At 37.5% G+C, this 144179-nt stretch overlaps 3 protein-coding genes and 3 long non-coding RNA genes across 7 annotated transcripts; 2 read left to right on the top strand and 4 right to left on the bottom strand.

Annotated features, from left to right (window-relative positions):
- Positions 1-11378: 11378 nt before the first annotated feature.
- Positions 11379-13058, bottom strand: LOC118480417. Its single transcript, XR_004862651.1, has 3 exons — positions 12730-13058; positions 12241-12333; positions 11379-11420 (listed from the first exon to the last, which is right to left on the bottom strand). It is a non-coding gene; the product is annotated as an uncharacterized LOC118480417 (long non-coding RNA).
- Positions 13059-25777: 12719 nt separating this feature from the next.
- On the bottom strand, positions 25778-30657 carry LOC110913081 (UPS-like protein C36.10). 2 transcript variants are annotated; one of them, XM_022157951.2, is made up of 3 exons: positions 30519-30657; positions 27037-27407; positions 25778-26258 (listed from the first exon to the last, which is right to left on the bottom strand). In XM_022157951.2, the coding sequence occupies exons 2-3, from the start codon at positions 27378-27380 to the stop codon at positions 26039-26041; spliced, it is 564 nt and encodes a 187-aa protein (XP_022013643.1). In that variant the 5' UTR covers positions 27381-27407; positions 30519-30657; the 3' UTR covers positions 25778-26038. The 2 variants fall into 2 exon arrangements, with proteins under 2 accessions (XP_022013643.1, XP_022013650.1); XM_022157958.2 differs by lacking the exon at positions 30519-30657 and adding an exon at positions 28516-28539.
- A 1178-nt stretch (positions 30658-31835) lies between these two features.
- LOC110913071 (zinc finger A20 and AN1 domain-containing stress-associated protein 5) lies at positions 31836-32637 on the bottom strand. The gene has a single exon (XM_022157942.2). The coding sequence runs from the start codon at positions 32565-32567 to the stop codon at positions 32100-32102; it is 468 nt and encodes a 155-aa protein (XP_022013634.1). The 5' UTR covers positions 32568-32637; the 3' UTR covers positions 31836-32099.
- A 29765-nt stretch (positions 32638-62402) lies between these two features.
- On the top strand, positions 62403-63113 carry LOC118480416. The gene is made up of 3 exons (XR_004862650.1): positions 62403-62558; positions 62709-63015; positions 63089-63113. It is a non-coding gene; the product is annotated as an uncharacterized LOC118480416 (long non-coding RNA).
- A 7666-nt stretch (positions 63114-70779) lies between these two features.
- On the top strand, positions 70780-71422 carry LOC110902790. The gene is made up of 2 exons (XR_002571423.2): positions 70780-71071; positions 71145-71422. It is a non-coding gene; the product is annotated as an uncharacterized LOC110902790 (long non-coding RNA).
- A 48400-nt stretch (positions 71423-119822) lies between these two features.
- On the bottom strand, positions 119823-120827 carry LOC110887865. Its single transcript, XM_022135430.1, has one exon. The coding sequence runs from the start codon at positions 120825-120827 to the stop codon at positions 119823-119825; it is 1005 nt and encodes a 334-aa protein (XP_021991122.1).
- Between the last annotated feature and the right edge of the window lie 23352 nt (positions 120828-144179).

Genomic DNA, 144179 nt, shown 5'->3' with positions numbered 1-144179 from the left:
CGAGAAACCCAGGCCGGAATCCCCACTAGCCCAACTCGGAACATTATATAAACCAACCCACCCCTCCTTAAACCATTTTACACTCTCCTCTCACACTCTCATCTCTCACACTAAACCCTAAAACCCTTACTAACACCAACATCCACCATCACCTTCTTCCTACTCGGAACCAAGCTCTCGGGCCAACCAACATCAAGAAACTCTCGAATCCTAGCTCTCGGACCAACCACATCATCATCCGGTTAGTGTGTCTTATGTGTTTACCATGATTTTTGCTTTGTGTTAGCATGTGTGATGATGATATATGATATAAATGGTTGGTTAAATGATCTTTTCGCATGATGGTTGATAATTAAAAAGCTTGCTTAGATGATTTAGGGTGAATGATCATGAAATGGTATGATATCCGATTTGTTATGATTTTTGGTTAGAAGTTCATGATAGGTGTTATTGATTGCATGTTTCGATTGTTGTTGTCCGGTTATTAATGAGGGTCCGGTTAGATGTTTTTAGGCATAGTTTTTGGGTTTAAATGGTGATGTTACTGATGATGATTATAGTTGCTGAAAATAGGATTGTTGCTTATGAGATATTTCTTGAATATGTTGATAAAATGAAGAACAGTTTGAATGTTACAAAATATTTTGAAAATGCTGATTTTGATCCAAATTTGTGCACAAACCGACCAACAGACATGTTTAGTGGCATAGTACAACATTTACATGAAAATGCAATCTCATTGGATAGTACACTGCAGGTTCTAGAAGTTTGCCATGCACGTTATCACGGTTGCGAGTCGCAACCTTTGGTTGCTACTCGAAACCACGCATGACCAGTCGAAACCTCCCAGTTGCGAGCCGCAATCAGCACGCATCAAACCTGGTTGCGAGTCGCAACCACACCTGCTAAGTCGCAATCTCCGGTTACGAGTCGTAACCAAAACGTGACGGACCGAGACCGCAGTTACGAGTCGCAACCTCGGTTGCGAGTCGCAACCACCTTAGCTTCGACTGGGCTGTTTTATGTTATTGGGCCTTAACTGTTTGTCTTGGGCTTCAACTGTTGGGCCTCCTGTTGACTGGACTTCATTTTGATCTGCTACTGTATGTATACATGTTACTGTTGTATTTCTGCCTGTTAACTGTTTGTATACGTGTATGCTATACGTGTTTACTTGTACCCGACTTGACCCATATTTGGTAACCATGTTAGGACGTGGTGACCAACATACTTAGCCAAATAACGTATCATACCGAGCAACCCAAGGTGAGTTCACAACTTAAAAGCATGCGTCCCGGTGGTTTGGGACACGAGACTAAAACAACCCTATCCCCTTGTAAAGGGGATACTATCTACATTCCTTCCCTAGTTATTGGGAACAAACTTACTTTATCTTCCCTTGTATTGGGAAACCTTTTTAGTTAATTACTGTTTATACGGAATGCAATCAACGGCACTAAACGCAACTCTATCACTCAAGTCCCTACTACATAATACCGATTAGTCGCCGGTGCCAGGCGAACGGGTTATTAGTTGATAGCGCTATTTAGGTCTTACCAGCCTCACACCGTGCCATGGTATGGGATCGGTCGTGAACTAATGTACTCAGGCATCCGTCAATGATGATAGAACATTGACATCGGGGCATCCTGCGGAAACGCAAACGGTTACCTAGTGTTCGGTATTGAAAAAAAACAGTTTAGTCGCTAACTTTTGGGGTAGCTCCCCATGGCATGTATAAACGGATAAATTAACTGGTGAAACAAGTTTTTGGTAATTAAAACTGGACAACTAGTGAACTCACTCAGCATTATTGTTGACCCCTTACTGCATGCTTTGCAGGTGGCCAGTGACTGGAGCAGCTGCTTGGGATGTGTAGTGGTCGTCTGCCCGTGTGTTGGGCATTTATCATACCTACCTTATGAACATTGTTTAAAACTGTTTATTTATGCTTCCGCTACTTATTACTGTCTAAACTTGAAACCTTAAACTCTGAACTCGATATTTGCTAATCTCATGGTTAGTGAGTATTACTTTAATATTAACCAATGCTTAGTATAATTGGTGGCTGGATCCTGGTCAGTCACGCCCTCAAAGCGGGTGTTATCCACGGGTGGATTTTGGGGGTGTGACAGATTGGTATCAGAGCCATTGGTTATAGTGAACTTGGTTTTAAAAAGGGGAAAAATCTTTTTGAGAAAAACCAGACTATAACCCGTGACTCGTGACGACACTACACTCCAAGTACAAGGCTCGACTTATCTGACCTCATAGCTCGGACCCATAGTTACTTGCTTAATTGTCTTATGCTTTCTGCTTTACTATACGTACTAGTTTGCCTGATTAGATAGATACACCTTCTCTCTTCTATCTCATTCTCGCTATGTTACGACATCACACTCATACTATGTTTTCTGGTTATGAAGACAATGAGTGGACGCGGACGAGGAAACGTCAACATGACTCAGGCTCAGTTCGCAAACCTGCTCAACATTGTGGCTGCAGCTTTCGCAGCTCACCCTATAGGTAAACTCGATGTTTTAGGATGTTTAGATCCTACCGCCACATCGCCTTTTCGCCTCTAAACCTATTTCGCTTCACTCCTCACAACAGGTCAGCCTGCACCTGTGCAACCACGTGTTTGTACCTTCAAGACCTTCATGGATTGCAAGCCTCTTCCGTTCAGTGGCACTGAGGGTGCCATAGGTCTTTTACACTGGATCGAGAAGGTCGAAGCTGTTTTTGCTGTCTGTGAATGCCCAACTGCTAATTGGGTGAAGTTTGCTACTGGTACTCTTGAGGGAAGCGCACTTTCGTGGTGGAAGGCGCAAATTCAAATGCTTGGTTTGGAGACTGCAAACGCTACTGCGTGGGAAGATTTCAAGGATATGATCAAGGAAGAGTACTGTCACAGGGATGACATCCACAAGCTTGAGAATGAGTACTATGAACTCAAGATGGTTGGGTCAGAGATTGAGACCTACACCAAGCTGTCCAACGACTATGCTGCTCTTTGTCCAAACATGTCTCGACCTATGTATCGAAGGATCGAACTGTACATCAAGGGTCTGGCTCCAGAAATTCGAAGCCATGTAACTTCAGCCAACCACACTACCATTCAGCCGATCGTTCGACTTGCTCACAAACTCACTGATCAGGCTGTGGAGGAGGGCAGGTTGCCCAAAAGGATCAGTGCTGCGGAAGGAAGTTCCAGTGATGGAAAACGAAAGTGGGAAGGAAATCAGGGCAAAGATGCTAACCCTACTCAAGCCCCAGCACAGCAAAGGAAAACAGACAACAACAAAGGCGCTCAGCAACAGGGTGGCTACCGGGGAAACTACCCTAAGTGCAACAAGTGTAACAGGCACCACAATGGGGCATGCAACAAGGGTCAGTGTCAGCGATGCCACAAGATGGGGCACGAAGCCAAGGATTGTAGGAGTCAGTTCCCAGCAAGGCAGAATCAGCAACAACCTCAACAGCAACAGCAGCAGGGAAACAACAGAGCATGTTTTAAATGCGGGGCAACAGGGCACATGCGAAAGGATTGCCCTGAACTGAATCAGAATCGCAACAACAATCAGGGAGCTGGGAACAATGAGCAAAACAACAATGCTGGAAATGCAAGGGGCAGAGCTTTCGTGATTGGAGCTGGAGAGGCAAGGAACGATCCCAACGTCGTGGCGGGTAAGTTCCTACTTGATGATCGTTATGTTTCTGTGTTATTTGATTCCGGTGCCGATGCCAGTTATGTATCCCTTCGCATTAGTAAGAAACTTAAGCACTCGCCCGCATTATTAAGTTCTAAGCATACCGTCGAGATAGCTAATGGTAAGAACATCGAGGCCACGCACATGATCCACGACTGCACACTAGAATTGTCTGGCCATACGTTTAGTGTCGATCTTTTCCCTGTCAAACTTGGAAGCTTCGACGTCGTCATTGGTATGGATTGGTTATCCAAACATCGCGCTGAGATCCTCTGTCAAGAGAAAGCAGTTCGTATACCTCGCCGTTCTGGTCAACCCCTCATCGTCAAAGGCAACAAAGGTGGAGAAGTCACAGGCATTATCTCGCTTCTAAAAGCCCAGAAGTGTTTGCAGAAAGGGCACACCGCTATCCTAGCACTTGTCACCAACACCCACGAGAAGGAAAAGAGGATTGAAGATTTTCCTGTAGTACGCGACTATCCCGAGGTATTTCCTGAGGAACTACCTGGACTCCCTCCCCATCGTCAGGTCGAATTTCAAATCGAGCTAGCTCCCGGAGCAGCACCTATAACTCGTGCACCGTATCGTTTAGCCCCTGCAGAACTGAAGGAACTCTCTACGCAACTACAAGAACTATTGGATAAAGGATTTATCCGTCCTAGTTCATCACCCTGGGGAGCACCAGTACTCTTTGTCAAGAAGAAGGATGGCACATTCCGTATGTGCATCGACTATCGTGAATTGAACAAGGTTACCATCAAGAATCGCTACCCTCTCCCGCGCATCGACGACCTATTCGATCAGTTGCAAGGATCGAGCTACTATTCAAAGATTGACCTGCGATCAGGCTATCATCAGCTGAGAGTTCGTAATGAAGATATTTCCAAGACTGCATTCAGGACTCGTTATGGTCATTACGAGTTCCTCGTTATGCCTTTTGGAATGACCAACGCGCCGGCAGTGTTCATGGATCTTATGAACCGCGTATGTAAGCCTTACCTTGACAAATTCGTGATTGTGTTCATCGACGACATTCTGATTTATTCAAAAAGTCATGAAGAGCATGAACAGCACCTACATCTTATCCTCGAACTCCTTCGCAACGAGCAACTGTACGCCAAATTCTCTAAATGTGACTTCTGGCTTCGGGAAGTCCATTTCCTCGGCCATGTAGTTAATAAGAACGGAATTCACGTCGACCCCGCTAAGATCGAATCGATAAAGAACTGGCCTACGCCTAAGACTCCCACTGAAGTTCGCCAATTTTTGGGTTTGGCGGGCTACTACCGCAGATTCATTCAGGGATTCTCAAAGATTGCACAACCCCTCACGACTCTTACTCAGAAAGGCGTCACCTACAAGTGGAATGCAGCACAGGAATCTGCTTTTCAGAGGCTTAAGGATAACCTCTGTAGCGCTCCTATTCTCTCGCTACCTGAAGGTACTGACGACTTTGTGGTTTACTGCGATGCGTCTATTCATGGACTCGGTTGCGTGTTAATGCAACGCGAGAAGGTTATTGCCTACGCCTCTCGACAACTCAAGACGCACGAAAAGAACTACACGACGCATGACTTGGAACTGGGAGCAGTGGTTTTTGCTCTTAAGATATGGAGACATTACCTGTACGGTACCAAGTGCACTATTTACACCGATCACAGGAGTCTCGAGCATATCTTTAGGCAAAAGGAATTGAACATGAGACAACGTCGATGGGTCGAACTCCTGAATGACTACGAATGCGCCATCAAATACCATCCGGGCAAAGCCAATGTCGTGGCAGACGCCCTCAGCCGAAAGGACACTACACCAAAGCGCGTGCGAGCACTACAACTTACCATCCAGTCTAACCTCCCTACCCAGATTCGAAATGCTCAAGTTGAAGCATTGAAGCCGGAAAACATCAGGGCTGAATCTCTGCGAGGGTCGAGACAGCAGCTAGAACAGAAGGAAGATGGTGCTTACTATGTAACAGGGCGCATTTGGGTTCCTCTCTATGGAGATTTACGTGAACTCGTGATGGATGAAGCCCACAAGTCCCGCTACTCAGTACACCCTGGTTCGGACAAGATGTATCACGACTTGAAAACTACATATTGGTGGCCTGGTATGAAGGCCCACATAGCAACATACGTCAGCAAATGTTTGACTTGCGCAAGAGTCAAGACAGAATACCAGAAGCCAGCAGGCCTACTCCAACAACCAGAAATCCCGAAATGGAAATGGGAGCAAATTTCCATGGATTTTGTTACAGGGCTACCTAGGTCTCAACGCGGAAATGATGCTATTTGGGTAATAGTGGATCGATTGACCAAGTCCGCGCACTTTCTGGCTATTAAGGAAACAGACAAGTTTTCTACCTTGGCAGAGATTTACTTAAAGGAAGTAGTTTCGAGGCATGGAGTGCCAACCTCGATTATTTCCGACCGAGACGCTCGATTTACTTCGGAATTGTGGCAAGCTATGCACAAATGCTTTGGCTCACGTTTGGACATGAGCACTGCTTATCACCCACAAACGGATGGACAGTCCGAACGTACCATCCAGACTCTAGAAGACATGCTTAGAGCGTGTGTGATCGATTTTGGCAAGAACTGGGAGAAGCATCTACCGCTAGTAGAGTTCTCTTACAACAACAGCTACCACACTAGTATTCAGGCAGCACCTTTTGAGGCATTGTACGGTCGTAAATGCCGGTCACCCCTCTGCTGGGCAGAAATCGGTGATAGTCAAATCACGGGCCCAGAGATGGTGGTAGATACAACGGAAAAGATTGCCCAGATCAGACAACGCATGGCGGCAGCTCGTGACCGTCAGAAGAGCTACGCTGATAAGCGTAGGAAACCTCTAGAATTCCAGGTCGGTGACCGGGTTCTACTTAAAGTCTCACCCTGGAAGGGTGTGGTTCGCTTTGGTAAGCGGGGCAAGCTTAATCCGCGATATATCGGACCATTCGAAATTACCGAGAAGATCGGTAAGGTCGCTTATAGATTGAACCTGCCTGAAGAACTGAGTGCGGTACACAACGTTTTTCACGTGTCTAACCTGAAGAAGTGTTTGTCGGATGAAACACTTGTGATTCCTTTTAAGGAACTAACGATTGATGAACAGCTACACTTTACTGAGGAACCAATCGAGATCACGGATCGAGTGATCAAAACCCTCAAACGTAGCCAGATACCTCTTGTACGAGTCCGTTGGAACTCGCGACGTGGCCCAGAGTATACCTGGGAGCGGGAAGACCAGATGAAGCACAAGTATCCCCAGCTGTTCCCTAACGAAAATCCCAGCACTGAAGCTACGAACGAATTTCGGGACGAAATTCCAAATTAACGGGGGGATGATGTGACACCCCGTTGAAACGCTTTCACTTACACTAGCTTGACAGTGGCTGCCTTAACTTTCGGGATGAAAGTTCCTAAAACTTGGGGATAATGTGACACTTCGGAATTTCCCGGACAATCTTTCGATGTAACATGCGTGTACGTATACTATTAAATGAAAAAGTTGTGTATTGTTTTGATGTTCTATGTGATCTTTGTGCTAGTGTGTTATACGTACGTATATATAAATAGATATAAGAGAGTGGGTGTGTATGTGAGATGAACCGGAACCCGAAACCACAACCAAACCCGAGAACCCGACTCGAGACCACGGTCTCGAGTGAACAGTAGCAATGGGCCGGTTTGGGCCTTGTGACCGAGAAACCCAGGCCGGAATCCCCACTAGCCCAACTCGGAACATTATATAAACCAACCCACCCCTCCTTAAACCATTTTACACTCTCCTCTCACACTCTCATCTCTCACACTAAACCCTAAAACCCTTACTAACACCAACATCCACCATCACCTTCTTCCTACTCGGAACCAAGCTCTCGGGCCAACCAACATCAAGAAACTCTCGAATCCTAGCTCTCGGACCAACCACATCATCATCCGGTTAGTGTGTCTTATGTGTTTACCATGATTTTTGCTTTGTGTTAGCATGTGTGATGATGATATATGATATAAATGGTTGGTTAAATGATCTTTTCGCATGATGGTTGATAATTAAAAAGCTTGCTTAGATGATTTAGGGTGAATGATCATGAAATGGTATGATATCCGATTTGTTATGATTTTTGGTTAGAAGTTCATGATAGGTGTTATTGATTGCATGTTTCGATTGTTGTTGTCCGGTTATTAATGAGGGTCCGGCTAGATGTTTTTAGGCATAGTTTTTGGGTTTAAATGGTGATGTTACTGATGATGATTATAGTTGCTGAAAATAGGATTGTTGCTTATGAGATATTTCTTGAATATGTTGATAAAATGAAGAACAGTTTGAATGTTACAAAATATTTTGAAAATGCTGATTTTGATCCAAATTTGTGCACAAACCGACCAACAGACATGTTTAGTGGCATAGTACAACATTTACATGAAAATGCAATCTCATTGGATAGTACACTGCAGGTTCTAGAAGTTTGCCATGCACGTTATCACGGTTGCGAGTCGCAACCTTTGGTTGCTACTCGAAACCACGCATGACCAGTCGAAACCTCCCAGTTGCGAGCCGCAATCAGCACGCATCAAACCTGGTTGCGAGTCGCAACCACACCTGCTAAGTCGCAATCTCCGGTTACGAGTCGTAACCAAAACGTGACGGACCGAGACCGCAGTTACGAGTCGCAACCTCGGTTGCGAGTCGCAACCACCTTAGCTTCGACTGGGCTGTTTTATGTTATTGGGCCTTAACTGTTTGTCTTGGGCTTCAACTGTTGGGCCTCCTGTTGACTGGACTTCATTTTGATCTGCTACTGTATGTATACATGTTACTGTTGTATTTCTGCCTGTTAACTGTTTGTATACGTGTATGCTATACGTGTTTACTTGTACCCGACTTGACCCATATTTGGTAACCATGTTAGGACGTGGTGACCAACATACTTAGCCAAATAACGTATCATACCGAGCAACCCAAGGTGAGTTCACAACTTAAAAGCATGCGTCCCGGTGGTTTGGGACACGAGACTAAAACAACCCTATCCCCTTGTAAAGGGGATACTATCTACATTCCTTCCCTAGTTATTGGGAACAAACTTACTTTATCTTCCCTTGTATTGGGAAACCTTTTTAGTTAATTACTGTTTATACGGAATGCAATCAACGGCACTAAACGCAACTCTATCACTCAAGTCCCTACTACATAATACCGATTAGTCGCCGGTGCCAGGCGAACGGGTTATTAGTTGATAGCGCTATTTAGGTCTTACCAGCCTCACACCGTGCCATGGTATGGGATCGGTCGTGAACTAATGTACTCAGGCATCCGTCAATGATGATAGAACATTGACATCGGGGCATCCTGCGGAAACGCAAACGGTTACCTAGTGTTCGGTATTGAAAAAAACAGTTTAGTCGCTAACTTTTGGGGTAGCTCCCCATGGCATGTATAAACGGATAAATTAACTGGTGAAACAAGTTTTTGGTAATTAAAACTGGACAACTAGTGAACTCACTCAGCATTATTGTTGACCCCTTACTGCATGCTTTGCAGGTGGCCAGTGACTGGAGCAGCTGCTTGGGATGTGTAGTGGTCGTCTGCCCGTGTGTTGGGCATTTATCATACCTACCTTATGAACATTGTTTAAAACTGTTTATTTATGCTTCCGCTACTTATTACTGTCTAAACTTGAAACCTTAAACTCTGAACTCGATATTTGCTAATCTCATGGTTAGTGAGTATTACTTTAATATTAACCAATGCTTAGTATAATTGGTGGCTGGATCCTGGTCAGTCACGCCCTCAAAGCGGGTGTTATCCACGGGTGGATTTTGGGGGTGTGACAGCCTAACACTCGCAGTTCTGCTCATACAAAAGAGAATGTGTGTGAAGTGATAAATAGATCTCTAACATGTGAGATCTATTTATACAAAGTACAAAAGGTCTGTTGGTAATCAGTTGGCATCACCCTGATAGTGACATCTAACATTCCTAATAGAAAAGATTCCACATATGTTAGCAAACATCTACGGAGATCTAACATCTGATCTAAGATACTAAGACTCTGTTACAAGCAAAATATTGTTACATTGATGAAACTGTTGATCTTCAAACCGTTGTTGCTTTGTATCAAATATTTGTTTGGCCTGAACAGATTTTTGGTCTTCTTGAGCAGAGCTTTGATTCAACAGGGTTGTGGCCTTTGGTCAATGCTTGGTTCTTCTTCAATAGTGGTTCAAAGGCTTGAACAGATGTTAGCATGCCTTCAACAGTTATTCTAATTAGTGTTCAAGATTCATTATCTTTGGGAGGAGAATGCTTCATCTGCTTTTTTATTTCTTAATCAGTTAGGTCATATTTTGGCTTTTGAATATCATTTGTTCTTTTGTATGTCCAACAATTTTGTTGATGTTACTGATTAGGTTGATTTTGGAACATGGGAGGTGGCATATCAGGTAGTGGGTTTTGTTGTGATGGCTGTTGGTTTGGGTTTTCTTGATTCTAAGGTAGATTCATACTTAAAGACTGTGATTTTTCTTTAACTGTTGAGCAAAGAAGAACATGAGTGTGTTTAATATTTCTTTCTATCTCTGGATCAAAGAGAAGTGGTGATGACCTTCTTGAAAACCTGGTATGCATGCAACGAAGAGATCACATACACACAAGAAGATAAGAAATTGTGTGTAGTACTGAACTAAACAAAAAAACAAACACACAAACAATATTATTTTTTTGGATTTTTATGGTTTTTTAAGAAAACAAACAGAAACAGCTACTCTAAACTAACACCAAGCACATGAATTCCCTGGAAACGGTGCCATTTTGATGTAGTTATGGTGGGATAATAAAAAAACAAGTATTTTACTTAAATACCTATGCGAGTACGGGTAAGTAAGGTCGTATCCGCAGGGAATTTGCGGTCAGTGTTTAGTTAATTAACTAATTGACCACTATTGTGTAGATTGGGGGTTTGTTTGATTGTTAAGAAAAACACGCAAATTATTGGAGAATGTGTTATCAAACTGAGAAAAGGTAACCCCTACCCGGAATCCCAATTACAAATTTAAGACAAAAATATGTTTACTAATTCAAACACCACATAGTCAGGGACGGTTTTTAATACTAACCATACAACCTATCACTCCGTCAAGATATCAACTACCCACCGAATTACCAACCTGCTAAAGATGCAAGAAAATCACCAATACGCTTTAACAGATAAATAGTTCAAATATAAATAACGTTTAACAAAATCAGCATAAGTGATCAAGATGTATAAGTTACAAGAACCGCAAAACAAAGTAAATGTGCAAAACCTAGCAATCGTCCACCCAGGGGAAGTCACAATGGTTTTAGCCACACATGGTAGTCAATACAGCTTCAGATCTTGATTCGACAGGAGAAAACATGAAAAAATCGGAGATTTTGGTGACTAATACCTGAAAATCGCCTTTTCACAACTCTGGATTCGCCAACTTGTAACACCCTTGTTACTAATTAACGATTTTGTATGTAATTACCAACAATTAGATGTGTAGCTAAGACAACACATATTATAAAAATACGGGTTTATTAAAACTTTTACAAATTTCAATTTATTCTATATAACGTGATCGAAATTCGTTGTTTAAAATTTACAACGTGGCGAAGTGCGGAAGCATGTAACTGTATCGTGTTCGGTTCTTCGTTGAGCTTGATCGTCTTCCGGCTTCCACAAAGTACCTACATTTCATAAAAACATGAAATGCTTTAGTCATACGGGATCAAAACGTATCTAAACAAGTCCGGGAAACAAAACTGATCAAAAACACATTTTGTACAGGGTCCACCGTAAATTACGGTGGACACCGTAATTTACGGTAGCCCTGTTATAACAATTCCCACCGTAAGGCAGGGGAGAACTGCCGTAAAGAATTCAACCCCCCACCGTAACTTACGGTACCCACCGTAAGTTACGGTGGCCTCTGCATCAGCTTTTTCCATTTTGCCGTTTGTTGACACGGAAACTTCCGTATCTTTCAAACCGCTTATCCGTTTGACCTACCGTTTCTTCCTACGTGTTTGTAATTTAACTCTCCACATTATGGAGTTAAAATCTAACATCCGGGTTAACGGAACTTAAGACTTTCAAGTCTTCGGCTTATTACCCCTTTTCACCAATTCTTGACCCGTTCGTGATTTTATCAAACAGCATGATTGTTTGAACCTGGTTTCCCATGAACCTTATAATTACAATGTTGTCTATCATATTAGGTTTATAGTCCCCGATTTATTACACAAATTTAACCCGTTTTCGTTGGTATTCTTATTTTGACCCGTTAAGGGTATTTATGCGCTAAGGTCCCATAACATCCGTTTTATACTTATCTTAAGGATTTAATCTACCAAATCACTTATTTCCAACAACCTTTAAAGGTCGTTTGCCCGGTTTACTTAACAAGGATATTTTAGTAAACTTTGGCCCCTCATTTACGACGAAGGGCATTTGCTACTTAATTGACCCTAAAAATGTATGTTTAACCACAATCGTATTTATACGTACCTGGCTCGAGTCAACCTAGTGACCCGTTTCAACACCTTGCTTTTTATTACCGATATTCTATGGCGACGCAATTATCCCAATTACCATTCGCTCCTGTAACACATGACTTGACCTCCACATTAGTTGATTTTGTCAAATGACATTATTCCCACCATTTGACCTGTTCGGTCTATATAACTCAACATTTTCATATGTAACAAAAACATGGTTTTTAATTACCAATCACACATCCGACCCATTTCGGGTTTTCTCACTAGGTCCCTTTCTTTCTAAAGTCAATTTCCTATATTTTTAACCCATTCGGCTTATGCTATGGGTGTCCTTTGAAACTTATTTTACTTTAGTCAATACTTGACTAAATTTCCATTTTTACCCATTTTCCATTTCTTAACACTTTTTAGCCTACTATGGCTTACGTCATAAATTATCTTTTTCGTAATACGACAAAAGGATATTATGAAATATATGACTAGTGTAAGATATACTTACCTCGTGTCCGAACTATGCTTTTTTCCTTTCCTTCTTGATTCGTTTGACCCGCTCCCTCATCAAGCTTCCACCTAGCTTGTTACGCGTCAAACTATCATCATTGTTTTCAAGGTGGTTAGTTTAATCACAATTTAATACGATTATTCCACCTTACGCATTTCATACCAAAGATTACCATTTATCGGATTATAGGTCAGTTTGACTTTTAAAAAGTCAAATGCCCATTAGTATACTAATTGCATATTCGAGTTCATCGACTAGTTTTAGCATTCTTTAATTACCCGGTAGGCGTTATCTTTAGACCACCGTTTTAACCAAAGTTCTAACCACGTTCATCATATTTAGAACTCTTTTAAATCACGTTTTGTATAATAGCCAAAACATCACGATTAAGTGTTTTAACTACAAAAATTCTAGTTTCGAGCCTTCTTTGAGGCATTTCATCAAACACCTTAAGGGCAGAATTTTACATGTTTATTTATCATGTCTCTAGCTTATCTCTTAGCCCAAATTTCACATAAATCAACCGTCTTACAAAGTGGTTAACTTCTACAATTTCTGAATTCACTTCAAAATTGTCAATTTACACTATATTAACAATCTATTTCCTAGTGTTCATCAAATTTCACATAACTCACTAATCACCTACAATGGTGATCATAATTTTCACTAAAAATTCACATGATTTCAGCTTGTGTTTGTCTAGGGTTTGTCCCTAAACACTATAGTAGTTCCTAAATCATCATAACATACACATGCAACTAGAATCTCAGATTATTCAAAATTCATGAGAATTTCAAGTTGAAAGATTTCTCAAAATTTTACATACCTTGTAATCCCCTTGTGATGAGAATCAGGAATCTATGTTTAGAATTCGATTTGGACTTGAATTGAACCTTCAATTTGCAAGATTTGTTGAGTTCTAGGGTTTTCACCCTCCTGGTCGCTCCTGGAGATCGATCCACACACTTAGTGTGTGTGGTGTGTTATTATTTTTTTTATTAAATAAAACTTGTTTCCTTTTTCACGATTTTGGTCCCTCAAGTTTAGATATTCATAAATGAAACTATAACTCATAGTTTATTATTTAATTACCCATTACTAACTAGGTTAATCTTACCTAGTTAACTTAGTGGGTTCCGGGAGTTAAAAACCCGTTGTATTTTAAGTCCCGTTGACTCGGGCTCTTATAAACTTAAGTTCCTTAAAAAGATCTATTCACGTTTTATTTAATATTAGATTTATTTATTTTAAATCCTAATATTTACCGGGTTACCGTTACTGCTAACGGTATTTTACCCGTGTATTAATAATAAGGGGTTTTGATTACCAAACCCGATTTCGGGGTGTTACAGATAGGTTAGAATAACCAGTGCACGAAGTTCGAGAATCAAAGATTAGAAGTTAAGGTGTTGATTTCGCTCATAATGTCCAAGGTCACTTGGAGCAAAATCAGAAACTTCTGATTTCGCCCGAATGGCATTTGGTCATAAAAGCGAAATCATGTCTAGTATAAATAGTGCACTTGTTTGTTCATTTGGCACGGAATCAGAACTGTGTAACGAAGTGCTGCCAGATTGTTCTCAGGTTGTAATCAGTGTTAAATCAATACAAGAGCGTCCGTTATAATTACTTTGAGCGTCCGTTTCATTGATTCCGCCTTTGAATCGGATAAACAACTCTTCTGATCGACTCATTCGGGTCCAACAACGATCCTACAAGTGGTATCAGAGCACATGAGGAAGAGTTTAGCTCAATTGCATTAGATTTCTGTCTTCTACACCTTCTTTCTTCAGCAGGACAAAATTTACCAGTCAAAACCAGATCAAAATTTCACGGATTGTTTAAAATTGGACATAGATAAACCCTTGAAAGTTTCACATTTAAATTTGGACTAAAAATGGACTTCGAATTGATTTCGCTCGAACGGACAATGTGTGATTTCGCTCCAATGATCGTCTGATTTCGCTTTTGAGACACAAAGAAACATGATTTCGCTCCAAGATATCTGTTGATTTCGCTCCAGTTGACTAGATAGTTGTGATTTCGCTTCAAGAGTTAGTCTGATTTCGCTCTTAATAACAACTGATATTTCGCTCCAAGAGTTCAAACAGATTTCGCTCCAGAGTTCAAAACCTGATTTCGCTCAAAAGTCTTAAAGTCTGATTTCGCTCGAATTGTTAGTCAAGTGATTTCGCTCATAGTGTTATTCCCTGATTTCGCTCAAAAGGGAATATTTGGTTAAAATCTGATTTCGCTCAAGAGTCATATTTCGCTCGAAAGTGAACTTTTTCGCGTCAAGATCATTTCACGACAACCGAGTGTTAGTGTATTTCAGAAGATTTGATATTGTTTAAATTGATTGAGTTTGTTTGTTTGTTCTCAGGTGATTGAAGATGTCAAGCAACGGTGAAGAATTTTACAACACATTCTACAACGCGTTCACTTCCGAATCAACAGATAGAAGATCTGAGATGAGAGAATATTCAAGAGAGATTTCGGAGAATTTGAAGTTTGAGAACATGTATGGAAGTCAATAGAAGCCACCGAAGCTAATGAAAGTTGAAGATTATAACTGGTGGAAAAACCGTTTTGAGGGTTGGGTAAAAGCTTTCGCTCCTGAAAGCTGGTTAAAACTAAAAAATGGATACACTGAACCAGTAAAATAGGGAGGAGAGTTAATAGATGCAAAATATTTCATAGACATAGACATAAAAAATGTTGTGGCTTAATATAAAATGATCACATTAATCAAACAATCAGTAAGAGAAGATATTATCTCGTTACTTGAACAAGAGAAAACTTCAAAGAGTTTGTGGGAAGCGTTAGAGAGAAAGTGTGTAGGAAGTAATGAAATTGTTAAAAACAAAAAGAAATTGTTGCATAAAGAGTTTGATCTTTTCAGTTGCATGAAAAATGAATCTGTTTGTAAAATGATCGAAAGATTTGGGCATCTGAAAATGGAGCTGGCCAGACATGAAATCACATATACTGAAGAGGAGATGGTGGATAAATTGTTTGATTCATTGCCAAATGATCAAGATTGGCAATACTTCGCTCTAATGTTGAAAAATACAATCAAGCCTGAAGATTTAAAAGTGGATTTGCTGATTGAAAGGCTTGAAAGCCATGAGTTGGAGATAAAGAGATCTAAAGTCAACAATCCAGCTTATCAGCAGAATGTAGAGCTTTACTACAGAGGAAATGTACCGCAGGATGGGTCTCCAAGAACAGCATTTTCTGCAGAAAGCTCAAATTCAGTGATCAATGAAAGTCTTCACAGTGGTTTTCACAGTGGATCTTCTTCAAACACTTCAAGTCAATCTGCTTCCAAGAATTTATTTCAGTGTAATATCGCAGTGGATTTGAAGAATGGGCAGAATTTCAGCGAAGAGTCAGCAAAACAACAAATGGTTTTCTTGGCATCTGTACTTGAATCGTATGAAAGCCTCGTTGCAGGGAAGATTGGCAACACCAACTTGACGAAAGAAGATTACGATCAAATAGACCCCGAGGAGATGGAACTGATTGATATAAGATGGTGCATGGCCAGTGCAGTTCGTCGGGCACAGCGGTTCATGGAGATCATGGGGAGAAAGTCTATTGGTGGACCCTCTACCAAGTTAGGCTTTGACAAATCAAAGGTGACATGTTTCAAATGTAAATAGAAAGGTCACTTTAAGCGCGAGTGCAGAAATGATTATGCTGATGATTCTGAAAACCCGTTCAAAGAAGATTATTACAAGAAAGCGATTTATCATCAGAACAAGTCTGAGCCTCCAAGATTGAAGCAGCCTGAAGAAAAATCAAGGGCTCTTGCAGTAATTCATGACGATGAAGGTTACGACTGGAGTCAAGTGTGCCCTGAAGAAGATGCTGTTGGATACGCATTTGTAGCTGATGCTGATCCTGATAGATGGTGGAAAGCAGATTATGCAAGATGGGAAATCGGAAAATTAAACGAACCATTCAAAGAAGCCCAGAGAGCAAAAAGATGGAATGATGAGTTGGAATGTTACATGGATCCACGGGGTAATCCAGTTGTTGACCCATCAAAAGTGGATTTTGAAGCTGTAACAAATTTGCTTCCAAGACAGGCTACTTTCAACACAAGAAGGTTATCTGATAAAACATATCTGCCGGATTTGGAGGGCAAGATCAGAGAAGTTTGTGAAGCAAGTCTACCGAAGGTGGTAGAAATGAAGAAGAGAAAAGAAGAAGAATTGAAGAAGATGATTGAAGAAGTGAAGACTGTCGCAAAGCTTGCTGCTGAAGAGGAACAGAAAGCTGAAGAAGGACAGAAGAAGAAAGAAGAACGGTGCTGAAAGAGACTGAAGAAAAGATTGAGAATTTGAAGTCTGTTAGTGATGATGGTGCTGGTGACGAGAAGAAACAAGAGCTGGAATAGACAGAGACAGCTGAAAACACCGAGGTGCCAATCACTGAGGTAAATTCTGATTCTAAAATCTTAAAATCAACTGAGCAATGCAAGAAATGCATGGAAACATGTAGAGCTTGTACTGAAAAAGATGAATTGATGAAAACAAAAGAAGTTGAAACGAACAAACTTGAAAATGTTTTCAAAATGAAATGTAAAGAAATGGTTGAAACAGAGGAAATTTTGAAACTAAAGGTTGAAAAGCTAACACAGAAATGTCATGATTTTGAAAAAGAAAATAAGATTTTGACAGAAAAGTGTACAGCTAAATGTGTTGATTGTGTTGAAAAAGAAACTAAATTTCAAGATTTACAAAAACAGTATGATTCTTTAAAGTGGTCGAGTCAGAGAGTACAGGAAGCTTATGATACTCTGAAAAGCCAAGTCAAAAGTTTTGATCAAAGAATGTCTGAAACTTTAGTCACTAAAGAAATGTATGAAAGAAAGTTTAAAGAAAAGCAACTTGAATTGAACAAATGTGTTGATGAAATTGCTAATCTTAAACAAGTCTTGGCTGAAAAAGAAAAGGTTGTAACCAAACTTCAAAGTTGTCATAACTCTTCGTACATTCTCGAACGCATTTTCAACATCACACCAGATGACAAAGATACTGACAAGAACAAAAAGGGTATTGGTTCAGAATTTCATTAGGTACCACCACCATTGAGAAACAATTATACTTTTTATGATGAGGAAAAGGTGGCAAAGGGTTTGAACATAGCTGACCAGTTACCTGAAAGTATCGATGTGACTTACTCCAAATCTGATGATGCTAATGATTCGGAGGTGGTAAGTAAGGTTGTTGAAAGCGTTTTGAAAGATGAGTCTACAAAAGGTAAGTCTGAATCACAGGATGAAGATGAAAGAAATCTTTATGATGGATATCTGAAAAACACAAAATCCGAGAAAAATTTGAATGATGATTCAAAAGGATTGGTTTATACCATGATTGGATCGGACAAACTATTCTTAGATGTTGTATTCTCGATTCAGAATGTGATTTCAGAAAAGGTTGATAAAGTTTTCAAAATGGTTGAGATTGAGAAGTCTGAGATTCCAAAGTTTGCTGGTAAATGTCACAAAGGTTCTTATAACAAACCTGGTTTCAAAAAGAAAAACATGAAGGCTGGTTTGGGTTATAAAAAAAAAAACTGGAAGAAAAATGAAACACAAAATGTTCAGGCAAAAACAAGTTTTGTTCAAGGAAAAAGTTTGAAAGAAGAGGAAAAACTCAAATTTGGACAACAGTCTAATGAGGAGTTTGATGCTATGAAAAAGAAACAACAACAGGCCAAGGATGTTTCAAAGAAAGTGTGTTTTAAATGTGATAAAATTGGACATGTTGCACGAAAGTGTCCAAATCCAAAGCCTGTTAATGTTGAAAAACAGAAATCTGAGAATGTGAAACCAAGGTCAACCAAATTTGATTCGAAACAAACTTGGAGGTACAATACAAACAAGTTTGCTTCAAATCAAAATTGGAAATCAAACCCGAACAGGTTCGATTCAAGACAGACCTGGAATTCTCACACACCCAGATTGAGAATAACACAGAGTTGGAAAACATCAGTTGATATGACAAAACCTCAACAGTTTTGGAAACCAAATGTTGTTCAGAAACAAAATGTTCAAAAAGAATCACATTTTTACAAACGAGGAACACCGACGGGTCAAACATGGTCTGTTAAGAAAAATGTCAATTCGGTAAAAGATGAAAAAGTTGAGATTAAAATTGATAATGTTTTTGAGAAAAATGAAAGAAACTACCCAGTTTTACCTGGAAAATTCATGTTCAACTACCTGAGTCTAAACAGGCTTGGGTTGCATTGTTCAAATGATCAAATTGTTAAATGTGCAGGTGCTCATCGGAACCAAAGATTGTGAAAATGAAAACAAGAGCAGCCTGGCACTTGAAGAGGAGGAAGAGGTTGCTGGACCCTGGTTTGGTTGAACAGGGAGTTTAGTTTGATTGTTTTCTGTACATAAATAAACAATATTTTCAAAACCCTAAAAACCTAAAAAAAATTAAAAATTAAAAACCAAAAATATGTTTGTTTTTAATTTTTGTTCTGAATATATGTTGATTGAATACGCCGAAACCCTCACGGCTGAACAAACATGATTATTTTCATCAGATTGAAAAACGGTTTTCAAATTGTTAAAATCAATGGGTTGTAAATCATGGGGGTAATTAGTACTATATGTTATATTTTCTGTAATGCAGTACACGAGAAGCAGAAAATGGATGGCGAGACAAAGCTATCAGTATCGTGTTGTCAAATTGTTAATGATTTTGCATTTTAGGGGGAGAAAAATTGTATTGTCAGAAAATCCAAAAACATTAGAAAATTTGAAAAAGACAAAAACATGATAAAATTCAAAAATCTGAGTTTTGCGTAAAAAAGAGGAAATGATAGTACATCAGTAGACAGTTACAGTATGCTAAAGAATTGTAATGATTAAATAGTGTTAAACAGTCTCACTGATGATATGCCGATAGGTTTTTATACATTTAGTAAACTTTTTCGGGATATAAACCTAAATTCAAACTTACTTATTTCGTGGGGAACACTACTTGGATATATAGGTAACCCCTGAAATCTCGTTTGAAAGGTCCCTTATTCTGAGATACTAGGTCTTTATACTCAGTGATATCTGGGGTATTATTCCGGGACTTCTGCTGAATGGAAGTTCTGACCTAGTCCCCGAATAATACTTTCTGCATTGCTTGAAATATAGCACCACCCTCAGCATAAAAATGATGAAACATTGCAAAATGCTAATCGTGTGCTGTTGTAACTAAAAGATCCTCTAAAGGGGACACACCGAAAAGTCGAAGCCGTCATCTCTCTGTGTATACGGAAGTATCAACCTGAGCTCTCACGGCCCTCGCATTTAACCCCTGACAGATATCATATGTGGTATACTCACCTGTAAGACTGAATATTTGGGATTCTGGATACGGGAGTATATTCAAGAGGTGGAACACATGAATGAGTTTAAGTTCTTAAAACATCTAAATCGTATCTTGAATTAGTTGAAATTTGTATGAAAATTTAAGTGGACCAGTATATCGACAATCTAAGTGAATTTTTTAATTCTTAAAGTGAAAATAAGCTCAACGGTACTTGTGACTTGTCAAAAACTGATATGATTCTCTGGCGCATACTCAAACAAAAAATATTGTTTGTAAATATGTTTGTACATATTTCTTTATTGCTTTATATTTCAGAAAATACAAAAAGATTTTTCTTTCTGCTTTATTTTTGACAACTGATGTCTGAGATGCTGAGTTTCAAAATCTGAGTAAGCTGATTGTGTTTCTGAAAATAAAACAAGTTCATTAATTTGAAACTTGAAATTAAAAATCAAAATCAAAAACAGTTTGTGATATCTCCAAGCTCATTAAGTTGGACTTGGATGATTAACTGTGTGGGATTTGAATGCTTATATTGTTATAGAGCTAGTTTTCGATACGTTTTGATGAAACTGCCAAATTCATGAGAAGTGATTTTGAGGAGTTTGATTTGTCAGATTACGATTTCTGGAAAATTTGAAGTTTAAAATGTTGTTACTTATAATTGAATGAGTGATTGCAGGTAATCCAGACTACGATCCCGAGAGCAGAGTCTAAGGGGGAGTCTGAAGACAAGCTGGAAGAGAGGAGGAGCTTGTAGCTGGAAAGCTAGGTGTCGATCCCTAAAAGCACGGAAGCTTGACGAAAGGGAGAGCCTTATGATGAAGCTGTTGATGATAGAGCCAGTGATGAGATTCTGGTTTAAAAGTCAAAGAGAGAAGCTGATCAAAGATAGAGATTGAAGGATGGTCATATTGTTACAATCTGAGTAAGAATCCAGAATGATCAAGACTGAAGAGGTGTCATGACAGAGATTAGTCACTGAAGACTTCGTCAATATCCGAGGGGGAGTCTGTCAGTGCATTACGTCTATTGACTTCGTCTTGTATAATGTAATAGGATAGGTTAGAATAACCAGTGCACGAAGTTCGAGAATCAAAGATTAGAAGTTAAGGTGTTGATTTCGCTCATAATGTCCAAGGTCACTTGGAGCGAAATCAGAAACTTCTGATTTCGCCCGAATGGCATTTGGACATAAAAGCGAAATCATGTCTAGTATAAATAGTGCACTTGTTTGTTCATTTGGCACAGAATCAGAACTGTGTAACGAAGTGCTGCCAGATTGTTCTCAGGTTGTAATCAGTGTTAAATCAATACAAGAGGCATTATAATTACTTTGAGCGTCTGTTTCATTGATTTCGCCTTTGAATCGGATAAACAACTCTTCTGATCGACTCATTTGGGTCCAACAACGATCCTACACTCATCTAAATCACAATGATGGCAACAACTTAAAGGAAGATCTACACAATACCACTTTCCATGTGGCATCTCCCCCGTTGTTGATGAAACCCACGATCCGTGTGCATGGATGTGGAGCTAACTATTAACGGAAAAAGAGATAATTGTTAACGAAAAGTAATTTCCGTTATTACCTCCGTTACACCTTTTGGCGCCAACGTCGGTTATAAATATGAGAATTCAGGTATGATCTCACAATCTACTTTCACATACTTTCACTTCTTACTACTTCATCTTCTTCGAGATCATTATACTTATTCTCACGCCGGAGGGTGGTCACGGAGAGAACCCCCATTCTCCCCGTGACGAGGCTAACGGCGTTTCTATTTTGCAAAGATCTCCGACGATGTAGTTCCAATCTAAGCAATCGACGAGAGGATTAACCCTTTTATGCAGAAACCTCACCCCCAGATCTGACTGATTCTGGTCATTAGTTCTGGTGTTTCTTCAATAGTATTAAAAGCAAAGATGGTGTGATGGTAAATCTCCTTGTGTTCCAACAAATAGATTCCAAGTTTAAGTCTTACATGTCTTGTTTTTTTAGTTTATTTTTTCCATCAAAATTAAACTAGTGTTTTAAAACAGCACAACCACCCATTGACCCTCTAATTTGCTTTTTTAAAATGATAATTGAATGTCGATTTTATTTAACACTTGATTACCAAATAAAACTTCCAACATATAATGTAGTAGTTTCATGTCCACGAAATGCTTCTACATTATCTCCTAGACCCGACCCGACTACGATGACCGACCCGAAAATTTTAATGTTTGGTTGTGAAAAATCCTTACACAAAAAATGGACCCCAATGAAAAAAAAATCTTGGGTCCGCCACTGACTATAAATTAGGAACATGTTGGTGCTTTAGTGAGTTGTACTCCAAGGTTTGGGAGTTTTCCAAAAAAAAAATTGAGTTTCACTTTTAACCCAATTTTTTTTCATCTTTTGCAATTTAACCACAACACATTTTTATTTTCAACTTTGATCCCCGTATCTTTCATCTTTTCCAAATTTTCCGTTTTAGTTTTCGTTCTAATTTTGTAAGTGAACACGCCGCAACGTGCATATGGGTTTCAACATTTTTTTGTCTATTTTTTCCTGTTTGACAGGACCGTCACAACGCGTCTATTTTGTCCTATTTGATAGGTTCGTCGCAAAACGCGTGGTCTTTAGATCGACTTAGTTATTCTCTATTTTTACGTTTCAGTTTAATTTCTTCGCATTATCATATGTCACAACGGGCATGCGTGGTTCAACAATTTTACATATGTTTTTCGTTTGGTGTTATTTTTCCTTTTTGTTTATTTTGTTTTTACGAGCTTTTTCGATGTTGTTGGTCACTGGTGTGTAGCATTAGTGCTACTTGGCATGGTTTATGCCCCCCGGCGCAACGCGCGCGAGCGCGTCCCGGGGGGGGGGGGGGGGGGGGGCTTAATACTAGTGTATACTAATTTGCAATTTAGGTATGCCTTATGGGTTGTACCATGGGTTTTAGTGGGTTGTATCCACCTTTTGTTTTTTTGTCTTTTTTTATACTTTTAACCTAATAATTTTATATATTTTACAATTTAACCCCAAAACTTTTTCACTTTCAACTTTAGCTCTTTATACTTTTCATCGCTTATATTTTTCTTTTTACGTTTAGGTGTAAATTTTGCGAGTTAACACGCTATAGCATGCGTGTGTAGTTTAATATTTTTACCCCTATTTTTCCCATTTAACGGCCCGTTCGCAATGCGCTGCTCCTAGATCAACTTAGTTATTGTTTTCTAGTGAATTCTTTTTTCAGATAAAAGAATAATAAATACAATAAAATTTCAAAATACTAGCAATCACTACTGAAAATACATTTAATAATCCATAACAAAAAAAGAACTATTGCAAAAGAGAAAGCAGCAGTAAAGCAGCGGACGCAACAACCATGGAAATAGTGACCAGGGTTGTAGATCCAACGTCCATAAGAGCGGGAGCATGCGCGATAGAGAACTCAGATTCTCGAGCAAAGATAAACGTTGAGGAGATTAGCAAAAGGCAAAGGGCGATAAATATGAATCTGAATACGATTGCAAACACCATTGTCAAAAGTTGAGAAGAATATCGCAGAGAGACGAGTGGGTGAATTTGAGGGTGAAATGAGTGAATGTGTTTATGGAAGAGACTGGTGATGCATTTTAAGTTTTAACGACAGGGACTAAGAGCATTCACGTCTTTTGATTGGGACTAAGAGCATTTGTATCAGCTATACCATAACTCCCCTCATTTTTATAATTTAAAGTAATGTTTAAAAATCATCATTTTTCACTCCACGTGAGAACCACCATATCTATGCCTTGTTTTTATATTTTGAAAAAATGCTACAGTTGCTTTTTATATATGAAAAGCTACTATTCATCCCATATCAAATTATTATGTGTATAAAAACGAGGAATATAATAGAATAGAGTAGGGATAGTGTACAAAGTGTCTAAAGTGTGAGAAGTGTAAGAAGTGTTTTAAACCACTAGATCTTTGATCTAATGGTTGAGATCAATAGGGACCAAATTATAAATTGTGTTTTAAACATTTGGACTGATTTGAAAATTGTAGGGGTAATAATGTCTTTGTATATGTTTCAAATTAGGTAACCTCTCCTAAATTCTAGTGATTCACTCCTAAATTCTAGCGATTCAATTTTAAACTTATTCTAAAATCCGAACATTCTAAAAAATCCAGAAATATGTAACTGCTACAAGAAATATATAACACTATACATCCATCATATAACACTATATAACACCATATAACACCGTATAACACTATGTAACACAATATAACACCATATAACACTGTGTAACACTATATAACACTATATAACAATATATAACACTACACATCTATCATAGACATGCTATCAGAAAAATATAACACTATATAACTCTAAATAACACTATATAACACCATATAATACCATATAACACCATATAACACTATATAACATTATACATCCATCATATAACACTATATAACACCAGGGAGGACCGTGCACTTACCCCCCCCCCCCAAACACTATATAACACCATATAACACCATATAACACTATGTAACACTATATAACACTATATAAAAATATATAACACTATACAGTTCTAAATGGTGTAGTGTTATATATAATGTTGTTGTGTTATATAGAGTTATAAAAGGGTTATATGGTGTTATATGTTATTCGTAGTGTTTTATAGAGATTTGTAGTGTTATATAAAACCTTCATTCTGCATCCATCACTATATAACACTCTATAAATTTTCATTCTGCAATCTTCAGAATTAATAATTGATAAACGAGATGACACAAATTCGTAGATTAATTCTTAATTCGTATTCCTATAATTAAGGGTGGCGGTTATGGAAGGTTATCAATTAATTAAATCAATAAGAAAATTACTTGTTTACCCTTTTGAATTAATTTAGATTGAGGACACATGTCATCTCCATAATATTTCTCACACTACTCACACTTTTGAATTAATGTACAGGATCTTCAATCTAATAAAATATGTGTTTGTGAATAAGATGAAGATAAAAATAGTGGATGAAATATAATTTAAATGATAAATATGATTTTTAGTTAAATTATATAGCAAAAACAAAATGATGACATAATGCTCTAATGACAACTCTTTAAGAAAAAAAGGAATGAAAATAATTGTATCTTTTAATTATATGTTTGCTTTATGTACAAGGCTGAAATATGTGTTTGTGAATAAGATGAAGATAAAAATAGTGGATGAAATATAATTTAAATGATAAATATGATTTTTAGTTAAATTATATAGCAAAAACAAAATGATGACATAATGCTCTAATGACAACTCTTTAAGAAAAAAAGGAATGAAAATAATTGTATCTTTTAATTATATGTTTGCTTTATGTACAAGGCTGGATGTAAAACTACTATCGACTCGGGGGTCTCACTTATCAATTAATTACATCTTACCCTCCTCAGACTCTACCTTAACTTTGCTATTGGTCAGATTTACTAAGCTTGATCAGACCCTACCTTAACTTTGCTATTAATCGGATTTACCAAGTTTGATCAGACCTTACCTTAACCTTGCTATTTGTCGGATTTACTAAGTTTGATGATGATGATGATGAAGAAGAATTATATGTTTGAATAGGGCTATTTTCAATCCACTTGGTTTACAAGGTTTATGTTTCCAAGGGTAATTTGTAATTTTAAAGTAACAATAATATAAAGAGAAAAAACTTCAAATTTATGTTAAACTTCAGGTTTTGGTTTATGTTTGGCTCGACCCACTAACCCATGAACACGCCCAGTTTAACACCATGATGTCTTTCATATGCTTTGATATGCACCTATTTGACTATTTCTACCGCACTTATTAACCATCAACGCCACGCTTAATGGCATTTTAGAATCCATTTATGACTTCCTAATCTTTCCTTCTTAAGACCTTAAAAACCGTCTTAACAGAAAACACAAGCTACAACAGTTAGACAGAAATGCCCCTGGAAGATGACTCAGCTTCCAAGTACTTGCACATCCTCTCCATAACCTCCCTACCCTTGGCACTGTTCTGCTGAAACTTCTCAACACATTTTTGCTCTATCTTCTCCGCCATTGATGCCAGCTTCGACAACGGCTTTATCCTTATGCTCGTTTCTTGCCTGCAAAGTGTCCATCCGGTTGGATTGTCTGGGTGCGGATCGTACCTAACAATTTCAACGCGTTTTTATTTGTTCAGTAATAACAAGTCAAACGAGCATAAATATTTTTTAGAACAGCTAAAAAGAAATCGGGTCAAAAGTGACCAAAAGTGTTAGTAGCTTTTGAGTAAATAGTTTTTTTAATAATATTTTGTTCAATACGTATTCACAGATGTAAAAAAGTTGTTGAAATTGGCCCAATCTAATTTGACCCACATACACGTATTACCCGTTTGTATTTGCACTTAACAAAAAAAACTGTTGGCTCAAAAAAGTCACATAACACATATCAAAGTACTTGCAAAGTTCTACCTTTTGTATCCATATTATTTAAAAAAAATATATATATACAGAGAAAGGTTTTAATACAAAAGGCTCTTAACGTGAGACGGTACACGACCACCAATATAACGTGCGTAATTAGGGTTTAACCCAACCCATGCGTAATTATGCAAATAACGTGCGTAATTATGCAATAATGTGCGTAATAGTGCAAAGTTAATTACTATTGTGCCACCGCGTTCAATTGAAAGCCTGGATTAGATCAAATGTGCGGTTGAGATGCTCGTGTACACATCGCACGATAAGTAGGTGGTCTTGTACGTTAACCGGCCTCTAGTTTTAATAATCATACTTAATGCATAACTCTTAACAAAAACTAAAAAGAATAAAAAGTAAAGAGGTATGCCAGCCCAAATTGACCTGCACATAAAAATGCCTTTTCGAATTGACCCAGGTCAAAGTTTGACCTGTTACCCAATTTTCGGGACCCACATAATCATACCTGATCTTCTCTTCCACCTCAACGTATTTCTGCAGACTAATGTTCTTGGTAGCAAGCTGCATCGATCGCGTTTTGGCATCAACAACAGTTGACTCGACACAATGGCAAATATCTTGACCCACAATCTTGCGAAGGAACCACGGACCAGGAGCATGAATGGTGATGGCACGGGTGGTGTAGAGCTTACCGGAATCAGACTCGAGCTTGTGGTTCAATGTGTCAACTTGTAGGATGTGTGATAAGGTGCGTTTGTTCTCTGGGTCGGCAAACTTGCGCCATGATGCAGATGTGACTCGTTCCCATGGGTGCTTGTAAGTGTGCTCTTGTGAGTATGCTCTAACCATTTTACAGGTTTAATTGCTTGTTTTGACCTGCATACCAGCCATAACAAACAATTACCTGTTATCAAGCCTTAGGCTAAAATAGAAACAATCAAAACCAACAAATATAAAAATTTAAGAACCGATCAAAAATCATTATAGCAAGCTGACTGCCGACCCCAATTCAGTGACAAATTCAGAAATTAACAAATATAGACAATTAAAAACAAGCCCTAAACAATCAAAATTAATTCTGGAATGCAAGCACTAAACGGAAAAAATCAAGCACTAAAGTGGAACCAAGCTCCAGACAATCAGAAACAAAAACAGAATTCAAGAAAATAGCTTACAATTTTACAAACCCTAGATTGGGTAAAGATTACATAAATTGTGGGGGGGGGGGGGGGGGGGGAGATCCTACTGTCACGTTATTTTACATTAGTAACAGTTAATTATCCAGAAAACCTAGCTGGTCTACTATATGCATCTGAATCAAGCTTATTATATATAACAGACTTTAGTAAACTTTTACGTTTAACTGAAAGTTAGTGAGCTACTTAACTTGTATCAGCTAGTACAGATGCTAGCTAGAAGCATCTGCACAATACACTTAGCTTTCTCTAGCGACTTTTTTCCCTAAGTTTGATTAGCTTAATACATACATAAACCAGTAGTTTTATATTTTTTTAGTTTAACCACTCGATTGGTGATGATGAACAATGAATTTTGCTGTTTTTTTTTCCTTTTTTGTGAATTGTTACTGGTTTAGAACTTTTGGTAATTGAATGATTCTAATTGCTACTTACATCAGATTTTAATTATATTTGTAAAATGGTATTAACTTTTCATATATTCTCCGTATATTATATACATTTAAAGTTTTCCTATTACTGCACATTTTTGTCTCAAATATGCGCTCTTTTGTACGTCATGCCTACGCAGCAGGCGAGTCCTTTGTGGCTTGCGACTTTTGACCAATGATGGTCGGCATCAACCACCACAGAAGAAAACCATAGCAGTTAAAAATCAAAGAAACTAAACGCAATTGACTTTCAGATTAAATCTCTCTGACATGTGGTTCAGTTTGGGTTATGACCCACGTGCTTCTTACAATTCCAGATATCTCAAGTTAAGCTTAGTTTAATCACATCATGCATACCTCGTTCAGGGACCGGGAACCTTCAACCCCGCCTGTGCAGTCCCTTTTTGTTGCTTTTGCCGGTGCAGGGTTATTTAGCTTATACAACTGTGGACTATGCACTTCCTATCCCGTATTAAAGCTTGACCTTGACTCGATCTGGTCTCGTGTATGTCTCAGTTACATAAAATCATTGATGACATTAAATTCACCAACATCTTTTTTTTTATTGTTAACGATTCTCTAACTGCTAACTATGTTAGGTCTTCACGTTTTAATTGCATTTATGGAATGGTTTTAGTTTTTAAATCTTACTATGCATGTTTTGTGAATTTTTAATATTTTTTTCATTCGTTGTGCATATTTAATTTACAAGTACTTTTTAAATACAACAGCTTCCACAGCCCTAAGCACCTTGACGCACCTAAATGCATTATAACTAGTATCTCATAAACATATTTCACAATACACTTAGCTATCTCTCTCTATATTAAATTCGCTTCATTCATAGATTTGTTTAGATTTGTTCTTAATTCTACAAATGTTCATAAAGTTCCAACATATATTCATTCCATAAACTTGAAGGTGACACATTAAATGTTGTTGTCCAGCACACGGGTTGTCATGTGATTTAGAAAAGTTTCCTTCTAGACCATCAAGAAGTCATCTTTAATACAACAAGAATATGACTGATGTAACAAGCATAAGAACTTGACGCAATTGCTTCAAAGGTCAATAAGGAATCTCCCAAGCCCCAAGATACAAAACATAAGTGGACCAATAACGTAAAAATGTCTAGATTGTCGTCTCTAATCTCCCGACAGACCTAGTTGGTTTATATACTAATAACCAGTTCTTGTCTTCACCGTTAACTATTTCATAATCCAAAGTGTTCTCCTCCTATTGGAATTCATATTTGTCTATTCACATTTCCCTCTTTTCGTAATCACTATGATGGAAACACATAACACGATTTGATCGACATCCAAATATCTGACCACAGCAGATGTATCATTTGCAATCCTATGTCTACTGATCTCTTCCAAGCAGAGTAGCAGAACATCTGTTAGATGTCTAGGCTTCGCAAAGGGCAACCGGCCGTAGTTTCCATTCTAATGGGGAATTAAACAGCTTACCTAAATTCCGTTTTCTTGTCTAGAAAGTTTGTAACCCTAATTTTATTACAACAAATAGACGTCTAGGGCATTGTAACCTTTCATCACCTCCACAAAGAGTAAAAAAGATCCTAGTTGCAGCCCGTGGAGGCGTGGACATGGATCAGCTTAGACTAGAGTCTAGACCACGTTAAATCCTCATGTTCTTTAGTTTCCATATCCGTCATCGTCTGTGAATACCTAACAACATCTACAGCCACATTCTAGATCAAAAGCAATAAAATAATTCGAAATGTGCTAGCCATATCATTCTGCATTTCTCTTCCTTATATACAACACCTAACTTTCTTGCTGTCATGCGCAGCCCCACATAACACTTCAACACGTTAATAAACATTAAAAAAAAAACAAACAAACAAACTTATTCTACCAGATATCTACATAAAACATGTATACACCACAATCAACCACAATTCCCCTAAATAACATTAGGTCTATATAATCTTCACCTCCATATGCTAATTTTGTGCATAGTCTCTATACCTAATTCCTCTATAAGACAAATTCGCATCATAACACGCCCGTACAAGTAGAAAAATATCATCCTAAAAGCCCTAAATTAACTTTTAAAACAATAAATCATCATCAACGAGATTAACTACTGCAGCAGAAGCTAATCGCTAAATCAATCAAGCAAACAGAACACAAAACGAAGAAATCATCCAGCAGCAAACAATTCGTAACAATCTAGAACAACTATATATACGTATATATCAAAATCAATCAACAAATACAATCTAATTCGGAATTTAATCAGCAATAGTTTACGATTAAATGATTAATGATAGATACATTATACGAACAAATTGAATATCTTTAACATTATGTAGAATTTAGATGAACGTATACCTTGCTGTGTTAATCGAAGGCCGCAACGGAATGATAATAAGAAAAAGGAAAGAGAAGACGGAAAAGAAGGAGACTAGCGAGCAAGAAAAGGTTTGGTTATATAGTGTTGGGGATTGTTAGGGTGATGCGGTGGTCTATGACGGTTTCAGTGGACGTGACGTTAGCAGTGTGCCACGTGTCATGGGGATGATCGGTGTTTTCTTTTTATGGGCCAGGTTTTGGGCCTTAATGGATATACACTGTATCTGGATTCAGGCTATTGAACCAACGGTACATATGGGCCGAATAGAGGTCAGACTCAACAATAAAAGGATTAACTTGGATTGTTACATTACGGCTAGAGTGCACAAACTGGTTAATTTTAATAATCAGTTCGGTTAACCGGTTATACCAGTTAATTTGACTTTTTGACTTATCGGTTGATGCTTTAACCGGTATAAAATGACACATTAAGTTATTGGACTAAAATGACACATTTAAGAAAACTTGGGGACGAAAATGACATGATTTTTTTTTTTTTTGATGAAAGTGGTAATTTAGACAAACCACAGGGACGAAAACGGCAGTTTACTCATTTTACAATTTACCCTTCCGCTTAACCTATTATAAAGTGTATAACTGTAAAATTACATATTTCTTTTCTCTTCTTTTCAACTCGGAAACACATAATATTTTTACTTTCTTTTCTCTTTTCCTTTGAACTCAGAAATACAAAATAAAATTATATTTTTCCTGTTTGTTTAATTAAGCGTATTCACACGCTCATGTAACAGCGTAACAATGCTTGATACACAACCACTTAGAAGTTAGAATAAATAAAACGATACATAATTAGAAACAACAAAGAAAAACTTCTGTTTTCTGACCCTATTTAGAATGTAGTTAAAATATGTCAATAGGCCTTTATGTTATGCCTAAAGGATCTAGGGTTGGAGTTGATGTGTTGGGATGCAAGTATTAAATAAAGCTAAAATCTTAAGCTTAGTTATAGACTTGTAGTTGTAAATCGATATACATGATAATGGGCTAGAGTTGAAAAGGCCCGATACAATGGTGTGAGCCCATGTCAAGCCTATTATGAGCATTGAGATTGAGTAAGTACCGAACACAGACTCACCACCAGACACTAATCGCCAACATGTGGCCCAGATAGCGATCAATAACTATTTTAAACACAATATACATACACTTTGCTGTAAAGTTAGTTGGTCCAGCCACCATATCACCTTCTGACTTTTCTCTATTATTCATCATTTTTCCAATTCGCCAGCCTAACCTTGAGAGCGAAACATTCATTCAATAATCAACACAAACACAATAATAAAAAATTCATCACCGTAGATCATATAATATAACATTACATTACACTAAAACATATATAATCAATTAACAAATACACCCCTCAACTTTCACCAAATTTCACAACCACCCCTTCTTCCCCAACCGCCTCTCGTGACGTCAGCACACCTACCTTCACTTCTTCTCTGTTCCTAACCTTTGGCGTCATATTTTCACATGCGAAGACGCAACGAATCGATTATCCGAACGACGTCGTTTCGGTTTCCGTTTTCTAATCGTATTTTACACCTTGAGAATCTTTGCCGCTCTAACAACCGGATTTTCGCGCGCGATAGCTTCACGTCCGACGGCTTTGTAGTCGTAGCTACAGACATGTCGATCGGAATAACGGTGTTCGGAGCAGAACATTTCTCCGCAACGGCACCGGAATCCGATCAATCCGACTTTTCGCTTGCAACCAGAGCACCGATTCACCACGCGCCGCTTAGAACTGATGCACGCGCTGTTGCTCAACGGCTCAACCGCCTCCGATCGGCGTTTTTTAGACAGATCTGAGGTTTCCGGCGAGGCGGCGGAGGTTGGTCTAAAGTCAACGGTGACACCGGACGTTAGATCTGGTATTTCCGGTAGCGGTTTACGGTCGTCTGAAGTGGAGATGGTGGAGGATGCGACGGTGATAGGCGGTGAGCATAAGGTTAGGGTTTCAGGAACTTTGAGCTCGGTTTCTTCTTTCTCTCTCTTCTGAGCCATACTTTTGAGGATGAGAGAGAGAAGAGAGAGAGGTTGGGGTTTTTTAGAGAAAGAGAACGGATGGGGGAGAGATGGGGTTAAAGTTTTAAAGGTGTGAGAGAGATTATTATGATGAAATGACAGTAATGCCCTTTTGTAAAGGTTAATCGGTTCTGACAAAGTGTTGATAAAGGATACCCTGTCAAGCAAGTTATACTTGTACCTGCTCCAAAGTCCAAACTATAAGAATATTCTTATCCAATTCATCAAAAATTATACATACATTTTATTAAAAAACAACTTCTATACCAATATATTTTCACTAAAAACAAATACTTATTCTCTCCCTTTTCAATTAAATAATATTATCATTACATTTTTCTCTCTCCTTCACTCACAACCACTTTCAATATATATTAAAAAAATTATACTTGGTGAACAGTGTTCCCTCAAATATACAGATGAACAGTAACATTTTCTCTCTCCTCCACTCACAACCATTTTTTATACCCTTTATAATATAAAAACTACCCCTCACATATTTTGATGGTTTGGATGAGAATGCTCTAACATACAATTTCGATATTGTATACATATTAAAAATTGTATACATATTAAAAAGTGTTTTAAATATTATAATTAAACTAGTGAAATTCCTCGCGCTGCGCGGCGGGGAATTCGAACGTTATTGATTCGTTTTGTTTTGTAACGGGAGGTAAAGGATCCTGTACAAAGTCCTACTTTTGTGAGAAGTGTGAGAAATAATTTGGGGATGACAAGTGTCCTTTATCTTAATTAATTCAAAAGGGTACATTAGTAATTTACATTTTCTTATCAATTAATTGTGTGTAACGGTTTTGGAGTTAATTTAGGAGATACATATCTTTTTGGTTTATACATGATCTCCTATATACTAATCGTAATTCTCATCATAAAATCGACGCCATTATTTAATTGATGAACGTAAGGATTTTGATCACTGCAATTCTCAAGTTTTATTTAATTCTCGGAATACACACAACGGATCGTGGTGATGCAAGTATACTCGTGAGGTTTTATAATATTAAAGGGTTATATACATAAAGCTTCGATCTTGAATTGGTGTTTTAATGTTTTTTGGATTCCAGATAAAACACCATGACTTGAATCATAGTCAATGTCTCCAGATGTTTAAAACACCACGCTATGAACAATGTCTCCATATAAAACACCATGACTTGAATCATAGTCATGGTGTTTTAAAATCTGAGAATGTTTTGTATTGATTGTCCAGATGTTAAAACACTATGGATGTAATCACAATACAATGTTTTCTGGATTCCAGATAAAACACCATGACTTGAATCATAGTCAATGTCTCCAGATGTTTAAAACACCACGCCATGAACAATGTCTCTAGATAAAACACCATGACTTGAATCATAGTCATGGTGTTTTAAAAAATCTGGGAATGTTTTGTATTGTTGTCCAGATGTTAAAACACCATGGATGTAATCACAATACAATTTTTTCTGTATTCCAGATAAAACACCATGACTTGAATCATAGTCAATTTATCCAGATGTTTAAAACACCACGCCATGAATCTGATTACAGTTCTTCTAAACGTAAAACACCACGCCTTGAATCTTATATAAAACAAAGAGGCTTCCGATTTAGATCTTGGTCATTAATTCCGATTTTTAAGGAAAATGAGTGAATGTAGGTGTTGTTGGTTGTGTAGGATACGGTTACCATATTTGAAACATTGGAAAAGACACTATTGCCCTTCAATTTTACATAAGGTCCCTCTAATTAAAACACATTTTACATTTTTATACCCTATTGATCTCAACCATTAGATCAAATATCCAATGGTTTAAAACACTTCTTACCCTTCTCACATTTTAAACATTTTTTACCATATCCCTACCCTGTAACGGGATAAGCACAATACTCATTCAGTTCGTTACTTACCGGTGTTTTACCCGTAAATATCGGTACCATACCGGTTGGTTATAAAAATTACAAATTTAGAAGCAGAGAAAACAATGTAAAAGTGAAAAAAGAAGAAGGAATAAATCACGGAAAATATTATTAAGAATAACAGATACTCAAACTTTTATTTAGCAACAGGTAATAAAAAATTTTCTTTCCCATGAAGTTTTTGTTAATAGTTTCATGCAATAATAACTATAATATATACATAAAGCGGAAAAGGACAAAAAAAAAGAAATAGCAAAGCAAAGAAAAAGGATGGCAGAAATGTAAATTTAAATTAAGAGCAAAATCGTAATTTGGCTAGAAGGAGAAAAACAAAACTAATTGCAAAACTGTAAATTTAAACGGGGCAAAATCACAATTTTGAACCGACGGCAAAATTGTAAATTTTAGTTATGGGCAAAAGCATAATTTTGTTTTGAACTGATGGCAAAATCGTAATTTTAAAGCGGGGATAAAATCGTAACTTGGTTGGGCCAATGGGGAAGTTCTAGGCAGTTGCCTCGCACTATACCCCCATCTTGTGTCTGTACTTATACACTGGGGGTAAAATCGTTATTTGACTGGGAAAGCAAACAAAACCGATGACAAAAATGTAAATTTAATTGAGGGCAGAATCGTAGTTTACCTATGAGGAAGAAAACAAAACTAATGCCAAAACAGTAAATTTAAACGGGGCAAAATCGTAAATTTGAACCGAGGTTAAAATTGTAATTTTTAATTGAAGGCAAAAGCATTATTTTATTTTGAATTGGAGGAAAAAGCATAATATTAAACTGATAGCAAAATTATAATTTAAAGCGGGGCAAAATCGTAATTTGACTGTGAAAGTAAACAAAACCGATGACAAACATGTAAATTTAAATTGAGGGCAAAATCGTAACTTACCTAAGAGGAAGAAAACAAACAACAACGGTATCGTGCAACTTTTTTTGTTGATTTTCTTCAACTGTTTAGGATTTCTTTTGTTTTTAGTTTCAGAGGTAGGGATAGTTCGGTGCCAACCGATACCGAATCGGTACTGGAACCGAAAATATCTGTTACGATACCGGTATATGAAGGTAAAAATCGGTAGCGAACCGGTACCATGAACGCCAAAAGTCGGTACCTAATTGGTACTTAAGATCTTTTGGTTAGGGAAATTCGGTACCGGTACCCAGTACCATTTACTCATCTCTGACCACAGGTTTCATACAAATAACATCATTACCATACAACTTTTTTGGTTAATTTTTTTGCGGTTATCTTTTAGTGTTTTTTTTTCTATATCTTCTTTTTATTCTTTTCAACGGTTCCATGTGCAACGCGCTTGTAGTGATTTCAAAACACATGTAAACACATACTAAATAACAAAAGAAGTTCGTCGCAACGCGGCGATTGTTAAAAACCTAGTTGTATTTTTGTTATATTTTACTAAAAAATTAAAGTAAAATTTGATATACTAAAGTTTTTTTAACGGCAACATATTATTAAAATGTGAAAATTACAAAAATTGTTACCGACCAAAACTACTTTAAGAAGAATTTACAGCGATTTTAGTTAAGCGGGGTGACTTTGTTGTTAACTTGCAAGATGTGGAATAAAACCCTCACATCATTACTTAATCATTAATTTAATTTTTATGTTAGGCTACATGGGGTGTGATAAAGCCCCTATGGCTTTATCACACCATGTAAGCGACACTTAAGTGAGGTGACTTTATTGTTAACTTGCACGATATGGAATAAAACCCCTCTCATCATAACTTAATCATTAATTTAATTTTTATTTTTTTAATTCATTTTTATAATTTATAATTAAATTTAAAAACAACAAAAATCCAATATAATATAACTATTATTTAGCACAAGTTACACATCCAATTTATATACCCACTTAGTTATTTTATTTATAAACCCATTTTGAAGGCTCATTCATCAACTCATCTTAAACACATAAGGAGATGTAGGCCGGCCATGGCTCCAGCCAACCGTTCTTCCTGTCAATGAAGACAGACAGTGGTGATTATGACAGTGGGCGAAGGTGATGATGGTAGACAAAGGTGTTGGTGGTTGTGGGTCCTCCATTTCTTCCCTTCTCGCGCCCATTAAAAGCTTGATGGACCACATCATCACGCCCCTCTTTGGCGCTCCTTATGCAGTGTTGAGGATGTTAAAGAGCTGCTGGACGGGGGCGCTATCCCACACCGTCCAACCTTATAGTATAAGGCATGTTATTATAACTAATTTACCTTCATCATCTTCAAACCATTTGTTAATATCTAACTAGCCTAAGATCCCGCGAGTTTCGCGGGTGGCTTAATACAAACATATAATATCTACTGACATTGAAGCCCATGTAAATCATCATTTTTGTTCTAGGCCTTTCCAAAGTTAAGCTTCACGTCTAAGGGTCGCCAGATGGATATCTTCTGGACCAAATATTAAAGCACCAAATAAAACTTTAGAATGAAAAGGTAACATAAAGCATTGATGAAACATGTCGTAACTAAATCACAACATACCACTATATTTTGCGCTTGAATATATGAAAACTCATGGTGTATCAACTTAAAATTAGATTTATATACGCTAAAATATACATATAAGTTGCCTAATATGCAATAAGTAATTACACAAATCAATCCCTAAGAAACTTGGTAATCGTTTTGTAAATCATCTTGGATAAGGACTCATTAACCCTTGCCAATATATTTTAATGTTGTAGCCTTTAACCCTCGCCTAACCCAGATGCTGATGTGCACAAAATGCAACATATAAATTACATCAATTGTGGCATAAAACTAACCATTTTTAGTACTAATGTTGGAAAAAGTGCGCTTTTGTCTTCCTTTTGTATTTTCAGGATTAAATGAGCTCAAATAAACAAAAGAAGCAAAAAGGCAGCTAAATCTAACATAAATACAAGAAAAGGAACAAACGTGGCATGCCCGGCCTCCCCGACAGCATCTTCCCAAGCAAAACAAGAGAACAGAAGGCTGAACACGCCCCGTGCTCAATGAGCACATGGGCGTGCCCAAGTGTCAGCAGAAAAGACAAAGTTGTAGAAGCTTCTATCGCCCACCACGGGGTCGTGCTCAGCGGGTATGGGGCCGTGGTCAACTCTAAGATTCGCAGGATCTAGGGAAATCTTGATAGTACAGATACGCTTCTGCACACGGGGTCGTGCTCAGCGGACACGGGGGGCGTGGTCAACTAATGGAGACAAACTGCATTTAATGAAGAAAGAGAGGAGGATGGACACGGGGCCGTGCCCGAGCTTCTGTTCAGCCTATAAATAGGAGTGCTTGGATCACTTGCAACTCATCCCTTGGCACACCACCTCTCTCACACTTCACCCACCACCCACCACCATCACAACACCATCATCCACCACCATCATCCATTGTCCATCATAGAGTGTGTGAGTCGTCTCGGGATCCAAGATTGATCATAAGAGTTATTGACAATCAAAGGTCATGTTTGCCTAAGTCTCTTACATCACTTGTGAAGACAAGTGTTTAGTGTAATACTTTTTATTTTCTTTATCTTTTCGCACTTTTTATTTGGTTATGTATTAATGACTTTAATAACTAGTTTCTTATGTTGAAGGTGATTCTTCCTTATCGTTTTTCCGTGGTGTCTTGGCATTATTTTACTGTCTATATAAAATAAAATATTTTCACCATTCATATCTCCACGGTCTATATGGAAATATGTTGGCTACCTGGTCGGGGGTTAAGGGAACGATTTGGTAAGAGTCTTGCCATTGTTCAGTGTATAGATCCTGCAAAGGACCTGAGTCAAATTTAGTAGGACCTCCTTCAATACCCACCGGTATTGGATGGCGGGGGTCCAAACTCTTTGATCCCCTCATAAGTTAAACTACTATTAAAACTTTAACCCGGCTACTTAGGACTTTATCCCTGCTGACTCAGACTACTTAGCCGAGGGTAACGTCACCTTCAAAAGAGGGGCCTACAACATTATGCATTAATAACTTAATTAATTATCTTTCAATAATCCGACCCTTTAGGATTGTATCCTTGCTGACTCAAACTACTGGGTTGAGGGTAACGTCACCTTCAGAAGAGGGGCCTACTACAATAACTAAGATAATCTCTTAAACAGTGCAAAAATGCGAAAATAATCAAAGGTTACACTACACACGAGTCGGATCCAAGTGATTCATCTTGTCTATCTGTTTTTATTTTTATTTTATTTTTCAGCATTTTAGTTAGTTTTATTTTTCTAGTTTAAAAACCTTTTTTTCTAACCTTTTGATTTGATTAGACGTTGAGGATAAACCGGTACTAAAAACTCTTGTGTCCTATCTTACCAACACTATACTACGTCCACGATGGGTGCACTTGCCCATATGTGTGTTTAGTGTTAGTAAATATCATGTTTTATAAATTTAAAACTTGGCTAAAAAGTGTAAAAGGGCTTAAAATATACACCTGAAATATATTACACTACACACACATCAAGTTTTTGGCGCCGTTTCCAGGGACACAAGGATTTTAAGAAAGCTTAAAATCGACGGCCTAATCAGTTTTTCAAAACTTTTCAAAACGCGCGCACATTTTTATGTATTTTAGTTTAGTTTGCATTTACAGTAGGTTGAACATGGGCCGTGCTCACTGAACACGGGGCCGTGCTGCATATTTTTCATAAATACACCCAGATACAGAGTCTGAACACGGGGTCGTGCTCACTGAACAAGCCCCCATGCTGCACAAAACCAGTAACTTTTAATTCAAACGCCCAGATACAGACCCTGAACACGGGTCGTGTCCACTGAACACGGGGCCGTGTCCACTGAACACGGGGCCGTGTCCAGCCTCTGTTTCCGTTTTTATTTTTGTTTTCTGGTCTCGAGACTCTGTCGTGGTCTGTTGAGTGATTCTCATGGATCAATACTCAGGAGGCTACAACTACAACTATGAGGAGGATGATTATAGGGAAGACTATTGCACTAATTGTGGTAACCCGTACTCAGTACAATATTGTAACTTATTTCAACCATCCACTTCATACACCTACTATGAGGAGCCCAGGTACGAGCCATCGACTTCATACACATCCTATGAAGACCAAAGGTATGAACCTTCTCCCTCATACTCATATTTTGATGAACCAAGGTATGAGCCTTCATACTCATACTTTGAGGAACCAAGATATGAGCCACCACCTTCATATTCTTATTATGAGGAACCATGACGTGAACAACCCACCTCATATCAGTATTATGAAGAACAAAATTACGACCCTTATCCATCATATACTCACAATGAGGAACAATGGTATGAACCATCTACTTCATATGAGTACTATGAGGAACCAAGGATCAAACAACCGGATTCAAGCTTTGAAAATCCCGATCCTTACTCCATGACCGAAGTGACCAATAGGATATTAGAACACCTTAAAACTATTGAGCGCTACATAAAAGAATCTCGCGCAAGGGAAGAGGAGTCCCGCGCAAGAGAAGAATTAAATAAAAAAGAGATAGTGGAAGAGGTAAAAATGGAAGAACAAATAAGTGAAAAACCGACACATGAGTTAAACAACGAAAAAGGTGAGTCCGTCAACGTTCAAATCCAAGAAGAGTCTAATTTTGAAGAAATTAATCTCTTGTCACCTTATTTTGAAAATCATTGTTTAGTTCCCACTCATGATAAGTTTTTAAAAGAGTTAAACACTAACGCTAAAATTGACGAAACGGTAAGTATTAAGTTAACTAACGATCAAACTTCGCTAATAAAAGAAGACCCGTTTGAAATCAACATTACACCGGTTCCATGTTTTTTTCAAAATTCCTTTATTAGTAATAGCACGATTGATAAAGATCTTTGTGTTAACATAATGCCTAATTACATTTTCAAAAAATTAAGTATTAGTGATTTTTCTCCACTTCAAATACCCATTTTTCTATCCAATCGGAAAGTAATAAAATCAATCGGTGTAGTTGAGGATGTCTTGGTTCAAACAAATCAAATGGTAATCCCAACCGACTTTGTCATCCTTGATGACGCTCCTCTAGTGTTGGGACGACCGTTTCTAAAAACTCACGAAGCTTTGAAAAACCGGAAGTACAACAATCTACCTCTTCAATTAGGGGCATTCAAAAGGAGCATAGATCTTGAGCGTTCAATGAAATATCCTTCTAGCAATAATGACCCCCTAATTGTGGATGAAGATGAACCACCCGATACAAGTGAAAAGATTGACCACTTTGTTGAAGAAGAGGTCGCCATAGAACAAACTTTTAAAGTTCTTGATCAAAATGAGCAACCAAATAATGAGTCTCCTAAAGACCCACCTCTTGAGCTCAAAGAACTTCCGAAAGGTTTGGAATATGCTTTTCTAGACAAAGATGGTAAATCACCTGTAATTATTTCGTCTAAATTAAGTAGTGTAGAAAAAGAAAAATTAATTAAACTTTTGAAAAAACACAAAAATGCGATCACTTGGAAGCTTGTAGGTATTAAAGGAATAAGTCCTTCTATGTGCACGCACAAAATATTAATGAATGATGACTACAAATCAGTAATACAACCACAACGTAGGGTAAATCCAAATGTCCAAGAAGTGGTTAAAAACGAAGTCATCAAATTACTTGACGCCAAACTTATTTATCCTATCTCCGATAGTCCTTGGGTAAGTCCCGTTCAAGTAGTTCCAAAGAAAGGAGGTATGACGGTAATAACTAACGAAAAGAATGAATTAATACCAATGAGAACCGTCACAGGATGGAGAGTATGTATAGACTATAGACGATTAAATGAAGCAACAAGGAAAGATCACTTTCCTTTGCCCTTCATTGATCAAATGTTAGAAAGATTATCCGGACATAAATTTTATTGTTTCTTGGATGGTTTTTCAGGTTACTTTCAAATCCCGATAGCACCCGAAGACCAAGAAAAGACAACATTCACATGTCCCCATGAAACTTTTGCTTATCGACGCATGCCATTTGGTCTATGTAATGCCCCCGCAACATTCCAACATTGCATGGTGGCCATCTTCCATGACATGATAGAAAAGACAATGGAAGTCTTCATGGACGACTTTTCTATCTTTGGAGATTCATACGACCAGTGCCTCGATAACCTTGAACGAATGCTATCCCGATGTGAGGAAACTAACCTTGCCCTTAATTGGGAAAAATGTCATTTCATGGTTACGGAGGGAATAGTACTCGGTCACAAAATCTCAAGCGAAGGAATGGAAGTTGATCGAGCCAAAATGGACACTATTTCTCGATTACCTCCCCCATCCTCCGTTAGAGCAATCAGAAGTTTCTTAGGGCATGCCGGATTTTATAGGCGGTTTATCAAAGACTTTTCAAAAATTTCAAAACCTCTAACAAAATTACTTGAAAAAGATGCCCCTTTCATCTTTGACAAGGATTGCAATCAAGCATTTCTAACCCTCCAAGAAATGCTATTCAATGCACCTATCATGATAGCGCCTGATTGGAAATTACCTTTCGAAATCATGTGTGATGCAAGTGACTTTGCAGTTGGAGCAGTCTTGGGACAAAGAAAAGAAAAGCATTTTCACCCATGCAAGTGACTTTGCAGTTGGAGCAGTCTTGGGACAAAGAAAAGAAAAGCATTTTCACCCAATTTATTATGCTAGTAAAACACTTAACGATGCACAAGAAAATTACACAACAACTGAAAAAGAGTTACTAGCTGTGGTATTTGCTTTTGATAAATTTCGTTCTTATCTTGTTCTTTCTAAAACAATAGTCTATACAAATCATGCAACCATTCGATACCTTTTCAAGAAACAGGATGCTAAACCCCGTTTGATTCGGTGGATTCTACTCCTCCAAGAATTTGATATTGAAATCAAAGACAAAATAGGAGCAGAAAACACTGCAGCAGATCATCTTTCACGCCTAGAAGACCCAGCTTTGGAGGCAACCAGGGACGAGCAAATCAACGAAAAATTTCCAACAGAGTCCCTGGAAATGGTGGAATACAGAGAAGAACCATGGTACGCCGACTATGCTAACTACTTAGCTAGCGGTATAGTCGCCAAAGGATGGCCACATTACCAAAGAAAAAAATTCTTTGCTGATGTAAAGCATTACTTTTGGGAAGATCCTTATCTTTTCAAAATGTGTGCTGACCAACTCATCCGACGATGCGTACATGGTAGTGAAGCAAGAAGAATTCTCCGTCATTGTCATGAAGGTCCATACGGAAGACATCATGGTGCCGCTAGTACCGCACGAAAGGTATTTGATTCAGGATTTTATTGGCCTACCATTTACAACGACGCCCAAAGTCTTGTTAAGACATGTGACGCTTGCCAAAGATCAGGTAATATTTCTTCCAAAAATGAAATGCCACAAAATGGCATTCTTGTTTGTGAAATTTTTGATGTGTGGTGACTCGACTTTATGGGACCTTTCCCACTGTCAAAAGGAAACAAATATATACTTGTGGCGGTAGATTACTTATCTAAATGGACCGAGGCCGAGGCACTTCCAACAAATGATGGAAGAGTCGTGGTAAGATTTCTGAAAAAATTATTCTCTCGTTTTGGAACTCCTAAAGCATTAATAAGTGATAGAGGTATCCATTTTTGTAATCATCAACTTGAGAAAATTTTAACAAGATATGGGGTCTATCACCGGGTCTCAACAGCATATCACCCTTAAACAAATGGACAAGCCGAAGTGACTAATAGAGGTTTAAAACGAATACTCGAAAAAACCGTAGGGTTAAATAAAAAAGAATGGGCCGATAATTTGGATGATGCTTTATGGGCTTTTCGAACTGCTTATAAAACAACAATAGGTACAACCCCATATAAGCTCGTCTATGGAAAAAGTTGTCATTTGCCGGTAGAAATAGCTCACAAGGCCTACTGGGCAATTAAAAATGTAAACTTAGATTTAGAATTTGCCGGTAAAAATCGATTTTGTCAATTAAATGAATTAGACGAATTAAGGAATTATGCATACTCTAACTCTGAAATTTATAAGGAAAGAATGAAAAATTTGCATGACAAACACATTAAGACTAATGAATTTCGAGTAGGGGATCAAGTTCTTTTGTTTAATTCACGACTTCGATTATTTCCTGGAAAATTAAAGTCTAGGTTGTCAGGACCTTTTTCCATCACCCATATTTTCCCACACGATGCAGTAGAAATTAAATCTCGGAATGGAATTCCGTTCAAAGTCAATAGCCAACGGCTGAAGCTCTATCAAGGATTCATTGAGGATGAAGAGGAAGAAATCTCGCTTCAAACGGTCGAAGAGTAAAAGCAACAACATCATACCTGGTAAGTTACGAGCAAGCGGGATGACATCGTAATCGGTAAGTCCTCTAACCAAGTTTTGGGAAAACAGGGCACTCACACGAGCACCTAAAAAAATTTAAAATTTGCTCGGCACGAGGTCGTGTACGCGCGACTGTCGGGATAAAACCCCTTTTTCATAACAGTTACTTCATTCCACATGCCCCGTTTCCCCAAAAACTCTCTGGCACAGGCGATTTTCCGCAGAAATCCGACGTCTCCTCTCGTACTAACAACATTAAGGTATGATTCTATCACCATTAGTAGTTAGATTAGGTACTTGCATGTAGTTAAAACATCAAAAATTTGGGAAAAATCTAGGGTTCTTGAACTTCATCCGGATCGAACCTCAAATTTTTGCATATATCTGTTAGCATTAGTTTAGATTAGTGTTATAGGGAGTAAATCCACTTGTATTGTTCATAGATTCGCCTGATTTCTCACAAAAACCCCAAACCCTTGTTTTTGAACCGAAAAAGAAAAAATCGAAAGGGTAAACGGTTTGTTTTGGGAAAAACGGCACTTGGGGTTTCATTTTCGGGGGAAACCGCACCTACTTAACCAAAAATTTTCAAGTTTTCGGGACCGGATCGAAAAATGAAGTTTTTGAGTAACAGACGCCTGGACATGGGGTCGTGCCCGCTGAGCACGGGGCCGTGTCCAGCTCACTGTTTTCAGTTTTCTCCGAAAATTTCACTGTTTCATGCTAACTTTTGGTGTATTCTTTCAGATGTCGAAGAAATTCACAAGGTTCAACACAAATGAGCTCGACGCTAGAGCAAGATACGACGTACTGCGAACCAGACCGGAAGAATACCCAAGACAAGTGTGCTCGGATCTCTTGGGATTAGTGAACCAATGGGACAGCTTCAACAACCTATTCACCGGGCCGCTGAGAGTCGCCCTTACTACTCGCCTTCGCTCGGTCCCCAAATATACTTTGGAATTCTATAGCACATTTGTGTTCAATTCAAGGTGCGAGCCATTTGATAATAATGGTGTAGAGTTCCGATGTGGGGGAACCAAGTACTCAATTTCAATGGCACAGTTTGGGTCAATGGTGGGGTTGTATGAGGAGGAAGACGCGGGCAATGAAGAAAACACTGGCGGGTTACGTGAACTTGCTGAAGACGAACGCCAAGTTGCATGGGCACAAATCGGAGATGGTCACTACAACCCAAGCAGCACTAAGAGCACTAGGTTGAGGGACCCTCTATACCGTTACATTCATCGGGTCCTCACCTACTCTCTTAGTCAAAGGCATGATAGCAGTGGCGTTGTCGGGCTAAGAGATCTGATAGTTCTTCATTGCATTCATAACCGCAGACACCTCAATGTTCCGTACCTCCTTCTCCGAAACATGCATTGGAACCGGCTTGCTACTCTACCAACCCCTATCTTCTTCGGGGGGTGGATATACCGTCTCTTCAAGCGCTTCGTGAACATGCCTCGGTCTTTCGAAAGGAGTCCATGGTCGGGAAGAGTGGACATACACATTTGCCGCTCCATGAACTTGATCTATGAAGCCAAAGATGGGTCGGTTAGCTTCCAAAGGGTCCAAGGGCACGCATGGAACCCACAAGAAGCACTTGTCCTTCACGCTCCACAGTTCCAACCACCTCCTCATTTCCAACACCAGCCCCATGGTGATCTGGGGCAATCCTCCTGATAAGGAGGCGGTTTTCCTAACTTTCAAAGTTTGCATGATTTGTTGCAGGAAAACCTCATGTGCACTAGGAACACCTACAACCTCGCCAACAACACGTACAACCGGGTCGGAGCAATTGGAAGAAACATATCCGACATTCAGGATGACATTGGGAGCATCCGGGGGTACATGGCGGGGCACGGAGGAGGAGGTGATGATGAGGACGAGGACATGGACTAGGCGGGAGGAGTAGGAGCAGGAGCAGCTGGTTGAAGATCCCACAGGTTAACCCCCTTTTATCTTGAACAATTTCCGGCCTGCGTGCTGAATGTTGAACAATTTACTTTCCCTTTAACTCTTTTTATTTTCTGCTTTTGTTTTTATTTTTAACTTTGTGGTTTGGATGTTGAACTTGGTAATTTAGGATGTTTGTTATGGTTTGGTGTAGTGTTTATTGATAAAACAGGTACATACGAGGCTTAGAGTACTAAATATTAGTACTACTAAAGCCGGGATAGGAAAACCGAAGCAAGAAACCTGTTTTTCACCTTTGCAGATTGTCTACACGGGGTCGTGTCCGGCCGACACGCCCCCGTGCCCACTTCCCCAGACCTGCTGTTTGTTTAATTTTGCAGATTTTTGCCAGACACGGGGCCGTGCCCAGCCAACACGCCCCCGTGTCCACCTTCTGTAAGTTTTCGTTACTGGCACTCTGAACACGTGTCCGTGTTCATCCGACACGGGGCCGTGTCCAGACGCCCAGTAGCATAAAATTTTGCTTTTTCACACCTTTTTACACATTCAATCAATCTAAAAACTTATTTTTGGGACACATTGAGGACAATGTGTAATTTAAGTGGGGGGGGGATGCTAAAATCTTGAATCTTGCAAGTCCTAATTAACAAGCCTTACACAAAACTCTATTGGAACCGCTAATCACCCCAATTTTTTCAAAAATTTTTCATTTTTTTTACTTGTCTAAGTTTAAGTTGGGAAATTCAAGTTCTAAAAAGGTTATATTTTTACAAATTTACAACCGATAGCGTCATGATAAAAAGAACCAACATAAGAAAATTATGAAACGACATGACAAGCTTAGTTAAAATTTGATTATATATGCTTGATCACATAAAAACCCATTCCCACAAAAAGTGAGTTTTGAGCCTTTATTGAGCATACAAATACATATCTTTAAACTAAATGCTCATTTTTCGTTTCTTGTGTGAATAGCCGCTTGGTTCGTACGACTCTAGAACTTGCCACGACGATACATTCCCGGTCCTTACCAACTTAAACCCGAGTAAGTAAATGATGGAGGCATTAGGACTAACCCTTTTTATTTCTACACCATTATTTTTCTTTTTTTTTTACCACCTACCCAAAATCCCCCTAGTTAACCCCTTTGAACCTAAACCTTTTCATTTCTTAACCCAAACCAAAAACCCTTTTTACCCACCTAAACCCTTTTTCATTTAAACCATTTATTTTAGTAACAAAGCTCGGTTTTTCTTATGACTTGAAAAAAAATAAAAAAAAAATAATGATGATGAAGCCAAAGAAATAAACAAACAAGTTTATCAAAAACAACTTTGTTTGAAAGAAATGCTTCATCAAAATAAAAGTTTTGAAAAATAACGAGTCTTATGAAAACCGACGCTTTTTACGCTTTTCGCCCTTTTACTAACCACTAACCCAACCACCCACCTTTAGCCCAAGCCTAACCCTTCACCCAAAAGTCCTCTTGATATTTACAAAGGTGTATAGTTAAAAAGGAGGAGGATTGATTGCTAGGCAAGCTTATGGTAGAAGTAAGTTCCATGCCACTCTCGAGTGATTCACTAAAAATACATCTTCGGCCGAGTGTTGAGTGATTCCCCGTGAGGTATGTGAACTTGTATATAAATGAAATTTTAAAAAGGCATGTTATGCCCTAATAAGTAATTTATCTTATGAAATGTTTTTAATAAATCATGACAAATAAGATTGTAAATAAATAAAAATAAAACTTAATAAAGAATCTTGGAAATCCCGACACTCTATGACAAGACCAAAAACCTTCTCTTCTACCCATTCCATTTGGGAGTGTAAAGCCACATTATAAAGAGTTTTGCTTGAGGACAAGCAAAGATTCAAGTGTGGGGGTATTTGATGTGCACAAAATGCAACATATAAATTACATCAATTGTGGCATAAACTAACCCCTTTTTAGTACTAATGTTGGAAAAAGTGCGCTTTTGTTTTCCTTTTATATTTTCAGAATTAAATGAGCTCAAATAAAAAAAAGAAGCAAAAAGGCAGCTAAATCTAACATAAATACAAGAAAAGGAACAAACGTGGCATGCCCGGCCTCCTCGACAGCATCTTCCCAAGCAAAACAAGAGAACAGAAGGCTGAACACGCCCCGTGCTTAATGAGCACGGGGGCGTGCCCAAGTGTCAGCAGAAAAGACAAAGTTGTAGAAGCTTCTATTGCCCACCACGGGGTCGTGCTCAGCGGGCACGGGGCCGTGGTCAACTCTAAGATTCGCAGGATCTAGGGAAATCTTGATAGTACAGATACGCTTCTACACACGGGTTCGTGCTCAGCGGACACGGGTGCGTGGTCAACTAATGCAGACAAACTGCATTTAATGAAAAAAGATAGGAGGATGGACACGGGGCCGTGCCCGAGCTTCTGTTCAGCCTACAAATAGGAGTGCTTGGATCACTTGCAACTCATCCCTTGGCACACCACCTCTCTCACACTTCACCTACCACCCACCACCATCACAACACCATCATCCACCACCATCATCTGTTGTCCATCATAGAGTGTGTGAGTCGTCTCGGAATCCAAGATTGATCGTAAGAGTTCTTGACAATCAAAGGCCATGTTTGCCTAAGTCTCTTACATCACTTGGTGAAGACAAGTGTTTAGTGTAATACATTTTATTATTTTTATCTTTTCGCACTTTTTATTTGGTTATGTATTAATGACTTTAATAACTAGTTTCTTATGTTGAAGGTGATTCTTCCTTATCGTTTTTCCGTTGTGTCTTGGCATTACTTTACTGTCTATATAAAATAAAAGATTTTCACCATTCATATCTCCACGGTCTATATGGAGATATGTTGGCTACCTGGTCGGGGGTTAAGGGAACGGTTTGGTAAGAGTCTTGCCATTGTTCAGTGTATAGATCCTTCAAAGGACCTGGGTCAAATTTAGTAGGACCTCCTTCAATACCCCCCGGTATTGGATGGCGGGGGTCCAAACTCTTTGATCCCCTCATAAGTTAAACTACTATTAAAACTTTAACCCGGCTACTTAGGACTGTATCCCTGCTGACTCAGACTACTTAGCCGAGGGTAACGTCACCTTCAAAAGAGGGGCCTACCACATTATGCATTAATAACTTAATTAATTATCTTTTAATAATCCGACCCTTTAGGATTGTATCGTTGCTGACTCAAACTACTGGGTTGAGGGTAACGTCACCTTCAAAAGAGGGGCCTACTACAATAACTAAGATAATCTCTTAAACAGTGCAAAAGTGCGAAAATAATCAAAGGTTACACTACACACGAGTCGGATCCAAGTGATTCATCTTGTCTATCTGTTTTTATTTTTATTTTATTTTTCAGCATTTTAGTTAGTTTTATTTTTCTAGTTTAAAAACCTTTTTTTCTAACCTTTTGATTTGATTAGACGTTGAGGATAAACCGGTACTAAAAGCTCTTGTGTCCTTGGACGACCTCGGTATCTTACCAACACTATACTACGTCCACGATGGGTGCACGTGCCCATATGTGTGTTTAGTGTTAGTAAATATCGTGTTTTATAAATTTAAAACTTGGCTAAAAAGTATAAAAGGGCTTAAAATATACACCTAAAATATATTACACTACACGCACATCAATGCATAGAGCTCGATGTTCTATCCTAGAACCAAAATCATTATCACAGTATTTAAAACACTTTTCGAAGGCCTGCAAACAATAAGACAAAATGTAAATACACATATAGAGAAGGTATGTACGCAGAACAATATATATAGCGAGAACACATGGAACAGAATGAATCATTCGTTTTTTGATCATAAATACCCTAAGTATAAGCGATTAGGCTAAGCCGGTCACTCAAAAATCACTATTTCAGTCCATTAGTTTAAAACTTGTGATTTCAGTCCCTGTGGTTTCACTTTCGTAACAATTTCAGTCCACCTCGTAACCATTTCAGTCCCTTTACTTAACAAAATAATAGATTGAAATGGTTACGAAAATGAAACCACAGGGACTGAAATTGTTACGAAAGTGAAACCACGGGGACTGAAATCGCAATTTTTAAACTAATGGACTGAAATAGTGATTTTTGACAAACCAAAGGGACGAAAACAGTAATTAACTCTTTTTATTTTGTTTTGCCTCTTTTTTGTAACATCTTTTTATTAATTCAAGGTTCATATTCTTCATTATCTCAGCCAGAGCATCCGCAATCTCATCAGCCGACATATTTTCCAACCGAGCACGATTCTCAACATCAATTTTATTCCATACTTGTAGAACCCTGTTCAATACCTGCAGCTACATGAACAGGTTTGGAAGTTCTGTTCTCCGACTTGATGGTTGACGTCACATCATTGCCAAAATCACTTTGAACATCAACAACAACAACCGCTATTTTATGCTTATGGCTATTCACTACTTTTGACTTTTTGCTATTCAACCCCTTTTCAACACCATGTGATTTTGCATTACCATCATATTTATGTTCCTTCTAGTTATGAAGCCGACATTGGCATCATCATTTAGGATCTCTTTTAATGGGATTAGCCTCAGCTGTAGCCTAATCAAAGTCCGTAAAATCCTTATCTAAAGCAAGTGATTTGTTAAATTGTTTCAGTTGCCTGCAAAAATTAAGGTTTAAAATAATCAGAAAAAAGTTAATCCTATAAACTGATTGTAATGACTAATCACTTATTTACCTAATATAGGGTTAGCTTTTAAACAATCTAAGGGGTGTTTCGGCAGCTCTAACATCATAACACTCTCCACCTTATGGTGTCATTTATGCAATGTTTAATAGGTGATGATACTGAGCCATCTTTGTGGGATCTAATGTGTGGTTTGACCCAACCCTAGCCAGTTTGTATCACCCGTAATCCAACCCCCCATTAAAATAAAATTGTGTGACTTAGGTTCTCCGATCATGAGAAAAAAACTCATTTAATACTATTCCATTCAATGCGTACATCATGAGAGATGACCAATATCCCCATATCCACCAACTCTTGACATCATCAACAGGAAAAAAAAACAAATGCAGATAACAACTTCAGTTGTGTGATCCATAAATTATATAATAATATATCATAAAACAACTTACCTTTAGTTGTGTGATCCATAAATTATATAATAATATATCATAAACAACTTACCTATAGTAATTTTAACATATATGCAGTCTAATATCCTAAAAACGTACTGCTTCGTCACAATATTTATCAATCAATTGAAACCCACTCGCTAGAAGTTGACCAATACAATGCCATTACGCCATCTGTCAATAACAAACAAATATGTAATAAAAGAAGGTCTACCTTATGACACTAAAGTTACCCTGCCCCAAGTCACAATGACGTGTGGCCTGCATTGGACAGTTGTGGTAACATGGTCTGCTTCCACTGCCTATAAATTTTTTCCTGCTTCTGCTGCAGCTAATAATTCTTGTCCATGAACCAAGATTTCTAGAATTCTTGACTCTTTAAAAAAAACACAGAAGAAATGTTGTACCTGCTAAATAAGTTATTAAGATTATATATTTTTGGTTAAAAAATATTATTCACAAAACATATAAAGATGAAATGTTGGGTTCTAAGAGGAGACTCACCTAAACCTATGTTGAATGTCCACTGCGGATGGCGGCTAAGATTGATGTGCCACAATTCAGCATATCCGTTTCTCATACGCTTTCTTTCTTGAGCTAACTAATTTATCAGCAACCCCATAATCAATAGCTTCTTGGGCCTGAAATACTAACGCCGCATAATGATAATCGAATAATATCAATATTTGAATCAAGAATAAAAGATATATTTAAAAATAGATTGCATACCTGATGAATCTGGATGTAAGGCACGATATCCTTTGGACCAAAATCAGTTACTGGGAAAAGTAAAGAAAATCAATTTCTTTGGCATAAGAAAATTGGGTTTTTCTAACTCTATAAGTTTATTAAAACACCTGTATAGAGAAGATTTGAGTATAACATGACATAGAAATATAGAAAAAATAAAATATCATACATGATCTTAAAAAATAAAATGATTTTTATTATCATTAAACATGGATAACTTTATTTATCATTCAATCAAGATAATCAAGTTACGAACATCAGAAAACACAATAAAAACCAAGATCCATCTACTTACGTTTGAATAAACGCCATGCTGTTTGGCCCAATACTTTAAACATTGGGGTGTTGTACGAAAATGCTGAAAAGGTTAAGAAATGAATAGAAATAAAAGTTAAAAAAGTCAAACTAAGTTGGTCAAGACTGACTAAGAAATCACACCTCAACGCTTGGAACGTGTTTAAGAATCTGATCAACGACCCTACATCAGTTAAGGCTTCTAACTGTAGGCTCATCAACGTCGTACAATACAGAGACATCGGAGATGTCTAGATTCTGTTAAGAAAAAAATATTTGAGACAATATTGTCTAGTCATAATAATGATACTAATCGTAAAAACATACGTCTGGCACAACCAAAAGTGAAACACTGGCGTAAAGAAGATCAATAAATATCCCATCAAATTTGAACTTCATGACTGGAACATGAGCATCAGGAATCGGTTGTAGTTCAGTAACTTCCTCCATCCCGCTTAGTATGTCACGAAATACAAAGAAGAAATCCGCCTGCTAAATATTATACGTGCCATGAGTTGTGGGCATACATGGAAACAATCTCCTAATTTTCCAACTAAACTAAAACTTACATCTCGATTCACATAAGAAGGCCCGACAGATAAGGTGTCAACGTCTGCCCCAGGACCATGAACCTACCACCAAAGTTTGACATTACACAACCAATTACGGACATCTAAAATCCTTTAACGGTTATTTACCACTATTATTTACTGAATCTTACCCCGAGCCGATACGATCCAAAAAGTATAAACCACCTCATTTGCATCTTCAACCATCTGATCGGTATACCCTCGTATACTCGTAAGTTGCTTCACCCAATCAACCACAATCTACACAAACAAAATTTGCAAAAATAATAATAATACAAATCATAGAAATATAGAAAAAATAAAATATCATACATGATCTTACAAAATAAAATGATTTTTATTATCATTAAACATGGATAACTTTATTTATCATTCAATCAAGATAATCAAGTTACGAACATCAGAAAACACAATAAAAATTTACTAAAAATTTCAAGCGCACCTGAAGTAGGTCAAATGCATTACAAGACTTGTTTTAATTAAGTTGGAGTCAAAATGGGCAGTGACAGAATATGGTATCTTGAAAATATTTCTTGCAAGAATGCAATACTTGCCTTGGTTTTAAAAAGCGCGCCCAGGCGCGAGGCGCAAGTACTGGCGCCTTTTGTTACTTGAGGCACACTTTTTCCAAGAAGCGCCAAAAAGTGCATTGTGGGGGGGGGGGTGCCTGAGGCGCGCGTCTCATGTACCAAGGTTGTTTTTATGCAACAATATAAAAAACTCATTTATACCTATATTTTGGGCAAGGGACTTATTTATAGCAAAAAAACCTATGGGATATATATAAAATCATATAATCGTCTTGCGCATCGGGTACGAAAGGCCACCGCTTATGCGCTTTTCACCTTGATTATAAACCACATCGCTTTTGTGCGCTTTATGCTTTTTAAAATCAAGATACTTTGCATGAGCTGTGTTGTAAGCATTCCAAAACATGGTTATGCAAAAGGCAAAAATATCCTAAGTATAACAAAGACCTTGAACCAAAGCCATCTTTCTCAACTTTTGTGTGCGTTACTTGAAACACGTCTGCTTCTTCTTCATATCCTCTGAATCCAGACTTCACAAACAAAAAAAAAAATTACAACAATAGAATAGAAGTTAAGTTAGGGCTTTAACTCCCTTCACATAAATGCATTCAATCCACAGACAATAAAAATACATATCTTGATTGACTGAGAATCTGATGTATAAAGCTGAATGAAAAAACCCTAAATTCCTTAAAAGATGCATCATAAGATTGATATTTCGAAATTCAAATCTGAGATAGACATTTTTTATACAAAACTAAAACTTTTATACTTAATAGGATATTTTCCTTGAATTAGTACATGGAATCAATGTTTAAGAAAAACTCGCCGACCATTTTTCTTGTTCCAACAACCTTGCAGAAGTACTTTCAAAGGATCAACTGGTTATATACTCCACATACTGCAGTTTATAAGCATTTACTTAAGGTTCTTCCTACACAGGTAAAATTAATATAAATTATACGTTTTCACAATTCAACACGAATCATCAAAAATACTCATGTGGAGAACATTAAAGATTGACGAAAAAGTTACCTGGGTTGTTCGGTTTGTTCAACCACCATCATCTAGCGTTTATTCGATAGCCATCATCGCTGACATGAATAGGAGATAGATGAAAATTAGGGATGTGAATGGTTCGGCTGAAACAAAGAACAATCAATTCGAGCTCTAGATCAAGCCCTAAATTGAAAACCAAGAACCCTAAAATGTAAATGGATAAAGAAGTACAACAATCACTTCATGTGCAGTCAATTCAAAGTTTAAATTCTTAAAACATAACAACTCCATTAGAAACAACATAAGATGTAATTAACTGGATTAGAATGCAAGAAACAACTACATGCAAATCATAATCACAGAAATATACATAATCCATATCGAAAATCAATTAAAATTACCTTTAATTTAGAGACTTTTCAGGACCAGAGAAGCGATGATAAGGGGTCCTTATAAATATACAATCTTTCAATCTGAAAACCTCAAAATCACCATTATATTCAGTTGACTAACACAATTCAAACAAAGTAATCATCAAAAAGCATCTTCTAGCTAAAAAAATTTACTTATGTGCAGTAAGTAAAACAGAAAATATGGCATATACTGAAGATTATTTGAAAAAATGAGTTAAATGAAAAGGTTACCTGGTTAGTTTGAAACCCTAAACGCTACAAACTCAACTCCTTCACTCAAAATCCCTAACAATTTCAAGTAATGATGAAACATATCACAAAAAATCTTAAATACTTAACTAACCCTAACTACATTGATCAAAACCAAATAAAGAAAACAAAATTTAGCCTCAAAGTTAACACACTGAACGAATCAATCACCCAACTCTCATACCAAAAGATCTGTTTCAAACAAAAGTAAATTTAATTGTATTATGAAATAAGAAAAGAATAAAAATATACCTGAAACCCTAGAGTGGAAGATCCGGCGATCAATCCGTTTGAAACTTTGAAAACGCCTAAAAGGAGGCTCCCGATAGCCATCGTTCTAACCTATCTCAAGATTCCAGTTGCAATCTAGGGTTTTGAGAGTCGGGTGTCATTGAAATCGGGCCAGAGGCGGTGGATTAAAGGGTAATCGGAGCTCTCCTCGTCGACGATTTGAACGCCATTGTATGAAAGGTGTTGATAAGGAACAAAGATGGATTAATGGAAGAAGATGAAAGAAGATGAAGACGAAGAAGAGAGAATGGGAAGACTGAGATGCTTATTAGGGTTACAAAGAATTGAAAAAAGAAGCGTGTCTAAAGAAACAAAAGGTTTAGCGCCTAAAACCATAAAGTATGGCGTAAGAAGATGCCAGGTGGCAATAAGAGGGGTAAGAATATACCATGTAGCATAAATTGGTTTTGCTTTATTAGAAGTAGTGGATTATAAAAACATATATTCCATATCATGCAAGAAAAAATATCTTGTATTTATGGTTAATAACCAAATAGTTACGTCCAAATTACCATTCAAAGAAAGTTGTATTTATTTTGCACCAACCCAATATTATATTTTATTGGGTCCTTGAATCAGTGAAATTATTTCGAATAAACGTGACGTGACATTATTCTATAACTTTTAATTATGGACTTATTTGTATTTTCTGATATTGGTGCTTGCTTACATATGCTTTCACTTTTTTCCCCACTACATTTATATTTTAGGCAAAAAGTTTGGTAAGAATTTACACCACACTTCATAGCTTGATGATATAAACTCAACAAAAATTTTGCGTTATGTTCCAGAGCATGAATAAGTCAAATATCTATTAAAATTATGCTCGTTAAAATAAACTCGAATTAAATCCCCGACTTTTTTAACGGTAAATTTAGATCACTGACGGACCACTAGAATATTATCTTACCACCAGCTGAACCACCCGATCATATCCATCTTCAGTAGGCAATAATATGTCTACTGAAAATATTTGAGTCTAGTTTTTGTAGAACTGAACTCAAATCAAATGGGGGTGAAATTTTTATTATTCTCTTTAATCCTACTTTTGATCAAGTTTCTCTTTATTTCTCACAATAAAATATTTGGTATCTGTTTACATGAACCCAAATGTTATGGTTCACATGTAATTTACTTGTAATTTGAAATTCAACACATTAAACATTGAGATGAACGCATTTTCACAACTTGAATTGTGTGTTTTAACAAAGATGTACTGCTTGGAAGAACACATATTGTATTGTTTGAAATAAAAACAATTGATAAAAAAAGCAAGTGAGATTTTTGTTGGAACAAATTAAGGCCAGCGAAACCATTGGTTTTAGGCTTTTTGATATTTTTGGAGTTATCATAGAAAAAAAAGAACATAAATTACTCGGAATATGTAGCATTTCTAGGTCTCAATCGTGTCGGGTTGAGGGATTTTACGTTGGCAGGTTGAATTGTTAGTCCCGAATACAACCCATATTTTTATCCGTGTCAAAAAAAAAAAATAATAAATAAATAAATCCTAACTCACACGCATAAAATCGTGTAACACGAACACAACCCATTTAACATCTAAACGCGTCGTCAAACAGGTTGGCGAATAATAATCAAGTTGTAAATGTATTAGTCGGGTTTGAAGGCCGTAAAAACTGACAAATGGTCAAAAAAGGGCTAGCGGGTTAGCCAATATATGTGGATTAAACAATTTAACATACACGGCCCATTTGGGTTAGATCTAACAACTCAAAATTTGATTAACTTCATGTGGTGTTGGAAATTACCACCCTAATTGCATATGCTTATAACATAATTTGTAGAGAACTAGATTTTGCCCCGCCCGCGTTGCGGGGCACTAAGCCGAATATTTCTATGTTATAACATGTACGTCTGTGTTTCGGTTATTTCTACATACTACTTACTCATAACACGATCTCAAAAAAAACCTTACATTGAGTCAACCAATTAAATTAAAACAATATCATACTTTTGCTTAAGAAAAACAAAGACGGTTGCCTGGTACACGCTCATTTATCCTTAAAAAAAAAAATTAGACCGAGTCAAACAACTAAAACAAAGCACTACTATAGTTTTGTAAAAAAAATGAAGCTATGACTGTAATTTTACACTGGGGGCAAAATCGTAAATTGTCTGGGAAAGCAAAGGAAAACGATGGTAAAAATGTAAATTTAAATTTAGGGCAAAATTGTAATTTGACTGGGTGGAGAAAAAGAAAACTAATGGTAAAACTGTAAATTTAAAAGGGTCAAAATCGTAATTTTGAACCGAGGGCAAAATGGTAATTTTTAGTTGGGTGCAAAAGCATAATTTTATTTTTAACTGGGGGTAAAAACGTAATTTTGAACTGATGGCAAAATCTTACTTCTAAAGCGGTGATAAAATCGTAAATTGGTTGGGCCAATGGGGGAGTCCTAGGCAGCTTTCTGACACTATTCCCCCATCTTGTGTCTGTAGTGATACACTGGGGGAAAATCGTAATTTTACTAGGAAAGTAAATAAAAACGATGAAAAAAATGTAAATTGAAATCGAGGGTAAAATCATAATTTTGCTGGAAGGAGCAAAACAAAAACAATTGCGAAAATGTAAATTTAAACATGACAAAATCGTAATTTAAAAACGGAGGCAAAATCGTAATTTAAGTTGTCCTGTGAACTACTTTTCACCAACTTTGATAAATGTTATAGAGGTAAATTGACCGGTTTTGCAATTTATTATTAGTTTTTAGTTGAATAAATTAAGGAGTTGAAGAAATGTTGGGCCGAACCTGACGGGCTTTAGTGGACTGGGCTAAAGCCCAGATACCGTGCTCAAACCCATGATAAGGGTTACTTCTATATAGTGTATATAAAAGCCCAAGTCCTTAATAAATCCATCTTTGAAAAAACAAAAAGAATAAATGAGTACAACAAAAAGATAATCAACGGGTGTAAAGTGGGCCTAATGGTGTTGACAGGTCGATCTTGGCATGGACTCAAACATTTAACACGGATCGGAACATGGCACGAACCAAAAACCAGTGGTGGATACAAAACTTTTTTTGTAGGGGGCACGGTACGGGTTAGCTAAATAAAGGTCGACACAAAATGATGATAAAATAACATAGTTCATTAAAATACTAATGCATAATATAAAAATACCACAATTATAATTATTCTCTATGTGTTTTCATCTTTTGGAAATGCTCGATTACATCTTCATTATGTATGATCCAAACAAATATGTGGCGGTTAAAATATGTGGTTTTAGGTATGACATTTGATTTTGTATACGTGTATTCTTATTGTTATACATGAAAATAAATACTTTTCCAATCATTTATAAACACTTTAATTTTATAAACACTTTAAAGTGATCAATACATCCATTTTGCAAAGTTTTTTTTTACACAAGATTTACCCTTAGGTAATATATATCACAGGGATTAAGGCTTAAAATTTTAAAGTACCGACCTTGGGTTTATGTTTAATGCTTTATTTTACAGCCTAGCAGTGGCGTATTTGAGAATTCACGTACCTTATTCGAGCTCAAAAAATGTGCCCATATGCTTTAACGATAGACAATATAATTACGAAAATGACAAAAATTGTAGTATTTAATAAACAATGCAATTATGAAGAATAACAACAATTATGTTCTGATGTTAACAATAACAACAATTAACAAACTAACAAAATGACATAATATCATATCTGAAATCAGACCTTTTGAGTTCTGATGTTATGTTCTGAAATTGGAAAAAATCAGAATCGCCCTGCAACAACGTCTGATGTTATTGTTCTTGTTCTGATTGATGATGTTCGATTGTTCGCCCTTCTTGTTCGCAGCACTGCAACAACAACGTCTTCTGTCTGATTTCTGATGTTCGTTCAATGGTAGCCCGACAACATGTCTTCTGAATTGCCCTTTCAGTTTCCACGTCTTCAGTGTTTTTTATTTTTATTTTTTTAAATCATATTAGTATTGGATTGGGCCCAATAAACCTAATGTTAAGTTGGCTAAATTATAAAACATAAAAAGGTATTTGATAATGGGCCTCTATATTGGATTTGATATGTGTTTACAATTTAAAAAAACATATATATATATATATATATATCTATACTACTTTAATAAGGATATGTGAAGGACAAGATGGTAATTGAACAAGGTGTTGAAAAAACACTTAATGCACAATGTACAACTGTTAAGGCACAAGAAAACACAAACCCTTTTACCCTTTACAAGGGTATACATCTGCCGTCCAAATGTTTTACTTTCTCACACGGATCAACATCGGGACCGTCCATTTGACTTCACACGGATCACCATATGCTTTCTCTCTCAATGCTCACACATCTCACAAAACAACATCAGATCTTCTTCTCTCTCTCTTCTCTCTCTCTTCTCGGCGATCTAGGGTTTCATGAGATCTATCACCAGATCCGTTTGAATCTATCACCAGATCCGTTTCATGAGCAGATCTAGGGTTTCATGAGATCTATCACAAGCTTTATCTGGCAAGGGATCCGTTTGATGTTCTGATGTTGTTGCAATGAGTGTTATATATCTTACCATGTTCTTTTGTGATTCTTACTTTTCTGGTGAAGCGGTTGACGGATGTTCGAACGACGAAATCTGAGGTTTACGAAGGATTTTCGCATGTGTTTTGTGATGAATCGACTCAGGTTAGGTTTATCTTTAATCTTGATGTGGATTTGTTAGTAGATAGATGCGGTTATTTCAAATTAGGTTGAAAGTTTTGTGATATTTGAATTTGTATGGTGATGATAGTTAGGTTAATTTCAGATATGACATAGTGAAAGGATAAATTGTTTTTGTAGTTTTGATTTTACTTTGTTCTGTTATATTTTGATCTTTTCCTTCATTTTTGGGACTGATATGTGTCATGGTTTTGTGAAAATCTGAGGTTTACGAAGGATTTTCGCATGTGTTTTGTGATGAATCGACTCAGTTTAGGTTCTAAATGTTGATTTATCTTTAATCTTGATGTGGATTTGTTAGTAGATAGATGCGGTTATTTCAAATTATGTTGAAAGTTTTGTGATATTTGAATTTGTATTTTTGGTGATGATAGTTAGGTTAATTTCAGATATGACATAGTGAAAGGATAAATTGTTTTTGTAGTTTTGATTTTACTTTATTCTGTTATATTTTGATCTTTTCCTTCATTTTTGGGACTGATAAGTGTCATGGTTGTGTGATAATTATGATATTTAGGTCATTTAGATATGGAATAGTGAAAAGATAGATTGTTATGTATTTTTGATTTTAGTTTGTTCTGTGGGATGCTCGATGAGCAGATCTAGGGTTTCATGAGATGTATCACGAGCTTTATCTGGCAAGGGATCCACAGATTTGAACAAGGGATCCGTTTGATGTTCTGATAAGTTGCAATGAGTGTTATATATCTTACCATGTTCTTTTGTGATTCTTATCTTTAATCTTGATGTAGATTTGTTAGTAGATGCGCTTATTTCAAATTAGGTTGAAAGTTTTGTGATATTTGAATTTGTAATTTTGGTGATGATAGTTAGCTTAATTTCAGATATGACATAGTGAAAGGATAAATTGTTTTTGTAGTTTTGATTTTACTTTGTTCTGTTATATTTTGATCTTTTCCTTCATTTTTGGGACTGATAAGTATCATGGTTAAAGATAAAGCAACTTATCAGAACATCAAACGGTAAAAGCAACTTAATGCTTTTAATAAACATATGTGAAGGACATATGTGATATCTTACCATGTTCTTTTGTGATTCTTACTTTTCAGGTGAAGCGGTTGACGGATGTTCGAAGGACGAAATCTGAGGTTTACGAAGGATTTTCTCATGTGTTTTGTGATGAATCGACTCAGGTTAGGTTCTAAATGTTGATTTATCTTTAATCTTGATGTAGATTTGTTAGTAGATGCGGTTATTTCAAATTAGGTTGAAAGTTTTGTGATATTTGAATTTGTATTTTTGGTGATGATAGTTAGCTTAATTTCAGATATGACATAGTGAAAAGATAAATTGTTTTTGTAGTTTTGATTTTACTTTGTTCTGTTATATTTTGATCTTTTCCTTCATTTTTGGGACTGATAAGTGTCATGGTTGTGTGATAATTATGATATTTAGGTCATTTAGATATGGAATAGTGAAAAGATAGATTGTAATGTATTTTTGATTTTAGTTTGTTCTGTGGGATGCTCGATGAGCAGATCTAGGGTTTCATGAGATGTATCACAAGCTTTATCTGGCAAGGGATCCACAGATTTGAACAAGGGATCCGTTTGATGTTCTGATAAGTTGCAATGAGTGTTATATATCTTACCATGTTCTTTTGTGATTCTTATCTTTAATCTTGATGTAGATTTGTTAGTAGATGCGCTTATTTCAAATTAGGTTGAAAGTTTTGTGATATTTGAATTTGTATTTTTGGTGATGATAGTTAGCTTAATTTCAGATATGACATAGTGAAAGGATAAATTGTTTTTGTAGTTTTGATTTTACTTTGTTCTGTTATATTTTGATCTTTTCCTTCATTTTTGGGACTGATAAGTATCATGGTTTTGTGATAATTATGATATTTAGGTCATTTAGATATGGAATAGTGAAAAGATAGATTGTAATGTATTTTTGATTTTAGTTTGTTCTGTGGGATGCTCGATGAGCAGATCTAGGGTTTCATGAGATGTATCACAAGCTTTATCTGGCAAGGGATCCACAGATTTGAACAAGGGATCCGTTTGATGTTCTGATAAGTTGCAATGAGTGTTATATATCTTACCATGTTCTTTTGTGATTCTTACTTTTCAGGTGAAGCGGTTGACGGATGTTCGAAGGACGAAATCTGAGGTTTACGAAGGATTTTCGCATGTGTTTTGTGATGAATCGACTCAGGTATGTCACTCGCAACTCGCAAGGAAACCTTTTTTTAGGATCTGAATTTAATTAGTTATACCTTTGGTTAACGACTGTCACGATCACTATTATTACAGAACAAGCTCACTCCGATCTTCTGGCTGCCGGAGAAAGTGTATCTGCTTGGAGAGTCTCGGAATTGGCTTTGGCGACGCTGAACGCTGCTTCATTCGAATCGATGGGGGCTTCATATGCAGAATGTTCCCTCACTTAGTGGTCTCATGCTCACTCAAGCAGAGGTAAAGTAAAGTTTATCATCATTCATCAATTTTCTTTTCTTTTTTTTTATAAGCTAACTATCATCACCAAAAATACAAATTCAAATATCACAAAACTTTCAACCTAATTTGAAATAAGCGCATCTACTAACAAATCTACATCAAGATTAAAGATAAGAATCACAAAAGAACATGGTAAGATATATAACACTCATTGCAACTTATCAGAACATCAAACGGATCCCTTGTTCAAATCTGTGGATCCCTTGCCAAATAAAGGTTTTTATATTTGCAACTTGACAAAATGTGATTTATATTAAATTTATTTTAAGTTAATAGTGTACTGGTTATAACTAATATCAAATCTTTACTAATACTTGATTTCTTTTTATGATGGTTGACTTTGCGAGAACTAACGGAGCATTAGTGTCAAGAATGGGCTGAGATTCGAATTCAGTCGGTTTTTCGCTCTTTTTTGGTAATTTCTAAGCCTTGAATATTAATTTTTAACATGCTATGCTACTGAGAGAATATAAACTTGACTATATTTTGTGTTTTATGATGTGTTTTGTTATTTTTATGCTTTTTGTTTTTTAACTGATCTTAACCCATTTGACTTATGCTACAGACAAAAAGGGATCAAGATCGGGACCGTCCATTTGACTTCACACGGATCACCATATGCTTTCTCTCTCAATGCTCACACATCTCACAAAAAGGGATGCCAAAAGCAGGGAAGTACAATCTACAGGAAAAAGCAACACTTTACTTTTGTGTGAAAGACAGCTTGCTTGCTGCAGTCTCTATAATATATCAACACTCTTCCATACACTGTTTGAAAGACAGCACTGCTAGCTTCAGTCTCTATAAATAATCCAGAGATATCTACACTCTACTCACACTTTACAAACTCTCAACTACACTCAACTGAAATTGTAAGTTTATCTCAGTTGAATAATCCTACTTTCAAAACATCAACTTAACAACTTCTATTTACTTCGATTTCAGAATATATCAACTCTTTGCATTCGGAGGGTATGATGCATAAGCTGAGCATGTGAGGGTATGATGCATAAGCTGAGCCTGTGAGGCTATGATGCATAAGCTGAGCCTGTCGTCTCTATGATGCATAAGCTGAGCTTGTGTTCTTAATATGTCTGAACTGAAACTGTTAAGGCTATGATGCATAAGCTGAGCCTGTGAGGTTACATATGTGTTTCTTGTGCTTAAAACAGCTGTACATCATGCTTTAAAGGTTGTTTAAGTTTAGTGGAAAAATACTCTTGTACATCATGCTTTAAAGCGGGGTTACATAACACAATAGACTGTGATGATGATTGTATTTTGAGGGTACATAGAAGATCCGAGTAGCATCTTGGCGGGGCAATATCCAGGTTGCATAGTTCTCACTTTGCAACCGTGTGTTGCAGCCATGGCTTTACCCGTAGTTGTGTTCATCTCTCAATTACATGTCTGAGTCTTCCAGTTGTAAAAGTATTATCACAGATTCACAGATCTAAAAGTACATGTCTGATCCGTGTGATAAAGTTAAAAAAATGGTAATTGAACAAGGTGTTGAAAAAACACTTAATGCACAATGTACAACTGTTAAGGCACAAGAAAACACAAACCCTTTTACCCTTTACAAGGGTATACATCTGCCGTCCAATTGTTAAACTTTCTCACACGGATCAAGATCGGGACCGTCCATTTGACTTCACACGGATCACCATATGCTTTCTCTCTCAATGCTCACACATCTCACAAAACAACATCAGATCTTCTCTCTCTCTGGCAAGGGATCCGTTTTATCTGGCAAGGGATCCACAGATTTGAACAAGGGATCCGTTTGATGTTCTGATAAGTTGCTTTATCTTTAATCTTGATGTAGATTTGTTAGTAGATATCTTACCATGTTCTTTTGTGATTCTTACTTTTCAGGTGAAGCGGTTGACGGATGTTCGAAGGACGAAATCTGAGGTTTACGAAGGATTTTCTCATGTGTTTTGTGATGAATCGACTCAGGTTAGGTTCTAAATGTTGATTTATCTTTAATCTTGATGTAGATTTGTTAGTAGATGCGGTTATTTCAAATTAGGTTGAAAGTTTTGTGATATTTGAATTTGTATTTTTGGTGATGATAGTTAAGTTAATTTCAGATATGACATAGTGAAAGGATAAATTGTTTTTGTAGTTTTGATTTTACTTTGTTCTGTTATATTTTGATCTTTTCCTTCATTTTTGGGACTGATAAGTGTCATGGTTGTGTGATAATTATGATATTTAGGTCATGCTTTAAAGGTTGTTTAAGTTTAGTGGAAAAATACTCTTGTACATCATGCTTTAAAGCGAGGTTACATAACACAATAGACTGTGATGATGATTGTATTTTGAGGGTACATAGAAGATCCGAGTAGCATCTTGGCGGGGCAATATCCAGGTTGCATAGTTCTCACTTTGCAACCGTGTGTTGCAGCCATGGCTTTACCCGTAGTTGTGTTCATCTCTCAATTACATGTCTGAGTCTTCCAGTTGAGTGTAGTTGAGAGTTTGTAAAGTGTGAGTAGAGTGTAGATATCCCTGAATTATTTATAGAGACTGAAGCAAGCATGCTGTCTTTCAAGCATGCTGTCTTTCAAACAGTGTATGGAAGAGTGTTGATATATTATAGAGACTGCAGCAAGCAAGTTGTCTTTCACACAAAAGTAAAGTGTTGCTTTTTCCTGTAGATTGTACTTCCCTGCTTTTGGCATCCCTTTTTGTGAGATGTGATGTTGTTTTGTGAGATGTGTGAGCATTGAGAGAAAGCTGAACTGAAAGTGTTTGAGGCTGTAAAGTGTGAGTAGAGTGTAGATATCCCTGAATTATTTATAGAGACTTAAAGGTTGTTTAAGTTTCGTGGCAAATTACTCTTGTTGTGTACTCCGGATTTTGTGTTCTTAATCTGTCTGAACTGAAAGTGTTTGAGGCTGTGATGCGAAAGCTGAGCTTGTGTTCTTAATCTGTCTGAACTAAAAGTGTTGAGTCTATGATGCATAAGCTGACCTTGTGTTCTTAATCTGTCTGAACTAAAAGTGTTTTGAGGCTGTGATGCAAAAACTGAGCCTGTGTAATCTATCCAACAACTCAAGCAAATGTTTTCTTTGCATTTTAGGGGGAACATGGGTGCTTCTCTCCCAGGGCATACAAAACATAGGTTATTGGCGGCAGCTCGCCATATTTAACATATAAAAAAACTTTATATGTTAAATTTGGCGGACTGCCGCCAATGACCTGTGTCTTGTATGCCCTGTGGAGAGATCCACCGATTCGAGGCAAACAGCTCACTTATAAAAAGAGTTAATGCCTGATTTGCCAAATGATATCCTTAATAAACATATGTGAAGGACAAGATGGTAATTGAACAAGGTGTTGAAAAAACACTTAATGCACAATGTACAACTCTTAAGGAACAAGAAAACACAAACCCTTTTACCCTTTACAAGGTTATACATCTTCCGTCCAAATGTTCTTAATCTGTCTGAACTGAAAGTGTTTGAGGCTGTGATGCGAAAGCTGAGCTTGTGTTCTTAATCTGTCTGAACTAAAAGTGTTGAGTCTATGATGCATAAGCTGACCTTGTGTTCTTAATCTGTCTGAACTAAAAGTGTTTTGAGGCTGTGATGCAAAAACTGAGCCTGTGTAATCTATCTGAACTGAAAGTGTTTTGAGGCTGTGATGCAAAAACTGAGCCTGTGTAATCTATCCAACAACTCAAGCAAATGTTTTCTTTGCATTTTAGGGGGAACATGGGTGCATCTCTCCACAGGGCATACAAGACACAGGTTATTGGCGGCAGCTCGCCATATTTAACATATAAAAAAACTTTATATGTTAAATTTGGCGGGCTTCCGCCAATGACCTGTGTCTTGTATGCCCTGTGGAGAGATGCACCCATCTTCCCCCTAAAAAACATAGAAAACATTTGCTTGAGTTGTTGGACCGAGCGAACCTTGCATAATGCGTCAAGGGAAACTATTGGTCGAGCGAGACATTTGTTCAGGTATCCTTATTTCATGATAAAATGATTATGAATAGCTGTGCATAAACTAATCGCAAGTTTGTTTGGTATATGCAGGGTAAAAGGGAACAGCAGTGTTCAGCACTGTGTCATTCTTGCTTGGTGCCATCACCTCAGTTGTCTCTGGCTTACCATCCGTGTACTTTACTAAAATTTGATCGGTGCAGTGAGCATGCGAGCGCAACAAGTGCAGCCGCAGCGGCGCGGTGAGGGCAGCCGCAACGAGCGCAGCGGCATGGTTAATAAAAAATAAAAAAACTGCCACCTCTAAGTAGATATGTATCAGAACGTACAAATTCATATTTATTGTTTTGTTTATGCGTTTAATCGTTTGATTAACGACTCGATTGATTTGTTTGTAACCATTTGTCTGGAAACGAACTTATTTATCTTACTTTAATTTTTGTATTAAGCATCATCTATCGCGCCTTTGCTGACTGACTTTTATAGATCACTACTTTAGGGAGAATGAACAATTATCCAAATATGGAGATACTAAATCTGCTCGAGGTATGATGCTGGTTGAACTTAAGAAACTAATTGAAGGAAATCCTTTATTTTGTGACAAATTTCAGTTCCAAACCTTAGGAATTCAAGATTAAGGACTCTTACAAACCTAAGACTGTTTGGGAAATTTTTGACTATGTTTTGTACATCTTACAATATAGTAGTTAATGTTAGTTATTTGTGAATTTGTATCACAATTTGAACCAACAAAAGCCTAGGTAGTCCGTCTATTTCAGGTAACATAACTAGAATCAAACAATTTTCTTTGTTTTCTCCTGAGTCGCACAATAACCACCAAACGCCATCACGAAACCACCAATCGCCGCAAATCGCTGATTCTCGCCGCTGAAGAAGGCCTCAACCGACCATCACATTCTGCTACACTACCACCATCGTCGTCACAAGCCACATTGGAAACTACATCCCCGTAGATAGCCCTAAACTCACCAACTTAAGTGATACCACTCCCGCCGCATCGCGCGGGTAAGTGACTAGCATATATACATATATATATATATACATATATATATATAGAGTGGGGATCCTACGGAAAGTGTGTTTTTCCTAAAAAGTGTAAAAAGTCATAGAACACAATAATTTCAGGCATAAAACACATCTAAAACTCACAAATAATAGAATGAATATTACTAAAACACCATATTCAAACTCTAATAGTCCATAAAAACTTCAAACACACCATCGTAGAACTATGAATATAAAACACACAATGCTAAACAACATAAAACACAATAATATTTGTCATTCCACAATCAGAGCCTTAACATCTAAAACACAACACAAAACCCACATACATGATGTTTTAGTAATCTTCATCATATTATTTGTGGGTTTTTGGTGTGTTTTATGGTTGATATTATGGTGTTTTATGACTTTTTACACTTTTTAGGAAATTTGGACTTTCTGGCCAACTCCTATCCATATATATATATATATAGGTAGAGGATCCTGCACAAAGTGGGACTTTTGTAAGAAGTGTGAGAAATAATTTGGGAGTGACAAGTGTCCTTTATCCTAATTAATTCAAAAGGGTATATTAGTAATTTGACTTTCTTATCATTTAATTGTTTTCAAAGATAACTGCCAAAAAAAAAAAAAAAACTTGCGATGAGTTTTTATAGGGATGAATCGAATTTTGAATTAGGAGAAATTTTAGGAAACATTATACATCTGATTGTTTTATCTTCTTCATCATCTTTTAATCGCAACATCTTTTAATCATATATTGTTCATGGCGTGGTGTTTTAAACATCTGGATATATTGTTCATGGCGTGGTGTTTTAAACATTTGGAGACATTGACTATGATTCAAGTCATGGTGTTTTATCAGGAGACATTGTTCATGGCGTGGTGTTTAAACATCTGGAGACATTGACTATGATTCAAGTCATGGTGTTTTATCTGACTTGAATTCCAGATAAAACACCATGACTTGAATCGTCTGTTTGTTTGATGATTTACAATGTTTTTTGGATTCCAGATAAAACACCATGACTTGAATCATAGTCACGGTGTTTTTAAAATCTGGGAATATTTTGTATTAATAAAACACCATGACTTGAATCATAGATGTTCTGGGAATGTTGTGTATTGATAAAACACAATGACTTGAATCATAGATGTTAAAAACACCATGCCATGAACAATGTCTCCAGATAAAACACCATGACTTTGAAGCATAGATGTTTAAAACACCACGCCATGAGCCATGACTTGAATCATAGTCATGGGGTTTACGATTTTTATACAATGTCTCCAGATAAAACACCATGACTTGAATCATAGATGTTTAAAACACCACGCCATGAACAATGTCTCCAGATAAAACACCATGACTTGAATCATAGTCAATTTATCCAGTTGTGTTTAAACACCATGCCATGAACCTGATTACAGTTTTCTTTATGATAATGTATGACGAATATGCAACCAAAGATCTCCTACAATTAAGGTGAATCATTAATTCCGATATTTAAGGAAAAAGGAGTGAATGTAGGGGTTTTTTGGTCATGTATGATATGGTTACCATATTTCAAACATTGAAAAAGACACTATTGCCCTTTAATTTTACATAAGGTCCCTCTAATTAAAACACAATTTACATTTTTATACCCTATTGATCTCAACCATTAGATCAAATATCCAATGGTTTAAAACACTTCTTACCCTTCTTACATTTTAGACACTTTTTACCATATCCCTACCTTATATATATATATATATATATATATATAGGGAGGGGCTCATGCGAGAACCACCCTTATTGTGAGAACCGCGAGAGCCAATGTGAACACAACCTAAAATAGTTAACAAAACCTAACCCCCCCCCCAAGCTAAATGCTAAAAACTAAAACCCTCCAAAAAACCTAAAAAAAAACTACCCCCCAGCTAAAATGCTAATAACTAAACCCCCAAAAACCTAAAAAAATCTAAAAAAATAAAAAAAATCTATTTTTTTTAATATTTTTTATGCTAAAATCGCTACTTTTTGTGGCAAAATTTTTTTTTTTTAAAAATTAAATTTTTTTTTGGTTTCGAAAAGTAGCGATTTTTATATAAAAAATATTAAGAATTTTTTTTATGTGATTTTTAGCTATTTTTAGGCATTTTTGGTTGTGTTCACATTGGTTCTCGCGGTTCTCGCATGATCTTCTCCATATATATATATATCTATATCTATATCTATATATATATATATATATATATATATATATATATATATATATATATATATATATATATACAGGACAAAGATCCGTTAGGAACCATCCTTTATTGCGAGAACCGCGAGAACCAATGTGAACACAACCAAAAATGGCTAAAAATAGCTAAAAAACACACAATTTTTTTAATATTTTTTATAAAAAAATCGCTACTTTTAGTAGCAAAATTTAAAAAAAAAAATTTTTTTTGGCTACTAAAATTAGCGATTTTAACATAAAAAATATTAAAAAAAAAATTTAGATTTTTTTTTTAATTTTTTAGGTTTTTTGGGGGTTTAGTTTTTAGCATTTTAGCTTGGGGGTGGGGGGGGGGTTAGGTTTTTTGGTGGTGGGGGAGGGGGGTTTAGGTTTTTTTAGGGGGGGGGGGTAGGTTTTTTGAGGGTTTTAGTTTTTAGCATTTAGCTTGGGGGGGGGGGGGTTAGGTTTTTTTTGGGGGAGGGGGGTGGGGGTTAGGTTTTTTTTTAGCTATTTTAGGTTGTGTTTACATTGGTTCTCGCGGTTCTCGCAATAAAGGTGGTTCTCGCATGAACGTTACCCTATATATATGTATATATATATATATATATATATATATAGGGGGCTGCTAGAATGAAAACCACCCGAGTTGTAAGAACCGCGAGAACTACACCCCACGGAGCGCCGTTCGCCATGATTTTTTTTTTACAAGTAGATGTGTGTATTATAAACACAGCCGTAAAAAATCATGGCGAACGGCGCTCCGTGGGGTGTAGTTTTTTACACCACAAGTTTGGTGTTTTTAATTTTTTTTCACCAAACTTGTGGTGTAAAAAACTACACCCCACGGAGTGCCGTTCGCCATGATTTTTTACGGCTGTGTTTATAATATACACATCTACTTGTAAAAAAAAATCATGGCGAACGGCGCTCCGTGGGGTGTAGTTCTCGCGGTTCTTACAACTCGAGGTGGTTTTCATTCTAGCGGCTCCCTATATATATATATATATATATATATATATATATATATATATGTATATCGATTCTTTTAAAAAAACTCTCGTGCCCCTCGAAATCACGGGCCTTCTGTGGAAGTCCTCCCCACACACCATAAGAGTCGCCCCTGCAGCCTAGCCCTAGACGTGGACCATATATTCCATGTTTTAACTATCTCTTGCTTATTCATATATCAAAGAGTAAATTACAAAACTCGTCCTTTATGTATGCTAGTTATTGCAAACTGTGTTCTTTGTCTTTAATAATTCAAAAATCGTACTCAGTTTTTTCAAACCCTTGCACATTATGTCCTTTAGCCCTAACCCATTTACTTTTTATGGTTAAATATGACCAAGTAAACCCCACATAAGGGTATTTTGGTCATTTTACATGTTTAATTATTATTATTAAACAAAACCCATTAAATCCCACCCAACCCACCATCAACAAACACAGTCCAATCTTCTTCCCTATAAAAAAAACAAAAACAAGTGATGACGGAGTGTGTACACAAATCACAAGAATTGTTGTGGTTTCTTATCTCACAGATCTTGCGTTGATACATACTGGATAATTTATTTGAACCCAAAACTCAGCTCTCAACCAAAGTCGAACTCAAATCTTCCATCAAATTCCGATAAAAAATGTCATCACGCTGGCTCTGTTGTTGGAAATCCTCTTCGCCCTTTTCTTCCCCTTCTCGGAGTTTGCCTCCGATACGGTTGCTGCACTGTAAGCCCCCCTTTTCATCATGCACATCAACTGTTTGTGAAAATGTCTGACTGACATGTTTATTCTTTTGTAGGTGGAATTCTTCATATGTTTGTTAACGTTACTGGGTTTTCTCCCGGGGATAATCTATGCCCTATACGCCATCGTATTAGTCAACCCAGATCGTGATGATTACCGTGGTCGTTATTATGTTCTTGCTTGATGAGAATCGGGTGTGTTCTGATCTGGATCTGTGTTTATATCATTATGATTGTGTGATCTATTGATTGATGATTTGTGTTTACATCTATACTCTAGCAACTTAACGTATTTAGTTCTTAATCTATTGATGGTTCATTGTTCTATCTTTTTTATTTGCTCAATTGCTGTTTGGATGGTTGTTGGATTGAAAATTTGTGTAGAGTTAATATCAAGGGCATGTTTGGCTAAGCTTATTTAACTCAAAAAGGACTTTTTGTTAAAAGGACTTATTGACTTATAACTTTTTGAAAATGAGTTTTTAAAAAAGTGTTTGTTTAGCTTATTGGGTGGGAAAAGCCAAAATTACTAAAAAGGACATTCTTCATATTGAAAAGTTGTTTGATAGGGGGTAAAAAAGTTGTTTGGTAGGGTGTAAATTTGTAATTCTGTTGAAAAGCACCAAAAAGTCACAAATTTCTGACTTTTCAAAAATGACTTTTTCTCCCCACTGAAAAGTTGTTTTGAAAAGGACTTTTCAATTAGCCAAACACTATTTTGACTTATTGGCTTTTTCAGAAAGCCAATAAGTCAATAAGTTGGTTCAAAAAGCTTAGCCAAACATGCCCCAAGATTCAAGATTTGAAGCCCATATGGAATATGCACCGAATGATAAATAATTAGGGTTAGTGATAATAATTATTAGTCAGAGATAAAGATAAAGGGGATGAAGATTGGACTGTGCTTGTTGATGGTGGGTTGGGTGGGATTAAATGGGTTTTGTTTAAAAATAATAATTGAACATGTAAAACGAACAAAATACCCTTATATGGGGTCTAATTGGTCATATTTAACCATAAAAAGTAAATGAGTTAGGGCTAAAGGACATAATGTCCAAGGGTTTGCAAACATCGAGTACGATTTTTGTAACTATTAAAAACAAAGGACACAGTTTGCAATAACTAGTATACATAAATATAAAAGACGAGTTTTGTAATTTACTCTATATGAAATAATACAAAATTGAACATATTGGTATAGAACAAGGATGGCCCATGAAGGTTTTTTAAGGCCCATTTCAATTACTTTCATATTGGATAAGAGGAATCACCTTGAAGTGCACGATGGGCCTGTGCGCACCCTAACTAAAGCATATACCCGTCGTCACTACGGAAAACGTTACTACCACATGAACCATAACAAAGGATGGGTTTTCGCAGTAAATATGAACGCATCCCGTAACTCAAAATTATAATTTATTATGTAATTTTGTTTACATATTGGTATTCTAAAATTGTATGTTTATGGTATAAATAGTAAAATTGGATATAAAATATATATGTTAAAACTATAAAACTCAATACTCAGTTTTTTTTTTTTTTTTAACTTTGGCAAAAAATACTTAGATGATTTATAATATTGCATAGAACACATTTCCATAAATTAAAAAGTAATGGGGTTAAACAAGTAAGCCTGCAAACCCCAGATCAACATGAACATGACTTGTTGATTTGATTGAATCCTATGACGAAACCTAAACTCTTAAAATCCGTATCAAATTAATGTACTATTTTTCGTCTCTTATTAAAAATTCACACCCCTAAATTTTTCACTATCTTCTTAAAAAGATAATAACACAAATGATTAAAAGGCTACATAATTACCATGTCTACAAGTGTGTTAATATATAAACTTTTTTATTTTCACTTGACGTAATCGCATTAACAATATATATACAGTGGAGAGTTCAAATGAGAAGAAATTTTTTGTAAGAAGAAAAAAAAAAGAAATTTCAACCAATAAGAATGTTTTATTTTACTTCATTTAATATAATTATTTAATGTTACTATAAGGGTACATTGGTAAATCTACATAAGTCATTAATTTCTAGTCTTCCTCTTTAATAGCTAACTAAATTAAATTTTTTGTAACTTATCTTCAAAATATGTATTTTTTCAAAAAAATAAAATAAAATAATTTAAAGTGTAGGATAAATCACGAGTTGTGTAGCATAAATTACGAGTTGTGTAGGATAAATTTCAACGTGTATGATGAATTTCGAAATATGTAAGATAACTTTTGATGTGTGTAGGCAAAAAAAGTTAGTGTGGAGAATACTAGTCTTTATGACTAATTAATTAGTCAAAAAATGATAATAAATGAGATAAGTAAAAAAACTATTTAATGTTTTACAAAATTACCCTTTATTCTTTTTCTTCTCAAGGGTGAGCTTAGTTAATATCGTAATCTTGTTGTAACCCCACTTGTATACATATGATAATGTGACAAGGGTGAAAACAGTCGACGGGGGCGATGAGTTTAATGGTGAGCTTAGTTAATATCGTAATCTTGTTGTAACCCCACTTGTATACATATGATAACATGTAAGCATCCATTATAACCCGACTTGTATTCATGTATATGAAAGTGGTTTGCAAAACACCATGATGTGCATATACTGATCGTAACACGTGTACAAGTTAATATGGAATTATAATATTGGTTTAACCCAACATGGTGTTATGTATAAGCTAGTGGTTTCCAAAACACCATGATTTGTATATACATACTGTAACATGTGTTACGCGTCTGACATGTATAACGTGTGTTAAGCCTCTATTATAACGCGTGTTAAGACTTCCAGAATGGATGCATAAACTCCAATAGTAACTTAATAACAACATAGTATACCTGATATAACGTGTGTTAAGCCTCTTTTATAACGTGTGTTAAGGCTCCCAGAATGTGTTAAGTCCATACCGTTTTAACATCATGTACTAGACAAAACAATAAGAGTCTCACATTACATATTAATAGTAAACGAAAATACATAGCACTAAGAAAATGGTGGAGCTTCCTTTGACAGTCTGCCTTAGCTTTTCAGCGGCTACCTTTGCTGCCTTAGCTTTTCAGGGGCTACCCTTGCTTTACTGTTTGGGTCGGTCTAGAAACGGTTTGTAAACATGTGGGTGTGCGTATGCTAGGGAAGTTATAAAAATGTGTTTTCATGTCACACGTAACACGTGTTACGTTGTACATGGGTTTCATGTCACATGTAACACATGCTTGTCCGAGAAGTTCAAACTATAACACGTGTTAGTTGTGTTGTGCTGTAACATAAACATGGTCATGATCCTTGAGCATTTGATCCACGTTTGACGAAACCAACGGTCCCGAGAATTGGATCTTATTTCCGTTGTATCCATCACCGTCCTAATAACAAAAAGATAAGAAAACCGTTAAGTCGTTAACTAGACATAAATATTAACACATTCATAGCCAGAAAATCTTTTTTCTCAAATAACATCACAAAAACAGTTACTATTCAGATCAAAAGCCCAAAACAAAGCAACCAAACCAACAAAAAATAGTTATCAAAAGCCCAAACAAGCAACCAAACCATGCATAACTTTTTAACACAAAAATAAAAACCTGCAAATTACATAAACATTTACCCCTTTTAAGAACCATTTTAACAAAAAAAATCATATTTCATCTCTAAAACAGACATTACACAACCAGGTTTTATGAATAATTTTTGATATTTTAAGTGTAAAAAATGGAGCTAGACGTTGAATATCATCTTATAAAGTCCATACCTATATCATTTCTAATTCAATATTTTATCGGTTCAATATTTAACTGTAAATAATAGAACCGTAAATTATAATCATCTTTCATAAGTTCATACCTACATGCTCAAGTTATCAACTAACATAAACTCCACAAAATCAGAAAAACCCATACGAAATACCCAGAATCAAACATATATGAAAACATATGTTGAATAAAACTAAAAGAGTGTAAAAAACTCACAAATATCAAGATCTGAAACAACATATACAAATCATATTTTATATAAACTAAAAAAGTGTAAAAAACTCACAAATATCCAGATCTGTAACAACATTATTAAACATGTGGACAAACGAGATCTAAACGGGAATGGAACAAGATCTGGAAGGGGTTTTCACGTGGATCTGACTTGAGCATTTAATTCCTCGTCAGTATGGAAGTCACTGGTAATGACCTGTTGGGGAGCAGATGAACCGGCGACATTAACTCGGAGGTTGGTGGATTTGTCTCCATAGACATTAATGGAGAAATGATGATATGCAGGAGAAGATGTTAAAGGAGATATGAGAGACATTAATGGAGAAGAGATCTATAAATTTTGGCTTTTAAAAATGAAATAATCTAAAAGAAATGGGGGGTTTGGTACAATGAGGTGATGGGCATTAATGATAATGTCAAATCAAATGGGGAATAGATCTTGGGTTGGGTGGATAGATGTATAATTACTGATATACCCTTAGAGGAAAAAAGGATAATGAGTTGACTATGGATACGTGGGTAGATGTAGGCCACATGTTGAGTTTGCAAAGTTTTCTAAAAATCTAAGGTTTCCTATGGAGCATTACCCTATATATATATATATATATATATATATATATATATATATATATATATATATATATATATATATATATGTATTGTTAATGCGACACTATCTTCTTTTTAAAAGTTCAAATTGACTGAGACGGGAAACACATTTTATAAATTTAACTAGAATGTCGTCATAGGTTGTGCGTTGCGACGACGGCGTCTTAGTTGTTTACAGTTGTCGAAACGACATGTTATGTGATGCGTTAAACATACGAAAACGTGTATTTCGACGTATCTGATTTGAAGCACTACAGTTACGAAATAAAACGGAATCGAACCCGGGTTGGTTCGTTTAGTGAGGGTTCCACCTAACCGCTAGACCACCCTTACCTTTGCATCAAGACTTAACGGCGCCAAAACGTACAATAACTCAAATAGGGATGGCAAAAAAAACCCGAGTCCGACGGATATACATGAAACTTGAAGCATCTGGGACGGGTCCCGATACCTCGGGTATGGGACCAGATACTAGACTCCACTCGCCGCCAATGCGGAAGGATGACGCCGAAAATAATGGAAGGCTCTTTCGCACTAGACTGGAAAAAAATATATGACGGGTATGGGACGGGTATAAGATTAGGTGATACCCGGTCCAATTACTCGAAACTATATACCCGTTTACCTGAAACATATACCCAAAAACGTTTAACTTCTGTTTTTATTTCCTTAACTACTGTTTAGTTATTTTTCATTCTAGTAGCTTAATTATTTCAAAAATAAAATTTTATTTTTGAATATATACATTGATAATATTAGTTATATTTATATGCTATGAAATACCAAATTCCTTCTTGAGATTAATATTATAACATGTTTACATTCTTAAATCTTTTATATACTTTTACGGTGATGATGATATGCATGTTATTTATCATAATTTGATATATTGTATATATTTTAAGAACCTAAAACTTTAAAGGAAAATAAAAATATATATACATGAAAATTCCAATACGTATTTTTTAAAACACTAACGGGTATACCCGACACCCGCAGGTATAGTCGAACCCAACAGCTATATGCCTGACAAATACTCAACGGGTAATGTGACAGATACCGGACAAGATTTTACAACAGGATATGGGTATGGGATTAGTGTAACAACCCGCACGTTCGTGCGCTGTTACCACTCGTTATACTCGTTACGCCTAGCACCAGGGATTCGGATCATAATGTAACTATATCGCATACATCGCTATATCGCAGTATTTTCGCTATCACATCACATTGCCCTTGCTGACAACCACGATGATGCCGAATAAGTACCAATTCTACCCTCCTTCATAGCCGTGATGTGTTGCAAGGTAGCACAACACTCAAAAACGCACTCGCAGGCACGCGTAACTTGATTATCGCAAGATTTGGAACACGGATATGTATATACGACCCAATGTGACTAATTAAAATAAATATATGAAAATGTGGATGAAAATGTGTACCCAGACTGTCGCAACGCTTGACGATCGAAACGAAACGCCAAACTCAACTCGCTGGAGACAGTTGATCGAATGACAATTCGACCGGACTGCCATCCGATTGGACTGCCATCCGATCGGACTGCCATCCGATCGGACTGTCATCCGATCGGACTGCCATCCGATCTGAATAACTGCACCACCTACTCTCCTCTCTTGCCTATAAATACCCCCACTCTCACATCATTTTCCCTGATGTGGAGCTCTCACTCGACTAGCACGCTTTGGGGCTATTTTCTCTCGATTTCTCGCGATTCTTGTAAGTTTTCAACCTAAATGTTGTACTTCTATGATCTACGCGCACTTCTTCATCTTTTTCACCTTTGAATCTTAACTTTTAACCGTGAAATAAGTGGATTTGGGGTGTTCTAGGATGATGGCATCATGGAGTTCTTATGAACTTTAAGCTTTGGCCTCATTCCCCCAAGGACAACTCAGATCTGAAGAATTTCCACCAGATTAAACAATGTTTTCGCATAAATCTACACCCATTCACGGTTAAAAGGATTGAAAGGTGGTTTTCCAACTTTCTTTCAACTCTTTTACACTCAGTGCACTCAAGACCGATAGAATCAGAGCTTATACCGACCTTATACTCATTCTTGGTGTCGTGTTGGTTCAAGATCTGGTTTCTAACAAAGAGACGACCGATTTTGGGTTAACCAAGAACGACCGTCACGAACCAGTAAACCAGTTAGATTTAGGTGATTCCTGTCCGACCGGGTCCATTGGTTCGAGATGGGGTTTCTGTTACTTAGCACGTCACAACGTCGTCTCAATCGAAACCGCCAAAAACCTTCAAAATAGTCAAGTGCCAAGGACGACTAGATCGTTTGGACGGATTTCCGTCCGATCGGACAGGGCAGTCATCCGAACGGACTGCCATCCGACCGGATTGCACCTTGGGTCCCACACTTGACTTTGATTTCAACAATTTGGAGTTTGAACATTGAACGGACTGCTGTCCGATCGGATTGTCACCCGATCGGACTACCACCCGACCATGTGGTGTTTAGACTTCAACACTCAAATAATTTTCAACGTATTCAATACAAACGGATTGTCACCCGATTGAACTACACTCCGATCGAGTGACAAACTGCTGTGAACTTGTTCTCACTAAAGTGTCCACCAATCGGGTTATCACCCGATCGAACAGCCGTTCGATCGACCTACCTGAAAGGTGGAGATATTTCTCTGTTTTCAAAATGCTACAACGAAAACTTCAAAAGGCAAACCATCATACACAAACACATCTTTCATCAAATCGACTGACCACTCGATCGGATTGCCATCCGATCTATTGACACCTTGCTCCGTTTAACGCACTATTCAACGCTCACGCTATCGATCTGTAATCAGGATAATCTCAGACGTGCTCCCTTCAATCCAACCAAGTTGTGTTTGCTTGCCGAACACCGACTGTGAGTATACTCGAACCCTTTTTATCGCATTTTGGGTGTAACATACGTTCCTATTAAATTGAATTTATCAAAATGAATTATTCAATCAAACTGCTTATCACTTGCGAATAACTGTTATGCATATTTACACGTGATGCTAGTTACATATGTGTTAGGACTTATACTTGCGAGGTCCTGCCTTAACTAGTATAGTACTATAGCACCCGACGGGGTCTAGTTAGGATGAATAGAAATCGCAATCGCAGCTCGAGTGACTTAGCTGGTAGTATCAGTCTTAGATACATATATTTTGAGGTATCTCGTTTATGTATTTGGTAATTCGCAGCACTTTTAACTATTTACGCTACACTATCAAAACTTGTATACTCGCCAATACTTTTGTATTGACGTTGTTTTAACGTATGTTGCAGGTTCAGTCGCAGTCTACATCAAATCAAGCTAGGAAGTCTAGAAACTCACCTAAATTCTATGTTGTCGGATCTGTATTGTTCGGGAGAACAAGAAATCTGTGATAACTTATGTGAATGTATTGTTTATTAGTATGGGATAATGAACGCATTAAATACTGTCGCAATATAGTTGTTATGGATTATCTTGAGCAATCTGATTCGCCTACTGCCACGCCCCGATGATTCCGCCATCGGTTGGGGTGTGACAGATTGGTATCAGAGCCATAACTATAAGGAATTAGGAAAGACACGACCTAGTCTGGGTCGTTGTCTTAGAAACGACCTAGTCTATAGTCTAAGTACCAACAGGCCGACTCATGTGAATCCAGTAGGATTTGTACGGGCCTACTTGATACTCTCGATCGAAATTGCTAAAATTACAACCTTGTGTGGACACCGCATACTACAGCTTCACACGAAGAGCCTTTCCTAAGGCTGTAATACTATTTGGCCTTCCCTAAGGCTGACACAATACACACGTTTTCGTAAATACTCGCATACCGCAACCGAGTAATCCAGTCGAGACCAGGTGTGAAAGCCAAGGACTCTCGATGGGATTACTCACTCAGCGCAGTTTATTCTAGCACGAGAACTTTTCGTTGAGCTAGGAGTGACATCCATATCCCGACGAAAGTCTCCATTTCGAGATCCAGTGGAACTCCTGAATTTATTCGGTGAGCACAATCACAGCTAGGAGCGATGTTGTTAAGTCAGGGGTGAAACCCATAACTTAATAAACCGTTCCACTCTCTAAAAGGTTTTAAAGAAAAGCTCTCACCAAGGACTCGACTATAGTGACGACTCGAGCCACGCGATGACTAGAAAGACGAATGTCATGAGCTGCATCCCAGTGGAAGCATAAGTCTTCCAGGTCAACGCGCGTGCACGAACTTGTTGGGTATAGCTGGGTTACCTTGGGCAGTCGACGCCTAAACACCCGAGGCACTCTGATTTTTTTACTAAGCTTACGACTCGCCAGTCTTACGCTTTATCGAATTTATTACGCTTATGTGTTTATGCTTTATCGATTTCTCGAATTACCGATTTTTGCTCCCCGCTTTATAAACGCACAACTCGCACAGCCATCGCAATCTAAAACAAAACCGAATGATCGCAACAAAACGAATGTCTAATTATTCGCTTTCGCTCTCGCTCTCTCTCTCTCTTCATCGCGTCCTCGCGCAATCTACGCCGCCATATTTGTGTGTAAGTATAAACTACAACTATTTATATGTACAAAACAAATCAATTATGTGGGAACTTAGGAATTTCGTGTCTCCTATGTAGCTCCTATGTGAAATCTATTATATTACTCGCAACAAGTTTTGATCGCGCTCAATCGCATCGCAAAACTAAAAAAAATCATTATGATCGAATCTCACTCCAAATCTCTCTCTATCTAGATGTCTTCAAACGACTCTACCCCGAGTCAAACAGCTAGGAGAAGAGCCAAACGAAGCGCCGAGAAGAGGATTGCCTCGCTTGTGGCCAAGGAAGTGGCCAAGGTCATTCCTCAGATTGTAGCTCAAGTGCACTCTCTCAGCAACACTCGAACCACGGAATACTCTAAGACGGAAGCGCCGCAATCTGCTTTCCTCTACAAACACTTCAAAGCCTGTGACCCGATGGAATTCACGGGTGAAGGAGGTGTGTCCCAACTGCTCCAGTGGTTCGATTCTATCGAAGTCACCCTTCGTCAGAGTGGGTGTCCCGATAGTTTCCGTACTACTTGCGCAATCGGAGTATTCCAATCGCGAGCACTCGACTGTTGGACCGCCGAACGCAACAAACGTGGGATCTCCGCGGCTTATGCTCTCTCCTGGAGTGAGCTGAAAGAGCTCATGAAGAAAGAGTATTGCCCTCCCCACGGGATTCAGAAGTTGGAAGACGAATTTTGGAAAATCAAGCAAACCGAAGGTGATAATAGTGGCTACACCGCAAGGTTCAAACAACTGAGCATAATCTGCCCAAGTCAAGTTGACACCTCAGAGAAAGCCATCGCAAAGTACATTTGCGGCTTGCCTGAATGTGTGGGCGATTTTGTCGAAGCTGCAAGGCCTGCTACCATCGAAGAAACCTACCGCTTAGCCGCCGAAATCAACGACAAGCGAGTCTTGGACGGATTTTACTCCAAGAATTTTGTCAACAAGCTTGTCAAGCAATCGTCATCGATTCTTCCAACGATTATACCGACGATTCTTCTGAAGATTCCTCTGACAATGCCTCAAGCGAATCATCAGATGGATCCGCCGCCGACACCACATCATCTCAGGAAGCTCAGCCCAGCCGTAAACGAAAGACCATGAGCCCAGACTCTTCAACAACTGGACTGTCACAACCAGAACCCCTCCAAGCAGCTCCATTTCACTTGAAACGCGCCTACAACGGAGCTCATCCCCTGTGTTTCACGTGTACGTATCATCACCCGCCAGAAGCTAACTGTCGCTATTGCGCAAATTGCAACTGGTATGGTCATCTCACGCAGCACTGTCGCACAGGAGCACAACCTTGAGGAATTTCAGCAACAACCGCAGTCTCCGCAAGAGTACTCCACAGCAACGTTATTTTGCTTCTAATGTTGTTGTAATAATACGAATTTTCGCCGTCAATTTCTTTTATGTGTGGAAACTTATTCTATCTCTCAACGCATGTGGATTCTATTTCTCTCTTGTACTCGCGCACAATCTATACGCTAGCACTATGTACTATATAATGTATTTTACCCCTACTATGCGTTCTTGAGATAAGGTACGATAAACGCGCAAGAATCAAATTAATCACGGGTACATACGAGATTATTTTGGTTAGTGCACAGGATCGTAGTGAGTTTCAATGATGCCTTAACGTTCAGGGCATGGTTAAGCGTGGTGGATACGCCGCTGGTACTTCCTATATATAAACGACTTGACAAGGTCTGACGAAGTGTGACACCATTCACGGAACAGAGGCGCGTGGTTGAAACATGACGGTGTTTCACTATGCTAACCGAAGTTTTGTGAAGAAAGTGCCATGTGGAGTTGGAACGTAGACCTAATATATTACTGTGGTTGTTTTCGACACACTACACTACATCGCAAGGCGTAACAATCTCAATCGCAGCTTAAGCGTGTGATCGCTAGACTTTTTTCGTAAGTCAACACGCTCGCAATCGCATTATCACTAGAATCTATCTCACAAATCGCAATCGTTTATTATGTGTCTCGCGTTATCGCTTATTGTGTGTTCGCAATCTCAATCGCTTATTATATGGATCGCTATCGCTTATGGTGTTTTCGTTTAATCGCATATTTTGTGTGTATCACTCTATCGCTTACCGCTTACCGTGTATTGCTTGCTGTGAATCGCGTATCGTGGATCGCTTGACGAGTACCGCTCATATCTCGTCGCTCTTCGCCTTAACGCTTCTCGCACCTATCCCATCGCTTTGATACTCTTATCGCTTATCACTATTTGTGTTATCTGTGTTATCTGCATTATGGTAGCACACATGACCCCGCTTCACGAGACAAAACTAATAGGGCTAAGACATGGTGGTGTTATAGCTGTATCAGCAGACTTTCATGGAAAAAGGCCATGTGGGCTAATGTTAGTTATAATTGGGGTGTCATTTAATCTAATTAAACCGCATATCCCTATCGCTTGCGACGTATCGATCATCGCCTATCGCTCGACGGTTATCGCTATCACTCGTCGCTTTTTGCTTTTCGCTTATCGCCACCGTCTTCGCTTATTATGTTTGTATTGTGTTATCAATCATCGCGTCCCGCTTTTCACTTATTGCACTCGCTTGTCTCGCTGAACCAAGTTCGTGAACGACTTTATCGCTCAGCTTGCTCAATCTTTCTCTTACACTTGGTCCGAACATCTTTCGCTTGGACCAAGGGAATCGAAATCTATCAGTACTATGTCGACACACATGACACCGCCTCACGGGACGGAAGCCATATGGCTAAAACATGGTGGATACGCCGCTGGTACTTCCTATATATAAGTGTTTTAGCCATATTGTCGAACTTTCATGAGAAAATGCCATGCGGGGCCGACTTTAAATTTAAATTTTGATATTATCAAAACGTTTGTGAAAACAAAGTTTTTCTTACAAAACTTTTTCTAAAAATGTGATCAAAACCTTTGTACAAACGAGATCATCTTGTAACGATGGTGTGACAGTCGACTCAAGTTACTGCCGCGTGATGAGAAAAGTTCGTAAAACAAGTCTTAACCACCCTAAAATCTTTTAGTAACCTGATAAAATCCTACTCATAGCGTTGGTGTGAACATTGAAACAGTTTAACGCCGCACTGTGGAAAATTTTGCATTAACAAGTTTCTTCAAACCTTTTTCGAAATTAATCAACTTTTCGGGAATTCAAAACATTTTTGGATCGCTTTTTGTGTGTTGCCATCATTCGTATACGAATCGCCTTACTCGCTGTCATCGCTAGTCATCGCAACACCCTCGCTCGTCGAATTTCGATCGATCGCTCGCTTATTTTGACGCGTTTTAATCGATACTCTCACTCGTATCGATCCTCTCAACCCTTCTTGTGGATTAATTTCCGGACGAAATTTCCTAAAGCAGGGGAGACTGTAACAACCCGCACGTTCGTGCGCTGTTACTACTCGTTATACTCGTTACGCCTAGCACCAGGGATTCGGATCATAATGTAACTATATCGCATACATCGCTATATCGCAGTATTTTCGCTATCACATCACATTGCACTTGCTGACAACCACGATGATGTCAAGTGAGGACCAATTCTACCCTCCTTGATAGCCGTGATGTGTCGCAAGGTAGCGCAACACTCAAAAAACACACTCGCAGGCACACGTAACTCGATTATCGCAAGATTTGGAACACGGATATGTATATAGAACCCAATGTGACTAATTATAATAAATATATGAAAATGTGGATGAAAATGTGTACCCAGACTATCGCAACGCTTGACGATCGAAACGAAACGCCAAAACTCAACTCGCCGGAGACAGTTGATCGAATGACAATTCGACCGGATTGCCATCCGATCGAACTGCCATCCGACCGGACTGTCATCCGATCGGACTACCATCCGATCCGAATCACTGCACCACCTACTCTCCTCTCTTGCCTATAAATACCCCCACTTTCACATTATTTTCCCTGATGTGGAGCTCTCACTTGACCAGCACGCTTTGGGGCTATTTTCTCTCGATTTCTCGCGATTCTTGTAAGTTTTCAACCTAAATCTTGTACTTCTATGATCTATGCACACTTCTTCATCTTTTGAACCTTTGAATCTTAACTTTTAACCGTGAAATCAGTGGACTTGGGGTGTTCTAGGATGATGACATCATGGAGTTCTTATGAACTTCAAGCTTTGGCCTCATTCCACCAAGGACAACTCAGATCTGAAGAATTTCCACAAGATTAAACAATGTTTTCGCATAAATCTACACCCATTCATGGTTAAAAGGATTGAAAGGTGGTTTTCCAACTTTCTTTCAACTCTTTTACACTCAATGCACTCAAGACCGATAGAATCGGAGCTTGTGCCGACCTTCTACTCATTCTTGGTGTCGTGTTGGTTCAAGATCTGGTTTCTAACAAAGAGACGACCGATTTTGGGTTAACCAAGAATGACCGTCACGAACCAGTAAACCGGTCAGATTTGGGTGATTCCTGTCCGATCGGGTCCCTTGGTTCAAGATGGGGTTTCTGTTACTTAGCACGTCACAACATCGTCTAAATCGAAACCGCCAAAAACCTTCAAAATAGTCAAGTGCCAAGGACGACTAGATCGTTTGGACGGATTGCCGTCCGATCGGACAATCATCCGATCGGATATGGCAGTCATCCGAACGGACAGGACAGTCATCCGATCGGATTGCCATCCGATCCGATTGCACATTGGGTCCCACACTTGACTTTGATTTCAAAAATTTGGAGTTTGAACATTGAACGGACTGCTGTCCGATCGGATTGTCACCCGATCGGACTACCACCCGACCATGTGGTGTTTAGACTTCAACACTCAAATAATTTTCAAGGTATTCAATACAAACGGATTGTCACCCGATCGAACTACACTCCGATCGAGTGACAAACTACTGTGAACTTGTTCTCACTAAAGTGTCCACCAATCGGGTTATCACCCGATCGAACTATGCCAACCCTCATAATTACATGTATCCGTACGATTTATTAATGTTGATTAAAGTACTTGATGACTGTGATGAATTACTTAACTGCTTTTTGATTACCGCGTCATACTTATATGTGCTTGTTAACATACTAGTCTTGTGCAGAAATTGACTAAATGGTCCTGAATGTTTTCCTATGTGTTAGGAATTAAAAGTGTTGTAAAAAGTTACATAAAAGACACTATACGGAATAACTTAGCACTTTAACGAAACGGTATCTAATCGAACAACCGGACATTACCCGGAGTACCAAAATATTGCAAGAAACGTTGTTTAATTATTTCTTGGCTAGTTATGATCCCCGAACACCATAACACCCACTAGAATATCCACTAACTAACATAAGTAATCATATACTTGGATTTGAACTAGTATTTACCACTTACCATGAAATTTTACACTTAGCCCCCCCATACTAGTAATCGGTCATGAGGACCCCACCATAGATCACCCATGATCTTGTGTGATCTTGCTAAGATCCTATAAGATTTGAGAAGATTGTTGCTTGATATTTTAGACATAATATTTGAAAGATAATCTTTACAAGTATTGTGTATAAGATCATTCCTATCTCATCATATCTTCACAAAAATCACCCCAACTCCTTCATCTCTCCCTCTCCCCTCTCGGCTCCATCAAGAACCGCCACCACCACCACCTTACAACCCTCATCTTTCCATTTTTAAGCTTCATTCAAGTGCTAAAAAGTGATTCTTGGAGCTTAGAGCTTGTAGATCATCAAGGAGCTTCCATTACTTGCTTTTACACACCATTCTCTTCATCTTTTTCACTAGAGTTCTTCCCTAGCCTTTGAGCTAGTTGTAAGTCCTTGTTTAACCTTTGTTCACTTCTATTTTGAGTAGTTAAAAGATGTAGTATGATGAATATCACAAGAACACTAAAAGGTTTAAACAAGAAACATGAACATAAAGCTTTACATAAAGATGAAACATGATGTAATATTGTTAATATGATGTTGTGTGGTATATGTTGATGCTTGCTTGTTGGTTATTAGTAATACGATGATTAATCATTATATGCAACTTGTTAACTTATGATTAAAAACATGGTTTAACAAGTAGGAGGTGATTAGGGGATTACATAAAAGAATCACCTCCATATTTAGACATGAACTTGGTGATAAAATGATTTCTTGTAAAAATAATAAACCAAGTGAACTAGTGGTCTTGTAGATCTAAAACTTGTGAGTGATTTTCTTAAATAAACCAAGTTTAAAAGACGGTTCGAAAGATCATGATCCCTACACTATTTTGGAAATAAAGTAAGTATATGGATACTAGTGACACATGAAAATGTTGTAAATAAATATTTTTGTAAAATATGTTCACAAGTTGTGAACATCTAAAAATCCCGAGAATGAGATTTTAGATAAAGTAAACACACTTTGGAGGGTAACTAAACCCACTAGACGCCATACCAAGTTACTACGCGTTTTTATGAAACATCAAGTTCATGTTGGTTTGTAAATAGAATAGTTTGCTCTTGGTAAATTGTTGTTGATTGTTGAATGATTTTTGGAAAAGAAGATGATATGCTTATTATCATGGATACCTCCATTTACAAAGGAAACGCTGGCGAAATTTTCTAAAAATTCCAACACTTGGAAATTATTTTTCTAACAAGTGTTCACATATACGTTTTAATTTTGTTTTTCAAAATAAACTTCGCCATGAGTTTGTTACAAAAATACAAAGTATCGGAGGTTGATTTTTACAAGAAAAATGGTTAAGTATATATATTTAGAATATATATTTTATACTAGAACACTGGTGTGGATACTTGTTTATTTTGTGAGATAGTTATATTATTTTAGGGTAAAATAATATAACTTAACAAAGTACCTTGACATTAGAATTGTGTGGTACGTGATAGAAGTAATGAGTAGATAATCCGTACGTAGGATACGTGTTATGCATGAGAAACTGATTGTTATCTATACCTTATTAGGACGTGCTTGATTTCTGATTATTAGAGTAACTAATCTAACCGAGCAAACCAAGGTGAGTTCACATACTTTCTAAGGCATGGGATTCCCGGTGGTTGGGAATGGGTTAAAAGAATTAAAACGGAACCTACATATCCTCCTTGGGTAGGATATGTACCGCCATCCTCCATAGGTAGGATGCCAATATTAATCCTGCGTATTCTCCTTGGGTAGAATACGTACGTTCGTCCTCCTTGGGTAGGACAACAACCTTAAAACTTACTAGACAAAACTCTATCATTAAGTCCCTCATTTTATATCGACTTGATCGCCGAGGCCAATGGCGAGCGGGTCATTAGTTAATAGCGCTATTAGGTTTAACAAACCTCACACCATGCCAATCGGACGGGCGTGTACTAACGAACTATGGCAAACTGTCATTGATGATAGACATTGACGTAGGGCACAACTTACTTTCGTTAGTAGTCGATATGGTAACGGTCTAGTGGTTCACATGGGGAAGCCCCCACTGATTATAGATATGGTTTGGGTAATAAAGAAAGAACTGGTTAATCATATTTTCAACTATGGGGTAACCCCCACGGCAAGTAAGCCAGCAAAAGACAAACCATGTTTTTGGAAACAACTTAAAACTAAATAACCAAACGTGAACTCACTCAACTTTGTTGTTGACTCGTTGTTACATGCCTTACAGGTCGTTAGATGCTTATGGAGCTTGCACGGGGAGGAGGTCGTTGTGGGATATGGACTGTTATGTCCCGTGCTTAATATTTGAACTTTATGAACTTATAAGACTTATGTTTTGGTTTCACGTTTTATGCTTCCGCTGTTTAATTTGAACTTGGTTAACTAGCTTTTGATCACCAATTATATTGTGTGGTTGGATTTTATCTATCTTAAATACGTTGTTCAATATGATTGGTGGCTCGATCCTGGTCATGTCACGCCTCCAAACGGTGATACTCCGCATGGTGGATTTTGGGGGTGTGACACGAACAGCCGTTCGATCGACCGACCTGAAAGGTAGAGATACTTCTCTGTTTTCAAAATGCTACAAAGAAAACTTCAAAAGGCAAACCATCATACACAAACACATCTTTCATCAAATCGACTGACCACTCGATCGAATTGCCATCCGATCGGAGTACTGTCCGATCCATTGACACCTTGCTCCGTTTAACACACTATTCAATGCTCACACTATTTATCTGTAATCAGGATAATCTCAAACGCGCTCCCTTCAATCCAACCAAGTTGTGTTTGCTTGCCGAACACCGACTGTGAGTTTACTTGAACCCTTTTTATCGCATTTTGAGTGTAACGTACGTTCCTATTAAATCGAATTTATCAAAACGAATTTTCAATCAAACTGCTTATCACTTGCGAATAACTGTTATGCATATTTACACGTGATGCTAGTTACATATGTGTTAGGACTTATACTCGCGAGGTCCCACCTTAACTAGTATAGTACTATAGCACCCGGCGGGGTCTAGTTAGGATGAATAGTAATTGCAATCGCAGCTCGAGTGACTTAGCTGGTAGTATCAGTCTTATATACATATATGTTGAGGTATCTCGTTTATGTATTTGGTAATTCGCAGCACTTTTAACTATTTACGCTACACTATCAAAACTTGTATACTCGCCAATACTTTTGTATTGACGTTGTTTTAACGTATGTTGCAGGTTCAGTCGCAGTCTACATCAAATCAAGCTAGGAAGTCTAGAAACTCACCTAAATTCTATGTTGTCGGATTTGTATTGTTCGGGAGAACAAGAAATTTGTGATAACTTATGTGAATGTATTGTTTATTAGTATGGGATAATGAACGCATTAAATACTGTCGCAATATAGTTGTTATGGATTCTTTTGAGCAATCTGATTCGCCTAGTGCCACGCCCCGATGATTCCGCCATCGGTTGGGGTGTGACAATTAGCCATACCTGACCCATACCCAACCCCTTGCCATTCCTAAACTTGAATTTATACTGTCAAATGAAAACGTATTATAGTTGACCTAACTCGTTCTGAACACAGTTTATGTCAAAATGTAGACCAAGCGAAAATATATGCAAATATAAATATGAAAACGTATTATATTTGACCAGACTAGTTTCCAAAAAAATGATGTCAAAATGTGAATTTATATCATTTATGTTGAAACATAAATTTATACCGACAAATACATTAAATTATCAAAATGTAGACCAACTGAAAACGTACATAAATAAGCATGAAAACACATTCTATCTGACCCACACGTTTTCTAGAATTTTACTTTAAAATGTGAATTTATTCCGACACATACTAAAAATAACCACATGAGAAAATAATTAGAGATTGAAAATATGGGGTAAATTTGAAAATTTAGAACAGAAGGGGTGAAATAACATTTTAAAAAGTTGTTAGAAAGTGTAAGGGATGTAAATATCAATTTCAAAAGTCTAGAATTCGTTTTTCACATTTTCAAAAGTTGAGTGGTTGTTTTTGTCTTTTTGTCGATGACATAGGCGATTGACCTTTCCTTTTAAAATATATAGTAACGAGTTTATAGGATCCGCGTGTTTCGAATGATAAACCATGCACGCGTTGAGGAATGTTAACTCGCCAAATTAAGATCAAACGTAAAAATTATTATGAAAAAGAATAACTAATTTGAAATAATAACAAAACTAAAGTAATAAATAAACAGAATAATATGTATAAATGTATATAGAAATTAAAATTAATTATATATAAATGAAATTTAAACAAAGTAAAACTAAAACAATATATGTTCAAACAAAGAAAATATAAAAGTACTTGATGCCTCTGTATATATTAAACAAACTAAAACTAAAACAATATATTTTCAAACAAAGAAAATTTAAAATAGTATAAAAGAAAGCAAATCATACAGTAAACTTACAAAACCATGTAATGGTATTGTAGAAAGTATAAAAACTCATTTAAAACAATATAAAAGTACTTGCTGCCTATATTAAAGCTTTTGATTTTTTAATTAATTCGAATTAAGAAACATTCTTGAGTATCAAATGGGTCTTTTACTACCATCTCCTTTCCTCAACTAACCTACCCCCACCATCTGTCCATCTTCCGCCACCTCCGACACAAAGACGATATCAAGGTCTAAAAAAAGACGGCCACCACCATCATCTTCCGTCATCGTCGCGTAACACCATCACCACCTCTTACTACCGCCAATCACCACCACAACCTACTTTATCTCTCTAAAAAACCCAAATCCTCCGCCTCCGACAAACATCAACAGATGACGGCCGTAGTCATAACGACAATCATCCCGACCATTCACTACATCTCTGAGCACCATCACTCTATATCTTCTTTCTCTCTAAAAATAACTCTACCTCCCCTACCATCTTAGCCACTGCATCGGTGCATCCTATGGTAGCCGGTGGTGGCGGAGCTGTCCAGAATGTGGCAAGAGACAGATAGAGAGATGTATGGTTGATTGATAAGTGATAACCAATTAAAAGCAATAAAAGTGGACTCACAATGAGAAGAAAATGATGACCAATGAGAAGAAGATTAAACTGAACCGTACAAATGTGAGAGCAAAGAATTTTGCTAATTATCGTCAATGAACATCTTTATATATGAAGAAAATATATTAAAATGACTTGTAATTTACAAGAAACATTTGAGTAAGCAACTAGAACCACATGTGTAACTTTAAAAAAGTAATAATAATAATCAAATTTGACCTTGACACATACAATATTTGCGTAGTTTACTCAATAAATTTCAAAAAATTTTGATTAACTATAAAGATTGTGTTATAAAAGATTCATTTTACAGTTGCACAATAGTTTTTGTTATTGGTAGGTGTTGTTGAATATGAATTCGGGTCGTGCTTTGATCTTAGTCAATCCAAAGGTAGGATTCACAAGCTTTTCCGAATTTAGATCCTGACTACGACGTACAAAGAACACATTGTAAAGTGTGACCTAGAGATTTGTCCTCGGGAACACCCTCTAACACCCAAGTCAATAATCTATATAAGCAAACATGTATGCAAACATATTTACAATATATAGACATACAAGGAAAGCAAGGTGTAGTCATTAGCACAAACAAGAACGACATGCTGTGTCAAAGACTTGCACTGAAGGCATGAAGAAAGGAGATACTTGTAACGTTCAGTGTTTTCGTACTTTCTATTTTTAGAAACTTGTATTCGTATTCAATTTCAATCCTTGTAATCAGAGACTTTCGATCATAATGGAAATACATTTTTCACATCACACTTGTTTGATCATACATATGCAATACATAAACAACCACCAAGATACATGCTTTATACAAATCGTACGACTTACATACGTGATTATATGCTATACATACTTGTGCACACCTTGAAACATCAAAAACAAGTTTAACATTTCATTTTATACATAACATAACCAAACAAGCAAACACAATGGGCCAAAACGAAACTTATGGAGAAAAACCCACCCTTGTGTCACACGAGAGCCAAGGGACTCCCTTGTCCCGAGACCCCCAAAATCAAAGCAGGTTGTTTTATGATCTGAATTTCACTTGTTTTAACCATCTTCCAACTCCCAACTACTAACCACTTCATGAAAATACTTAACCCTAATCCTTACCTTTAAAACCAAGCCTCCTACACCTCCATTTCAATTTCCGCATGTCATACCCCAACCGATGGCGAAAACTAAATGTTATCAATATTTTTAAGGTCAATTGTCCCATACCAATCAACAAATATTCGACAAATAATTATTACAGATAACGAGTTTTTCTCGAACAAAACAAGTCCGACAACCTAGAATTCTAATTGATGTAGTTTCTAGACTGCCTATCTTGATTCCACAAAAGATCAGCAAACATAGCATAGCATCCTAAACACCTGTCACATACAATAAAATAAAGTCAATACACAGAGTGTAAAGGTGAGTACACAAGTTTAATAGCATATAGTAGCGAAAGTGTTTACGCATAACCAGCATGTAACACGTAGAAAATGTGAAGCAAGTAAGCTATTGACAATGACATATGCAACCGACATGACTGCGAGTGTAGAATGCGCAACACATTATCACCACTGTGACCATGTGAAGTAAAACCCTTAACAACCCCTGCCCATGACAAGTGCTGAGTCCAAACTATAGTACTATCGTTGCTAAGGTGTCAGGCAACAATCACTGTGTAAACATAACATACAAGCATTCATCGAAACACGTATAACAAGCAAGAGCTGTTAGCATTTAAAAGTGTTTGTGCTTGATGTGATTTGATATAGGTAAGGTATGTAACACCCAAAAGTGCGTTAAGCGAAAAAAGGTTCAAGTATACTCACAGTATGTGTTTAATAAATAAACACAGTCTTGGATTGAAGGGAGCACGTGGAGATTAGCTTGATCACAGAATGATAGCGTAAGCGTTGAACAGCGTGTCAAATGAGATCAGTGTCGGATGATGAGTTGATCGTATGATCATCCGGACGGATGGTCACCCGGACGGATGACCATTCGATCGGTTGGTCATTCGATTGAGTGAGTGTGTTTGTAAAACGTTTCAACTTTTGAAGTTTTTGTTGTAGTATAGTTCAAGTCGTTCGATCGGATGGTCATCCGGATGGATGGCCATTCAATCGTCCGGCTATTCGACTAAAAGTCTGATATTCTTTGAAGTTTTGCAAAATTGTTTAAGTGTTGAACTTATTGTAAAAGGCGAGCCACCTGTTGAATAGTCATTCGATCGAATGGTCATCCGATCGGTTGGCTATTCGATCGGCGATCAGATGTTTTGGAAATCTGTAAAATTTTCTAAGTTAGAAGTTTTGAGTTTTGACGGAGAAGGTATGACGACGTGTCAAACAACAGAAACCACTCCAAGTTCAGCATAGCCGATCGGATGGGAATCACCCCATTCGATCAGACTTAACTGTTCTTGACGGAGTTTCATGTTCAACCCGTGAATCAGTCGTCTCTTCGGTAGTAATCCGTTCTCAGACCGATTCTCCGCTAGAGAATGAGTAGAGAGCCTGAACGTGCCTAGATTCTAACGGTTTTGAGTAAAAAGTGAAGAATGTTGAAGAAAGTTTGAATCAGTTGAAAAGTGTTTAGATCCAGTCAAGTTTTGTGTTAAATCATATGGAACTCCTTTAGATCTGAATCGATCTCGACGATATGAGATCATACAACGGTTCCCATGAAGAAACCGTGATGATGTCACCTTCGAGACGTCCAAATTAGGTGATTTCATAGTGAAAATGTAAGATTTGATGGAGAAGATGATGAGAAAGTGTGTGCTGATGACGGAAGTACAAGATTTAGGGTGAAATACTTACGGAATCGCTTGGAATCGAGAGAAAAGTGCTTGAGAATGACAGAGAGCATGCTGGTCGGATAGGGCTGTCACATCAGTGAACAGTTGATGTGACAGGTGAGTATTTATAGGTGAGAGGGAGAAAGGCGGTGGAGAGTTAAGTGGGTCGGATGGCCAGTCGATCAGATGGCCATCCGATCGGATGGTCATCCGGTCGGATGCTCATTGATCGGATGGCCATCTGATCGACTGGCCATCCGACCGCATGGTCATTCGATCTGATGGCTGGTGCGAGTTAGTTTTCCGACTTTCGTTTCGTGTGTTGAGCGTTGCGTTGCGTTTAGGTGAGTTACGAGTAAGCGATGCGATAGCATTAACAAGTAGTTACACAAATGACATAACACATAAAAAGCATAAAAGTAAATCTGCGTATCGTGTTTGCGATGAGATTGCATGCGTCAGAGTTGCGATTGCATTTGCGAATAACATCCCAAAACATATACGAGGCACACACAAGTAAATCACATAATAACACATACATAGAACAATACTAGTAGTTGCGTTTCGAGTTTGCGTTGCGGAGTAACAATGCGATAAAGAGCGTTTTAAATAAGCGTTAACTGTGTTTTGAATAAGCGTTGTGAAACTTAGTTTAAATATCATTTAAAATTGTTAACCAATATATATCGTTCATCGAATCTCGAGAGTATAAAGCAATAATTAAGCCAGAAATAACAGATCTGAATAATGTCATGTCTTGACTCTGACTTTGACTTGTACTTTGACTTTATTTGGAAAGTCGGGTTGTTACAGCCTCCCCTACTTTAGGGAATTATGTCTCGAAATTAAGGTGTAGGCGTAACGAAGAGATATGGATGTTTAGCTTTCATATCACTCTCGAGTTCCCAAGTGAACTCGACGCCGCGTTGCCTTTCCAGGGAAACCTTCACTATAGGAATGCGTGAGCGTCGGAGTTTCTTGGTCTCTCGTTCCATGATCTCTACTGGCTTTTCCACGAAGTGTAATGTTTCATCCACTTGCAAATCCTCGAGAGGGACATGCAAATTCTGTTCGGCTAGACACTTCTTGAGGTTCGAAACGTGGAAAGTCGGGTGTACGTTGCTGAGTTTCTCCGGTAATTCGAGCCTGTAGGCCACTTTGCCAATTCTTTCCAGAATCTTAAGGGTCCAACGTATCGAGGCGCTAGCTTTCCTTTCTTGTCGAATCGGATCATCCCCTTCCAAGGTGAAACCTTTAGGAGTACGTGATCGCTAACTTCGAACTCAAGGGGCTTGCGGCATTTATCGGCGTAATTCTTTTGATGACTCCGAGCTTTCAGGAGATTGTCTCGTATCTGGAGGATCTTGTCAGTCGTTTCTTGTAATAACTCAGGACCGGTAATTTGCGCGTCTCCGATCTCATGCCATACAATCGGCGATCGACATTTTCTTCCATATAATGCCTCAAAGGGTGTCATTTGAATGCTAGAGTGATAACTATTGTTGTATGAGAATTTGACTAAAGGGAAATGCGAATCCCAATTACCACCAAAATCTATAACGCACGAACGAATCAGTCTGACCATCGGTCTGGGGATGGAAAGCGGTACTGAGATTAAGAGTAGTACTGAGAGCGGATTGAAAAGTTTCCCAAAGGCGCGGGGTGAATCGACCATCGCGGTCAAAGATGATGTCACGAGGTGTCCCATGTCGACAAATGACTTCGTTGGTATAGATTCATGCTAATCGTTCAACCTTATAGTCTTCTCGTATCGGCAGAAAGTGAGCAGATTTCGTAAGATGATCAACGGTAACCCAAATGCTATCGTGACCTGATGGAGTGCGGGGGAGTTTCGTAATGAAATCCATAGCTATACTCTCCCATTTCCACATCGGGATCTCGGGTTGCACGAGTAAGCCAGAGGGTCATTGATGTTCAGCCTTGACTTTCGAACAAGTCAGGCATTTCGAAACGTAGAGAGCGATATCCTTCTTCATTCCAGGCCACCAATACCTGGCACGCAGGTCCTGGTACATCTTGTCGGCACCGGGATGAATGGAATATCGAGACTTATGGGCTTCAGTCAGCAATATCTCCCGATGGTTATTGCGACTGGGGATCCAAATGCGATCGAGATAGTGAAATATACCATTCGGTTTATTCACTAGTTAATTTTCGGTTCCAAGAATTCGTTCATCCTTCAAAGTGTTCACGAGAAAACATGCGTGTTGAGCGTCGCGAATGAGAGCTTCGAGGTCATGTTGGGCTTAAACATTACGAACACTATGTAAATAGCTTCGTCGACTAAGAGTGTCGGCGACGACATTTGCTTTGCCTTGGTGGTAGCGTATTTCGCAGTCGTAGTCGTTGAGAAGTTCGACCCATCTGTGTTGGGGCATATTCAGCTTTTTCTGGTTCAAGATGTGTTGTAGGCTCCTCTGGTCGGTGAAGACCATACACTTGGTACCGTAAAGGTAGTGTTGCCAAATCTTCAACACAAAAACAACTGCACCGAGTTCGAGATCGTGAGTTGTATAGTTCTTCTCGTGGACCTTGAGCTGACGAGAGGCGTACGCGATAACCTTGTCCCGTTGCATAAGGACACAACCAAGACCTAGGTTAGAGGCATCGCAATAGACTACAAAGTCATCGTTTCCATCGGGTAGCGCAAGTACGGGAGCGTTGCAAAGCATACACTTGAGAGTTTGAAAGGCTTCCTCTTGTTTGGTTCCCCAAACAAAAGGCTTGTCTTTATGCGTAAGAGAGGTGAGAGGAACGGCGATTTTAGAGAAATCAGCGATAAATCGATGGTAATAACCCGCCAATCCGAGAAAAGAACGAACTTCGGATGGGGTTTTCGGTGTAATCCAACTCTTAACTGCTTCTATCTTCGCGGGGTCGATGTGAATACCTTGACTATTGACGATGTGACTGAGGAATTGGACCTCCTCAAGCCAAAATTCACACTTGGAGAACTTGGCGTATAGGCGATTCCCTTGGAGAAGCTCGAGAACCAAACAAAGATGTTGCGCGTGTTCGGCTTTCGACTTCGAATAGATAAGGATATCATCGATAAACACGATGACGAAGCGGTCGAGAAAGGGTTTACACACGCGATTCATCAAATCCATGAAAACTGCAGGTGCGTTGGTAAGTCCAAAGGACATAATGACGAATTCATAATGGCCGTAACGAGTGCTAAAAGCGGTTTTAGGGATGTATTCCTCCTGAATTCGTAGTTGATGATAACCAGAGAGTAAATCGATCTTAGAAAAACACATAGCGCCTTGCAATTGATCAAACAAATCATCGACACAGAGTTGGTCGCCATTAGCAAGAGAGAAACGAATCATCTTTTCGAAAAAAACGACTTCGGCACGATTTTCATGAAGAAAATCCATGCCTACTATGATATCGAAACTACCAAGTTGCATCGGAATGGGATCGATCGGGAAAACGTGATTGTTGAGTTTGAGAGTACAATCACGGAGGACAGAACTAACGGTGACGGTTCTTCCGGTGGCAATCTCTACGTCGAACGTCATTAGGAGGTTAGCGCGTTTACATTTTAGGAGCTTTTCGAATTCAAACGACACAAAGCAGTTATCGGCTCCAGTACCAAATAAACACGAAGCATAAATACCGTTGACAAGAAACGTACCATTGACAACGTTGTTATCAGTTTGAGCCTGGCGGACGTTGATGTTGAATGCTCTTCCGCGGGCTGCTTGTGGTGCTGGCTGCTGCTGCTGGGGCTGCTGCTATTGATGTTGTTGCTGCGGTGGTTGTTGCGACACTTGTTTTACCACACGATTCGGGCAAACATTAGCGAAGTGGTTAGGGTCACCACATGCGAAGCAGGCTCGTGCATGAGCACCGGGAGCATGAGCTGCTTAGTTACCCTGAGGAGCGGGGAGTGGAGCTGGCAGTGTAGGAGGAGCTTGAGCTTGAGCTTGCTGGCAAGGACCAGTGTGGCAGTTCGCTGTGAAGTGCCCGTAGAGGTTGCAGTGGACACGGAAACGACAAGCTATCCCAGCCGGGTGATGATAAGTGCAAGTAGGGCACAGAGGGTGAGGACCAGTGTACGCACGCTTAGCAGGCGGTGCGTTGGTTACTGGTGCGGCTACTTGACGGTTCTGATTCTGAGGTTGGACAGGAACAGCGTTGAGAGGAGCAGCGGTTGTAGCACAGTTCTTGTTGTTGTTACCCCTGTGCTTGCGATTCTGGCGTGAAGACTTCGAGACTTGAGGTGCTGCAGTTTCGGTAGCGGGAGTAGCGGGAGTAACAGTGACCTGGTGGAGATTCTTCGTTGAGGTCTTGAAATAACCAGCCACAACTCGCTTATCATTGATCTCAGCGGAGAGTTAGAAGGTTTCCTCAATAGTCTCGGGTTTAGCTGCTTGAACAAAATCGGCAACACAATCTGGTAGAGCGTGAATGTACTTCTTGATTGTGATGTCGGGTGTTGACACCTGACCGGGACAGATGATGCTAAGCTGCTTAAAGCGAGCAATAAGACCAGCATTGTCGCCACCTTCTTGCTTGATACCCCAAAACTCGTTTTCCAGCTTATGGAGTTCATGTGGGGGACAAAATTCTTTCATCATGACTTCATTCAGTTCCTCCCAGGAGAGTCCATAGGCTGCGTCGTTACCTCACTTGTTGCGCTCCGCATTCCACCAGTCCAGAGCCCTGGACTGAAAAACTCCAGTTGCGTTAACAGTGCGGAGGTTGTCTGGGCATCCGCTTTGACGAAGAGTGACCTCAATCGAGTCAAACCACTGAAACATGGCGCTGGGCCCATCTTCACCAGTGAAGTCTTTAGGTCCGCAGGCCTTGAATTGCTTAAAGCTGAACGATGCTTTCGGAGAGTCGCTCTTGGATTCAACAGATGAGCTGCTCTTCACCTCATTGATCTCGCTGACGATATGAGGTATGACCTTAGCCATTTCCTTGGCGACGAGAGAACCGATGCGCTTATCAGCATGGTTGCGGCGACTGGCGCGGGTGGTGTGAGAACCAAATGACGACATTGTCTGCAGTAGACATCGTCACATGGCTTAAACGAGATTTGATTATATAGTTTAGCGTTCGTAAAACATCCTTTATTATTATTATTATTATTATGTAAAGCTCAGTAACATGTCAAACACAGAGGCACATAATCACGTAGGCACATAATCCACATAGGCACATAAGCACGTAGTCCACGTAAGCACATAATTGCACATTTTCAACTATATTTTGCATGTATTCACCTACATATTTTGCATGTATTCACCTATCTTTCAAAGCAGCGATTAGCGATCAAGAGTTGCGAGTGCAAGTAGCGATAGCGAGTAGCGTAAGTGAGTATCATAGCATGGGAGTTTATAGTTTACTGTGATTTGTTAGCGTGCTTATCTGAAAATGCTAAAACATAATAAACAGATAACCACATAAAACACATAAAAGCACATAAAATCGAAGAATCAAAGGTTGCGAGCTCAGAATCGAAATAGAGTGTCTGGGTGTTTAGAAATTGACTACCCAAAGTGATTCGAATATTCACAAAGACTCTGAGTACACGCTTTGGCCTAATAGACTGTGCTCTCGTCAAAATATGGCGAACGACACGCATCCCTTTTGTTACTTACGTGGTTCGCGTCGTAAGAATCCATCGAGACTTTGGTGAGAGTTTTGTAAAACCAAATAACGAGTGGAACAAGTCATTAAGATGCGGGTTTCACCCCTAACTTAACACCCTTACTCCTGGTAGTGTGGTAAAACCACGAGATAGAGATGGAGAATTTCGTCGAGATATGGATTTCACTCCTGAATCAACGAAAATTCTCGTGTTAATAGTAAAAATGCGCGTAGTGTGAGCGATCTTATCGAGAGTTCTCGGTTTTCACACCTAATCTCGACCAAATCACTCATTTGTGTTATGCGAGTGTTTTTCGAAAACGTGTGTGTTGTGTTGAGTTTGCCTTAGGAAAGGCAATGGAGTGTACGACCTTAGAAAAGGTCGCTCTTGCACGAAACTGTAGTATGCGGTGTTCGCGCAAGAGTGTAGTTTTAGCGAGTGAGAGTAACGGAAGTAGGCTCGTGCTAAATCCCTACTGGGTTCGCACAAGGCGGTCTGTTGGTGCTTATACTATAGACTAGGTCAATTCTAAGACATCAGACCCTAACTAGGTCGTGTCTTTCCTAATTCCCTATAGTTATGGCTTTGATACCAATCTGTCACACCCCACCCGATGGCGTAAACATCGGGGCGTGACACTAGGCGAACCAGATTGCTCAAGAGATCCATAACAACTAAATGTTACCAATATTTTTAAGGTCAATTGATGTGTGCGGTGTGTTATAGGTTTTTATGTATATTTTTAGCCCTTTTTACACTTTAGTCAAGTTTTAAATTTATAAAACACGATATTTTACTAACACTAAACACACATATGGGCAAGTGCACCCATCATGAGCGTAGTATAGCGTTGGTAAGATACCGAGGTCTCCAAGGACACAAGAGCTTTTAGTACCGGTTTATCCTCAACGTCTAATCAAATCAAAATTTTAGAAAAAGGTTTAAACATGAAAATAAAAACTAAAAATGCAGAAAATAAAAAAAATAAAAACAGATAGACAAGATGAATCACTTGGATCCGACTCGCCTTTAGTGTAACCTTTGATTATTTCCGCACTTTTACACTTTTTAAGAGATTATCTTAGTTATAGTAGTAGGCCCCTCTTTTGAAGGCGACGTTACCCACAACCCAGTAGTTTGAGTCAGCAAGGATACAATCCTAAAGGGTTGGATTATTGGAAGATAATTAATTAAGTTATTAATGCGTAATGTGGTAGGCCCCTCTTTTGAAGGTGACGTTACCCTCAGCTAAGTAGTTTGAGTCAGCAGGGATACAATCCTAAGTAGCCGGGTTAATGTTTTAATAGTAGTTTACATATGAGGGGATCAAGAAATTCGAACCCCCGCCACCCAATACCAGTGGGTATTGAAGGAGGTCCTACTAAGCTTGACCCAGGTCCTTGCAGTATCTATACACTGAACAAGGCAAGACGCTTACCAAACCATTCCCTTAACCCCCGACCAGGTAGCCAACATATCTCCTTATAGACCATGGAGATATGAATGGTGTAAATCTTTTATTTTATATAGACAGTAAAATAACGTCAAGACACCACGGACAAATGATAAGGAAGTTTCACCTTCACCATAAGAAACTAGTTATTAAAGTCATTAATACATAACCAAATAAAAAGTGCGAAAAGATTAAAAATATAAGTATTACACTAAATGCTTGTCTTCACCAAGTGATGTAAGAGACTTAGGCAAACATGGCCTTTGATTGTCAAGAACTCTTACTATCAATCTTGGATCCCAAGACTACTACACACACTCTATGATGGATGATGGATGATGGTGGTGGATGTGGGTTGTGATGGTGGTGGGTGGGTGAAGTGTGAGAGAGGTGGTTTGCCAAGGGATGCCTTTGAAGTGAACCAAACACCTCTACTTATAGCCTGCACAGAAGCCCGGACACGGCCCCGTGTCCATTGGGCACGGCCCCATGTCCATCCATCTTCTCTTTCTTCATTAAATGCAGTTTGTCTGCATTAGTTGACCACGCCCCCGTGTCTGCTGGGCACGGCCCCGTGTGCAGAAGCGTATCTGTACTATCAAGATTTGCTTGGATTCTGCGAATCTTAGCGTTGACCACGGCCCCGTGTCCACTGGGCACGCCCCCGTGTCCACTGGGCACGCCCCCGTGTTGGGAAATAAAAACTTCTACAACTTTTTCTTTTCTGCAGACAGTTGGGCACGCCCCCGTGTTCAATGAGCACGGGGCGTGTTCAGCCTTCTGATCTCTTGTTTTTGCTTGGGAAGATGCTGTCAAGGGGTCGGGCATGCCACGTTTATTCCTTTTCTTGTATTATTGTACTAAAAAAGGTTAGTTTTATGCCTCATTTGATGTAATTTACATGTTGCATTTTACACACATCATCAATTGTCCCACACCAATCAACAAAATAATTATTATAGATAACGAGTTTCTCTCGAACAAAACAAGTCCGACAACCTAGATTTTCTTATTGATGTAGTTTCTGGACTGCCTATCTTGATTCCACAAAAGATCAACAGCCATAGCATAGCATCCTAAACACCTGTCACATACGTTAAAATAAAGTCAATACACAGAGTGTAAAGGTGAGTACTCAAGTTTAATAGCATATAGTAGCGAAAGTGTTTATGCATAACCAACATGCAACACGTAGAAAATGCGAAGCAAGTATGCTATCGACAATGACATATGCAACCGACATGACTGCGAGTGTAGAATGCGCAACACATTATCACCACCGTGACCATGTGAAGTAAAACCCTTAACAACCCCTTCCATGACAGGTGCTGAGTCCAAACTATAGTACTATTGTTGCTAAGGTGTCAGGCAACAATCATGTGCAAACATAACATACAAGCATTCATCAAAACATGTATAACATGCGAGAGCGGTTAGCGTTTAAAAGTGTTTGCGTTGTGTGTTGATGTGATTTGATATAGGTAACGTATGTAACACCCAAAAGTGCGTTAAGCGAAAAAGGGTTCGAGTATACTCACAGTTTGTGTTTAATAAATAAACACAGTCTTGGATTGAAGGGAGCGCGTGGAGATTAGCCTGATCATAGAATGATAGCGTAAGCGTTGAACAGCGTGTAAAACAGCACGTCGAATGAGATCAGTGTCGGATGATGAGTCGATCGGATGATGAGTCGATCGGATGATCATCCGGACGGATGACCATTCGATCGGCTAGTCATTCGATTGAGTGAGTGTGTTTGTAAAACGTTTCAACTTTTGAAGTTTTGGTTGTAGTATAGTTCAAGTCATTCGATCGGATGGCTATTCGATTGAAAGTCTGATATTCTTTGAAGTTTTGCAAAATTGTTTAAGTGTTGAACTTATTTTAAAAGGCGAGCCACCTGTCAAATAGTCATTCGATCGGATGGTCATCCGATTGGATGGCTATTAGATCGGCGATCAGATGTTTTGGAAATCTGTGAAATTTTCTTAGTTAGAAGTTTTGAGTTTTGACAGAGACGGTATGACGACGTGTCAAACAACGAAAACCACTCCAAGTTCAGCTCAGCCAATCGGATGGGAATCACCCCATTCGATCAGACTTAACTGTTCTTGACGGAGTTTCATGTTCAACCTGTGAATCGGTCGTCTCTTCAGTAGTAATCCCTTCTCAGACCGGTTCTCCGCTAAAGAATGAGTAGATAGCCTGAACGAGTCCAGATTCTAACGGTTTTGAGTAAAAAGTGAAGAATGTTGAAGAAAGTTTGAATCAGTTGAAAAGTGTTTAGATCTTGTCAAGTTTTGTGTTAAATCGTATGGAAATCCTTTAGATCTGAACCGATCTCGACGAGATGAGATCACACAACGGTTCCCATGAAGAAACCGTGATGATGTCACCTTCGAGACGTCCAAATCAAGTGATTTCATGGTGAAAATGTAAGATTTGATGGAGAAGATGATGAGAAAGTGTGTGTTGATGATGGAAGTACAAGATTTAGGGTGAAATACTTACGGAATCACTTGGAATCGAGAGAAAAGTGCTTGAGAATGACTGAGAGTGTGCTCGTCGGATAGGGTTGTCACATCAGTGAACAGTTGATGTAACATGTGAGTATTTATAGGTGAGAGGGAGAAAGGCGGTGGAGAGTTAAGTGGGTCGGATGGCCAGTCGATCGGATGGCCATCCGGTCGAATGATCATTCGACCGCATGGTCATTCGATTTGACGGCTGTTGCGAGTTAGTTTTCCGACTTTCGTTTCGTGTGTTGTGCGTTGCATTGCGTTTAGGCGAGTTACGAGTAAGCGATGCGAGAGCATTAACAAGTAGTTACACAAATAACATAACACATAAAAAGCATAAAAGTAAATCTGCATATCGAGTTTGCGATGAGATTTCATGGCGTCAGAGTTGCGATTGCGTTTGCGAATAACATCCCAAAACATATATGAGGCACACACATGTAAAGCACATAATAACGCACACATAGAACAATACCAGTAGTTGCGTTTCGAGTTTGCCTTGCGAAGTAACAATGCAATAAAGAGCGTTTTAAATAAGCGTTAACTGTGTTTTGAATAAGCGTTACGAAACTTAGTTTAAATATCGTTTAAAATCGTTAACCAATATATATCGTTCATCGAATCTCGAGAGTATAAAGCAATAATTAAGCAAGAAATAACAGATCTGAATAATGTCATGTCTTGACTCTGACTTTGACTTTGACTTTGACTTGTACTTTGACTTTATTTAGAAAGTCGGGTTGTTACACCACACTCTCTAATCACTCTCAAAACACCTCAAAACTTCCAGATCTTGTATATTTAGGCAGAATAGTTCCAAGTGAAAAAGTGAGTTTCAACTCACTTTCTTCATCTCTTCTTCGTGAATTCTTGCTTCTCCTTCTTTGGGATAACCTCTAGGAGTGTTACCACAAGTTTACCATGGTGAACCAAGTTGGTACATCACTATTTTGAGGTCCAAAGTTAGGTTCATTTTTTGTTTTGTTTAGAATTTTTCAAAAAATGTTCATCCTACTTCATCTTTTGGAACATGTTCAAGTTGCCAACAAATCCCTTTGTTGGATGGGTTTTGTTTGAAGTTTGTTCCAGAAAAGTTAGCCATATTAGTTTACTTTCTATCAAATCTAAGTCACCAAGTAGCTTCCAAGCACACAAAGTGAACAAACTACACCAAGTCTACAATCATAACCATGTTTAGAAGCATTCGTCTAGTTGAACTCACTTGGCTAGTTGGTGAATTAGATAAGTTATTTACATTCTTGTTGTAACACCTCGTAAAATCATACCTAATAAAATAAAGACACGTGTCATGTAAGATAAACATGTCATAAACCTTGATGGAGTTAAAAGATGTATGGTAGGATTTAAAAGCGTCGACATGGTAATAAACACCTCTGAGCGACCAACATTATAAATCCCAAGACCTTAAATCATTATGATAAACATCTAAAATATACTCAAATCCGGTTATTCCTGAAAATTCACAATTCAAAGTTTTTAAAGAAAGGGATCTTATGAAGTTTCACGACAAAATCTCAAATTAAAGTCTTTCGCATAAGTCCAAGAGAACTCATGTGCTTAGCAACACATGCAAGGACATGCAAAGCCTGTCTCTATGGTCTCCTCCTGCTAATTATGACTAAAGATTTAAACTACAAAAGAATGCATGGTCAAGACCTTAAAGTTTTCAAAGATTTTGTCTTCTGATGAAGGCTTACGGACCGCAAAGGAGGTGCCTTACGGTCCGTAAGATGTCGGAGCTGGGCAATTTTAATTAAAAAGCGGATACGGACCGCAAGGCCAAGGGCTTACGATCCGTAAGACTGGTAACTGGGCATTTCCGATGAAGGTCGGTTACGGACCGCAAAGACAAGAGCTTACGGTCCGTAAGAGGTGCTTACGGACCGCAAGGCTTACTGCTTACGGACCGTAAGGCTGTCGATGACAGCAGAAAATGGCAGTTGCCTGTTATAACCGGTTACACCGCCTTAGTTGTATGGTATTCGAATTACAGGAGTTGGGCCAATGGTTTTGCATGCATAGGGACACATGGAATCATCTGGGAACATTAGTAGACTTGTTTGTGATGATCTTGAGCAATATGGGTTCCTATATAAAGGATTGTTGTTGCAACCATTTCACTTGCTCACTTCATTCTTATTCAAGACACTTCTCTGGAGCTCTCTGATCAGCAACAAGCTTCCTTAGGATCCATAATCATACTTAGGACTCTTGTAAGTGTCCTTAACCTTCTTTAATTCAGTTTAGCTTAGTTAATTAGCTTAAAGTCAAACCGTCATAATTAAGGTTTGACTTCGTAATTAATCAAGTTTTGTCCAGTCAAATCTCGAATTGAAAATACCTATGAGTTGGTAATCATGTGGACAATAAACCCTTAAAAGGGCACCCTCTGATTCCCACTCCAACTAGGTCAATTGTCGGGTCAAAGATAATCTTAAAACGTCAACAGAAAGCTTATTTTCAAATTAATACATAATTAGCAATGTAGAAGACATGCAACCTGTTTTATCACTAATATAACTTGGTAATTAATGTAAGGACATGTTTAAACATGTTCAACCCGATGATTTTCAGTTTAAGCTCGGTTCGGAGCTGAAAGTCGCAAAAGTAGACTTTTGCTTTGACTTTCAGTTCTGACCCATTTGAGCATAGTTTAGAAATGCCATAGAGCCTTATTAGGACTAGGTTTCATGTTAATATAACCCTCTGTGATTATACAACTTGATTCATTAGTTATCCGAATCATTTGCATGTTTCCGTTATATGCCTAAATGTTGACTGTTATGCCCTTTACACCTTAAAACGTGATTTTTGAAAAAGTAAAAGAATAGAAACCTTCATTACTGATTTATAATCATGTCCCTAAATTTTACATTAGTTTGAGGTCTAGATTAGGAGTTATGCTCAATAGCGTAATTAGAAAGCTTTTTACTTAATAAACGGCATAATTAGCATATAGCCGATCTAAACCCAATTTTTGATATCAAACTTATTACCTACTGGTATAAAATAAAATTTTGGGATTTTTGAAGATTTTTATTTATTTTTAGGCTGAGCATAACTTAGAGTTCTAAGCTTAAATCGATAGTTGTCGGTTTTTCCCTTTTGGGTTATAAAATGAGTTTTATAAAACATTTTGACCCCAAACCTTTTGCTACTGATCTAATATGATAAATAAAATATTTTGAACCTTCTGGAATAATAAAAATATCAGCTTTCCTTTAAAAACCCGGAAATAGCTCAAAATCGCCTTGTTAAGCGTTTTTCACACATAGTATGTATATGAACTATTTTAAACATATAAGGTTTGATGCCTACTGATATTTTCAGTAAATTTTTATATTTTAACAGTAAGCAAAAAGTTTAAACTCAGATCTCCAGTTTTGACCTTTTAAGCTTATGTGAAATTACCAAAATGCCCTACAGTGCATAGTTTAGTTAAAAATGGTAAAATTCACATATATGTAATACACTACTGTTATAACTTGTCAAATTAGGTATTTTTACTAATTATATCAGACCTGTAACTCAGGTTAATATTTATGCTCTTTTATAACCTTTAAAATGACCAAAATGCCCTTACGATGCATAGTTTGAGTTTAAAATTCGTTTTGGGCATAATAGAAGATATCTTACTGATGTCACAACATATTTAAGGCATATTAACTTAGGAAACTTATATATGACTCTTTGGGTTACTCGTTACGCACTTTTCGCGTTCGGATCGGCTTTTGTAACTAGTTTGCATATATTAGCCGAAACGGGTCAAACCTTATTATCTTTGTCTCAAAATCCAGAATGTGTTTAGTTTACCCATATTAAACAAGTATCCAAGCTTGTCAGGTCAAAATCACATTCTAAACCGGTTTTCGCTTTATCATGCGTTTGAACCGTATCTTCCTTTGAAAACTAACCGGTCTAAGTCTAGGCTTAATTAAAGACCCGTTAGGATTCTAATAGGTTAATATAAACCTTCGTTCCAGATTAGGAGCCCAGTAAAAGATATGTACACTTGCTGATTTTGAATATTACTTGCTCAGGTAAATACTCTTAACTTATTTTCCCTATACGGGCTTGGGATACGGTATTATGATAATACCGCTTGGTCGGGTATGTAGTCATTTAAATCGTATTGTGATTAATGTATTTACATAACCTAGCTATTTTATTCTGTATTATTTGGTGTATGGCCTTTGGGGGTTAAATGACCATGTCCCGGATATCCTTGGCATCATTCAAAGAAATGGCCACGACCTAAGCACGGAGTGTAGGCGTACACCTGACAGTTGCATATGTAAAAACTGGTAGTCCACTTAAAGGAATTAACCTTGTGGGTATTCTACCTGTGGCGTGTCAGTTAATCTAGACTGGCCCTACAAACCGGCCCTGATGGACGATAAATAAGTAAAACTGTATACAAGATTATTTTTTAATAATTGTCCCAAGTTATAAAAGATATTTTTGCCTAAGTGTATTCAAATTAATTTTCAAACCATTTTCAAAACGAGTCAGTTAAGTTGTATTTACCAGTGTAAACTGACTTATTTTCCAAAAAGGCTAAGTGCAGGTACTATGCGTAATAGGCTGGCTACTCCAGACATCAATAATCAAGTCTCGCAAGCTCTAGATGTTAAAGTCTGTTGAACAATTTCCTTTTTCTTTCGATCCGCCTGTGGATTTGTTTCAACTATTTTGTGATATTTAATATTACAATTTATTCAGTTGAAATGAATCTATCTTTTGCTTCCGCTGTGCATTTAAATTTATGTTGTTTGACTATGACGATATCAGCTACGTCACGATACTCCCCACCGGGCCCACCGGTAATACGTGGAAATATCGGGGTGTGACACTTGTACATATATTCATGACCATCCGAATCATCTATATGGTGATTTGTGCATTGGTAAAACTATAGGGTTAAAGGATTCATCCTACCCATGCATGAAAATACATGACATATACTTGACTATAATATATAATATAACATATAATATACACTCCAAAAACCAAACCATGATGTCAACCAACCTCATGGTTGAATATTAGATAACAAGGTGGAGATTATCTTAGTCCTTAGACTCCTCATTTTGGGCTTCCAATGAGTGAAACACTCATGAAAAACACTAACTAAAAATGGTGTCTGAATGAGTATCTAAGCAAAGTTATATTTTTTTTGTCTTTTCATAATTATGAATTCCTGAATACTTTCCCGTCATCAAACTAATGACCTTACACACCTTTGTTGTTACACCGACCCGCATCGGATATGGTACGAGGCATGATAATTGTCCATAGCTCATGACACTACCAATCGTTTCGATATTTTAAGCATAACCATTTTAAAATGTCACATATCATAAAACTAAGATACAAGGTTCATAAAAGGTTCAAATAGTTCATGACCCAAACGAGTCGTTCAGAGGCTTTCTCCTTGGTTTCAGGTGCGGAATAACAAGAAACTAAGGTAGAAACAGCAGCCAAATCACTTTTAACTACTTGTTTATTGATTTCAAACGTCTACAGCTCAAATCTTGCACCGGCAGAGCTTCGGCATGATTTCTACGCCACTGTTACAAATGGAATCGCCTTTAGGGTATATATAGGGCTTTGGGACCGCTTATTGGACAGGCCCAATAAGCGGCCCAACATGACACATAAGCGGCCCATAATGATGTCATATCAGCGGTCCAACCATGTTTGCCGTTCGAGCGGTTCATCTCACTTACCGTTCGAGCGGTCCAGCCCACTACATGACCAAAAGAGCGATCCAAACATCTAATTTGACTCTAAAAGCGGTCCAACCTCTAAAACCTATACATTTCACTGTTTCTCGTATTTCGAGCCCAGATCTAACGTTCTAAGACAATGACTCGATACAAGACGTAATCAGCAGATGTAGTGCACCAACAGACTCCCCCTCAGATGTTGATGGAGTCGACTATCGAGTCACAACAATGCTGTCTTCAGTTCTTCAGTCTTGATCAGTCTTCGGGCTTCTCTCTCTTTGACATTCTATCATTCTAAGACACGAACGAAGATGTAGTCGACAGACAACTGCACTAACAAACTCCCCCTTGGATGTTGACGGAATCTTTAGTGAGAGTCTTCAAACAATCACAACTCTTCAATCTTGTTCGGCCTTCTTCAGGAACTCAGCCTGGAATAATATCTTCTTCAGGAATTCCTTCCTGGAATCATATGCCTGGATCATTCTCTGGCTCTAACTTTCATCAGACTTCCCCTAACATAATGCTGAGATCTCTGTCTGGAAATCGTTATCACCATTGAAATCAACTCCTGGCTTTCTCTGTTTAAGCTCTCCTCTGGTTCTGATGTGTCTCCTGGCTATTCGTAGCAACAGGATCAGAAACCTGCAAAACTCAACCATACTATTACAAACTAATACAATTTGCAATTCAACTTAATGAATCAGCAAATCATATAAGAAAAATTATGAAGATCAAACTGTAGGTTACCATTCAACTTATTCATCAAGTTAATGAACCAAATTTGCATTTCAAATCTTCACAATTTAACACTCTCTCTCAAACCACAAGTTCAACATGTTTAGCACTTGAAATGTCAAATATCAGTTCTTCACACTCTGTTGTCGAAAATCTTTTTGTAGTTTTCAAATATCAAACAAAAATACAATATTTTTGGATTTTTGAATTTTGAACAATACAGAAATGAACACTATTTTTGAGAGATTGTGCAAGAGGATCATATCGGTTTTTGAGACATATCACCAACACCGTTGATCTTGATTAATCAGCAAATGTTAAAAACAAATTTACTTCTGATTGTCAGTATTGTTGTCCACTTAAACCTCTACACAAGTTTTCAATCGATTCAAGATACGTATTTAATGTATTAGCACTTAAACTTATTCGAGTGTCCCACCTCTTGAATATACTCCCGTATCCAGATCCCAATATTCTGATTTACAGGTAAAAATAACTACAAATGATATCTGTATATAAATTAGGGGAAAAATGCGAGAACTGAGGGATCTCAGGTCAGAACTTCCGTTCAGCAGAGAGATATCAGCTTCGACTTAGCAGTGGGTCCCCTTTAGAGGATCTTTTCAGCTACAACAACTGATCATCAATTTTATTGTCTAATCAGCTGAGGGCTTTATGCTATGTTTCAAGCATATGAAGAAAGTATTAGCCAGGGACTAGGTCAGAACTACCGTTCAGCAGAAGTCCCGGAATAATACCCCAGACATCAATTGAGTACAAGAACCTAGTATTCCAGAATAAGAAACCTTTCAAACGAGATTTCAGGGGTTACCTATATATCCAAGTAGTGTTCCCCACAAAATAAGTAAGTTTTGATTTTATGTTTATATCTCGAATACAATTTACTAACTGTGTGAAGCCTACTGACACATCATTAGTAAGACTTGTTTAAAAACAATTTTGTCTTTACAAATCTCTAGCATGCTGTGAAAGTCCACCGATGTACTATCATCTCCTCTTTTTGCAACAAAACTCATTTTCATTTTTCAATTTTTTAAATTTTTCAAAATTTTATTACTCCCCCTAAAATCAAAATATGTTTCAATTTTGATTTTCTGAGGAAAAATTGAAAAACAAACTATGCAAAAATTTGACAACATTATATGAATTACCTCAATTCACCATTCTTGTGCAAAAACAATCAGAACTCCCCCTCACAACAAACTATTTTCCCATAATGATTTCAAAACACTTAAGTTTGTTTTAATCAAAATGGTTTTTCCGAAAAAATTAGTTTGTGTTCCAACCATTTTTAGATTCGGGGTTATCTCTTCATTTTGTTTTCTTCAAACATTTTAAAGATATATCATTTCCAGTTTACCATAAACCATCAGTAGAAAATCAAGTACAAATTAATGTCCCTGATTTACCACATGTAAATCGAAAAATCACCAAAGTGAAATTTCTCAAGAAATGTGCCGATTCATGATCCACGATACCATCTTGGGATCTCCGGCAAGTCAGGTTTTTCTATTTAAACAATTTCACCCAAGCCTGACGGTCCTTGGGTGATTTCGAATTCTTGTTCAACAATGGTGGAAAATTCTCATCATCCATTGCTAAACCTGAATTCTCCTTTTTACCTCAACCAAAGGCTCCCCTGGTTTTAACGAACCAGAATCATTGCCTGAAGGTGGCTTGTCCGACTTTGACTTGTCAGATTCATCGCCGACCTTTTCTTTCTTCTTCTCTCTCTGTTCTGTCCTCAGATTTGTATCTGATGAATTCGCCTTGCTTGTTTTTGCAACTGAAGGATTCGATTCATCAGAACTTTTATTCTGTTTATCCTGTGAACCTGAGGACAAAATCTTCTCGAGATATTCTCTCGCTTTCTTTCTCTTCTTCCTCAGTCGGTCTTTCTGCCCCTGAGAAAGTTTAACTTTCGTCTCTAGAACTTTCGGTTGTTGAACTTTTGGTTCTCGAACTTTTAGATCTTCGGGCTTGACCTTGACTGGAATTCTTGCCACTTTCTGAGACATAACCCTTGATCTTCCCATTGATCTCCTCGGGCAATCTCGGGCAATGTGACCTTTGATATTGCAGTTATAGCACCTCCTGGTCTCATATCTCCAGTACTGGCAATTAACAGCAATGTGTCCATGATAGCCGCAGCTGTAACACATTCTGTTATCGTACCAGTTATCACCGTTGTACCAAACACTCAAGTCGTAACACTGTTTGGCCTGGTGATATTCCTTCCTCAACTTTGCTGGATTTGACGCTTTAGCACTGTGGTCTGACCTGCACCACTTATTACCAACAAATTTTGAATTTTCATTTTTTATTTTTTGTAAATTTTGTTTTCGATTGGATGATCGATCCGATGAACTTTTATTATCTTTTTGTTTCTGTTCTGCTTTCTTCTTCAAAGGCTTTTGCTTAGAACATTCACCTTTTTCGGTCGATTGCAAAACAGTTTTCTGAAATTTTTCTTTTAAAAACAATTTTTGTTTTTCTTTTTTAACATTTTCATCATCGGATGCATCATCACAATCTTCAACTTTGACGGAATCAAAGTTTGTGACACAGTCACTTATTGGAACTGAATTGATCGGTTTTGGACAAGGAATATTCAACTTGTCAGATTTGATCGCAAAACTGATCAATTTCTTTTCAAGTTCATCAATCTTGATCCTTGAACTCTTAGCTTCGTCTTCAAGCTTAGATATTCTTTCAAGATGAGACTTGATTGAATTTTCATTTTCATTTTTCAAATTTTCAAGAACAGATTTTTCATTTTCCAAAACATTTATTTGTTCTTGAAGTTTCACTTCATTAGCTTTAAGATTTTTGTTCTCCAATTTTATCCAGAAATCTTCATTTTCTGATGATTTCTGTTTGCTTTCAAAAACCTTTTCTTTTTCTTTCAAACCTTTGTTCTCTAATGCCAAACTGTTCACACTACCCAACAGTTTGTCATTTTCGACTTTCAACTTCTCGCAAATACCCTTTAAGTCTAGAATCTGTTTTTCATCAGCTTTCTTTTTATTGTTCAACTTCTTGATCTCCAATGCTAAACTTTCTGCATCCTTCACAAGTTTGTCATTGACTGTCTTGAAGTTGCGACAATTTGAGCATACTGATGCAGACCTTGACGATTCATTCTTCACAGATTCTTTGACTTTTACAGCTTTTTCTTTCCTTTTCTCATCCTTGATCACCATATGTTCTTCAATCCTTTTAATGAGTGGAGTAATTGTCAGTTGAGAAAATTCTCTAGAACTTTTCAAGTTCAAGACATAATCTTCCCATTCTTCTTTCGGTAAGGCACTAATAAATTTTTCAATCCACTCTTCTGGTGCTTTTGTAATCTCTAAATCAGACATTGAACTAACAAGATGGATATATCTCTTAATGATACTTCTTGTGCTTTCTCCTGGAAAACCTGAAAATGAATCAAATTCATTCTTTAATATTTTTATTCTATCAAGTGTTTCTTGAGTCCTGTTAACGATATTGAAATCCATGATTCGATAACACGTTTTTCAAACACTGTGACGAATAAGCGAACCAGGTGTGACGGAATATACGATCCAATAATCTATGAAATAAGCGATCCAACCAAATGTCTGAATACGCGATCCAACCGATGTTCGAATAAGCGGTTCAAAGAATTTATCTGAAAAAGCGATCCAAATCAATCCGAATAAGCGGTTCAGAAATTGGTCCAAATAAGCGATTCAAGAAGTTGTCCGGATGAGCGATCCAACCGACCGAATGAGCGGTTCCTGATTCGTCCGGATAAGCGGTTCCTGATCTTTCGAACTGATCTTTCGAATGAGCGATCCTCAATCGTCCGAATAAGCGGTTCCCACCTGTCCGAGTAAGCGGTCCAGAGCTGTTCGGTCGAGCGGTTCAGGCTATGTTTGAACGAGCGGTCCTCATTCAAATCCAATTTTGATCCACTTAGACTTTGAGTTTTGATTTGAAACTTTCTAGGGTTTGTCAAGGTACTATTGCGCACAATCCCTGAGATTTTGAACGAATTCCGACCGTGAAATCTTCCCGAATCAGAAAAAGAAGGTGTAGAAGTAAGAAAAAGTGATGAAAACCAGCTGATTTCTGCAGAGAACCTCCTCCTGAGCTCTGATACCAATTGTAGGATCGTGTGCTGACCCAAACGAGTCGTTCAGAGGCTTTCTCCTTGGTTTCAGGTGCGGAATAACAAGAAACTAAGGTAGAAACAGCAGCCAAATCACTTTTAACTACTTGTTTATTGATTTCAAACGTTTACAGCTCAAATCTTGCACCGGCAGAGCTTCGGCACGATTTCTACGCCACTGTTACAAATGGAATCGCCTTTAGGGTATATATAGGGCTTTGGGACCGCTTATTGGACAGGCCCAATAAGCGGCCCAACATGACACATAAGCGGCCCATAATGATGTCATATCAGCGGTCCAACCATGTTTGCCGTTCGAGCGGTTCATCTCACTTACCGTTCGAGCGGTCCAGCCCACTACATGACCAAAAGAGCGATCCAAACATCTAATTTGACTCTAAAAGCGGTCCAACCTCTAAAACCTATACATTTCACTGTTTCTCGTATTTCGAGCCCAGATCTAACGTTCTAAGACAATGACTCGATACAAGACGTAATCAGCAGATGTAGTGCACCAACAAAACACATGGCAAAGTTTCTGTTGATTTTTCTAAGGTCCGTCCTACGTGTCCTCTTCTCCTGATCCTCACACTTGATTACCTGCATCACTTTAGAAAAATATATTTTGGGTCAACAAATATTTTGGTGAGAAATTTCCTCATTTTATAAAATAAGTTTTATATTTAATTTAGGAAAAAATATTTTAACATGCTTTTCAAGGCTAGTATAAGGATCAAATGTAACATGAATAATATTCAACAACATTCAAATATGCATATAAAGCAACGAATAAAATAACCAAATGACTAAACGAGACTCGTGCCCTGAAGAGCGAATCTAAGACTGTGGTGATACTAGGCTACACTCATGGCCGTGAGGAACCTAGTCAGCCGTGGATCCACATGACAAGATAACATGTAATAGACTGACATGACATAGCAATTAAAAACACACATAGACATCCATATATTAACACGTTGAAATATAGCATGCTACTGATAAAAAAAATCAAGAGTTTGTATAACATGATGCACCCAAAATTTATAAAAATAAAAGCGAAAGAATAAAAGAAATCACTCATTGGTTGCGAAGAATTGTTCCACTAGAATTACCGCCCGAAAAGGAATGGATAGAATCTAAAATTAATAAGCACCCTAAATATAAATGAACAACGTCTAAACAAACGGTACAATAAAATTGGGACAAGTGATTCGGGTTCTTGATTTGGGGACGTTTTGTATATTCTAGTTTATAAACCATAATCCTAAAAATAAGATTATAATAATAGTCAAGACTAAATAATTATGATTACAAGATTAATATACATATATATATATATATATACACACACAAGTCTAAAATTTATATAATTAAGGATTGGCCAAGGCTAATATATACCATTTATTCCTAATCACAATATATATATATATATATATATATATATATATATATATATATATATATATATACCTATTTTTATTCTTATAAATTAATTAATTCAAAATTTAATAATTAACTCATAGTGCAAATAAAACATTTCATGTATTATTATATTTATTCTTATATTAAAATATTCGTTTAGCCAATTTAATAACAATAATATTCAAAAATATATATATACACATATACATATACATGTGTATATATATATGTGTGTATTTAAATCCTAATTCTTAAAATCATTAATTTATGAAACATACCCAAACTTGTGTTTTTATAATTTAAATGGACATTATTATTAAATAATCACCATAAATTATATAACGTATATAAAAACCCCATGTTATTGTTATCTTCCAAAATTATCAGAAAATATTACTCATGAATTTTTATTCGATAAATTCCTATTTTTTATACGATTTTTTATTATATAAACTAGGTGGGTTCACCCGCGCATTGCGTCTGGAATTCGACAAGTATCACCGATACAAAAATCTAATACCTTAAGTCGTGATATGCTAAAAGGATATCAAAACATGTTTTGTATCGTTGCAAAAACGGGTCATAACCTTAACATCGGGTTAACGGACCATTAAAAAAATGTGATAAATGCCTTAATAAATCTGCTAATATGAACCATTAACAAAAATCAAAAAACCTCATGACATGGTCATTAACAGAGATGGCACATAGACAAATATGATGCAAAGTTGAGTTGGTGTTGTGGTGTGTTATTGTTATGTAAGGAAACCATTGAAGTTGCTTTACCAGGTCTTATGCAAGTTGTGTGGGATATGATCTTTAACATTCATCTTGAAGCGCACATATGTAATCTTTGATAGAATAGCAAGACTGAAGGCTGATCGTTGCATCAAGATATGTGGTATTGTTTTGACCTGCGCTTCGTGGCAGTAAATCAATTGAGGATTAAAGGTGCAACTTCGTTTTCATACAAAATGTGATTAATACATACAAAAAGCAGCCCATGGTTTTGCAGAACGTATCATAAGTTTATTTACAATAACTACTTCAGTTATTTCAGATGTACAAAATGTAGTGCATTCTAATGCACTTGGTTGCGTTCTTTTTGCTGGGCTGGTATTTGTTAGCGATCTATTCCGGGAACCTGAGTTTCTTGGTGTCGCTTATGCCTTCTATATGTGTTGTTTAAGTTCATTAGTAATGATGTCTTTGTTAAAAGTGGGTTTAAGTTAATAGTTGGTATAGGATGGGATACCTGATTGATATAGTTGACGTTTAGCTGAAGGTCTGTTTTCATTTAATTCTAGGGCCAGGTTTTTGTTTGCAGCAGGTATTGTTTGTTAGGTAGGTGAAGGCGGTGTGGCTGTGATGTTTAGTGTGTTGTCGAAGACTTTGTTGACGGAGAGAAGACTTGAGTTGGCAGCTGATGAACGGGCATATTGAACTTGCATTGTGACTTCTTTTCCAATGGCTTTATATAGGGGTTCTGGTGTTTCATAATGGTCTGCGAAGCCATGCTGCAAGATCATGTCTCTGCATTGGATGCCGATTAACCCAATGGTTGCTTCGTCTAAAAATGTTGCCATAGTAGGAGCTGTGTTGTCTACGATTGTTGCGGTTACGCAGTACCTCCAATTAATTATTAATTAGGATATATGATTTCTTGGTTTTTTTTGTATTGTATATTTCTCTTAGTCTTACATGAATTTTGGTTCAGGTAGGTTTTGGTGGCTACCAGACAACCAACCTCTTTTTGTTTGGATAATTTTTCTTGGGCATTATGGGCACATTGTGTAGTACCATGGCCGGCCTTTGATGTAAGCTGTGATTGACGCTTTGCAACTGAATGTTTGCCCCTATATCACAAAGTTATTAGATCATGACATTATTTTAATGAATAATATAAGTAATTCGTGACTTTTATAAGAAGACTACTTGAGTACCTGGTTTTCTTTTTGGCGTTCTAAGAGTTTCGAAATATTTCTTTTGTTTTTGTCTTCTGCGCGAAGATGGCGTTCCTGTGATTCGAGGCCAGGGGTTGTTGTCAGTAGAAGTTGTGTTCCATCTTTGAACCTATAGAAGTAAAGTTGTTTGTTAGATTATAAAGTAAATCTTATAATTGAGTAAGATAAAGAGTTTTCTTCTTTACCTGTTTCTAGTTTCTATGACGCTCTCTACAGCGGGGTTGAAATAAATGTGTGTTGCTGGGGTTGATGATAGTTGTAGTTTTTCTGATGCGTGGCCTTTGAAGATGGTGACCTTCAACGATGTGAATGCAGCGACAACCGGTTCTTCTGCGCTTAACATTGCTTGCCTATCAAAGTGTGGTAGAACCTCTTCCCATAGGGTGACATCAATGGTTGAACCACTGTATTGATTTTCTTGTTATTTTCTGATTAAAGTTAATGTATGAAGTAGTTGTTATCTAATAGTATCTGATATCTGTGAATTTTACACGCAAATACTGCTTCCCGTTTTTAGTGGTACCTGGTATGGTATCTTCTATTTTGCCCATGTAATCTATGAAATGAAATACAGTGTGATGCTTGAATATGTAAATCAATAAAGGTATAAATGGAAGATAGCAATAGTAGAGAGCAAACATGTAGGTAATGGCATTAAAAGTTATAAAATTAAATGATAAAGATCACGTAAAAGCAATTTATATTAAAAAAATGTAATACTATTAAAAAACTCATAATACTATTCATCATAAGATTAAGATTGTTTTAATATGTAAGAGAGAAATTAAATTAAATTAAAATTAAATGAGTTAAAAGCGTATATAATGAATACCGGTATTGCATCTGATAATACGGATAGTGGTCACGATACTATTCAAATAAAATTGTTTTACTTTCTTAGGGAAGTAGTAGAGTACGGACACTCGTTTACGATTCTAATATAATAATCCATGTTAAATATCTCTATTTTCAATAAAATTTATACCAAAATATCGAGAAAGAAAACATAAAACACAATTGGCAATGAAAACTGAGATTACTAACAGTTTTTTTACAGATTTTTACAGATTTGAAGTAAATATATATATATTTTTTTTAAAATAAGATAACTAACAGAGAAAGGATTAGATGAGTGGACTATTTTATTAAGCGTTAAGAAGTTAATATACCAGCTAGATACCTAAGATCATGAATGAAAATAATTAGGATGGAAAATTGGTTGGTTGTTATAGCTATATTGAGCATGCATTCAGTAGTCTTTGATCTAGTAATATAACAAATGCAATACCTGTGAGAACACTCAGCCTCTCGTCTATGAGGTTTTCGTTAATCCGCAGATGCAAGTCGGCATATGGACAAAAGTTAAAGTAATACATTGGGAATGTTTCTGAGGCACATATCAAGGTTATTGTTGTTGTTGTTGTTCCTATGTAAATACTGGCTGGATGTGTGTTAACTTTTAGTGATGCAGGTGCATCGTTGCATATGTAATCGTCCAGCAAGTAACATGAAAATATACTAATCTTCCTTTCAAAGCAATCGTTGTCTAACCAAGGGACGGTTGCCTGTATTCAATCTCCCTGCATGTACGATAGGTTATTTTATTATAATGATGATAATGGGTAAGTAATGTGTGTAAAGGAAGCACATACATATTTGTCTATCATGAAGTAGTAGAGGTCGTTACTTCGTTTCCACTTTCTTATTACACGGACCTCTATTGGTGCTGGATCGCCCCCGGGGACGATTGATGCTATTCTGAAGTCAGTCATGATTGTCGTCCTGCTAAACAAAAACATTGTTGTTATTATATACAATGTATTGGATGTTAGTAGTTGTTGCGTGTCAATGAAAGTATTGAAGGCACTAACGCTATTAGATAAGTAATCTAAGTAAAGGGTCGTTTGATTAAGTTAGGAGTTGTAATGAGTATTGATAATAGTTATTGTTGTTATTATTCTTTAAATGTGTTTGTGAAGTCTGGTAATAACCTCGTGAGCTGTAATTTCACCTAGCAGCTCCGAGTACACAATGTTTTTTTTGTTTTGTTCACTTCGTAATTTTGTTGAGGTTCTATAAGGACTTTGAGAGCTGTCGGGGATGTTGCTCTTGATAGAGCAACATATAGTTGACCATGACTAAAAACAACTTGTGGCAAGTAAACAACAATTTTTTTAATGATTGGCCTTGGCTTTTATTTATGGTCATTGCATAACATGTTTTTATTGGGAATTGTCTTCTTGTGAAGATGAAGGGCAAGTCATTGCTATTGTGTACAAAGTTTAGCAGTGCCTGTAATTACACGTGCGTCGATAATTCTGGGTAACAATTGAGATATTAACAATCTAGTACCATTACACAAACCGGATTTTTGATTAATATTGCGAAGCAGAATTATGAGGGGATTCACTTTAAGTTTTAGGCAATGTGGGGGAATGCCATTGAAGTTCAATAAGTTAAGATACTCATGAGGGTACATAATATCTGTGTCACCTCTACTTTCGGAGTGAGGTACCATCGAGTCGAGACTTAAATATGTTAAAAATTCTCCGGTGAAAGATTCAAGTATCATGTCGTTTATTTCATCAGCAGTGTCATTTCTCAGGCAAACTATGGCTCTTTTGGACAAAGAAACTGATGTAGGAAATTTGAGCAGGTCATCATCATAAATGAATCTTATTAACTCTCATAGTCCGTCTCTCCGGATTGGATAACATATTGTGCAGGTATATCAATGAATTTTGAGTCTGACAGTGATTCTTTGTCAACTGCACCTGTCTTGTTATCCCCAACATCAAGTAGCCATTTGGAGAAGGATGCTATAACTACTTTTTCAGTGATAGTTGCATTGGATTGTGATAGGCGCATGTTCTTCGTGAGCCTGTGAACCCTGAATTTGTCCCAGAAATAAGACCTGGGTAGTGATGATGCTATGATTTCTGCTTTTGAAGCTTTTGGTTTAACCGGAAGTATTTGTCTGAAGTCTCCTCCCAGTAGTACTGTTTTTCCACCAAATGGTTTATCTTGGTTTCCAAGAACATCTCCGAGACTTTTATCTAAAGATTCGAAGCACCGACGATCGCTCATTGGCGCCTCGTCCCAAATTATAAGGGATCTTTCCATGAGTACTTGTGCAAGTTGCGTGTGTTTTTTTATGTAGCATAAAGAGTCATCAGTTAAATCCAATGGGATTTTGAATCGAGAGTGGGCTGTTCTTCCTGATAGCAATAATAATGAGGCAATTCCAGATGCTGCTACTGCTAAAACAATCTTTCCAGTCGACCTAAGTGCAGCAATAATGGTCGTCCAAAGATACGTTTTGCCTGTACCCCCATGGCCATACACAAATATAATTTCTTGTACGTCATCATTTACTGATTTAAGGACCATGTCATATATTTTTCGCTGCCGAAGATTTAGACCACGTAACATTGTAAAATTTTGGGCAGCTAGTGCCTCAAGATCATAGCACTTTTCTTCCATAAGCAACCAATTTCTAAGCGCTGTGACCATGGTGACAGGAGGCATTGGAAGACCAAAATCTACGAGCGAGCGGGAGCTTGTGTTTGAATTAAGAAGCAATTCTATCTCATAGAGTACGTATTGTTGCAAATTTGGACCACCAAAATGCATGTATGATGTCCCAGCAACTTGCCTTAAATTGAGAGCTATGTCGTCACTCATCGTTTGCCAATGTTCTTGCCACAATGCCTATGGATTTAATATCTCACAATATAGCAGCATGTGAGTAATCAGGGCCCTGAGCTCTGCAGATGTAGCCCAGCTAGATGCTTCTATAAATGTCGATGCCCATTCTCTATCATCTCCAATCAAACCCAACATTTCGCAAGCAAGACGATACGTTGGACAAATGACACCGGAAACTGTTTGGATATCTTCAAAGGAGCAGCAGCCTGTTTGGTGTCCAAGCAACAATCTCATATAGTAGGGCTCACCACATGTAGGATGAATATATGCTAATCTTCCAATCGTTGGATTTGTTGCCAACAATCTTCGGATCCACCCTTTTCCAGAAGGTTCCCACCTATATCTGGATACATAGTCAATGTATCTGAGATCTCTGCCGCTAGGGTCTGATTGATTGTTTCTCAACCATTCAGTCAAAGTTGTCTTGTTTGTTCTAGGATTACCTAGTATGCTTTGCAATTTTTTATTGTCTTCAAAGGTAACATTTTGCATGTGTTCGAGATGTATGGCCAACAACTGCACTGGTGGATTTCTATGGTGGATTGGGAACTGTAGAATTCTCCATGTTGCCTCTTGAGGACATATGAATCTTCCATCGACAAAATTATTTATCTCGTGAATAGTTTCAACAACATTAGTTTCAGATTGTGTTGAAGATTCAGACCGTGTTGAAGATTCAGCAGACTTTGTGACAGCATAACGTACACGATATGCACCTTTGGAGATGTACTTGAAAAGATACTTAATAAGCATACTCCATCCACAATATTCAACGTTAATGTGAGCTTTAAAACGTAAACACAGAATTCTATTGTAAGGAATGACGTATCCATTGTATAATGAATGTAACCTTGCTCGTCAAATCGGGTAACACGTTCATAAGCTTTTGGGAACGACTTAGAACATTTACCATCTATCATACATGGAGCATTCATTCTTGGCAAACCGCAAGGTCCATGCATCATAGATTCAGTTACTATTCGATACAAAACCGGATCAGTTGACGGGTTAGGAATTTCTGCGCTAATGAAGTTATCAACATCTTCTGCATTTTGTATCTTGCATTCTGGCGTAACCCAAAGAAGCATATGACAATGTGGAAGGCCTTTTTTTTGAAATTCGATTGTGTATAGATCTAGAAGAAGGAGAGGTTGTCAATATTAGTACTTAAGGGAAAAAAGAAAGTACGTATTTAATAATAACGCAAAGTTTAGGAATATACCCGCTGCAACCTTCCCAAAAGTCTTATGTGTCTTCAAAAATTTAGCTAAAGCTTCAACCTTCATTTGAAACACTCTAGCAATAATGTCCGATCTATCTTGCGAATTTGCGCAACCAGTGTTATTCAAGTAACACTTGATTTCCGGCCATTTGACGCTACAGGTGAAAGTTATGAAATACTATGGGTTACCATGTACCCTACAAATTGTAAGAGCATCTTGATAATGCTTGTACATATATCGAGGGCCGCTGGTAAAAGAAAATGGTAGTACTATTCTTTTTCCGACCTCTCGACCCTCGGTATCACCTTTCGAGAAGGCATCGTGGATGCCAAGTAAGAATTCAGAGCGGAATTTGTTTTGATTGTTACGAAAATATACAAGCCGACATTGCTCTATGCACACATATGCGTTGACCAAATATTGTTGAAAGAGACGACCTGCCTTTAACAATAACGTGTATGTGTCCTTACGATCGCGGATTTGATAGGCATAAAACATATTCATGGTTAGGTTTCGGTCCTTTTCTCTAGAATCCAGAGTCAATTGAAGTTCTGGAGACAAGCCTGGTTCCGCATAAGGGAAAAGAAGCGGGTACTGAAGAGGCATATACGAAGGATGCAACTTGCTCACACGCTTTGGTATACCTTCTTTACTATGTATCATAATATCAAAGTCAGTTGCTAAAGGGTCATTGTTGCGTACGATAGCACCAAGAGTACCCGCAATAGGTAAGCCGTAATTGTTTTCCTAGCCTTGTTAAAAAGAGTAATTGCAAACTCCGGTACTTGTTGCGAGCAAAGCTCAGCAGCACTCTTGAAAAGGCGTACAAAACCATTGATTTCAGTTAATGTACGTGTAAGAAGTGAGACAACATCTGAGGACTGATGTGTGTAAAATGCAACATATAAATTACATCAAATGAGGCATAAAACTAACCCTTTTTAAGTACTAATATTGGAAAAAGAGTGTTTTTGTCTTCCTTTTGTATTTTCAGGATTAAATGAGCTCAAATTCACAAAAGAAGCAAAAAGACAGCTAAATCTAACATAAATACAAGAAAAGGAACATAAGTGGATTGCCCGACCCCTCAACAGCATCCTCCCAAGCGAAATAGAGAAAGGCAGAAGACTGAACACGCCTCGTGCTCAGCCAGCATGGGGCCATGCCCAAGAAGCAGCAGAAAAGACAAACCTATAGAAGCTTCTATTGCCCACCACGGGGCCGTGTCCAGCGGACACGGGGGTGTGGCGAAAGTACAACAGGCGCATTAATTGTAATTACGAATTACAATTAATGAAGAGAGAGAGAGTGTCAGACAGGCACGGAGGCATGTCTAGCGGACACGGGGCCGTGCCCAGCCTTCTGTTCAGCCTATAAATAGGAGTGCTTGGTTTCATTGCAACTCATCCCTTGGCACACCACCTCTCTCACACTTCATCCACCACCCACCACCATCACAACACCATCATCCACCACCATCATCCATTGTCCATCAAAGAGTGTGTGAGTCGTCTCGGGATCCAAGATTGATCGTAAGAGTTCTTGACAATCAAGGCCATGTTTGCCTAAGTCTCTTACATCACTTGGTGAAGACAAGTGTTTAGTTTAATACTTTTTATTTTTAATCTTTTGCACTTTTTATTTGGTTTTGTGTTAATGACTTTAATAAGTAGTTGCTTATGTTGAAGGTGATCTTTCCTTATCGTTTGTCCGTGGTGTCTTGGCATTATTTTACTGTCTATATAAAATAAAAGATTTTCACCATTCATATCTCCACGGTCTATATGGAGGTATGTTGGCTACCTGGTCGGGGGTTAAGGGAACGGTTTGGTAAGGGTCTTGCCCTTATTCAGCGTTTAGAGGTCCTGCAAGGGACCTGGGTCAAATTTAGTAGGATCTCCTTCAATGCCCATAGGTATTTGATGGCGGGGATCCAAACTCTTTGACCCCCTCATAAGTTAACTACTATTAATACTATAACCCGGCTATTTAGGACTGTATCCCTGCTGACTCAGACTACTTAGTCGAGGGTAACGTCACCGCCAAAAGCGGGGCCTACCATAATTTGCATTAATAACTTAATTCATTATCTTCCAATAATCCAACCCTTTAGGATTGTATCCTTGCTGACTCAAACTACTGGGTTGAGGGTAACGTCGCCTTCAAAAGAGGGGCCTACTACAATAACTAATATAGTCTCTTAAACAAGTGCAAAAGTGCGAAAATAATAAAAGGTTATACTAATACACGAGTCGGATCCAAGTGATTCATCTTGTCTATCTGTTTTTATTTTTATTTTATTTTTCAGCATTTAGTTAGTTTTTATTTTCTTAGTTTAAAAACCTGTTCTAACATTTTGATTTGATTAGACGTTGAGGATAAATCGGTACTAAAAGCTCTTGTGTCCTTGGACGACCTCGGTATCTTACCAACACTATACTACGTCCACGGTGGGTGCACTTGCCCGTATGTGTGTTTAGTGTTAGTAAATATCGTGTTTTATAAATTTAAAACTTGGCTAAAAGTGTAAAAAGGGCTTAAAATATACATAAAAAATATATTACACTACACGCACATCAGGACAACCGACGTTCATCATCACTATCAAAAAAGTGAAGTATATTTTCAACTTCGTGTAGTGTATCATAGACATATATTTGAAGGAACCTAGGTCTCTCGCCTTCTGAAGGGCACAAAGATCCAATCCAATGTGAAATTTGACCAGCGACCTTAAAACGTATAGGCCGACAGAATGGTTAACCGTATCATCGACGTTAGCACCAAACGATGTCATGGAAAACATTGAATTATACGCACGTATGTTTAACATGAATTGCGACCTAGAATACAATTCTTTGATACATGACGGTGGCTCAGTTGGAAAAGGAATGCGTACACCACCTGCTTTGCAACACGTGTTATATCTTGGCCTTTGTCTTAGAGGAGATGATTTCAGCCGCTCTTCAAACCAAAACAATGCGCCACAGTATTCGCATTCGCTTGTACAATATCCCAAATCAACATATGAAGGGCCAGGCGATTGTGAATAAAGTGATGATGTTGATGGACCTTCAGACTGTTCCATATTAGGCTGGATAGAAGTGAGAGACTGTAAGGAGCATTGATTAGCGGCAGCCCTTAGCATGGCTGATTTCCTTACTGACTGAGCAACTGTTTGCACACCAAACTCATTAGGTGCTTTCGAGGAAGACTGTTTGCTGGTATTTTCAAGTGCAAGAGCCTTTCATTTTCTATTCAAAGGACGTGTAGCCATACTTTTGCAAATGCTGGCTAAAAACGGAAATAAGGTTGGACTATAAAACGAAGAAAAACATCAGGTAGTATACCAATGGAGCGAATCAACATACAAAAGAGCGCTTTTATCTCAACCAAACCAACATACAGATGATAAAATAGCATACATCCCAATTTTAAACTATAATAAACACAAACACTTGAATCGAATACAACAAAATCAATATTTGAGATGTGGCCGTCATTTTCTGTTAAATCATAGTTACCGGATATATTAATTACAAACTGAGTTTCGACTCTTAACTTATTTTGTTATCACTTTACCTATGTGAACTTTCCTGAATAACTGTTACTACTAAGATATAATATAAAAAAAGACCCCAAAAATTATGCGGAAACAGTAAAGCTTTATAGGTAAGTATCATTTTTTGAAACTTTACTCTCATTGGAGAATTTCATCAAGCACTTGGTGCTCAGAAAAAAAAGGCACACTAAATCAAGAAAGAGAATCACCAAAATGAAGCTGCAAAGAGGCGTACTCCACATTCAAACAAAAATAGTAAAAGTCACCCTAGGAAATTAAAACTCTAGAGAAACTCAGCATAGTTCAAAACTTCAAATACACTTGCTACACTTAGAAACTAAATTGTACCTTTATTGGGGAAATTTGTAGAAGCAATCGTGAGGATAGAAGACTTCAGACGCCAAGCTTCATTCTGGGTACCAGGGAAGGTTCGATTATTTGGAAGCCACTGTAAGTGATGAAGGTAATTGAAAATTTAAAGAAATATGTGTAAACAGTACACGCGACAGCCATTGGAAGAGAACAACAAAAGGTAAGAAATACGTAACCTAATAGTTTAAAAAATAAGATCTGAAGTTTATGTTAATATGTATAATAAGAGAGCCCATTAAAAGCCCATTAAAACCCCACTAAAAGCCTAACTATGAATCAATAAAATAATAACTGTGAATCACTAAATCACTGTTCATGATCAGATTGTATTGATATGTATAATAATGCTAAAAAATCCATAATAATTCCTTTCGAATTCCAAAAATTCACTAACTATTCTAACATAATTCTAATCACTATCCTAAAGTCAATTTCACAAAAAAAAAAAACATGCTCCTAGAATTAAAAGCCCCAATTTCAAGAACTTAAAAACCATTGAAATGAAGAAACAAAATTTCTATAGATTATGCCCTCTATCACATAAATGGATAGAGGGATTTTGTAAAGCTTGAAAAAAATAACGAGATTGGGCTTTTGAATTTCCTAATTTGGATAGGAATTGAAGGGGATATCATCTGAACAAGTTACGAGCCCTAATTCATTCTTCGCCTGAATTTGTGTTGTACGATCTATGTTAATTGATATAGCCAACGGGGTTTTGTGTGGAATAGTCAGTAAAATCGAATGGTATTAGTTTCATTAACAAATTTTATGATTTGAACAAAAACCTAAACATGTTCAAGATGTCATTAATGGTGATTATGGTTAGTCTAAATTCAATCGGTTAATAAGTCCTAAAAGAACTAAAATGAAACTTAAACATCAATTAAGATCATGGGTTTCGAGCAGGTTGTGCAAGAAAAAGAACTCATCATGTTCGGTTTTCTGTTTGAGCATGGGAGAAAATGAATCGTCGGGTAAGGTTAAAAATATAGCGATTCGGGTGGTTATCAGAAAAGACAAAGTGTTGTCGTGGTTTGATTGTTCATTGTTAAGGTTTACCCGGGTGGACACCCGGGTTCGAATCCCGACTCCACCCTTTTCTATTCTTGATTCACTTTATGTTTCGACAATATACCATACAACCCTCATGTTTACAAGATCTGCTAAATTAATTAAACTAAAATAATAAACCTAGTTAATGTCTTTCTTTTATAGATTTTGTAAGTCTAGAGGTCTCCAGTAAATACCACCAACACAATCAAAAGTGCGGAAAACAATTGAAAGTGAACACGAGAAACAAGAAGAATGATCGTATTTTATGATTGCACACGAGCTTGAAGCTTGTCTGGTACAAAATCATTCTAAAGCAAATCACACACGACCAACAACCACTCTGATGCTTAACCCCAATAATGAACTACACATAACATTATATAGGATCCACATATAAATCGGCCCACATGGCCTAACCCAAGTCCACTAGAAAACTAAGCCGAATACCTATAAGCGTGTGTGATAAAGACAAGCGTAAACCTACTCAAACTTATGGCCATACAAATTTAACTAACCAACTAACCTATTTAACTTTTTAACTTCTTATAGAAAATAACTAACTGGGTTAACTGAGTTGACTAACCTAGTTAGCTGATTTGTTTATTTTAGAGTTTCCGTTGTCCACATAACCAATCCCTTGATTTATAACTTAATATAACTAACAAGTGTAACCATGTTAAGGCTTCCCTTTGTAAATTTAACCGAGCTAACTAAAAACAAGTCTTTATACGTTTAATGTTTTAGTCTGGTATCGACCGAGTGCGTTGCATGACGACAATTGACTAATAAAATATTGAAAAGAATAAAAATTATTAAATCTTTATTTTTGTTTATCTTAAAAAGGGTCTGGTTTTACATTTCAGGTCGGTTTTCCGAGGTTTCGATTTTGACGGATGTTACATTTGTTTATCCTTTTAGGATAATTTGGTGAATTCCATCCTTCCAAAATCAACTTACTCGCTCTTTGTGGATTTATCTTCGCAAACCGTGAGTATACTTGACCCATTTTACTTTTAAATTCACTTTGGGTTGCAACATGTATAAATTATTAAACTCACAAATACACACAGTCAATCTTATGCAAACACTCAATCCACTAAACATGCTACTTGTCATACAATATGTTTATACATGTTAGAACACTTTTATGCATGCTATTTTTCATTAATTTCGCAAGCCTGCCTTAACATGTATAGCGCTATTGGAGTAGCACACCACCCATTTTGTGGTCATTGTTAAGTATTCAATCGAAACGGTCTTGTTCACTTCGGTGACGAGATTACGCTAGTGGATACTTTTAGGGCTGTAAACGAACCGAACGTTCAACGAATAGTTCGTGAACTGTTCGGCGGGAAGTTCGTTTACGTTTAGTTAATGAACGAACATGAACAAGACATTCCGTTCGATTAGTTAAATGAACGAACACGAACAACTATCTCGTTCGTTCAATTGCGTTCATGAACGTTCGGTAACGTGTTCATGAACATTCGTTTATGTTATTCATTAAATATTTTTTTAGCATTTATTTATCTTGTCTAAACCTTTTATATTCCATAATTCTTATTTATCTCATTACCCAAACAAATAAAATAGAAAACCCTACCTCCACCTTTCTTTCTTATTATTCACATTGAAAAATACAATTGAACTTCATCGATTTTATCTGTGTTCGTGAACCGTCCATGAACATGTTCATTTCCTTAACGAACGAACACGAACAAAAAATCTTGTTCGGTAAGTGTTCATGAACCGTTCGTGAACACATAATATTCTTAACGAACGAACACGAACAAGGCCTTGTTCGTGTTCATTCGGTTCGTTTACAGCCCTAGATACTTTGGTTTGACCTATAGTTGATGCATGCTAGTATGATATATAATGTAGTGTACAAAATTGCCATATTGGATTTCAGACTTTTTAGTTATATGTTATGTAGACCAAACTTGTATGTTCATTGACCTTTTTGTGTTGATGGATACTTTAATGCATGTTGCAGGAAATGTATGATGATACTCAAGAAATCTACTTAGGATGGATTTAAAAACGCACCAATTTTATTTATGTATTCCTTTATGTTTTGTCTTGTTACATTGCTAGTTGTTATAATTTCTTTTGCACAATATATCTTTCAAGGTCACGAATGAAATGAAAGTTTGGATTATTAAAGGGTGCTACTAAATACACATCCCCTAATTACTAACTATAACCCCTCTATAAAAACATCACATCATTACATCACAAATCAACATTTAATTGTTTTTTTGTCTTTTTAATTATTATTATTTACTAGTAATAATCATTTATTATTATTATAATAGTAATTATTATTATTTTAAAAATATTTATTTGAATAAAAAATATTTATTAAAAACTTTTTTTGAACGAACTCGGTTTTTAATAAAACTTATCTGAATGTTCAGAATAAAGTAAAACAAGGCTGTCTTTTCATATTTTTTAAAAGTAAAATGTTAATAAGTTATTAAAGAAAACCATATTTTAGGTGAAATTAATTGTTATAAAAGAGAAATGAAAAACAAATTTTATATATAATTTAGTAATTTTTTATTATTACACCCCCCCTATTATTGCATTTACTACTAGAACTAGCAATGAATTTATTATTATTATTATTATTATTATTATTATTATTATTATTATTATTATTATTATTACTTTTTGCTTATAGTTTATAAATTGTAAATACTATTAAAAAAAGTAAGAAAATATATTTAGACTAACTTATTTAGGGATGAGCATTTGGTAGTGGGTACTGGTACTGAACCGCTACCGGTATCGAATTTTTTCGTACCGTATATTTCGATACTGGTACCTAGTTTTTGTGGAATTTCTGTTTATTTGACTACTTGTCATTTGTCTTTTTATTGTTAGTTAGTTAGTTTTTTTTTTTTAACAGAGAAATTTCAATCAGGGAGAAAGCTATTCAAAGAAAATTATGATATTCTCTGTTATTTGAGAAAACTATTCAAAGAAAATTATGATATTCTCTGTTACTTGCCATTCCATGTTATTGTTACTTTGTTTTCTTTTCATTTGCCATGTGATTGTTAGTCTGTTTTCTTTTTAACAGAGAAATTTCATTCAAAGCTATTCAAATTCCATTCAAAGAAAATTCACTCTAACTTCAGCTTCTTTGGGCTATACTCGAGGAAGCTATTCAAAGAGCTGCATTGTTATTATTCTATATTTATAGAGTTACTTGTTTAGCCATTGATCTACTTATGCTACATCATATGATTCTGAAAAGTTAAAGAGATGTCTGGATTTTCAACGGAAAAGGTATAGTTTTTAACCCATATTTCAAGTTTCAACTTAGTTATATATTCCAGCTAGTTTAAATGAGTTTGTTTGGAAAACTAATAACCTGTATTAGTTATACATATAAAACATTCATATGTTTATGTTTTTATTTAACTTAATATGATTACTTTATTGTATGATTATTAGTTATCCTAACTTGAATTAAAAATCACCTAAATTATAATTTCGTTATACATGAAGCATCATTATATAATTTGTTTTATTATTTGCTCCAAACTTAATCTTATTTTATCACTATTAATAACTTATCTCATGTATAGAGTTATAAACCTTACTAAACAAAGCTTTTTCATCTATATGGATCAAACTTTTTAAGTGTTTGTAATGTAGGAATCCTGTAGGATCGTTTTCAGACCCAAACGAGTCGTTCAGAAGAGATCTTCACCAATACAAAAGGCGGAAACAAATGTATCAGCGTTATTTCAGCTGTAATGCGCGAGAAATCACTTTAAACTGTCTTTCTATTGATATCAGATCGATTACAATGCTGTAGACACTTCGGCAGAGCTTCGCTACCGGAATCAGAATCGTTACAAATGACAAGGCACATCAGGTATTTATAGGTGAGCTGGTTTCGCACGAAATAGCTCAAACGAAAGCTGGTTTCGTACGAAACACTCCAATCGAAATCAGTTTCATGCGAAATCATCATTTCGTGCGAAATACCCTCAAACACTGATTTCTCGATTTTCTCGCCCTGATCTATCTAATACAATACAAGACTCGATATAAGACGAAGTCGACAGACGTATGCACCAACCGACTCCCCCTCGGATGTTGACGAAGTCTTCGTTGTCGAGTCTTCGGTTGTCAAACCTTCAGCCTTTATCAATCCTCTCGCTCTTTCCAAAGATTCTCTATTGTAAGCATCCTCAATCAATCTTTATCTCTTCTTCTTTTTACAGGATCAGAATCACAACCTGGCACTCATCCTGTTTTAGCATCAGCATCTTGCATGGACATAGATCCAGAATCAGACACTGGCTCTAATCACTCCTTCTTGACTGTCTTTAGACTCCCCCTTTCAATAGGCTGGGATCGCAGTCTGGAATTCACGTTCTAGGATCGTGATCTGGCTTTTTGTAACCACAGAATCCTCAGGTATCAGAACCTGGCTATTTTCAATCTTCAAACCTGCACATTCTCTACCACAAACATAAGTTTCACAAATTTAAAATTTTGCAAATTTAGAAACCACATTGCAGGTATCATTCAACAATAACACTCTTACTATGAGGTAGATTTATTATTTAATGACCACTTGTAAGAATAACATCTCTTTTCAAACTCTCCCAAACCAGTTCATCATATTTAGCACTTGGAATTTTGAAAATCAGCTCTCCACTATCAATTGTCGAAAATCTTTTTGCATTTTTCAAAATTTTATGTTTTGAATTTAATGGGATGCAGTAAAGAAATATTTACAAACACTATTTTTGTGAGTTTGTGTAAGAGGATCATATCAGTTTATGAGACAAATCACTAACACCGTTAAGCTTTAAACATTTTAAGTTCTAAACGATTCACTTAGATTGTCAGTATATTAGTCCACTTAAATTTTTACACAAAGTTCAACTGTTCCGAGATACGGGATTAATATTTTAAGAACTTGAACTTATTCGCGTGTCCCACCTCAGAATATACTCTCGTATACAGATCCCAATATTCAGTCTTACAGGTGAATATACCTAGATGATATCTGTAAAGGGGTAAATGCGAGACCATGAGAGCTCAGGCTATTGCTTCCGCAAAATCAGAGAGATGATGGTTCGACTTTAGGTGTGTTCCCTTTAGAGAATCTTTTCTACAACAGCACATGATTAGCATTTTGCAATGTTTCATCATTTTTTATGTTGAGGGTGGTGCTTTTATTTCAAGCAAGCGAAAAGTATTATACGGGGACTAGGCCATTGCTTCCTCAAAATCAGAAGTCCCGGGATAATACCCCAGATTTCACTAAGCATAAAGATCTAGTATCTCAGAAAGAGGGATCTTTCAAACAAGATTTCAGGGGTTACCTATATATCCGAGAGATGTTCCCCACGAGATAAGTAAGTATTTGAATTTAGGTTTATATCTCGAAAACACTCTACTAAATGTGTAAAAACCTACTGGCATATCTACAGTGAGATCGTTTATCACATTTTTAACTTCCCAATTATTTAGCGTGCTGTGATAGTCCTATTATCATTTCCTCTTTTTCACAACAAAACTCTTTTTCACAACAAAACTCTTTTTCATTTTTCGATGTTTTTGTTGGTTTTTTAATATTTTTTAATTCAAAAATGAGTTTTGTGCTTTTTCAAATTTTCGAAATTTCTTAAAATTTTTACTCTCCCTAAAATCAAAATACGTTCCAATTTTGATTTTCTGGGAAAATTTGAAAACAAACTGTACAATAAAATGACAACTGTTGTGAATTGCTTCAAATCGCCATCCACTTGGCATAAACAATCAGAACTTCCCCTTACAACAAACTATTTTCCCATTATGATTTCAAACCACTTAAGTTTGTTTTAATCAAAATGGTTTTTCTGTAAAATTAGTTTTGTTGATTTCATAAACCACTTGTGGGTTAGGGGATTACTTCATCACTTTGTTTTTCAAACACTTTGAATGAAAGTTAAATCAAGTTCAATTTAATGACCTTGATTAACCACTTGTAGGTAAAACCCACTTTTCTACCACTTGTAGGTTTACTCAAACAAACATATCCAAGAATGATGCCGATTCCTGCTCCACGATTACCAACTTGGGAGCTCCGGCAAGTCCAGAGTTTAGTCGTGATAGGTTCAAACCCAGATACTAACCCAGGATGAACCATCTCCATCTGGTTTTTTCAATTTCTTCTCATAAAATTCTTTAACCCCCTTTACCTTCCCATCAATCATTTTTCCAAAAATGTTTTGAACAGTGGGGTTAAAAACCTTTTCAACATCAAATTCTTTCTTTTCAGGAAAGAATTAATTTGAAATCTCAACTTTTCCAAATTTTGATTTCAAATTCTTAGCCTGCAATGGAGGAAAATTTGCATCATCCAAAGGCGGTACTGATTTCTCTTCTTTTACAACAACTTGTGGCTCCTCTGATTTTGTGGAATCAGATTCATCGCCAGAACTATCACTTGAATTCTTAACAACCCACTTTTGGTTATTAAGTTTCTCCTTTCTTTTGCAAACACTTTTCGAACATTCACCAACCTCAAAAGTTGAATTTTCAAAAACTTTAAATCTTTTGGTTGGAAGTTCATTTTTCTCAACAATTTTCTTTTTAAGTTGTTCAGAGACTTCCTGTTTTGATTTCTTTGCCATTTGACAATTCCTGGCAATATGACCAACTGTTTTGCATTGAAAACAGGTTATTATCTCCTTCTTCTGCTGAGCAATGCCTTTCTTCATTTCCTCTTGCTTCTTCTTAAGGAATTCTTTGTTTGTCTGCTTTCTGAACACTTGCTCTTTTTCTTCAGTTGATTTTCCTGAAACAAAAACAGTTTTTGGTTTATAAGTTTTCACATTTTTATAATTTTTCGGTGGAATAAAACCCAAACCTTTTTTTTGAAATTACCATTATGATTTGGTTTCTTTCGAAAATCCGAACCGTAAGTATAACCCATTTTCTTGTTTATCCTTTGTTTAATTCTTGAGGTGTATTGTTTAGGTTTTTCCGTAAGATTTAAATCTTTTATTTTAGAAATATTAATTTCTGTTAGTTTAAAAACCTTTTTTATCATTTCTGGTTTAACACCTCTTATTGGAAAATCTTCATCAAAATATAATTTGTCAGAATCATTCAAAGTATATGCTACTCTGATTGGTTCTTCATTCAAATTAGGTTTTGATAACAGAAAATCTTTATTGTACACTGGTTTCCCCTGTTTGACTTTTTGAATTGATGTGTCGGACTCAGACTTTGACTCTGATTTTGACTCTGACTTTGACTCCTCTGTTTCATCTTTCTCCAACACCTGATCGACCACTTTCTTTATTAACTCGGACTCATGATTAGTGTCAGACGATGTGAAAGTGACATCAATATTTTCCGGCAAGTTATCTGACGACTCAGACTCCCACTGTAAGTTTGTTGCCTTTTTGACTCTTTCCGAATTTGGATTTCGCGGAGAATATCCATTTTCAACCGGGGGTGGACATTTGTTATAAACAATACTTGGTTTCTTACCAGATGTCTTCACTTTATCATCTTCTTTTATTTCAGATTTCTTCTCTTCAGAAATCTTTTCTTCTTCAAACGTCTTCAATCCTTCCACTATCGGGTAAATCCTGTCAACCACAAAAGTAGAACATGAGTAACTTTTTAACAGTCTATTTACTCTCTCGGTTTCAATTCTCTGTGTTTCTAACTTCAATTCAAGCTCAGCACACTTCCCAGTGTAATAATTGACACTATCAAGCTGTCTCATGTATGCTCCTTTAAGTGTCTTCATTGCTATAGCTTGTTCATGGCTTTGTTCAGGACATCATATGACTCTTTCATCCTGTTCAAGTTGTGAATCAATTCACTGTTTTTCTTCTTCATATTCTCATAGTTTTCACAGCTCTCAGACACTTTTTCTACAACAGCTTCCTTTTTGATCTCAAACACTGAAATTTCTTTGTCCTGCTTCTTTATCACACAAACCTCTTCTTCAACTTTTTTACTTTGCCTGGCTAAATATTTTTTCATTTTCTCTGCCCAATAATCATCAACAAGATAATTTTCACCATCATCTTTAACAATTTGAGCAACAAAAGCTTTAGCCAGGAATTCTTTATCTGGACAATAATTGTCCCAGCTGAAACCTTCGGGCAATCTTTCATCAATTTGATCTACCAGACATGCTTTATTATCCACCAAAATATAGTTATCCCAACTGAATCCTTTTAATGAATTTCCATTATCTTGATTAACAAGACACGCTCTCTTTGAATCTTCAATCTCCTTCCTTGCATGTGCAGTTTGTGGAGATTGCTGTTGATGTGGCTGTTGAGCAACTTGGTGATAAATCGCTTTTCGATAGTAGTCATTGTTTCCAAAGGGATTTTGAGCTCCAATTACTTCACGATTTGTGCACCCTCTCTTGAAATGCCCCTTTTCCCTGCAACGAAAACAAGTAACTTTAGATTTATCAAATCCTAAAGTTGAAACATTTGCATCACGGAAATCATCTCTTCCTGTAATTTGTTTAAACTTTTCGGCTCTTCTCAACACGCTTGCCAAACACCATTTTATATCCATCAGCTCCATTTCTTCAGCATCAACCTGATCATAATCCTCCTTTGTCAACATTGGATTTCCGATCCTTCCTGCAACCAGACTCTAACACAGTCACCAACATGACTTTTGGCAACTTCTTCCGAATAGTTTTGATCATTTTCAAGATTTAAAGAAATGTTGCACTGTAGAACTTTTCCACTCTTTGTTGTTGAGAAATGTGGATCAAATGATGGAAATGTAGTAAATATTGTTTTGCTGCTTGATCCCTGAGATGAACTTTCAGAAGAACTTTTTGCATTGAAAGCAGTTTCAATCTTTGGAGAAATGTTGGTTTTATCACTAACACCACTTTTGTAATACAAACCAATGTCTTGTTCTCCATCATAGTTCTTCATTCTTGCTATCTTTCGTTGTTCCATCTCTTGAGCTTCAAGTTGTTTAATGAACTCGCTCAACGTTAGCTCGTTAAAACCTGGTTTATTTTTCAACATCATAAGATACGTGCCCCACTCATCATGTGGCAATGCATCAGCCAATTTTCAATCAATTCATCTTTATCTTTATTGATGTTCAATCTGCTCATATTTTTTAATAGATTGCAATATCTTTCAATAATCTACTTGGTGTTTTCACTTCTTAAACCATGGAATAGATCAAATTCTTTCTTCAAAAGTGACTTTTTGTTTTTTATCATCTCATCACTACCAAGAAACTTTGATTCTAATTCTGTCCATATCGAATGTGCACTTCCGTTGTGTTGAAGTAAAATCAAGATGTCTTCTTTAATAGCTTGTCGCAACAGACTAACCATCATTTTTTCATCTTTATATTTCTTTTTCTCTTCAACACTCAGCTCTCTAATTGCAAGTTTCACTCTATTATCCCCAACTGGTCTACTATATAGAACTTCAGTATGTTCCCAAGCATCTAAATGATATGCTTGAACCCAGTTTTCAAAACGTTCAGCCCATCCACTATACTCCTCGATACTCATGAGCTTAGGCGGTTTTTGAGTTTTCCATGTTTCATTTTCAAGCAACGTACTCTGAGTAACAGTCATTGGACTAGCAAAGGCATTATAAAACTCGTTTTCCATGATTCGGTTTTTAAAAAAAATCTCACAAACTTTGACTTTCAAAAGAAATGATATTACTGATCCTCCTTCAAGCGAAATGAAGCAAATTCCACACGAAATTAATTGTTTACGCGAAATGACATTCTCAAACGAAATGACCAACTTGGTATGAAATAGACTGATTTCGTACGAAATGCACAACACTCTCACACGAAATACCTATTTCGTGCGAAATGAAATCTAGCTCACACGAAATGAACTTCTCAAGCGAAATCAGCCTTCGTGCGAAATGAAACTTTGATTTCATACGAAATGAAAAAAATGGTTTCGTACGAAATGAAATCTGATTTCGTGCGAAATAAAAACCTGATTTCGTGCGAAATGATATTCTGATTTCGTGCGAAATACAACAAAGTTCAAACGAAATGATATCTTGTTTCGTGCGAAATGAAACTTTCGGACAGTTTAAGAAACAATTTGACCAAGTTTTACTTCGAATTAGAGTCAGATTCTTTCTAGTTGTTAAAACATTGTTTCGCACATTATTCTAGAAAATCAATCCATTTTAACCGTGAAAACTTGTTTAATTTTGAAAAGAAGGTGCAGAAATCAGAAATTGCAGCTGAAATGGTAAGAACTCTTCCTCCTGAGCTCTGATACCACTTGTAGGATCGTTTTCAAACCCAAACGAGTCGTTCAGAAGAGATCTTCACCAATACAAAAGGCGGAAACAGATGTATCAGTGTTATTTCAGCTGTAATGCACGAGAAATCACTTTAAACTGTCTTTCTATTGATATCAGATCGATTACAATGCTGTAGACACTTCGACAGAGCTTCGCTACCGGAATTAGAATCGTTACAAATGACAAGGCACATCAGGTATTTATAGGCGAGCTGGTTTCGAACGAAATAGCTCGAACGAAAGCTGGTTTCGCACGAAACACTCCAAGGGAAATCAGTTTCATGCGAAATCATCATTTCTTGCGAAATACCCATTTGATTTCGTACAAAATGACATACATGTCATTTCGTGCGAAATACCCTCAAACACTGATTTCTCGATTTTCTTGCCCTGATCTATCTAATACAATACAAGACTCGATACATGACGAAGTCGACAGACGTATGCACCAACAAATCCGTTCGTGCAAAATTAAATAAAACTTTTATTAACTTGAATTACAAATACTTAACAGAATTACAACTGAAAGAAAAGTACAATACAACTGAAAAATAGAAAAACAAGAACTGAAAACTCGAACAGAAAAACTGTTCTTCGCTGAGGATCATGTTAGACACGGGTCCCTTAAAACAAATTTCGTGTCTCCCAGGAGAACACGTTTATTTCCAGGATACAACAGCCGCAAGCAGTTGCACTGCAGGTCTTGACTCCAACCCGAAGGTGTACCTTGCTGTTTGTAGAAGATGTAGAATTAAGAGGGAGAGATTGAATTTGCTATGTAATCCGGTGTGTCAAATCTGGTGAAAGGAGCCTCCTATTTATACACCAGGTTGAACTCGAAACTGAAAAATAAATTAAATGGGGGAATTAAACTGCATTAGACGTCTTTAATGTACTTTAATTCGTCACTTAATTCTCAGTCAAACGCATTAAATTTGTCAGTTTTGAATGCTGAAACGTAACTGCACAGCATTAACTGCTGCTGGAAGCTTCTGCGCTCGCAGGTCTGCACCCTCACGCGCGGTGCGTCCATTTGGCTCACTGCCATGCGCCCGTGCACCTCAGTCCCATGCGCACCTATGCGCGTGCGCAGCGTCACCTGGTAGCCTCTACGAGCATGCCACACAGTCGCGCCGTGTTGGCTCACTTAGGTGCGCCGCGCACATCACCTTAGTGCCCATGCTCCATGCGCGCAACCGCGCGCCTTCGTGCCACGCGAACTCGAACCTGCACGCCACTTCACCACTTGGTCCTTTCAGCCTCTGTGATCCACCACGCGCACGTGGTCAAAAATACAAAGGCGGCTCTCAAGCGGGTGAAGTGCAAAGTGCGCCATCAAAGCGCCACATTACGCCTCATCGCCCACGCCACGCGCGCGCGCGAGTGCGGGTGCTCCGCACCCTTCGCGATTACACTAGTGAGTGCTTCCATGAAACAATAAGGATGGAGAGTTCCTACTTAAATATCCCTTTAAGTTCCATCTCTCATTCGATGTGGGACAAGGGGCCACTTTTCCATTTTTTCCAGCATTCAAGTTTCAAACACCAAACTTTGAGCATCGATATCTCATTCATCTTAGCTCCGTTTTGGACGTGGTTTAGTTCGTTACGAAGCTCTTCCGTCATAGAACACAAACCCACAAATAGATATATAAAACCCGCTCATTTTATTATATTTATTTCTAGTCAAAAATAGGAAAAAATCATTTTCCTATATTTGTGAAAAATGCTATTTTCACAAAATTTCCAACAATCCCCCACATGAATAGAAATCGATCTATCAAGTTTCAACGATACACGTTCAACAGTTGAGCATTGCAAGATAGGTAGGTGTAACTTTTGAACCTTCTTTTGTGAAGCATACTTAGCCTCCTAGGGTCTTGTAGACACGGGGTCTTTGAACAATCCCCCATTTATGTTGGTGATAATATACATTCACACAATGTTCTCCCTAGTCGAGTCAAGTCCTCATGGTTGTGTCCGTTAATGGTCATGGAACACGTTCCTGGTTCTGCGAGAGCTCTAGGATTTGCGCCTCCCCACAAATCTATTCGAAGCGACCCCACTTCTCTCTAACATAGGTGATTCCTCTGAATCATTAAAAGCATCATGGTTAATTTGGATTTATTCAAAATCCTTAACCTCAACATGCTTAACCTTACTTCATGTCACTGATTGGAATGGACTAGGAAGTATACAACTCCCTTTGTGAATTTTGGGGCATCCCCCACAGTGACTCCCTTTGGGTTTATGATTAAGTTAGCCTATTGAACCTAGATCTTGGGATCTCCAGTCAACTAGGTTAGGTTTCCCTCATATTCCCTTCATCTATGGGCTTTAGTCCCATTCCTCTTGACAACCTATACACCTTATCTGTGCTTAAGCCTTTTGTTAACGGGTCCGCAATGTTCTCCTTTGACCTAACATAGTCAACTGAGATCACACCCGTTGAGATAAGTTGTCGTACCGTGTTGTGTCTACGTCGAATGTGCCTTGATCTGCCATTGTACATCATGCTTTGTGCTCTAGCAAGAGCAGACTGATTGTCACAATGTATGCAGATCGCCGTCAACGGCTTTGGCCATCTTGGAATATCTTCCACAAATTGACGTAGCCACTCCGCCTCTTCCCCACTTTTATCTAAAGCGACGAATTCGGATTCCATCGTGGATCTCGCTATAACCGTTTGCTTGGAAGACTTCCAAGCTATAGCTGCGCCAGCAAGTGTAAACACGTAACCACTTGTGGATCTGTGATCCTTTATATCCGATATCCAATTTGCGTCAGTGTATCCTTCGATCACTGCTGGATCACGGGTATAATGCAATCCATAGTCTCTTGTGTATCTTATGTATCTAAGCACCCTCGTGATAGCTTTCCAATGATCCTCGCTCGGATTACTGGTGTATCTACTTAGCCTGCTCACAGCATATGCTAAGTCGGGTCTAGTACATGTCATTAGATACATTAGACTACCAATGATCCTTGAGTACTCTAACTGAGAAACACTCTCGCCTCTATTCTTCCTTAGGCGTTGGGTATAATCAATTGGAGTTCGAGCTATACTCGTATCGTCCGAGTTGAATTTCCCAAGGATCTTGTCCACGTAGTGAGATTGACTCAACACAAGACCGTTTTGGGTTCTAGTGATTTTTACTCCAAGAATCACATCCGCGAGACCCATGTCTTTCATGTCAAACCTCGCTTTCAACATGTCTTTCGTTGAGTTGATCATGTTATCATCACTCCCAATGATAAGCATATCATCTACATAAAGACATAAAATCACATAACCTCTTGGTGTGTCTTTAAAATAAACACACTTGTCGCACTCATTTATTTTGAAACCATTTTCAATCATGACATGATCAAACTTTTGGTGCCATTGCTTTGGAGCTTGCTTCAAGCCATACAATGACTTGACCAATTTACATACTTTACCCTTGTTTCCAGGGGCGGAAAAACCCTCAGGTTGTTCCATGTAAATTTTATCTTCTAAATCGCCATTTAGAAATGCGGTCTTTACATCCATTTGGTGAACTTCCAAATTTCTTAGAGCCGCAATTGCAAGAACCAATCGTATAGAGGTTATTCGCGTTACAGGAGAGTAAGTATCAAAGTAGTCTAGACCCTCCTTTTGTCTAAATCCTTTTATTACTAACCTTGCCTTGTATTTATCAATACTTCCGTCGGCTTTCATCTTCCTTTTGAATATCCAACGATATCCAAGTGGTTTACTACCAGGTGGAAGATCTACTAACTCCCAAGTATGATTTTGCAATATATAATGAATTTCATTCTTAATTGCTTCTTGCCATTGAGGTCCTTCCGCGGAGGTAACCGCTTCGCGGTAGGTATTGGGCTCACCCTCAACCATATAGCTCATGAAGTCTGGACCAAAGGATTTTTCAACCCTTTGTCGTTTACTCCGTCTAAGCTCACCCTCCTCGACCTCAGGTCGTTCATGTCTTTTATCTATCCTCGTAGATGAACTTGGTCCTGCTTCATCTGACCATGTAGACGAACTTGGACCTACTTCATCAAACGCTCTTGATGAAGTCGCATGTGTTTGTCCTAACATAGGAAACACATTCTCAAAATATGAGACAATGTTAGGATTAGCCTCCATGATAGTGTGTTTATGTACATCGGGATTCTTGGACTCATGTACAAGAAAACGATGCGCACTACTTTGATGTGTATATCCAATGAAAATGCAATCAACAGTTTTGGGTCCTATCCTAAGAGCCTTAGGAGTTGGTACAATCACCTTAGCTAGGCACCCCCACACTTTCAAGTATTTGTACGAAGGCTTCCTTTTTCTCCATAACTCATATGGAGTTTCGTCCCTATTTTTCAAAGGTATCTTGTTCAAAAGATAGTTTGCTGAGAGAATGGCGTCCCCCCCACATTTCTCGGTTCACTCCCGAACTGATCAACATGGCGTTCATCATTTCTTTCAATGTGCGGTTCTTTCGTTCCGCCACGCCATTTGATTGTGGAGAATAAGGAGGTGTACACTCATATACAATGCCACTTTTTGCGCATAAATCCGCAAAAGGTGCAACATATTCACCTCCTCGATCGCTTCTCAAAGCTTTTATCTTCTTTTTAAGTTGATTCTCAACTTCGTTTTTGTACAAGATAAACTTCTCTATTGCTTCGTCTTTACTCTTAAGTAAATACACGTAGCAATATTTCGTACAATCATCAATAAACGTGATGAAGTACTTATTTCCTCCATGCGTGGGAACCGCTTTTAAATCACACACATCGGTATGAATTAAATCAAAGGGTTCGGTTATTCGTTCAACCGATTTAAACGATGATCTCGTAAGTTTGAATTCGACACATGTCTCGCATTTGTGATCGGACTCGATATGGAATGTTGGTATTAAATTTAATTTAATTAAACGTCGTAATGAATTAAAATTTACATGTCCTAGTCTACCATGCCAAACATTAGAAGACTCAACCATGTAAGTAGAAGTAGAAATTTCATTCATACTTTTGTTTTCGTTTACAACTGAAACATTCATTTTAAACATTCCATTAAGGGCATAGCTGTCACGGCCCCGACCCGGTTTGACCCGTTTCCGGAGCCGCGGGATAGAAATCCCGTGATATCTATTTAATTGATTTTAGCAGCGGAAGTTTATCATCAGGATCTTTTTAAAGCTAAAAACTTTTCCTGATTATTTTATTTCATGACTCGGGATATAAACCCGGTAATTTACAATAACATGATTTCACTGAGAAATCTTTATTTTTACAAAACATATTTCTTTATTTTATAATGAGCCACTTCCTTAAGCTTTGAAATGCTCCCCAGCATTTTTCCTGAATTACAATAGATCACCTGAAACATGTTTGAAAAAGGTTTTGTCAGCGGGTAATACTGAGTGAATCATCCTATTTAAAATGACTCGTTTATTATAATTTACAGTATTAAGAGAGATTACAATGTTTCTGATATCTACCAACTACCCACAGTATTTGTCACTCGACCGGATCTGTGACTATAGTCATACCACTATTGGCTGCCCCAATAGTGACGAATATCACAAATTTTAGGTTCGCCCACCTAAAGTGATAAAACAGTAATAATGTATACAAAACCCCACATACTGGCTGTAACTTGGTGATTACATAAACTTAATCACTGTAATTATAACTTTTGAAAATTTGCTTTTGAAAATAATTTGATAAAAAGAGAATGACTCACATTGCAGATTTAACACGGACATAATATGGTTTAGCCTTGTTAACCTAATTTAAATAACAATGCACACAAAACCGGGTTAGTGATCAATACAGCATTTACGATAACTCACGAGATCAAATTCTCACAACGAACGACAAAGTGCAATACTTAAACATCCATCGAATTAACAACGAATGATAAAGTATTACCCTAATGTGGGCGGCACTTAAACATCCATTGGATATATTGATCGGGCGGAAAATGAATCGTAATAGCGATCGAGTTATTACCCTGTTTTGTGGCAGCACTTCGTGACCCGTGTGTGTTTAATTGTACTACTACTGCTCTAATCCGACGTTCACAGTGAATTTGTGCGTCGTTTCAACTTCTTCAGGCAAGTCCCAAGGTCCTCTATTTATACCCAGAAAATAGCCTCGCTTACGGACCGTAAGCCGTAACCCTTACGGTCCGTAAGGGGTGTGGTCTAATTATAGGGTAGCCTAGTCGGTGGTATAGGTTTGATGAGTCAACTACCTCAAAAGTTCTCAGTTTAGACAACGAAAATTATTGATAATTATCACTAGGGTTTATCCCCCCTGAGTTTTAGGGGCCCTGATCCTGATTTCGATTGTTCTGAAAATTTTAGGGTTAATTCAGAATCACTTGGGTTTCTTAATTAGGTTTTCCTATTGGACAATTAAAGTAATAATTAGGACTTTTGATGAGAGTTGTTACATCCTCCCCACCTTAAGAAAAATCTCGTCCTCGAGATTTAATGGAATAAATGAGGGTATTTCCGCTTCATTTCTGATTCTAACTCCCAAGTGTATTCTGGCCCTCTCTTTGAATCCCATTTGACTTTGACTAGCACTAGTCGTTTGTGTTTGAGAAACTTGATTTTCTTGTCTTCTATTTGCAGTGGTTTCTCTACAAATTTCAGCTTTTCATTTACCTCTATATCTTGAAGAGGTACTACCAGGGATTCGTCTGATAAACATTTCTTGAGATTGGATACATGAAATACATCATGTACTCCAGCTAATTCTTCTGGTAGTTGTAACCGATAAGCAACTGGTCCTATACGTTGGATTACTGGAAATGGTCCT

The sequence above is a fragment of the Helianthus annuus genome, chromosome 7 (genome assembly GCF_002127325.2).
Source record: "Helianthus annuus cultivar XRQ/B chromosome 7, HanXRQr2.0-SUNRISE, whole genome shotgun sequence".
Lineage (NCBI taxonomy): Eukaryota > Viridiplantae > Streptophyta > Magnoliopsida > Asterales > Asteraceae > Helianthus > Helianthus annuus.
Note: the sequence above shows the minus strand (reverse complement) of the source record. Positions and strands in the feature narration are given on the sequence as shown.

Bases quoted from the DNA above. Each gene is read 5' to 3' on its own strand.
- LOC110913081 (XM_022157951.2), bottom strand. From the start codon at position 27,380: ATGGTTAGAGCATACTCACAAGAGCACACTTACAAGCACCCATGGGAA. The intron at 26,259-27,036 runs GTATGATTATGT...TGAAATTGTTAG, and splicing joins GAGGTGGAAGAGAAGATCAG to GTACGATCCGCACCCAGACA.
- LOC110913071 (XM_022157942.2), bottom strand. From the start codon at position 32,567: ATGGCTCAGAAGAGAGAGAAAGAAGAAACCGAGCTCAAAGTTCCTGAA.
- LOC110887865 (XM_022135430.1), bottom strand. From the start codon at position 120,827: ATGAGTGACGACATAGCTCTCAATTTAAGGCAAGTTGCTGGGACATCA.